Source organism: Balaenoptera musculus, chromosome 13, assembly GCF_009873245.2.
Source record: "Balaenoptera musculus isolate JJ_BM4_2016_0621 chromosome 13, mBalMus1.pri.v3, whole genome shotgun sequence".
NCBI classification, from domain to species: Eukaryota; Metazoa; Chordata; class Mammalia; order Artiodactyla; family Balaenopteridae; genus Balaenoptera; species Balaenoptera musculus.
The window spans coordinates 32,112,301-32,256,479 of record NC_045797.1 but is presented as its reverse complement, the minus strand read 5'-3'; the positions used below and the strand labels follow the sequence as shown (position 1 = coordinate 32,256,479).

The 144,179-nt window shown below is 39.8% G+C and overlaps 3 protein-coding genes and 1 pseudogene across 3 annotated transcripts; 1 reads left to right on the top strand and 3 right to left on the bottom strand.

Moving 5' to 3' along the window:
* Positions 1-12,059: 12,059 nt before the first annotated feature.
* LOC118906356 lies at positions 12,060-13,335 on the bottom strand (annotated as a pseudogene).
* A 19,863-nt stretch (positions 13,336-33,198) lies between these two features.
* On the bottom strand, positions 33,199-60,664 carry WDR92 (WD repeat domain 92). Its single transcript, XM_036873995.1, has 8 exons — positions 60,381-60,664; positions 49,562-49,662; positions 46,939-47,069; positions 44,655-44,756; positions 41,755-41,870; positions 40,909-41,043; positions 38,155-38,252; positions 33,199-34,148 (listed from the first exon to the last, which is right to left on the bottom strand). Exons 1-8 carry the CDS (start codon positions 60,561-60,563, stop codon positions 33,941-33,943), a joined length of 1,074 nt encoding a protein of 357 aa, XP_036729890.1. The 5' UTR covers positions 60,564-60,664; the 3' UTR covers positions 33,199-33,940.
* A 345-nt stretch (positions 60,665-61,009) lies between these two features.
* PNO1 (partner of NOB1 homolog) lies at positions 61,010-70,897 on the top strand. Its single transcript, XM_036873996.1, has 7 exons — positions 61,010-61,294; positions 61,529-61,678; positions 64,257-64,340; positions 64,533-64,593; positions 64,830-64,947; positions 69,374-69,444; positions 70,134-70,897. The coding sequence occupies exons 1-7, from the start codon at positions 61,088-61,090 to the stop codon at positions 70,199-70,201; spliced, it is 759 nt and encodes a 252-aa protein (XP_036729891.1). The 5' UTR covers positions 61,010-61,087; the 3' UTR covers positions 70,202-70,897.
* Positions 70,898-74,896: 3,999 nt separating this feature from the next.
* Positions 74,897-131,952, bottom strand: PPP3R1 (protein phosphatase 3 regulatory subunit B, alpha). The gene is made up of 6 exons (XM_036873998.1): positions 131,499-131,952; positions 102,395-102,434; positions 85,859-86,035; positions 84,730-84,789; positions 82,948-83,132; positions 74,897-77,031 (listed from the first exon to the last, which is right to left on the bottom strand). The coding sequence occupies exons 1-6, from the start codon at positions 131,499-131,501 to the stop codon at positions 76,984-76,986; spliced, it is 513 nt and encodes a 170-aa protein (XP_036729893.1). The 5' UTR covers positions 131,502-131,952; the 3' UTR covers positions 74,897-76,983.
* Between the last annotated feature and the right edge of the window lie 12,227 nt (positions 131,953-144,179).

Sequence of the window (144,179 nt, the reverse complement as noted above, 5' to 3'; positions counted from 1 at the left end):
ATACTTTATTGCTTCTACATATTTGATGTCTATACAGTGACTTGGTGGATTTTATGAGACTCACATCGATGTGATTTGTCAGACTCCAAACAACTAACTCTTACAGAGCCATGCTGAAACCTCAGTTTGCTGGAGACGGACGGGGTTCTCGGGATGCAGGACTGTGACTTTTTTTTTTTTTTAATTATTTATTTATTTAATTTATTTTTATTTATGGCTGTGTTGGGTCTTCGTTTCTGTGCGAGGGCTTTCTCTAGTTGCGGCGAGCGGGGGCCACTCTTCATCGCGGTGCACGGGCCTCTCACTGTCGCGGCCTCTCTTGTTGCGGAGCACAGGCTCCAGATGCGCAGGCTCAGTAGTTGTGGTTCACGGGCCCAGTTGCTCCGCGGCATGTGGGATCTTCCCAGACCAGGGCTCGAACCTGTGTCCCCTGCATTGGCAGGCAGATTCTCAACCACTGCGCCACCAGGGAAGCCCTCTTTTTTTTTTTAAGTTTTTTTTTTTAACATCTTTATTGGAGTATAATTGCTTTACAATGTTGTGTTAGTTTCTGCTGTATAACAAAGTGAATCAGCTATACATATACATATGTCCCCATATCTCCTCCCTCGTGTCTCCCTCTCACCCTCCCTATCCCAAGCCTCTAGGTGGTCACAAAGCACCAAGCTGATCTCCCTGTGCTACACGCGGCTGCTTCCCACTAGCTATCTATTTTACGTTTGGTAGTGTATATATGTCCATGACACTCTCTCACTTTGTCCCAGCTTACCCTTCCCCCTCCCCGTGTCCTCAAGTCCATTCTCTATGTCAGCCTCTTTCAATGGAAACATTCTGTGAGAATATTGTAACTGAACTTGTATATTGAAAAGGTGCTGGTTTACTATGGTAATGGATTTTTTCCCATCCTACAGACATAATCTGAAACAGACCTGAACAGAAGATACAATTTAGGGCACAGAAACCTTGAGATCACTGAGATGACCCAGATTGCATTTAAAGGGTTTGCCTCAAAGCATTAGACATAAGAGACACTCCCTGACTTATTTACTATGAACAATAAATTGGTGCAGTGGGTGGGAAGTTTTTAAAACCCTTTTTTCTATGAAAAATTTCAAACATGCACAAAAACACAATAGTACAATGGAGGGAGTTGTTTTAACATAGCTGAAGTTATATTGCAACACAGGAAGCAGAGTGATTAAAGGAAAATTTTTGAACCCTAAGCTTATGCCTCCAGTAATGAAGTGATAATTTATTTAGTAGTCGTAGGATTCTGTTTAAAGTGTCATATGATACTCTCTCTCTCTTTCCTTTTTTTTTTTTGTTTTTTTTTTGGGTGGGGGTGGTGGTGTTTTTTGTATGATACTCTCTTATCAGCAGCGATTAGCACAAACCACAGTAAAAAAAAAAACAAAAAAAAAAACATTTTACCTCGTGACTCATACTTTATGTATGACCAAGAGAAAAGTTTTCCAAAAGAATCCTTACCATTTGCAATGAACTCTGATTCATTCACTTATTCCTCCATTTGTTCAGTATATGTTTGCAAGGTTATATAAAATAGGTGGAGTAACAACTGTTTAGAGAACAGGGATGTAGAAAAGAGAACAAATACCCCATTTGTCTCACTTGATCTCCTTTCTGAAGATCTAACTAAAATTATGCAGGAGACATAATTTCTTTTCTGCCATAGGAAGCCCACAAACCTGATGTTCATGTAGCCTGATTATTATAAAGGAAACTTTAAACATTTTTCTTGAGAATTGGAGAACCTAGGCACATATGTGTCATTTATATCCTGAGTCAAAATGCATAATCCTAAAGGGACTGAAGAACTTCTGCCCGAGTCCCAAATCCTAGACAATTAAACATATCCTTTGCTTAAGCAGTGGGCAGACTACTTGAACTTCCGTTCACCCTGGACCCAGAAGAAAAAAGAAAATGAAAAGGATAAGGAAAAAAGAGAAGAAAACATTTGGCTATGTCTAGCTTTGGTAATTCCAATTAAATTAGAATTATTTCTCATCTACCCATCTACCACTTAGTTTCTTTTTCTTTTCTTTTCCTTTTGTTCTTTTTTTCAAGAAATAAACACAAAATAGCTCATCAGAATAGCAATGACTAAGGGGTTGGGAAGAAGGAGCCCAAGTTTGATGTTGCTTTGTCTCTAACAGAATGAAAAAAAATTCTAAACCCAAACCCTATAATTCAACCCAACTTGTCGTGACCCTCTGATTAAAGCATTTTTTAAAAATAACAGATAGAACTAGAGATCTGCACTGAGATAAGGATGGTTAGCATAGATCAAAAGGAATTGTACATATGTCAGTTAGATTAAGTGACAGGATGTGGGGAAGTGGTGGGTTCCATATCCAGTTACTTCATGCAAGAGTACATTTGCTGAATGCAGGTACTCTAACGGGAGCTGCACATAGACGGAAACCGGGGAAATTAAGGGAAGACCTATAACGGTTAGAATGTTTGTTCTATACGGATCCAGGACCACATTTCTCCTAATTGGTAATACTACTGTAATTTTTTATAACTGTCTATCTTGCCCTGCCCAGGATAGTAAATTATCTTTGAAGCTTTCATCTGGCATGTCTGAGAGGTCAGCATTATGTGGTAAGTACTCTATAGCCCACATATATAAACTTAGTCATCAGATATAGACAGACTACTTCCCCAAGCCTATGAGAAGGAAAAATATTTAAAATCCTCCCCCTCTCCACACACACACAAAGATTCCATCTATGGCATTTTAGGGAACAAAAGGGGCAAGTAATGTAGAAGAATGTCAATATCAATGGATCCTGAAAAAGAATAGTCAGGAGGCTTTGTGGTGAGGTGGGGCTGGGAGACGAGAGGATGAGACGGAGAAATAGTAAAATGGGAAAGTCACGCAATGTTTATTTTTCTGACAGGGAAATTTGCAATAGCAGAGTGTTGCTAAAGAGTATAGTTAATGCCACGTATTTCTTTGGGATGCCATTCATACATTACATTTTATAATGAAGATGATCTTGGCTAACTGAGGCCAGGCTATAAATCAGAGAAGTTAGAAAGCCATGTTACAGAAATTCTGTGCAGCTTAACATAGGGGCTGCTTCCTTATTTAACTTAGTCACCAAAATCTAAAATTCTAGAGCTGGAAAAGACCTTCTCATTTACCTCCACCAGGCTTAACTATTCCCCAGCTTAGTAATACTCAAATCAAATCACCTTTTAGCTGAAACGATTCCACACCCTTGATAATCCAACAGGTCAGGACTAGAGTGAGGGGACTGAGGTCCTTGCCTGGGGCACAAAATTTGAGCGAGATGCCCCAAACCTCAGTAATCAAGATAAAAAAGATTTTAACTTCCTCTACCCAAATCCCATCTCTGTTGGATCCTGTCTTTATTTAAATTTTTGATACACTGTTCATCATAGATTTTTTGCACTGATTTTTAAAAAATATTATTTATCTTGATTACTGAGGCTTTTGACCCTCAAATTATGCACCCAGAGGCCAGTGCTTTACTCACCCCACAGTAGTCCTGGACCTGTAAACCCATTCCGATACTTATATAACTTCAAGTTCAGAAATTTCTTTCTTACATCAAACCCAGGGTTTCTCAACTTCAACACTACTGACATTTCTGGCCCAGATAATTCTTCGTTGTGGGATTTTGTCCTGTGCATTGTAGGATGTTTAGTGGCATTCTGGGCCTCCGCCCATTAGATGCTAGTAGCACCCTCCCTTTCCCCTCTCCCTACCATCATTGCCAAATCACCCCTGGTTGAAAGCCACTGATCTAAGCAAAGTCACCTCATTTCTTCCCGTCGTGTTCTCAGGAGAGACAGAAAGCAGCTTTTCATCATCCTCTAAATAACAACCCCATGAAGGTCTTTGCTTTGTAGAGTGTGTGTTTAATTTACAACCTGATTAAAGTGATGATAATCATATTAGTGTGTCTAGACTTACCAAGGTCAAACCCCTGGCCTCTGTAAGGTTTATTCCTATCTTATATCTGACATCTCGGTAGACCACTTGGCCATCTGAAGCAGTAGCTTCTTCCAGAAGTTCAGAGATGCCTTGTAATTATAAACCCCTTTGTCAAACGGCAAATTCAACTCTCTCATTGCATTAGGCCAGAGAGATTCGTTACCCACCAACCACATTTCACTCTCTTCAAAGTGAATTCCATCTTGAAATTTATCAGTAACTTTTTTGTAAGCTATCGTATCTTCTTCCATCTCAGAAGCTAAGCCTCTAATGAGTCAGATTACGTTAAATAATTTGGCAGTTCAACTTCCCCTGTGATCTTTGTTTTGTAAGTACTACAATTTGAGGAAGCCATTCCTGCCTATAATAGCAGGAAAGATATGTAGTAATTTTCTTTCATATTATTCAAAGGCCAAATTCATCACAAATTTTTTAAAGCACAGAGTTAGACTTGGAAGTCAAATTACACTTGGAAGGTAAAAGTCCACTTCTGGACACCGGTTTTGTAACAACATGCTGAAAAATCCCATAATCATCCTTGCAAACTGCAACGTGAATCATAAATAGTCACATCAATGAGCTAGAAATTGTTCCCAATGATCCACCATCTTCCACCTTCACCCTCTACTCTGTTGAACTTTCATAAAACTCTGGGTCCATGTGTGTTTTTTCTTCCAGGTAGGGATGATGTATGTTGGAGTCAACCTACATTAAAGATAATGAGTCTATATATTATACCAGTCAGGGTTGTTGGCTGCAAGCAACAGAAACTAATTCTGGTTGATTAAGCCGGAAAAAAAAAGCATTCGTTGGTGAGTTGTGAAATAGTTCCAGGACTTTCCAACATGATTGGAACCAGGCAAGAAAAGGAAACCAGACGAGGGAAGCTTTGCCGCAGGTGGACCCCAGTCAAAACACATCACCTGACCCGCCTAGTAGGGAAACCACCGCCACTGACCCACCATTGAAAAATGGAAGCCACAGATTGCCTGGCAACCACAGACACCGGACTTTGGACGCTGCTGCTTCTGCTACCACCCGCTTGGCGCCTCTGGATTCTCCACTGTCTCTGCCTCTTTATGTCACCGGCTCCCAATTCAGAGTCTCTAGCAGAGGCATCTGTTTAGTCAAGCCTGGGTCACCTGCCTGCATTCTAGCTGCAAGAGAGGATGGGACAATGTCTGGGCTTTTCAGCTTCTAAAATAGGAGGCAGGTCGCCAAGGAAATGACAGGTGTCCATTAGAGGTGTGATAAAGGGAGGTCGTTAATAATAACAGATGAAGTCTTGGGCTCTGGAGTCAAGACTATCTGAATTTGAATTTATGCTCTATTACTAGTTATGTGACCTTGGGCAAAGTACTTAAACCTTTAATCATTTCTCTTTCCTTATGAGGATTAAATTAAAATATCCATGTATGTACAGTATATGGTACATAGTAAGTAGTTCTATCTATCTGTATGTGTGTGTGTGTGTGTATAGACACATATGTGTGTGTATGTGTGTGTGTGTATAGACACATATGTGTGTGTATGTGTATATGCCAGCATGCAACATTGATAACAGAGATAGAGTTTCTCCACCTCCATCCCCTTCCCTCTTTTATAAACACCTACCAGATACTGAGACAGTACTTGCCTATCTTAGACTTTTCACTTAGTTTAATGCAGGACAAGGCAATTCAGTTTAACTTTGGTCTCCCCAGTTAAAGCATACGTGATCTAGCAGAGTGACACCAATGAAGGAATAATTATAATTCAACATACGCTATAGTAGCATGAAAATGAAATTTCAGAGAAGGATAGGATCAATTTTATCTGGGGAGCTAGAAAAATCATTATAGAAGGAAATTGCCTGGGAACATAATGAATGGGTAATAAGACTTTTCCAAAGAGTTGAGAGAGAAGGATTTCTACCAGACAGCAAGAATACCCTCAGCACAGCTGTGTAAGTGCAGGGTGTGCCTGGGAATTGGGAAGAGTTCAGAAGGACAAAAGCAAGGAATTGATGGGAAGGTGGGAAAAGGTGAACTGGGAAAGATAGACTGGGGCCAGATGGTCAAAACCCTCAGGGTCACACCAGAGTGGTATCTTTTCTTCTGCTAACACACATGCCAGCAAGACCGCTAAGAACTGATCAAAAGCCCCAGCAATGTGTCTCATCACTGCTATCAGTATGTTAGGTCAATATTTATTCCTGGTAAGATTTTTAATTCATTATTCAGAAGTTCAACCTATCAACTGAAAAAAGATGCACAACCTAAAAGCTGAGAATTATATTTTATTCAGCAGACTTGCTGAGGACTCAAGCTTAGGATACAGCCTCTCAGATAGCTCTGAGGGAATGTTCCAAAGAGGTAATGGAGGGGCCAGGATATACTGGAGGTTTTGCAACAAAAAACGGGTGGTCAAAATTAATCAAAAATTAATTACTGTTAATTAAAGAAAAAGCAGATATCTCAAAGTAATGAACTTAGCACTTTTCTCTGTATGGGAAGATGCGAGAGTCTGGGCTTATTGAAATCATTCCTTTGATATGCACCTTAACTACCTAGGACCATTGTCCTGCTCTTCTCCATCCTGAATCCCCTCAGGGTGCAGTCGGGGGGGGGGGGGGCAGCTGCAGTGGCTGATAGTTTGATAGCTGCCCCATCCTTTGTTTACTGATATGGCAGGTGACATTTTTTGTCCACAAACCCCAGGGATTAAGGTTGGCTTAAGGGAGACAGGGGAACAGGCAAAGCTTGTCCCAGTCCTTCATTTTGTTGAGTCCCCCTGTCCCTCCTAACCTAGGTCCCCAAGGCCACCTGGAAGCCTCTGCCTGTACAGGACACCCAATGTTATACTGCCAGAGGCTTCAGGCCCTCACTTGTGCTCCCAGCTCCATGCCCTGCCATTCTTCTTCCCCCACCACTCATCAGAGCCCCGATTTCTGTTCAGGACGAGATTGACAATGGGCCAAACAGATAAACTAGCCTCCACGGCACCCCTGGTCCACGGCCATTCTTATAACACATTGTGCTAATCGCACAGGACTCCCCAGAAACACCATGAACAGTTCTCCAACCTCAATTTCTGTTTGCTCCTAGACGTACATTTTTCCCAACCTCTCTTCCGCCCACCACTGCCACAGTTAGAACAGATGCTCTCATCAGATAGAAGAGCTTCTATCCACCACAAAATAAGGGTGCTCAAAAGAGGATTGCTCCAGAAAGTCTGAAGAGAGTGGTTGCTTCTTCGTTTCTTCTCAGGAAAGAGAAGCAGCTTTGGGCTGGGCCTGAATCTGCTCTTTCCTTCTGGACCTAGAGTTTGGTCTCAACTTCTCCAACCCTATTAACCAACAGATCTGAACCCAGTGGCTCCAGCCTCCGCAGGACTGGAAATGGGAGGGTTTGGCCCCTTGCTATGGACGGGGGCTTCAGCACACTGATTGCAGAGCTGAGTGGGTTTCTTTCAGCTTTTGTTTCAGCTGCTGAGAGCCTGGGGGCTCATGACCTGGGAGAAGCTCAAGAATGTCAGGGAGGAGGGGTCAGCCCAGCAAAGGCAAGGAGGCCTGGGGATGAGGGCCATCCGCAGAGCCCAGGCTGAGAGACCTCTGTGCTGCGGGGCCAGCCTCCTTAGTAACCTATTCTGGTAAGACACGAGGGATGGATAAAAATGAGCCATTATGCGTAAGACAGATCTGTTCCTCCAGTGGCAATATATTTTCCTCACATGCTTGTCTCTTCACAGCAAGTAAATGCATGAGAAGCCAGTGACTCTGAAGTCGGTCATATTGAATTTACTCAGTTTTCCTCAAGTCTTCAAGCGTGAAGTGTTGCAAACCTTCATATGTACACTGGGGAAAGAAAGGATGAAAAAAAAAGCTCCAAGGCAAGGCCTAAGGAAAAGCCTGTGAAAGGAAACGGTAAGATAAAGCAACACAATTTCAAATCTTAATCTCTTGAAATGGTGCCTCGAAAGCCGCACTTTCCACATTTCTGAGTGGAGCCTTCAAAACTCTGTGTTAAATCATGTTATAACCTTGCTTCTTATCTGTTTGTGAGAGATTTCAAGGGCCAGTAATTCCCCCAGATGTGGCAGAAAAGTTCACAGTAGAGATTTGCACACTTGACTAAGCTTCCTGCATTGCTTTTTGTGAGGGCTGGTGAAGGAGAGAGATTTGTTCTCCCTTTCAGAACTAAATCATGCCACTGCCAAGGACACAGTCTCGAAGCCAACTCCCTTGGTCAGATAATCTCCAGGACAATGACTTAATATTATATACTCTCTGCTTTGGTCCAGCAAAACACATAGCCTGGGAGAATGTCTCTGCATTTTTTTCTACTAGTAAAAACTAAGAGATAAGACCCCTCCTATGAGGGACGCCTTTGGGTGCCCTCTCCCCAGACACTCTCCTGTGGTACCCCATCCCATAACCAGTATCCAGATGGCCAAATATCCAGATGGCCTGGATATTTGGGCGCTGGCTGGAGGCTGAGGTGATAACAGTGCAGGGGGTCTCAGGAGAGAAGAGTCACGAAAACACTAATAGCTGTGGAGAGAGGGTGTCACCTGCCATAGGAAGGGTGGGAGACAACTTATTTTGTCTTCTCCTCTACCCATCTGGTGGCACTCTGACCGGCCTGAGGCTTCCACAGGAAGAGGCAGGCGTGATGAGCTCTCAACAGCATCCTCAGGACCAGCAGTCCCAACACAAGCGTCGACTGGGGTCAGGCAGGTAATGTCAGTGAGTGACTCACCTCAGTCGGTGAGGTGTAAGGCTGTAAAGATGGCTGGGGTCTAAGAAGAGAAAAGAAAAAAAAAAGACAACATCTACTGTGTTATTTGTTTGTTTGTTAAAATAAAGACAACTTTCTGAAACAAAACCAAAATTAGTGCTTCTTGGCAAACTAATATACTTTCTTGCAGGCATGACATTCGTCATTCCCTTTTCCTCTTGACTGTCCAGAGGCTCAAAGCTATATTTTGTGCTTCTCTTTGATTTTTTGATTTTCCCTTTGATTTTTTCCCTCTCCTTCCCATCCTCTTCCTCTCCCATACACACACACACACACACACACACACACACACAAACCTGCTTGGTAGTCTGTAAAGATGTGACATAGATAACATAGGAGTAATACTGGTTAAGTATTTCAGAGTTCTTAATTCCTTTTTATTAAGCATTAATATATGCCAAGGTCCTGTTTTTTATTTTCTTCTGTTTTATGTATTTTCATGTAAAACTCTCTACTGAATGTCCAGACTCAGTAGAAAAGACTGTTAGGTTAATTCTAAATTATGGCTCTGCCAGTGAACTCCAAGGGATTCTAATTTTAAAAACATCCTGTTATCTTCATTTTCAGGACTTAAAGTATCTCCCTTTGGAAGTTTTCTCATTTTGTTGTTTTTGTTGTTGTTGTTGTTTTCTTTCACTCACTATTGTCTCTGTCTGCAAGCCAAGATTATGAATAGAGATAATATATTTTAGGGAGGGGCCATAGATCAAAAATTAATCTCTACCAAAGTTAATTCCTGCATAAATTAAGCTGAATGTGTTTTTCAACACCATAAATCCTGTGTAATAGGTATAAATAAAACATGAACGTGGGTTTCCTTATTTATAACTTCATATCTATGACGCTCCAGTGTAGAAAGGGCAAATTTGTTTTTTCTTTTTTAGAGCTGTTGGGCTAGCCATCTCAAAGGTGGTAGCAGACAGTGTAAAATTAGATTTCCTCTCTATGGCTGGAACAGCTAATAATCAGAAGCTCACAGAAAAATTTCCTGTGTGTACTTGTGCAATACCTTATGACACTCCTCTTGGGACCAGCAAACCAGTAGAGCTGCCAGGGATGATTTGAGAATGAGGTGGGAGAGAAACCAACAGCTCTGGGGGCTGGGAAGTTTGTTCTGCTGCATGAAGTCAGTGGCCAGTTGTTGGCTTCACGTTATTCTAGGACTGTAATTCAGTTCTCAGAGAATCTGTGAGGTGGGATGAAAATAGGGCATCAGGATGACCCAGTTGATCATCCTGTGACCTGCAGGGGGCGCGCTAGTGCCTCATCCGCTTTACTTGGCTGGAACGCACACCCCACACCCCTCAACTGTCTGAATGTCCACTGCTAACAGGTTTTTTAAAAAATTTTTATAGAAATAGAGTTGATTTACAATGTTGTGGTAGTTTCAGATGTACAGCAAAGTGATTCGGTTATACATATATATAGATATACATATTCTTTTTTTACATTCTATTCCATTGTAGATTATTACAAGATATTGAATATAGTTCCCTGTGCTATACAGTAGCTCTTTGTTAGTTACCTATTTGATATATAGCAGTGTGTATATTTGAATCCCAAACTCCTAATATATCCCTCTTCCCCTTCCCCCTGGGTAACCATAAGTTTGTTTTCTATAACTTATTTACAAAACATAAATAGACTCACAGACATAGAAAGGCATCTGTTGGTTAAGAAGAGAAACGTAGAGTGAAAAGCACTGCTAACAGTTTTGCCTGGGAAATTATGCTCTACCCACCCTCCCACCAAAGCCAGGGCAGCCCATAGCCAATGAGAGCATGAGATGCTCACCCCTTCTTCTCAATTCTGACTTGAGGTTTATACTCCAGGACTGCGTTGTCCAACAGTAGCCATGACTCTTATGTAACTATTTACATTTTAATTTAATTTAATTAAAAACTGTATGTCAGTTACGCCAGCCATATTTCAAATGCTCGATGGTCCTATGTAGACAGTGGTAACTGTACTGGATTGTGCCAATTACATAGAACATTCCCCTTCAGTGCAGTAACTTCTACTGGACAGTACCGCTCCAGAATCTACCCCTATGGATCACACAAAGGCCTGTCCTGCTTCCATATCTGACTTCCCCGCCTCCCTTGTATTTTTTTATTTATTTTCTTTTTTTTTTAATAGTTAAGAGATTTTATTCTAATAGCTGTAATTATAGTGCTTGTTTGTCGAAATGAAAACTGAAAACAAGTATACGAAACAGTTGATTACTAACTGTGTATTTAAAGCCGTAAGAGGTTCCACGACGCCAAATCAACCAGTTGGGAGGTCTTCCCCAAGATAAAGTTTAACAGCTCCAGCTTCTTCGGTGTTTATCCAAATACAAAAGAAAAAAGTAGAGGTTATCGTTTTCGATGGCAAATCTGACGCTTGCAGCCTGAGGCAGTGAAAGCACATGTAGACAGGGGCTCCCAAGGGCTGGGGCTTAAGGATGACCACCCGCGCTCCTGCTGGTGAGACCCCAGAGAGCCCGGAGCAGGCAAGCAAGGGGACTGCAGGGCCCCCGCTCCAACCAGAGCGTTCCAACCAAAGTGCGCATGCGGACCCAAGAAAAGGCTGGGGTTCCTCCAAGGGGTCTGAGAGCAGCGGCTGCAGCCTCCAGCCCATCTCCTGGGCGGCCATGTCAGCACAGGTACAAGCACAAACGCTGCGGTGTGTGGGATGACCCGAGACAGAGCAAATCACAGGGACCCTATTGTGACCATGCAGAACGGATCATGGCTGGTTCTGCCCCGTTTCACGTTCCCAGCGGGAAGCAGACCACTGGTGGACCGGACTCAGGCCATTACTGCAGAACCTACACTAGGCACATTTCTCCCTTCTGTGTGTTCAAGTCTTCTCCTTATCTTGTATTTGTAACTGTTTTGAAAAATGCACTGAGTGTGGGTTAAAAACCAACCACCAGAAAGGATCTCAACACAGACCTAAACCCCAGAGGAGGAGCATTGGGCTCGTCTGACACAGCAATTCCCAGATGACCCGTGTGCCTAAAATCCCTTCTCAGTACTGAACAGTGGGTCGATTTTCTTTTGACAATAAAAAAAGCTGAGTAATATTGCATAGGAGTACCAGAAACTGCCTCATTGGAAACAAAAACTATTTACATTAGATAAAAACCCAGTTGCGGGCTGTGTCTGCACGTTTACAGCACGGTGAAGCACCCTGTGACCGACCATGGAGACAGCTTCTGGCACTCACACCCCAGGGGCACGTTTGCCACATGAGAATAACGTGAGGGTAGAAGGAGGGAGTGAGAGGGGAGGAGAGAGGAGTCCAGCTCACTTCTGGTTCCGGAGCTGATTGGACAGCCAGTCTGGTCCCTCATAGAGCCCGTCCCCGCTGGTGGCACAGATGGCCTGAATGCACCAGTTCCTGTGGCGCAGAGAGTGTAGGCCCAGCTTGTCGGTGATCTCGGCCGCATTCACGGCATTGGGGAGGTCCTGTTGGTTAGCAAACACGAGCAGAACGGCGTCCCTGAGCGCGTCTTCTGCCAGCACCCTCATAAGCTCCTCTCGGGCCTCATTCACACGCTCTCTGTCATTGCTGTCAACCACGAAGATGAGAGCTTGTGTGCTCTGGAAGTAGTGGCACCACAGAGGCCGGATCGTGTCCTGGCCGCCCACACAGTGAGGCTGATGTTCCTGTATTCCACGGTCTCCACGTTGAAGACTGTAGTGGGAACGGTGGTCACGATTTCTCCCAGCTTGTCTGTACAGGATGGTGGTCCTTCCTGCAGCACCTAAGCCCACCATGAGAATGCGCATTTCTTTTTTGCCAAAATGGCCCTTGAAGAGGTTTGCAAAGATATTCCCCACGTCGTAGAAGCATGGCAGCCACAATGGCGGGAGAAACCCTCGGCAGCTGCGGTGCAGCTGCCGCTCTGAGGCAGGTGTTGGTTTCACTCCCACTAGATGCTTTATTTATTTTCTGAAGAGCGCTGCCTCAATGCGTCATTTTGCACCCAAATCCCTGTGTCAAGCTCTGCTTCCAGGGAATTCTATCCAAGACGCCATCTCTATTGCTTTCAGCTCTAGGCTCACCGTAAATCAACAGCTAAACATGAACATTTGGAAGCCTTAGATGTCCTTACCCTAAAAGATACTCATGCGTGCTTGCTTTCTAAAGCATAGGCCCATAAGGTCAATGGGCCCGGCTTTTGGAAAAGCAAAAGCTTTCTGGGACCACAGTGAAGTAGTTTTTTTTGCTGGTTTGTTTGTTTGTTTTTGAATTTTATTTTATTTATTTTTTATACAGCAGGTTCTTATTAGTTATCCATTTTATACATATTAGTGTACACATGTCAATCCCAGTCTCCCAATTCATCCCACCACCATCTCCCCACCCCACTTTCCCCCCTTGGTGTCCATACATTTGTTCTCTACATCTGTGTCTCTATTTCTGCCCTGCAAACCGGTTCACCTGTACCATTTTTCTAGGTTCCACATACATGCGTTAATATACGGTATTTGTTTTTCTCTTTCTGACTTACTCACGGTGAAGTCGTTTTAAATTGCCCAAGATTGTGACTGAGGAGTGTGAGTCTGCAGGAGGCATGCGATGCCCGGATGTGGGAGATGTGAGGCCTAGCTGAGCAGCGCCAGTGGAAGAGAACAGTAAGTGCCCTGGGTGTGAGAGCACATGCCTGACTGATGGTTGAAGACGAGCCATCCTCTCGATGTCAACTTTTTCATCCTTAACAGGAACTAAATATCCAACAGAGGAAATCCAGTTGTCCCCTGCGCTTTACCGGGAGCTTCCTTGCTGTTGTTTGGCGTGACTTTTGCCTCCGCTTTCTGTACCTAAGTCTTCCCTGTGAGTCTACCAATGAGTGGTTTCCTCTTCCTGAATATTTCAACACGGAGCTGTCCAATAGAAACATAGTGCAAGCCACGTATGTGATTTAACATTTTTTGGTAGTCACATTTTAAAAAAATAAAACGAAACAGGTGAATTTAATTTTCATAGTGGATTTTAATTAACCCAATATATCCAAAATATTATCACTTCGACTTGTAATCACTATAAAAAATTATTAATGAGACATGTTACATTGTTTTTATCATATTAGACCTGCACAATCCAGTGTGTGATTTACATTAAGAATACAGCTTAGGGCTTCCCTGGTGGCGCAGTGGTTGAGAATCTGCCTGCCAATGCAGGGGACACAGGTTCGAGCCCTGGTCTGGGAAGATCCCACATGCCGTGGAGCAGCTGGACCCGTGAGCCACAATTACTGAGCCTGCGCGTCTGGAGCCTGTGCTCCGCTACAAGAGAGGCCGCGATAATGAGAGGCCTGCGCACCGCGATGAAGAGTGGCCCCCAATTGCCGCAACTAGAGAAAGCCCTCGCACAGAAACAAACACCCAACACAGCCAAAAATAAATAAATAAATAAATAAATTTTAAAAAGAAAAGATGACTACTATCTTTAAAAAAAAAGAAAAAGAATACAGCTCAATTCAGAGTAGCCACATTTTTTTTTAATCAAAGTGTAGTTGATTTACAATGTTGTGTTAGCTTCAGGTGTACAACAAAGTGATTCAGTTACACATACATATAAATCTTTTCTTCTTCTTCAGATTTTTTTCCCTTATAGGTTATTACAAAACATTAAGTATAGTTCCCCAGACTAGCCACTTTTCAAGTGCTTGCTGTCACCGTATTGGGTATTGCAGTTCCAACCATGGCCTTAACTTAAAATCTGTCCATCTGTCAGTATATCAGGAATTAGTTCCCTGAACAAGGACAAATAAGTTTGTCTGCTGGGGCCTCATCTAGAACTACTTGATCTCTAAAACCCCTCAAGCTCTAAAATTCTTAAGCTCTGTGATGTCTATTTCCAAAATCTCCTCCAGCTGATTTAACCAGTGTGACCTACTGCCTATCAAACCAGCAAGATTTGAGGTAGTGAGCTATCCATTTGTGTGTGTGTTTGGGCCTGTGTGCAAAAGCCGGCCCATTTTCAGATGGCATAGGCTGTCTGCAACTGGGAAAGGAGACTGGCCCGTGAAAAGAGTACAGTTTGGTTCATGGCTTTTAAAGATAATTAAATTAATTTTAAAATCATTTTTTAATTTAGTTTAAAAGCAGTGAGCTTTACCCATCTATGTGTAAAATTTAATTGCATATCCACACAAATATTAAGTAAATATATACATACACACAGGGGTATTCATTGCAATATTTTTTAATATAGGAAAATATTGGAAATTAATTTTGTCTACCCAAAGGTAGCTATTTAAAAAAAAAATAAGAGGCAGTTCTACAAACTAGTGGTTACCAGTGGGGAGGTGGGGAGGGGTAATATAGGGGTGGGGCAGTAGGAGGTACAAACTATTGGGTGTAAGATAAGCTATAAGGACGTATTGGACAACACAGAGACGATAGCCAATATTTTGTAATAACTGTAAATGGAGTGCAACCTTTAAAAATTGTATTAAAAATTGAACATGCATGAAAATAAAGCCATAAATCAACTAAAAAAAAATGAGGTAGTTCTAGACTGAAGTGGAAAGATCCCCAAGAAATTTTATAAAGTGAAAAAAACTAGATGCAGTACAATGTATACTATCACGTATAAGGGGAAAAGAAAATACACACACATGTTGCAAATGCACGGAACAGTTCTGGAAGATTGCAAAATCAACTGATAACAGTGAACAGGTGGGTGTCTCTGAGGAGGGCAACTATGTAGTTTCCTAAGGAATAGAAGAGGGGAGAGATTGACTCTTACTCTTGCTGTATACTTTTTCATACACTGAAATTTTGTGCATATATTATCTACACAAAATAAAGTGCAAATGATTAATTTTAAGTGAGACTAGAAACAAAATAATTTAGAACAAATGTTTCCAAACAATTAAACGTGTCCGCCTTACAGAGGATTTTAAGGTCAAATAATATTGTTCACGTGGATGCCCTGCACAGCCTGCCATGGAGTAGGTGTGAAATAGATCATCAATAAGCGTGAATTAAAACAAGAAAAATTACAGCTACCCTCATTAACATTAAATAGTGAATTGGTTTAAAACCTATGGTTTTCCAACTGTCATGACACTGTTTCTTTGGAAGGAGCACGATGGGCTGGAAAAAAAGAAGCCGGTGGGATTAGGCGAGCTAGACTGGAATCCCACTCAGCCACCTCCTAGATGGGTCACTTTTGACAAGGTATTTCACTTCCCTTTAAGCTCCACTCCACATTTGGGAGTGGGGTGGGGAGGGGGGTGGGAAGTCTGCCAATTTGTAGATTAACCGATTCTGTGCATGGGTTTAAAAAGACAGAGCCACATACAGAAAATCTCACCCTCTCTTAGGAAAGCCAAATGGGATACACTTAAAATGTTTTCAACGTTGCCCAGATACATGCTGCATTCACTTCTCCCTCTTCCTTTCCCTTACTCTTCTCCAGTGGAGCTCCTTTGCCATCAACCGGGCATCCAGCCTGGGGATTTGTATCAGAACAGGACACTCCATCTGTATGATAACGGCTAGGTTTGTCTGTGGAAAGAAGGAAGAAATAGATAAAGCAAGTGGGGTGAGACAAGGAGAGCAGTGTAGAACCACCAATTATCTGGACAAAGAAACTTCTAGTCACCAGCCCAGGAGAAAAGAAATCTGGATAGGTGGATAGGACAGTCATGAACTCTCCTCCTACAAAAAAGGGTAAAGGAAAGCCTCTGGATTCTCTTTTGCAACGCAGTGAACAACATTTCATCTGGTTCCGGAGTATCTCCCTTGGGATTTACGATGGCCCTGGGTGTGGCCCCAGGTGTCAGGGCAACCTCACTGCAGAGGCTCTGCCTGTAGACTGGTCCATAAGGTCATGGAAATAAACATATTCTTCAAAGGCTGAGGTCTGAGACCACACAAAATGCAAGGTGTTCGAAAATTGGAAATAACAGGATAAACTTTAAACAGTCAGTCATATTAGTTACTTTTTTAAGCATCAGCTCAATATGTTTTCAGGTGAAATATCTCTAAATTTAAAGCAATGGGCCCAATTTTTAAAAATCCGGGGCCCAATTTTGAAAACATTGCAGTAAGAACTCCATTTTTAATGTGTTTCTCAGACTTGTGAACACCCTTTGGAATTTCTGGAATGTATTCACAGTAGTCCCCCACCTTATCCATGGTTTCTCTTTCTGAGGTTTCAGTTACCTCGGTCACCTGAGGCCTGGAAACGTTAAATGGAAAATCCCAGGAATAAACAATTCCGAAGTTTTAAATTGCATGCCATTCTGAGTAGCATGATGAAATCTCACACCATCCCTCCCCGTCCTGCGCAGGGGTCCCCAACCACCAACGTCATCTGCTCCTGATATGTAACCATCAACAGCATCATGCCTTAATGATCCAGGATCACCCAAAGTCCATGATCCTCCTTGTGATGTATTTTTAGAAGGTCAATAGTAGCCTAACGCTCCGTCACAATGCCTACATCATTCACCTCACTTTATCTCATCAAGTAAGCATTTTGTCATCTCACATCATCATGAAGTACAGTGAGTCCAGTACAATAAGATATTTTGAGAGACCACATTCACATAACTTTTATTACAGTGTATTTTTATAATTGTCCTATTTTATTACTCGTTACTGTTTTAATCTCTAACTGTGCCTAATTTATAAATTAAACTTTATCATAGGTAGGCAGGTATGGGAAAAAACATGGTATAATATACATAGGGTTTGGTACTATCCACGGTCTCAAGCATCCACCAGATAAGGGGGGACTACTATATTACTTTTTTTTTTTTTTTTAGAATTGTGTTGAATGGTCAGGACACCCAGCTGGTGTCTGGAGCATTGCTTGGTGGTGTGGAGGAAAACCCCCTTCTCATGTTGGAATCGGTAACAATCCTTTTAGTAAATTAACAGTAAGTTTATCCTATAATTCCCAACTTTGCAGATATCCTATTGAACCACTTGGTTAAAAATGCAGACTCCTGTGCCGACTCCAGACCTACTGCAAGCCGAGTTTCTGGGAGGGTAAAACTTTGCATCAGTAGCTGTCCTTCTCCCCCAGGGGATTCTTACATGTACCCAGGTCTGAGAAAAGGACCACTCTGGATGGGCTACACAGGCTATTGCACAGCTGTCAGCTAAGACAGATTCTGAGGGCCGGCCGCAGTCCTTCACCTTTGATGGGCCTCACAGCAGAACGGGCCGAGAGCACTAGCTCTGAAGTCAGATATGCTGGCTTGAATCTTGGCTCTACTGAAACCACACAAGTCAGATGGCATTCGAACGCAGCCAGAACTCAGATTGGGACTTGAACCCACAGGCTGGGACTCAAACCCACTGTCTTTTAATTCAGCCCCCAAACTTTTTTTTTTTATTTATTATTTATTTATTATTTTTTATTTTTGGCTGTGTTGGGTCTTCGTTTCTGTGTGAGGGCTTTCTCCAGTTGCGGCGAGCGGGGGCCACTCTTCATCGCGGTGCGTGGGCCTCTCACTATCGCGGCCTCTCTTGTTGCGGAGCAGAGGCTCCAGACGCTCAGGCTCAGTAGTTGTGGCTCATGGGCCCAGTTGCTCCGCGGCATGTGGGATCTTCCCAGACCAGGGCTCGAACCCGTGTCCCCTGCATTGGCAGGCAGATTCTCAACCACTGCGCCACCAGGGAAGCCCCTCAGCCCCCAAACTTTTTGGCACCAAGGACTGGTTTCATGGAAGACAATTTTTCCACAGATGGGGGGTGCGGGTGGGTTGGGAATAATGTGAGTGGTAATGCGAGCGATGGTTCAGGCGGTAATGCAAGCGATGGGGAGCGATGAGGAGCGGCAGATGAAGCTTCGCTTGCTCGCCCGCCGCTCACCTCCCGCTGTGCGGCCGGGTCCCTAACAGGCCTTGGACCAGCACCTGTCCTCAGCCCTGGGGTTGGGGACCCCTGTTTTAATTGAAATCACACACCTGGTCTTAGGGCTTAAGAAGTTCAGGTTCTTTATGTCTCAGCACAGAAAGAATTCAGCAAGAGACAAAGTGATAGGTAAGAAGTAGATTTATTGAGAGAGAAACAATCCATAGACAGAGTGTAGACCATCTCAAAAGGAGAGAGCGGCCCTGAAACATGGGGTGGTTAGTTTTTTTATGGGCTGGTTAATTTCATAGGCTAATAAGTGGGAGGATTATTCCAACTATTTTGGAGAAGGGGCAGAAATTTCCAGGAATTGGGCCACCGCCCACTTTTAGGCCTTTTATGGTCTGCCTCGGAACCTTCATGGCACCTGTTGATGTGGCATTTAACTAATGTATTACAATGAGCATATAATGAAGCCAAAGGTCTATTGGAAGTCGAATCTTCTGCATCTTGGGCCTAATCAGTTCCAACCAGATTTTGTCGTGTTGTCAATGGCTATGTCATTCTTTTCAAGGTTGTGCCCTGCCCCCTTCCCTCCTGTCTCACTACAGTAAGTCCACTACATAAGAACCTTCAAGTTGCAAACTTTCAAAGATGCTAACATGCATTCTCATGTCCAATCATGTAAGTTAGTTCACGTATCTGGCGTACATTGTCATTTGTGTGCATCCTCTACAAGTGGTTGTGTTTTTGTGTACTTTCCTGTATAGTATTATATAGAGTACAGTAGTACAGTGTCTTTATTTCAAGCCCAGGATGTCAGGAAACAAGCATAAAAGCAGCAGTGACGTAGCTGGTACTGCTAAGAAGTGCCAGCTGTTGTACCACACTACTGTACTTTTTAAGGTACTGTACTGTAAGATTAAAAATGTTTTCTTTACTTTTTGTGTTTGTTTTTTATGTAGTATTTGTGTGAAAAGTATTATAAACCTATTACAGTACAGTACTATACAGCCGATTGTGTTTGTTGGGTACCTAGGCTAACATTGTTGGACATACGAACAAATTGGACTTATGAACTCGCTCTCGGAACAGAACTCGTTCGTATGTAGGGGACTTACTGTACCACTTTATAGCTGGGTGACCAAGAGCAAGCTACTTAAACCCTTAACCTGTGTTTCCTCATCTATCAAGTAGGGTTAATGATTACACCTAACTTGTAGGGTTGTAAGGATGCCATCAAGGGGAGTGATGGTTAATTCTATGTGTCAACTTGACTGGGTGACAGGATGTCCAAATAGCTGGTAAAACATTATTTCTGGATGTGTCTGTGAGACTGTTTCTGGAAGCATTGGTAGGCTGAGTAAAAAAGGTCATCCTCACCAGTGCAGGTGGGCGTCATCCAATCTGTTGACAGCCTGAATAGAACCAAAGGGTGGAGGGAAGGTGAACTTGCTTTTTCTGCTTGAGCTGGGATGTCCATCTTCTCCTGCCTTTGGACATCAGTGCTCTTGGCTCTTGGGCCTTTGGACTCAGACTGGGACTTTCACCATTGTCTCCCCTCGTTCTCAGGCCTTCAGGTTGGAACTGGAACTACCCCACCAGCTCTTCTGGGCTTCCAGCTTACAGAGGGTAGATGGTGGGATTTTTCAGTCTCCATAATCATGTGACTCAACCCCTCATACTAAATCTCTCTCTATCTCTATAGATCCTATTAGTTCTGTTCCTCTGGAGAACCCTGACTAATACAGACTTCAACATATCTTTTTTAGGGGGGCACAAATCAATCATTCATTACATGACACATGGCAACAGCCAGAGAAGATAAAAATCTGAGCAAGAGTTGGGAGCTGGAAGCCATGGACAGAGGACCACATCAGGCATCAGGCATCAGGCCATGGATCGTATTTCCTGAAGTTAAGGATTTGAAGGAGAGTGAAGGCAGCTAGATATGAGCTTCTATTTCTGTCTGTCTCCAGCCGAGGAAGCCAACTGCAATTCCAAAGAACACAAAGGGAAGCGCTCTAAAATGTGCCACAAAATGCCCAGTTCCTGAGCCAGACACTGTACTGGAGCTAAAAAAAGAAAAAAGTGGGGGCAGAGGGTGGCTTTGTACTTATTTTCCTCCAGTCCCAAGGAAACAGACAGTTTTAGCTGGAGACTTTTACTGCCGAGATTCTAGCAAGGTTTTTCAAAATGCCCCAGTCATCGGCACATCCATTATTGCTTGGGAATTCCAATTTCTTAGGCATTTTCCACAACCCATTCAGACCCCATCAGCAACCAAATCCTCCTACAGGGATGTCTCTTGATTTAATTTCATCAGACCTGAATGACTTGGCTGGAGACCTCAGGATGCTTCACTTAGACATTATGCATTCAGAGTGAACCATCCAAAAACATTCTGACGCACAAGCCACATCTGCTGGGCATTAACACAACGATTCTGGCCCTTCATACTTAGAATTCCCTTCTTGGCATCCATATATGTGCTTTTAAATGCTTTGTCGGACAAGCCCTGGCTATCGCTCATGCTGATATTTGTGAGGGGGGCGTGGAGAGGAGAGGGTCTGGATGCTGGCATTAAAGCTGAGATGCACTGGGGACCTAGAGGTGAAAATGAGTGGATTACACCCCGACACATGACCATCGATGAACTTGATTGCACACAGCGACCAGAGGGAGGGAATATCCAGAAATAAAAGTAATAATAATAATTGCTCCTTACATTTTCTGAGCATTTACTAAGCGCTCTACAAGTATTATATAAACCTCTAAGAGATAGGAACTTATTGCCCCCATTTTAAAGGTGAGAATACTGAGGCTTGAAGGAGCTAAGTGATTTACCCAAGGTCATACAACCAGTTAAGTACCAGTGGCAGGACTGAAACACAGGCAATCTGACTTTGAAGCCAGCCCTGCTCTATTTTTTATTTTATTCTATAATAATTGATACTTGCAACATATATATATATATGTAAGGCACATATGTTACAAAGTGTAATAGTAACATAAATACTCATAAACCCACCATGCAACTTAAAAGATGTGTCATTACCAATATCTTTGAAGTGAGCCACATGTTTCCATACGTCCCATCTCCTGCCTACCCCCAGCAGAAACCACCATTCTGGGATTTTGTGTTTATCACTCTCTTTGTGTTGTAAAACAGCTTTTATCTAATAGGTATATATCCTTAAAATTAAGTTTAGTTTGGTTTTGAGCTTCAAAAATGGGGTTATATTATATACAATCTTCCGTGACTTGCCTTGTTTTTACTCAACATTATGTTTCTAAAATTCATCCACATTGTACTGGTTAGCTGCCCTTTCATCATTTCCACTGTTGGGCTCTGTTTGTTTAAATAGACCACACTTTTTTTTTGGATGAATAAGTGTTTTATTCACATTTTAAATTATAATTCACATTTAATTGCATGGAGAAACAAGGATCTTATATTGAGAAAGATAATTCAGGATAACCTGCTTGAAACTAATTTACTAAGTTCAACCTATAATCTCTATGCAATTTCTTTTTTTATTGAAGTATAGTTGATTTACAATGTTACTGCTATGCAGCAAAGTGACTCAGTTATACACATATATACATTCTTTTTTATATTCTTTTCCATTATGGCTTATGCCAGGATATTGAATATAGTTCCCTGTGCTATACAGTAGGCTCTTGTTGTTTAGACCACAATTTATTTATACATTCTCCTATTAAGGAACATTTGCACTGTTTCCAGTTTTTGCTGTTACAAACTATGCTGTTATGAACATTTTTGAACTTGTCATCAGGTACACATGTACAAGGATTTCTCTAGGTATTGTAGGGCCAAATTATTTTCCAAAATATTTGCATCAATTTACACTCTTCAGATGTGTATAGGAGTCCTTGTTTGTCCACATTTTCACCAACGCTAGGTATCGTCAGTCTTCTTAGTGTTTGCTAAGTTGGTGGCTGTGTAAAATGGTGTCTCATTTGGTTTCAATTTGCATTTGTATCTTATTATTATTATAAATCATATTCAGACAATGTTTGTTTACATTTACCTCAATTTAGCCTTCATGTTTACTAGGTATTTTTGCAATACTATTCCATCATATTACCACAGTGTTTGAACAATTGGATAATCGATGGACATTTAGGTTGTTTCCAATTTTTTGATATCATAAATAGTGCTGTGCTGTAATAAACATATGTGTGTGTGCATACATATGTGAGAGTCATCTGTAGAAAGGATTTCTAAGAATAAAATTTTTGGTTCAAAGAGTATGAATACTTCACATTTTGAGGGATGTCACCAATTTGTCTCCCTCCAAAACCGTGCTAATGTAATGGTGCTTGTGACAGAAACTACGAATGCCAACGCAGTATCCATTTTCCCCTAATTCCTTAGTAAGAGATTCCCTTTTTCGTTTCAGCGTGGTGTTTTGCCTAACTAAAAACTGCATTTCACAGCCTCACTTTCGGTTAAGTGTGACCACGTGACTACCTTCTGGCCACGGAACTGTGAGTGCAAGTGTTTGTGTGGAACATTCTGGAATACTGCTTACTGGAAGTTATGCCACTTTTGGCCCTTCTGCCCTTATTCCTCCTTCCAACATGCATGGTGGTTGGATGCTAGCATCCCCCTAGCCATCTTGGACCATGAAGTGATGAGAATAGAAACCATGCACTAGGCATTGTGGAGAAGAAAGAAAGGAGGCAGAACCACAGAGCACCATCCTACCACCCTACACTGCCTACATCTTGACTGCCATTGTATTGAGAATAAACCCAGGATTTTCTGGGTCTGTGTTACATGCAACTGAATGCAATTCCTAAATGACACCTTTCCTTCCAAACATTTAACCAAGAAGCCCGTCTTTACTGAGTACTTGCTCTGATGAGCCCAGGCATGTGCTGTGGATTATTATCATCACAGTGCCCTTGCCCATCCCCAAATTGGGCTGTCATTCTTGGAGGGGTAAGTGCCACCAGGTATGTGACCTTATACATTGACTCCCCATCCTCTCTCCCTCAAAGGTGATCTCAATCCACAGGACTAACCGAGCAAACTTGACATTCTCATCTTTGGCTCAGGTCACCTAAGGAAATCAGTCTATGGACATGCACACACAGATACAGACACACACACACACACACACACGCACACCAGTGCATACAGAAAACCAAACAGCTTCTCGCAGGATCCACAAAACTTCCTTATCTTCCAGTCTCAGGAATTTTCCAGAATAACCCTTCAGCACTCTTTAAGACATGGGTCCCCAAGCCCCAGTACCGGTCCGCGGTCTGTTAGGAACAGGGCCGCACAGCAGGAGGTGAGCGGCGGGCGAGCGAAGCTTCATCTGCTGCTCTCCATCATTCCCCTTCGCTCGCGTTACCGCCTGAACAAACCCTACCCTTCCACCACACACCCTACCCCGGTCCGTGGAAAGATTGTCTTCCACGAAACCGGTCCCTGGTGCCAAAAAACGTCGGGGACCGCTGCTTTAAGAGACGTCCTGCCTGATGACAAATGTGACGCTCTACGGAATAAAAATGTGCAGAGTTAATAATTCAAAACTACTATTACATCAATGCAATTCTTGCTGGTTTGTCAATGTGGACTTTTTCAATTAGACAATTTTATTACAGTGATGAATATCAACAGCGCAATTAAGAGACTACTGTCCTAACTTATGGTTGGCTTTGCCTGACAATCCATATTTGCTAGTAAATAAATGTGGTGTCTGTGGCCTTCCAAAGATTGACGGGCCTTTATCAGCAGCTGAGCCTCTCATGTCCCTGGTGAGGATCGGGCAGGAGTGACCTTCCCGGCAGGATTCCTTCCTGACCGTTGTAGTGGCCCATCACATCCCCTCCCTGGGGTCATCTCTACTCCACGTCAGGACCCCCACCCTGCTGGCGACAGGTGTCACAGAGAGCACCGGACAAGTAAGCTCCTAGTCCCAAACCAAATCTCACTTTTCCTGGTAAATAAAGACAGCAAATAAAATTCCTTTTCAATCTCCATGGGGTCCTATAGAACTTGTCAAATGGGGATCATGTGTGGCAAAAGCTCAATCAAACCAAGGGGATCTCTGTTCTGAGTAATGATTCATTGCCACCTGAGTCATTTAGCCTGTTTGTAGGGGAAGGAATGGAAGTCTGGAGACCAAAGCTCACCGGCCTGGCTGGGCCTGGGCCCTCCTGAGCTAGTCGGGATAGTCAGAGAGAAGGAGTGCTTCCATCTCATGACCCAGGCTGATAAAAGAAATGATCACATACTGAGGTCTGGGAAAGTCATTCTGGCTTAGCCATGAGTTAACTTGAATTTTATGTCAACTAAAACAGCCTGTTTGTGGCCTATCAAGCATACGGTGTACATGTGCTTTAATTATTAAAGAAAAGGGCACATTGACCAGAAGTAAAGATTGTCCATGCTAAAGATAAAGACTGGGCTTCCCTGGTGGCGCAGTGGTTGAGAATCTGCCTGCCAATGCAGGGAACACGGGTTCGAGCCCTGGTCTGGGAAGATCCCACATGCCGCGGAGCAACTAGGCCCGTGAGCCACAATTACTGAGCCTGTGCGTCTGGAGCCTGTGCTCCGCAACAAGAGAGGCCGCGATAGTGAGAGGCCCACGCACCGCGATGAAGAGTGGCCCCCGCTTGCCGCAACTGGAGAAAGCCCTCGCACAGAAACGGAGACCCAACACGGCCATAAATAAATAAATAAATACATAAAAATTAAAAAAAAAAAAAAGATAAAGATTAAATGCCTCCCTTTCTGGGACACCAATGCTGGTACTCCTTCCATGATAAGACTTCCTTTCCAGGTGCCAAGGTCATACTGACCCACTGTGTACGTGCTGATCTGTTTTTTTTTTTTGTTCTGTTTTGTTCTGTTTTTTTGAAACCTTGAAGGAATATATCCCTGACTTGTTTAATGTTCTTTGTTCTGACAACATAGAAAACTGTGCTGGAAACCACGCCTCTCCAGAGCACGTCCTCAGTTACCTGAGAGTTTGTCTCCCAGGCTATTGTCCTCAATTGGCTCAAATAAAACTCCTTCTATTCCTATTATAGATCGTTTATTGATTATTTTCATCAACAAGGCCCAATCATGGGCCCACAAATTCTAAGCAAGGTGAAGGTTGGGGTGGTTCCCACAGGAAAGTCAGGCTACACCCGCAGAGAAGCAGGCCGGCGGCTGGGCGGCCAAGACCGCAGATGCATGTAGAAGGCTGGGTCACAGTCTGCCCTGTGGACACCAAGCTCCAGCATCAGACCTGAGGACGGCAGCCTTACAGAGACCGCTTAACCAGCTTCCACAATTGCGCATGGTCAAATCCCTAAAACAAGCCCTAGTGACTTTGCTTCTCTGATTGAACACCAACTGATACCCACCCCCAATCCTCCTAATAGAGTCCTCTTTAATATAAGTTATCTAGAGTCTATTTCTGTTGCTTGCAGCCCCCAAATCCCAAACCATACACATTGCATACTGCGTGTGAAAATGTTTTCAAATTATAAAGCACTACATACACGCATGTTCCTGTTCCTTTTGCTAGTATAGACTGTGCTAGAAAGACGAAAACTCTAGGGTCAGACGGACAGATGCAAATCTGAACTCTGCCAGCTAATACTTGTACGACTTTGGATAAAGATACTTACTCTTTCTGAGCCTGAGTCCCCCTTTATAAAAAGTGGGTGAAAGTCAGTAGTTAGCACTAGTATCCATGCATACAAGAAATTCCCAAGCTGTCACTAGCTTAAAAAAGAAACGAGTTCATTTGTCTTCAGGCAGCAAAGTAAACAGGCTGGGGCAGGCCTGGGGGCTCCCCGGTCATCAGGCCCCAGGCTCCTCACGTGCTAGGCTCTCCCATCTTCCTCAGGGTCCCCCCCTCCCCATGGTAGCCACACCTACCTGAAAGGCAGGCTGGCAAGTGTAATCTTCTTCATGTGTTGTAATAAAGACTGGACTCCTGTTATTGAGGAAGGGGGAGATCGTGGGCACGGGCTGTCGCTAGGTGTGGTGGAAACTGGTGCCAGCGCACCCATGAGGGGTAGTTTTCCTTCTCCCCTCCTCCCCTTACCGTGCTCCCTGCTCCCTCCTGCTCCCACCAGAATCCCTCCCAAAGTCTCCTTCACTCTGATAACTGAGGCATCTGAGCAGACGTGAACATAATTGAGGATGTGTAGCCAGGAGGAGAGAAGAAAGAACCAGAAGGAGGCAGGGGACATGGGTTCAAGCCCTGGTCCGGGAAGATCCCACATGCCGCGGAGCAACTAAGCCCGTGCGCCACAACTACCGAGCCTGCGCTCTAGAGCCCACAAGCCACAACTGCTGAGCCCACGCACCGCAACTACTGAAGCCCGCGTGCCTAGAGCCCGTGCTCCGCAACAAGAGAAGCCACTGCAATGAGAAGCCTGCACCAGAATCCCTCCCAAAGTCTCCCTTCACTCTGATAACACTTTTTAATAGGACTTATATCCTTAAGTTGAAGTGGCAAAATTGATGGGAAAAAAAAAATGCACCAACAGCTTCCACCAATGTATCAAAGAGGTGAGGTTCAGTTTGGGTTCTAGAGATGGACAAACCATGTTTCTACTTCCTGCTTCCTGGCCATGGGGCTTTGGGCAAACCTCCTAGCCTCCTGAAGACTGTTCCTCAATTGCCAATGTCCACAACGATAGTGCTGACCTCAAAGTTCTGTGGTGAGGACTGAAGAATCTAATGCAGAAGGGGAGACACTTAGTATAGTGCACAGTAAATACCAGCTGCTATTATTGTCAATATTATTATCTTTATATATGTTATCTCGGTCAAGTCTCTCCAGAAGCAAGCTAATGGTTTCCCCTCTGGGTTCACCCTTTACGGGCTTCTTCAGTTTCAGTAGCCTGAACAGTGAGAAAGAGAACGAGGCTTCTGACGTTTCTCCTAAGAAGCTTTACTGAGCAGATCTGGGAAATCCGGAGCAAGCCTGATGGCCCATTGCGGGTGAGTAGGGACTGTGGCCGCAAGCGCTCCCCTCCTGAGACTTCTGGGTATGTCCTCTTAGCCTGTGACCACCCCCCAGGAGCTCAGCACCCCCTGGGTGGGTGTTAACATTTCCCCTCATCTATTGTTCCCAAGTCCATTGTGCAGAGCCATTGTTCTGTGGCTGTGAGGACCAGGCCAGCTCCATTCTTACTGCAGGCACAGGCTTCCTGGAGTGTGAATGTTATCTGTCACCAGATAAGGGATGAGCTCAGCCCAGGTCAAACACTTGCTTATCTGCAGGCTATTGAGCGCCAAGTCTCTGCTGCTCTTCTTCCAGGTCGTTTATTTGCTACCCTTATCGCCTCTGACCGCGGTGTGGTTTGCACACCGGATCTCAGACGCTGGTCTGCGGCCTGAGAGGTGCCCTGCTTCTAGGGGACTGGAGTGTGGAGCGGCCTCCTCGGGCAGTGCAGGGAGAAGAGCCCTGGGCCAGGGGTCAGGACACGCAGCACCCAGTCTGCCTCTAAATGATCGGATTGGGCTCAGCGGTCTCTGACGCTTCTTCCAGAGCCAACAACGTTCTGATTTACTACAAAAGGCCCAGTGTGAGCATTCTTAGGGCCTGTGGATGAGGAGTGTCACCTGCCGTATCAGTAAACAACGGATGGGGCAGCCAGCAAACCCTCAGCCACTGCAGCGGCCCAGACTGTGCACCCTGAGGGGATCCAGGATGGAGAAGAGCAGAATACTGGCCCTGGATACTTAAGGTGCATGTCAAAGGAATGAGTTCAACAAGCCCAGACTCTTGCACCTTCCCGTACAAAAAAAAGTGCTAGCTTCATTAATTTGACACGTCTGGTTTTCTTGAACTATCAGCAGCCTTTTGATGCTCCAACAACCGGTCTTTGTTGCAGAACTCCTGTGCATCCCTGCTACTCCCTTACCTCTCGGGACAGAGTCCCTCAGAGCGCGTGAGAGGCTGCCTCCTGGGCTTGAGTCCTCAGAAAGTCCACCAAATAAAACATCATTCTCAAACTTTAGGTGGTGGGCTTTCTTTCAGTCGACAGGCCAAAGAGGAAAAGTTGAAGAAGATTTACAACGAGGAGCAGGAAGTGTGAGTGCCTTCACCCTCCTAGTGAGGGAAAACCGTGAGTCCCTCTTGACCGCACTGTGGATTTGATGTTGCTTGTTTTAGCTTGTGTGGTCCACGGCGTCGAAAGCGGGCAGGTGGAGGCCTCCCGCTCATTGACTTGTTCATTCTGAAATAGCTTGTAGGGAAATTCCCTGGCGGTCCAGTGGTTAGGACTCGGCGCGTTCACTGCCGTGGGCCCGGGTTCAATCCCCGGTTGGGGAACTAAGATCCCGTAAGCCACAAGATGCGGCAAAAAAAAAAAAAAAAAGAAAGAAATAGCTTGTAAAAACAATGACTATATCCCATGCAAATCCCAAACAAGGTGGGGGAAAATTCTAGAACGATTGCAGGAAGTTAAGTAATGGCATAAAGAACTCCTTAAGAAATACTTCACGTTACAAACAGAACTTACAGAATGAACTGGTGGTGGGTGGCGGAGGCATATACTATTTATTTACTTTATAAGATGATTCCTCACTTTATAAAAAGCCAGATGTCTCCTCTTGGAAGTCAGCTCTCATGGTGCACTAAAAGTAAGGTTGACACTATAATAAAGCTAATTAGATAATTTCTGAGTAATAAACCCATTGTGTAAAACAAACATAGCCATGTTATGCAGTGTTATATACAAAGTGTTTTGGTTTTTTTTTGTAATAAACACACTCACATTTGGGGGATAAATTTCTGTAAGATAATGTCTTTCTCAAGGTCCAATGTGACTTGTGTGCCTACTGTGAATTGAACAGTGAAGATTTTTCCGGTGCATTTGAAGGCAAAATCCATTTTCTTCTGTGATGAAAGGTCTGCAATGCCCACCTTTTTCCACAAGGCGGAAGCATGCCACAGGGTAGTTAGTTATAGCAAAGGCCTGGGGCTGGGAATGCACAGCCTTGGGAGAGAGTGCCTCCTTCCTAGGAGAAGACAATTCACTAAAAGTTGAGCAGAGGCAGATCTGATGGTGCCTTGGCAAACCGAAAGCCCGAAGTACAATATTTGCCAGAAAACTTTTGGCTGTTCTCCTGCAGAGAAAGGATGAAATCATTTTGTGTGATGGACATTCCTCAGACAGAAACAAATTATTCTTCCTATATAAATACAAAATTTGTTCACCTAAATCATCAACAAATGTGATTTTAGGTAGATACCAATACACACTGAATCATAAACATATTGTTTTCCCTTCAAGTTTCTTCTGTGAATTTATAGAAATGCATGAGTTAAAATAATTCATTCATGTTCTAGTGCTTGTGTCTCTGGACGAGCCCTGGATGGAAAGAGTGCTCAAGACTTGAAGTAAATTGTTACTGAGTAAAAATAAATTCCCAAGAAAAGAAATTTAGGGTAGAAAATTAGAGTTTTGCTTTCTGGTTTTTTTTTAGGGGGAATTGCCCTTTCATATTTTTGTACTGGGCTGTACTTCCACTGAATGTATGTAAAGGATAATAAAATGATTCAACAGGTCAGGAAAACAAGTGATTCTACTGTGTCTTGTCTTTACCAGCTGAAGGAGAAACCAAAGGGCCTATTAGGTGCCAAGACCCAGATCTGGCCTAGAGCAACATGAATTGATCACTCCATAGTTTTCACTTCATGGGAGAACTTAGCCAGGGGGACTTTACGCTTGACTATGTGGCAGAATCCACTTATGTCTCCTAATGCCCATTTCCCTGTCTTCCTCGGTACCAGAGCTCCCAGCTGTCAGCTGAGTATATCACTGCAGAGAATTAAGTCTATGTTTCTCAGACTTACTCTGTAGGTGTAACCAAACCGTGGCCAGTGGGATGAAAGCAGAAGTGGTGTTCTTTGAAGTGGCAGGGCATTACTTTCCTGATGGTTGAAATGTGGATGTGATGGTTGGAGCCGGAGCAGCCACACTGGGTGTTGAGGAGAAAGGTGGATCATGAGGAGGGTGGAGAAACAAGATTGAGAGACCCAGGTCTCTCATCATTACGGAGCCATCATAGCAGCCTGGACTGCCTACCTAGATTTTTATAAAGAAGAAAAATACAAATATTTTGTGTTCTTAGTTACCTGCAGCTGAACCTCTACATCAATAGAGGTATCTTGAGAAAACAGGTCAGAGGTAAGATGGAATTTTTACTCATTTTGTCGTTATTTCATAATTTTTATCACCAATCAACGCTTAATTGAACATTGTGTGAAGGACAACGCTGGGTGACCTGGTGTTATCCTTAAGGATGGAGCTGGATCAGGACACCATAAGCAAAGGTCAGTTGTTAAAAAAAAAATCCTTCAAGAAAATTGCTCCAGCACTACTGCATAAATGCAGCTATATGTGGTCACAGCCATAGCTGTGTTTTCCCTGGGAGCAGAGGTTGTGCTTATCCTGAATTTCTCTTTGTGATTTAAGAACACAAAGTCAAAAGCCTGTTCCTCCCTTCAAGGCTGATGTTTGATGCAAAACATGCAAAACCCATGCATACTGCATTAATGGCTGTGGCACTGTGAGGCCAAGATGCATCTGCTCCCTCTGTGCTGTTCTGATTAAGAACCACTTTTCTGGTTCTAGGTTGAGGACAGGCAGGTTGTTTTCCCTCTAGATCCCTACACAGTGTCACAGATTCTAAATAAACGAGTTCTCGTGCTGTCCCTTGTCCACGCTAGCCCCATAGGGAAGATGGAGGGGGGAGTCCACGGGCCAAAGGATTTCTCACCACTCCAGGGGTGTGAGGTCAAGTGGGGCAGGGCACATCTTCTAGCAGCCTTGAGTCCTTAGCAGGCTGGATGAGGCACAGGACTTCTGTCAGCAAGTCCCAACGGATCTGAGAGCAGCATGTGCCCAATGCCCAGGCTCTCTCAGGAGCAGGAGCAGGTCCTTATGGGGACTTAATATACGCCTTACAGGGCCCGCTGGGTCCAGCCTAGCTCTAAGGGAGAGCTCCGTGCAAACAGGGGCCTAGCAGCCTCATCTCATCCAGAGTAACAAGGTGGGGCAGCACAACACGATGACATTCCGGGAGGAGGCTTCCTGGGCAAAAAGAAGCAACCAGTCCCTTTTAGACAGAGCTAAAAGCCAGTGGCCCACTTATTTTCCAAACTAGCCACAGCATCTGAATGCAGATGGTGGTATTATACTCATGTTGCACAAGCCAGCTTTATAAAATCCAAAGCCTACATGCTTCACCTACTTCAGGGGACAATCTGGTGACCAAAGGAAAAACATCTCTCTATGAAGCAGCCCTTGCCTGGAAGGGCCTAGGCCCTTAATGATGATGAGAATTATTCCTGGGGTTTCTTACCAAAACATTCCATAATTTACCACCACACCTAGCAAAGTGCCACATGTTAACACAAAAGAAGAGTGGAGACAAACTTGCAGTAAAAATGTGCCCGATGTCCAAGGGACTCCCTGAAGACAACAGAGAAGTATGTTTTAAAGAAGTGTTCCATCACCAACAATTTGACAATATTATAAGAAAAAACATGAACATTAACGACTCAATTCAAAAATTTCTTCCTCTGAGTAGGAAGAAATTTGAGGAATACCATATGCAATTTATTGTGTATATATTTTCCTTTTAAAGGACGTACAATATAATGAAAAACACCTACACCTAAATAAGTTTAAAAGAACACTCAATGAATATTAAAGAAATGCTAAGCAATAAGAAAGCATTGTATCAGTTTCATTGGCAATATTTTTCTCAGTGGTATAACCTCACAATCAATGACATCTTAGATTTAATGAAATTCAAGTATTTGTTTTTGACTTAAGCTTCTCTAATTATATCAACAAATGTAAGTGTTCTAAAAGAATTTCACAAATTTTTCATTTTTTCTTTGAAAATTAAAAACAAAAACAAAATCCATCAGGGATAGGCTTTTTTAAAGTTCCATTTAATTTTTACTTTCATAATTATGTCCATAGTATTGCTCTATAAACACTTTGGGAATTTTTTCTAAAGTTTAATTTTCTGAATTTAATATTCCAAACAAGTGACTTTCCAAGAACCCCCGAAATCACATGAATTTTATGAATGTTTTAGGTGGTTCTGTCTCTTGAAAGGGGGGCGGTGCTTAATTAAAGGGTGATGAATTCAATTCCTCTGAGCTTAGCTACCGACATGGTGGGCACTGGAGAAACAAAGTGACTTAAGAGGTACCTATTAAGCATTTATAAAGCAAAAGAAGGGATTGTGTTGGCTTTATTACTCCTGTTAAAAGAATCAAAACTTCTAGGGCTTCCCTGCTGGTGCAGTGGTTAAGAATCCACCTGCTAATGCAGGGAACACAGGTTCAAGCCCTGGTCCGGGAAGATCCCACATGCCACGGAGCAACTAAGCCCATGAGCCACAACTACTGAGCCTGCGCTCTAGAGCCCGTGCTCCGCAACAAGAGAAGACACGGCAATGAGAAGCCTGTGCACCGCAACAGAGTAGCCCCCGTTCTCCGCAACTAGAGAAAGCCCACGCGCAGCAACGAAAACCCAATGCAGCCAAAAATAAAATAAATAAATAAATTTATAAAAAAAAAAAAAGAATCAAAACTTCTACAGATTTCAAAAACAAAATTTATTCACAAAATATATTAAAAAGTTTGACAAAAAACAAGGCTACAAAAGCCCCACAATCTTATACATCTCAAACAACATAACCACAGTCAACAACCAGAAAGTCTCAGGAATTCAACTCCTGTTTTTTAAGTTAAAAAAGAGGTCTTTGTCAATCACAGTATTTCATTTTATGAGTTAAACGGTTGAAAACAACGGCCTAAATCTCGGCTGATCATGCCATTTTGGTATTTTATAAAGTAATGTTCTTTACAGAGATTTACTGACACTGAAATGTCTCCAAGTGTATTTATTTATGAAGGTTAGTTCACAATAGTCTTACCAAGGCAAACTATTTTAAACCAAATTAAGTCACTGCTACAAAATTGTAAACTCTAAAATGCAACACAAGTATTATTATAGAATATGGAACTTTGGGGATGCAAAATGAATTTAAAATAATTAAATATAGAAAACTTTCAACTTTTTACTAGAAATGGAGGGGAGAGGAACAGAGTTGGCGCTGGAGACTGTGGTGCCCGCATGTGCAACAGCAAACCACCATCCAGTCAGGTCACTGGACACACGTGTGGCCTTTCACCCGGAGGGATGCTGGCCAGAGGTTTGCATCTGGGGCCTTTTTTCCTCAGTCAAATCCCACTTTGTTCAATGAGAATCAGAGGATCCCAGAACGTAGTCTAAATTCTCTGAGTGTTGCTTTGGAAGGTTTCAAGTCCAAAGTCTTCAGATCAAATTTTGTTGAGTTTTGTAACAATCAGTACTCTTACCATTTGATCAAATGAACTACAGATGCACAGACCCCTCTTATCTGGACTCCAGTCCAAACTTGAAATGGGCTGGGTAGACAATGTAACATTCTGCAGAAGGCTGACCGAACCCGCAACTCCCATCTCTACACCCTCGGAATCTTTCTTTGACCGCTGAATTGGGTATTCGCTGAAAACAAGATCAAAGTGGTAAGAAGAGATAAATCTTAGCATTCGTCATTTTATTCTTATACATATACTCCAATAACTATTTTTATTTCTCACTTGACTACTGGAACTGATAAATACTTAAGGCATCTTTCTAATATTGAGTTGTATGGAAATAAGGAGACAATATTTCAACCTCAATCCCAACCCCCCAAAGTCTCATAAAGAAGCATTCGATCTACTAAAAACGTTTAAACATCATTTCTGTTCAGCATGAGTAGGTATCTTTTCTTTTACTATGAAAGTTCTAGGTTGATCTAGCATTCTTTAATAAATTGACTTGGTGCTCTAGACGTCACTGCCTCAAAAAAGAAAACAGTGATTCCTAGAACATTTGATTTTCTATCAGCTGAAAATATAAACTTATAAAATAAGAAGGGCTGAAGGTTAACAGCTCATAACTATGACTTGGTCTAGATTTGAGAGAGGGAAAAATGAAACACCCCTCCCCCATGCAGGGATACAGGGGTATTCCTCCTCAGAAGGTCTTTTAAAGCCTGTTAGGTATCAACTATGATACTACCTTTATTTCAAAAGTGCTAATAAAGACCAAGACTTTAAAAGGCATGAAGCAACTCAGAAGGAGAACAGAAACAGAAGTTGTGATAAGCAGATAACATTCTATTCTTTCTTCCTCACAGACCCTACACCTTCTTTTGATTTTTTAAAAGGAATAAAACATTCAGATGGATACAGGTTATAGAACATTTTTCATGTCTCTTGGCAAAGGCTGCACTTATTTAGTATTTATAAGATAACATAAAGATTTTTTTTCTAATCCTCCATATCATCTATTAAAGTTTTAAGAGCTCACTGAAAACTAACTGGAAACTGGCAGAAGGGCTCCTGTACAACCAGGGCTGCAAGAGAGATACACAGGTAAGTGGGAAGGGAAGAAAAGCGATCAGGTCAGGACCTGTGCCCCTGGGAGGGGACTCAGGAAAAGGGAGAATACACAGGCGGACGCCCGCCCTGGGGAGTGACTGATGAGAGCTGCAGATTGGGCGCCCTCAGTCCCCAGATCCTACGCTGGGGAGACCAGCCCCCTTGGCTGGTTGGAGGGCCGCCGGGACCAACAGGAAGGCTGTCAGAAGCCTAGGCTCTGTTCGTGAGGAGTGTCCACACGCTAGCTTGCCCCCAAGGCAGGGCGGAAAGGTCTGCCTTAGCAGCTGCTGGATTTCCCACAACTGTCTTGGCGTGCACCCCAGCCCAAGACAAGCGAACACGCCAGCCCCACTGACTCCACAGGACAACACAGCACAGGATCTGGGGCAGCTGTGATCAGGGAAAAGATTGGATCTTGGAACTCAGAGGCGAGCAGCCCCAGGGCGGAGGCCGGTGAGGCAGCAGTGCCCCTGGCTGGCTCTTCACTCAAGCAGCACACCAGCAGCGGCCTGTACCTCTGACGGCGGCCGCTGCCCCACACAGCTCACCCCTCCCGACACAGGCCAAGAGTCTACACAGGCCCTCCTGCCCTGCAGTGCGGCCCCACAACAGCGCGGGGCAGAGGGGGCTGGGGACAGTGCTCAGCTGTGAGGGACAAAGGGGACTTGCACCCGTGCATACATCTGAACAGAGCATGGGAAAACAACTGTGGGCGCCCACACAGGCAGCGCATGACAGACAGCTTGGACCTTGGTCCAGGGCCAACACAAGCCGAGAGCCCGCACGGGCCACACTTGCTTCAGCACCTTCCCACTCCAGGGCAAGGGTGCCGGTGGAGGAAAAAACACACTTAAAGAGAATAAAGCTAGCTCGGGCCGACCCTGCTGGCTTCTGTTCCAGCAACTTGGGATCAGACCCCTACCCTGATAGGGCAATAATGGCCACTGGACAGAGGGGACATCCGACCTCATACCTGGCTCCAGCTCTAGCCCCTCCATCTCCAGCTACATCTCCGACCAGGGTGACAGCTGCCAGCACACCCCAAAGATGTAACTTGTGTCCACGTCAAATCCAGCTCTCTCACCAAAGAGTCTCCCATATAAGAACACCCCTTTAAGACTTAAATAAGTAACTATTTCAACTAAATTCATAGAGGCAGAGAAAGTTAAGCAAAATGAAAAGGTGGAGGAACTGCACTCAACTGAAAAGGCAAGAGAAAACCCCTGAAAAAATAAATAATGAAACAAATAATTTACCAGATAAAGAATTCAAAGCACTAGTAATAAAAATGTTAACTGAATTAGGGAAAAGAATAGATGTACACGTGAAAATTTTAACAAAGAACTAGAAAATATAAAAAGACCCAATCAGGGACTTCCCTGGTGGCGCAGTGGTTAAGAATCCGCCAGCCAATGCAGGGGACACGGGTTTGATCCCTGGTCCGGGAAGATCCCACATGCCACACAGCAACTAAGCCCATGAGCCACAATTACTGAGCCTGCGCTCCAGAGCCTGTGCTCCGCAACAAGAGAAGCCACCGCAATGAGAAGCCCGCGCACCGCAATGAACAGTAGCCCTCGCTTGCGACAACTAGAGAAAGCCTGCGTGCAGCAGCAAAGGCCCAATGCAGCAAAAAAAAGAAAAAGACCCAATCAGAAATTATGAACTCAATAGGTGAAAAAAAAAAAAATACGAGAAGGAATGAATAGCAGTAAGTGATACAAAAGAACACATAAATGATCTGGAAAATAGGATAATGAAAATCACCCAATCAGAAGAGCAAAAAGAAAAACAAATTTTAAAAAATGAAAACAGGGGTTTCCCTGATGGCACAGTGGTTAAGAATCTGCTTGCCAATGCAGGAGACACGGGTTCGAGCCCTGGTCCAGGAAGATCCCACATGCCACGGAGCAACTAAGCCTGTGCACCACAACTACTGAGCCTGCGCTCTAGAGCCCATGAGCCGCAACTACTGAAGCCCGTGTGCCTAGAGCCCATGCTGCGCAACAAGAGAAGCCACCGCAATGAGAAGCCGCACACCACAACGAAGAGTAGCCCCCACTCGCTGCAACTAGAGAAAGCCGTGCACAGCAACGAAGACCCAACACAGCCAAAAATATATAAATAAAATAAATAAATTTATTTAAAAAAAAATGAAAACAGTTTAAGAGATCTCTGGGATAACATTAAGTGTACAAACATTCTAAAGGCAGCAAGAGAAAAACAAAAAGTCATATATAAGGGAATCCCCATAAGGCTATCAGCTAATTTTTCTGCAGAAACCTTGCAGGTCAGAAGGGAGTGGCATGATATATTCAAAGTTCTGCAAGGGAAGAATCTGTAACCTAGGATACTCTACCCAGCAAGATTATCATTTAGAATAGAAGGAGAGATAAAAAACTTCTCAGACAAGCAAAAACTAAAAGAGTTCATCAATACTAAATCTACCTTAAAAGAAATGTTAAAGGGTCTTTACTAAGTGGAAAAGAAGAAAGAATCTATAGGAAAGAGAAAATCCCACTGGAAAAGGCAAATATATAGTAAGGGCTGACGCTCAAACGCAATGACAAGGCTTTTCCTGGAGATCAATCAGGGCCCTCATGCTCTGTGTCTGTTCTATCATAGCGATGTTACCTGAACTTGGGCAAGTCAATTACCAGGAATCAAAACTAAGAATTTCAACCCTTTTCCTTTCTTCTAGAGGTACTGTTCTAATGGCTGAATTATAATATTTCACAAAAGCCTTTGGTCAAAGTTTTCCTATTTTTTAAAAAAAACTAGCAAAAACCATGATTTCAAATCTATGAAAGGAATTGTTCATGAGCTACTCTAATATATGGAAGATGTCACTAAAAAACATATTTGGTGTATCAAACGAAGGTTAATATTTACAAAGTATAAAATAAGTATATTAGTAAAAAAAAAAGCCTTCGAGAATAATGCTTATGTAATACCATGAAATTTAAAATCATATCAAAATGAACCAAGTCAAAGGAGGAAACACAGACAAAAAGTTCAATCGAATCCTACTTTACACCCACAAGTAACTTAAAAAGGAGTGCTGTGCACTGGTAGGGACTTACTACTTCCAGAGGTGCAGGCTGCCGGCGCCTCCCGCTGTCAGGAAGAGCTCTCTGCTCTGTGGCAGGTGTCGGACCTGCCACACGGTAGATTTATGAGCCTGAACAGAATGAGAGGCACACAAGTGGTTTATAAGTTTATATGATAAAGAAAGACTATCCTACACAGAGAACAAATTTGTGGTTGCCAAGGGAGAAGAGGGGTGAGGGAGGGAAGGATTGGGAGTTTGGGATTAGCAGATGCAAACTATTATGTACAGGATGGTAAACAACAAGGTCCTACTGTATAGCGCAGGGAACTATATTCAATATCCTGTGACAAACCATAACGGAAAAGAATGTGAAAAAGAATGTATATATATGTTAACTGAATCACCTTGCTGTACAGCAGAAATTAACACAACATTGTAAATCAACTACACTTTAATAAAATAGAGGAAAAAAAAAAAGACTGTCCTAGAAGAGAAACCTGTAAAAAAAAAGATTTTTACCTCTATCACTTCAACAATTTCAACAGCTTCTATCACTTCAATTATAGTTACTATTATAAAAGTAACTATTTTCTGGCACTTCTCTTTATAATGGCTACAGAGAGTTACAGGGGCCCATCAGGAATTAGGAAAAGAACAATTCCTCTTTACTGTCTTACAAAACAAAGTTCTGCTGGATTAAAAAAAAAGATTATCAGATGAAAAGTCTTAACATTTAACCTTATAGTATCATACAAATTACACAAATAGATTTTATACATTTAAATATCTCTAGCTCACTCTAAGGAGGAAAAAGCCTCAAAATATAAAGAAATACTTCTTCCTAAAGGGAAAAAAAGGATAGATTGAACTTCTTTTTAATAGACTTTATTTTTTTAGAGCAGTTTTATGTTCACAGCAAAACTGAGTGGAAAGTACTGAGAGTTCCCATAAACAGAATGAATTTTATTGTAAAGCTCTCAGAGTCTTCTCTTCAATTTACACTATTTGACTTGTCTAGTCTTCAAAATAAGTACCAGGAGGACTTATAGACGGTGTTTACGGTTATAATAAGCCCAGGCCTTTATCAGTCATATTAAACAAAAAGACAGAAGTGGCAACTGGATGAAGGTTAACAGCTTGTAAATCAATCCTAATAATGCTACATTCACTGTGGGGAATTTAACAAGACAGGGAGAGGGAGAGAGAGAGAGGGAGGGAGGGAGGAAAGACTTCTGCTTTATAGAAGCAATGAGACCAGCCAACTTGAGCTAAGCCACACATAAGACACTTTGCAATTTAGTTGATGATCAGTCTTGACATTTGATTTTAATAGTCTTTTAAGAGAATTACCATTAGCAGAGAAAAACACATATCTCAAAATGCACACTTTAAGTGTGCGACAGTCCTCAAGCGATTAGGTTCAAGCTGTTAAACCTTAATTTGTTTTGTAACTTAAACTTCTCTTTTTCTCCTGGAAGTTGATAAAAAGCAAAAAGAGGGGAAATGACTTGTTAAAATACACCAGTCATTTATTTGACAGATTTAGCAATTACTGGATTAACTAAACGTAACAAAAAAAATTTGGAGACACACTGTAATTTCCAGTTAATGAGAAATGTGTTGCACTTGTATTTGGAACAATTTAGTAAGTGCTTTATGTTGTGGATAGATACTTCTGAAATGACAAAGGCAAAACAATATTATAGTGTATAGTTAGTTACCTTAAGAATACAGTTCATCAGGCAGTAACAGTAATTTACATGCAATAATAATTATTTTAATAATGAAATAAGACAAAATAGGAAGGTTTGGGAAGTACTACTGACTCCATGACATAGGGAAAGGGAGCAAGGGAGTGAATTTTTATTTCCTGAGCAAATTACATATTTTAGTCTTATGGAAACTACAAATCTATAACGGATTTTTCTTTATTTTTATATTCAAGAAAGCTCAGAGTGACATTTCCAACCCATCTCTTGCAAATGACAGGATGACAGGATGTTTCAGCATGAATTTTATGCAATCCCCTTACTCCAGACATCAACTTCAGTTTTTTAAACCAGTGTTTTCCACTTGTGCGGCTTTCTTCATCAATTTTTCTAATGTTGTAATACCAAATGTTTCCCTCTAAGCTACCTAAAATACTATTTGGAACAAGGCAAAGTATGCATATATGTATGTATGTATGTATGAATAAATAAATTTATATTTACATTGTTACTATGTACCAATCACAGTGATTAGCACTTTAAATATCTCATTTAATATATCAAACTGGAATATAAAATAAAATGTGATGAAATGACATAATGTATATATGTTGATATACTTTGCAAAGTATATAATTAGTGTTCAATATATATTGGCATATACCTAAAAGTATATAATTAGGTATTAATACAAATATATATTTATTAGGAAACACCAGGCTAGGTTTTGTTGACCGAATTCCTAAACCAGCTTGTTTTCTTGTGATTGCTCCTAAACTACAAAATAAGAGTCATTACCAACTGAGGCCTTTATTATAATCAAGAAGTCTAGCAGAGAGTGGCACAACATTGTAAATCAACTACACTTCAATAAAAAAAAAAAGTCTAAAATTGACAAACTTTAGAAAAGTACTCTTTGCACAGAAAAACTTGTCAAGATCCTACAAGAATATATTCAAAATAGCTCCCTTCATGTAAAAACCTGGAAGGAACTTGGTGACTCATTCTATTTATCAGTCTAAAACAAGCTATAGCGAATATTCCTCTTCATAGAAAGACATTTCCCTCATATTTACCTTTTCTGAAACAGAAGCAAAACCTTTGGTTGGATGCTGTGTTCTCATGTCAAAAACATGAAACTTTCCTTCCAGAGACGTAGCTACTAACTTATTCATACTTATGTCTTTTCTGTCAAACTCCAAGCTACATACCTGAAAATAGAGAATATTTATTAGTGATCATTCATTTAATAATGATTATTATTCAAGAGGTTCTTTCAAACTAAGTAAAACAACTTTAACATTATCAGCTCATGTGAAAGCATTTTAAATAATCACTTTATCTTTGAGTCCATATATCAAATACTTATAACTATAAAAATTTCTTCTTGGTTAATAAGATCCACAAAATCATCTAGGATACCCTGATCTCGTGGGTACATTTGGAAAGCCATAATTTAACTTTTTACTGTTATTATGTAATTATTTTATAAAGTTAAGTCAAGGCTGACTAGAGAAAACAGGAGGGAACCACATTCTTCACTAAAGATGTACAACCTGGGAACCAAAAACCTGAAAGTACTTGGGAGGCTATTACAAGTTCAAGCTTCCTGATATTAGCAGAAGAAGGCCTCTTACTAGGTCATTTTAATACCACACTGCATGGCCCACAGGAGTCCACAGATGGGCCACAGGCGTAGTGACTCACCTGGTACATCACACCACACCTGGGTGTGTGTTCACTTTCTGAAGAGAGCATCCCTGATTTTTGTCACACCCTCCAACATTAAGCCCCAAAAGGTTAAAACCATGCACAGAGGGGTTTTACTGAAATGAGTTATTAGAGGAGCTTTCCTTTTGTAGTAGTTCAGGGTGGGTGAAAACACATTCAGAGAATCTGGAAAGAATCCAAATGTACGTTACCCCATTTTTTATATTTGCCTCCCACCGTAAAGACATATTTCTGAGATCAAACAGCTTGATATCTCCGTTGTCATAGCCAGCACACACTACACGTTCCTCTTGATTGTAAGCACTGCCTAGAAATCAAAATACGACATTTCAGACCTTCATAAATGCTCATATGGAGACTGCTAAAAAAAAAAAACTTACGAAACTACACAGATAACTTGTACCAAATCAGGTGAAGAAATCACATTAGGTAGAATCTCAGCTCATTTTATTAACCCTGACAGGACATCAAGATTATTAATTTGGTATCTAATACTGTTTACAAGAAAAATCTCATTCACTGAGATTCTATACTCAAGGGATATATGAACGTGTTTATTGGATTTCAAATTCTCTCTATTCTCTATTTGCAAAGACTAACAGTTCAAATGGTAGTAGGATTTGGTAGAATAAATACAGCTAGGCTTCCATTGCTTTCTTTGGCAGTAACTATATTTGAATGCCAATAGAAACTACTTTAAACTCATTTATATTTTGCAAAATGTTGCTCTGGTGTTATCTCGTCTTTGCAAGGAAACCTCAGATAAGCTGTGGTGCACTGCGATGTATTTTTAGTTGTATGGATGATCGCACCCAAAGTAAATCTATAATCTGTAGTGAAACACATCCTGCTCGGATCCAGGGATTTTTTTTCCAGAGTACCTCTTGCTGAGGAAAATGTGTTAGGTGAGAGGGAAGCCCCTGTTAACTGTGCCAGGCTCTGTGGGCATCTTAACCCAATGCCTTTGTTCTCTGCTGCCTGCAACTCTGTTTTCTTATAAACTCCAGCCCTGCATTTCCACTGTAGGCTCCACCGAGATGACACGACAGCATCTGAAACTCATGATGTCTAAAACTGACCTCACCATCTTCCTTTACAAACCATCATATCCTCTGTGGCACTTCTTCAATTAATAACATCATTCACCCTACATTCAGCCTCAAAATTCAGTCACCTTGGACATAATCCTTTCCCTTTTTCCTCATCTCAAAAAACCTGCCAAATTTTATTTCTTTTGCCACAATATTATCTTCTGAATCGACCCGCTCTGCTCCCTTCTTATTGCATCTAACCTACGTGTTTCCTGGAATATTGCAAAGAGCTTCGGAACTCATATTCCCACTGCCACTCACCTCTCTCCCGTACATGACACCAGTTCAGTTTTCCTAAAGCTCTGATCATATCTCATCCTTGCAAAAGCCTCCAAAGGTTTACCACTACCTCCAGACCATCGAAACACCTCTGGCCATGGCCCTGTGCCAGCTTTAAGGCTATTCCTACCACCATTCCTTCTATGTACTTTCCTCCCAATGCTTGCAATCCCCTCCCAATTTCAGTGGTTCAAATGCCACATATCCTTGGTCTGAGGTTAGTATGTTCTTCCTCTCCAGTTATCACTCGCTTGGGATTCCTTCTGCATTTATCCATGCTTCCGTGACCTTTTCTCACTCCTACCGCGTACTATAATTAACGTAGATAGCATGCCCTCTTTATTAAAATTACAAGCTTCTTGAGACAAGAATATGAGTCTGTTTCACCTTTGTATGACCAAAGCTATGCACATACTTGGCATTTACAAAAACAAACAAACAAACAAAAAATGGTCAGATCAATCGATAAATGTTCTTTCTTTAAATTTAATGTCCTATATTTAAAATAGCACTTATGTCCCTTAGATCAATGATAAAAAGCCTTTAATGGACCCAAAGTTAATTACTTTTTAATTATTACATAAATTTTTATATGATTCTAAACACTAACTCTGAAATTTCTGCACAAGTGTGCATATCTTCAGTTTATATTATTGCTTGTAACATATATATACACATAGTAATTATAATATACACACACAATGAAATCTCCTCTCAATTTCAGTGGTAATTTATTTTTAAAATCGGAAATCTAGAACTTTTCTCTGATTAAATAACAATTCAATTTAAAAATAACATAAAAAGCTAAACAGTTCACATATATCATTTAATCTCACTTTTATGTCTGTTATCTACACTGGATTATATAAGAAAAAGGGGAAAGAAAGTAAAGGTTTAAAATGAAATATGGCCCATATCCTTTTTTTTTTTTTTAAATCTTTGCTGCACTGCATGGCATGTGGGATCGTAGTTCCTGGACCAGGGGATCAAACCTGTGCCCCTTGCACTGGGAGGGCAGAGTCTTAACCACAGGACCACCAGGGAAGTCCCGGCCCATATCCTTTATTAGCAAAAATGATTGTAATTTTGGTGCTCAGTAAGAGACACAAGGGCAAAAATCAATTAGTCCTACAAGATCAATATTCATTTTAAGTATATTATTAGAGGAACATGGTTAACAACTTTATAAGAAATAATTCTGTAATGGCATTACTATTTTCTAGAAAATAAACATACTCTGTATATAGTAAAATGTAGGATTTGTTAGGTTACCATTCGCATCTGAGGCTCTACTTAGTTTCACTAATGGCATTTGGTTCTAAACTAGGTCAATATTATCAAGTTAAACAGAAGTACACAATAATAGCAAATATTTTTGAGCACTTAATATCTAAGCACAATTCTAAGCACTTTACATGTATTAACTGAATCCTCGTAACAACACTATTAAGTAAATTCTATTATTACTTCCATTTTATAAATGAAGCAAGCAAAAAACAGAGAAGCTTGATAACTTGCCCCAGGTCACACAACCAAGAAATAGCACAGTGAGGATTCAAACCTAGGCCCCAGGGGCTGCCATTAAACACCATGTCTATTTGCCTCAATAAACTGTCAGATAATCCACAAAGCAGACTATAAAGAGACTATTAGGACTTTCTCGAAGCACTGTCCTTTTTACAATCTGAAACTTCAAATGCAAGGGTACTTCAGTAATTTACCAAATGCCACCGTCCAACAGTCTCTCTTGTTTTCTCCTTGTACAGGTTCCATATTAGCAACAGGATCGTCTTTTTGCCTTGGGTCCCACACCTTCACGGTTCCTGACATTCAAAAAAGTGAGTTGGCAAAATTCAATAGTGAATGATGACATTTCTTTCTGCATTCTCTTCATATGGCTTCCTATGTACATGGACATATTACAGATGCTAAAATATCTGAAAAACATTCACCTTTTTCTGACTTCCAATTGGGCAAGTTGCACTTAATATCAGAGATATAATCCACATGTTACCGCCTGATTTGATTTACAATTAAGAGATACACACAAAAGCCAACAACTGTTCCTACGCCATCATCAACAAGATATGATTGACAAGGCAAACACAAATGTTATGTAATTCAAATCATGCCTTACTTTCTTGAAGACTAGAACAAATGTAGTATTTATTTAGAATAAAGCCAGTGTCATTTTAATGTTTTTTCCTTACTACTCATATAATCATTGCCATTTTTCTTATGCAGATGAATAAAGTAATTTTTACGTCTATGATTTCTTATATGGAGTTTTAGAATACCATTTCATATACAATTAAGTTTAATTTCCCCGTGGCAATAAAGAAGAGAGAAGGAGTTAATAAAAGTAACAAATAATTCTTCTCAATTTAATTTCAACTCCCTCATTTTAATGCAAATTACAGGATAACTAACTAACTAGCGTCACTAACTTTGAGAAACACAAAGACGTAATAAAATGGCTAAAAGGCCTAAGTGAGAACAGGAAAAGGGTAAAAAAAATTATTAAAAAGGATAATAAATCCAGGAAAAGGGAAGATATTCCACTAGACTTATCATCAGGGATAAAATAAAGTTGGTCATTAAAAAGGCTGCTTCAAGGAGAAATAAATTTCCTACAAATGTGACAAGAGTTACATCATTCTACAGGCTTCATACAAATTGATAACATTTATATTAAGTCTGTAACAGTTAAAAGAAAAGAACACAAATAGACAATTCACAAAGCAAAATTAACTAATAAACAAATTTAGAAAGAAGTTAACACAAGTCGGAATGGAATACCATTTTATCTCTAAAATTGGGGGGAAAAAAGGAAATCAATGCTGGTAGGGTAGACTGGAAACCTACCTCATTTACTGTAGCTGATAAGGTAAACAGGTACTTTGGACAGTTTGACAATTTTTTTAAATCATAAAGTATGATTATTCCAAAAGAGCTATATACATGATACTCATTTCTTCATTATTTGAAAGTCGCTCTCCCAAAACAATAAACAAAAACTTAAAGCAAATTGAATGCTCATTAACAGGGGCATGGCTAAGGACACTGTGACACATCCATAGGATGGAATATTATGAAGTCATTAAAACGATAATTATGAAAACCACATGGAAACAGCAATATTTACATAAGGACAAAACATTAAATAAATAAAAAGGTTAAGATACAAAATCGTATTAACACTGATAATACATGTAAAATTGTATCTATGATTGGAAAGGAAAACAAATCTAATAGTTACGCTGGTGTAGCAGACTGTTATTTTTCCTTCTATATTCCACACTGTTTCTATGATTGGAAAAAAAATACCTGATTTCTAAAACACAGCTGCTCTTGAGAAACTATTAGAAAATTAAATTCCACTTTTCTTTGAAAACAATTTCCTCATGGTCTTGAGCAGCCACTAAAAAACTAGCTGAACCAACTAAGGTACCAAATCACTTACATACCCCTTGTGAAGCAACAAAAATTCTGACTCTGTTACATTCAGAACAGCTCAGGACACCGAAAGACCTGTCCCTTGTTCGTCACTGCAGGGGGGAAAAGCAGTTGGCGCTCTTGGAGCTTTCTACAATGCTCAGCGGAAAGACCACAGAACTGCAGTGTTCAACCAGCTGTCAATATGACCATTTTCACAAGTACTAATTCTGCTTTTCAAAAAAAGAAAAAAGCTGCCACCCACAGTATATCATCAGCTGCCTCAAAAACCTGTAGAGACATTTTAAATCCTCAAGGTTCAGAGGAAACTATGGTTGTTAATAGTTGAACTAGCTCAAAATTAAAATAGTAAGTGCCATGCCTCTAACTTGAAATACCCCCAAAGTCTGAAACAATTGAGGGATATGCAATCAAACCTGCCTATCAAAAAAGTAGAATGTTAGATTTAGGGGATCAAGGATTGAGGAAGATTTCCACATAGAATATACTGTGGCACAGAGACTTAACTAAAAATAAAAAAATGAAAATACACAGAATATTCTGACTTACCGTCTCGGCTGCCAGTCACAATTTCAGGTGCCCCTTCCCCGATTCCGAGTCCACCTACACCATCTATAGTATTTATAATTTCTTTATGGCCCTGTACAGAATATACTGGGATCTCTGGAGCTTCCAAATTCCTAAACAACAGAACACAGCTTCTTACTTACACATGCCCCAAATGTTTAGTATACTACTCAAATTTAAGAATGCATGCCATATTGGGATTTTTGTTTAAAAATAAGGGTTTTGCAGTTAAGGTAATTTACACACTTACTTCCAAATTTTCCTCTCCACTTTAGCTTCTTTCAAGGCCTCAATGAGAGTTGTCATCATTCAACTTGGAATTCTAAATCCTGAGCCCACTTTACTCAGTGGTCCTCAAAGATGATCGATCTAGGACCTCTGCACATGAATTACCACGTATGCTTGTTAATAAATGCAGATTCACGGGCTCCTCCCCAGACATAATGAATAAGTATCTCTGGGATGGGGCCCCAAATCTGCTGACTTTCTGGTACACTGAGGTCTGATAATCACTGCTTTAAATACAGAGTAAATGCAAAGTGATTCAGAATATTTCCAAAGTAGTCTCGGTAGTTTGACTTTGGGATCTTTTGAGAGATTAAAATATGAGCAGTGTTTACTTTGTATACCTTTCTTCCTTAATAATATATTATTTTCTCACTGAGTTCCACACTGATTTTCAACTAGTTACGTTTTTCAGTTTATCATCATGCTGGTCACAATAAATATTATAGTCAAATTGGATGAAGTTTGTCTAATTCTAGGTTAGTTAAGTGAAGGGAATGCAGGAAAGTACCCCCTCCTATGTGTGTCTGAAGACTACACTACAGGGCTGGGTGAGTGGCTGAAGTAGGTTATGCTAATACACCCTTCTCTTGCCTCCCAGTCCTTCCCCCCCTCTTCTGCTTTTCTACTGGAGCCTCCTTCCACATTTCTTTTTAACAAGTCAGTTTTTAACAACTTATATTTCTTCTTTTTTAATGAACGTAGCTCTTCATGACACGTAATCCCAATTTATTACTGAGCCCAGATTTATCAGTAAAATCTTGCAAATCAAAATTTGAGAAGTTCAACCTAGTTTAGAGATGATGTTTATCTTTGTGGCGTAATTGTGAAAGCATCAAGAGACTAAACAGGACTGAGGTTCTATTTAAAAGAACTGTTTTACTGTTTCCACAGACTCTGAAACATCACTTTTTTTAACATGAAATTATGACTTGCCAATGAAGATAAAGCAGTAATACGTGCACTATACTAGGAAGCTCTATTAGGGAGATAGTCAACCGTTATATTTGTTGCATATTCTTGTGTTGAAATATATTTATTTTAAAAAATAACACTCAGACTGGTCTCTCTCCCAAGTTCTTTGAAAGTTTATGACACAGCAGGTAAAAACTAATGCATTCTAATAAATGCTAACTTAATAATTTAATTAAGTAGTTAAAGCAAGGGGAATTAAAATAGTTTCATTCTATGTTATATTATGACTCTAAGACAGATAAATATGTCAATGTAATTTAATTACAAATAGCAAATTCTAAGTTAGAATCAAGAAAGGTCACAATAGAAAACATAATGTAGGGAAGACAGTTCCCCTAGAACATTATTGTATACTTTACATGATTAAGAGATATTGTTGAAAAGTAATTACAGAGGAATTTCAATTCATTCAACTCTAATTTAAATATCAGGAAATAACTCTAGGTAAAACACGAAAATTAAAAGCATTTGGGGGATTTCCCTGGTGGCGCAGTGGTTGAGAATCTACCTGCCAATGCAGGGGACACAGGTTCGAGCCCTGGTCCGGGAAGATCCCACATGCCGCAGAGCAACTAAGCCCGAGTGCCGCAACTACTGGGCCTGCGCACCTAGAGCCAGTGCTCCGCAAAGAGAAGCCACCGCAATGAGAAGCCAACTTAATGAGAAGCCCATGCACCGCAACGAAGAGTAGCCCCCGCCTGCCACAACTAGAGAAAGCCTGCGTACAGCAACAAAGACCCAATGCAGCCAAAAATAAATAAATTTATTAAAAAAAAATTATAAAAGCATTTGGCACAATTGTGATTTTGCTCATTCGAAACAGGTTTATCTTGATTTACTCAACAGATGTGTTCCTAAAAACTTGTGCTCATCTAAAGCATTAAAAGAAAAAGAAAAACATTTAATGAATTGAGAGTTCTATGTTAAAAAATTAAAACATACAAAAATACAGTGTTTCATTCTGTAATGCCAAGTATCTTTTCAAAATGTAAATGATATCTAATTTTTTAGTGTTATACACGAGCATTCTTATATATTGTATCCTTCATGGTGGAGGGGAAGAGCCCTTTATTTACAAATATGGATATTAAATGCTAGCACCAAACAGCAGGTGTGGAAATAAATATTAAAAACATTATCTGAAATAGCTAAAGAAAAATATGTTAGTATTTTAAAATGGATACTGAACATGAAATCTAAAAATATATATGAGGTAACTGTCATATTCTTATAGTTAAAATTTAACAAAAAACATTTCAAAGTTAGAATTCTTTCAAAGGAAGAGTAACACGACTATCAAAAAAATTGCTTATCTCATGTCTTAACACTGATGCAATAATCTTACCATATATGAAGGTTCCCAGCAAAATCCCCAGTAGCTAAGTATCTCTGCTGTAAAGATGTGGCGCCAAATGTTCCACATTTAATGGGTTTGGCCTTTTCAATCTTGATAGAAGGGAAAGAGAGAGGATACATTATTTATGTAAGCAGCTATTCATAATCCATGATATTTATGGCTCTATTATGGGAATTAAATAAGGTACACAACAAAAAAGGCAATTAAAACGTTTTCTGATTTAAAAAAAATGATCATGCTTTTCCTTTAGTCATTTTTGTATAGTTTAGAAGTACAGGCAGACCTCAGAGGTATTGCAAGTTCGGTTCCAGAACACCACAATGAAGCAAATGTTGCAATAAAGCAAGTCACGTGACTTTTTAAGTTTCTCAGTGCATGTAAAAGTTATGTTTATACTATACTGTAGCCGAGTAAGCGTGCAACAGCATTATGTCTAAAAAGACAATGTGGGGCTTCCCTGGTGGCACGGTGGTTAAGAATCCACCTGCCAATGCAGGGGACACGGGTTCGATCCCTGGTCCGGGAAGATCCCACATGCCGCGGAGCAACTAAGCCCGTGCGCCACAACTACTGAGCCTGCGCTCTAGAGCCTGCGAGCCACAACTACTGAAGCCCACATGCCACAACTACTGAAGCCCCTGAGCCTAGAACCCGTGCTCCACAACAAGAGAAGCCACCGCAATGAGAAGCCTGCGCACGGCAACGAAGAGTAGCCCCCGGTCCCCGCAACTAGAGAAAGCCCGCGCGCAGCAACGAAGACCCAACGCAGCCAAAAATAAACAAATAAATAAATTTAAAAAAAAAAAAGACAATGTACATACCTTAATTAAAAAACACTTTATTGCTAAAAAATGCTAACCACTTTCTTTGCTCATCCATAAGAAGCAACTCCTTATCCATTAATGTTCTCTCATAAGATTGCAGCAATTCAGTCCCATCTTCAGGCTCCATTTCTAATTCTAGCTCTCTTGCTATTTCCACCACAACTGCAATTACTTCCTCCACTGAAGTCCTGAACCCCTCAAGGTCATCCATGAGGGTTGGAATCAACTTCTTCCAAACTCCTGTTCATGTTGATATTTTGACCTCCTTCCATGAATCACTAACGTTCTTAATGGCATTTAGAATGGTGAATCCTTTCCAGAAGGTTTTCAATTTACTTTGTCCAGATCCATCAGAGGAATCATTAGCTATGGCAGCTATAGCCTTACGAAATATATTTCTTAAATAATAAGGCTTGAAAGTTGGAATTACTCCTTAATCCATGGGCTGCAAAATGGATGTTGTGCTAGCAGGCATGAAAATAATGTTAACCCCATGGGTACATCTCTATCAGAGCTCTTGGGTGACCAGGTGAATTGTCAATGAGCAGTAATATTTTGAAAGGCATTTTTTTCCTGAGCGGTAGGTCTCAACAGTGGGCTTAAAATACTCAGTAAAATATGTTGTAAACAGATGTGCTGTTATCCAGGCTTTACTGTCCCATTTATAGAGCACAGCCAGAATAGATTTAGCATAATTCTTAAAGGCACTAGGATTTTCAGAATGGTCAATGAGCACTGGCTTAAAATTAGAGGCACCAGCTGTATTAGCCCCTAACAAGAAAGTCAGCTTGTCCTCTGAAGCCAGGCATTGACTTCTCCTTTCTAGCTATTAAAGTCCTACATGGCATCTTCTTCCAATAGAATGCTATTTCATTCTAATGCTGAAAATCTGTTGTTTAGTGTACCCTCCTTCATGAATTATCTCAGCTAGATCTTCTGGATAACTTGCTGTGGCTTCTACATCAGCACTAGCTGCTTCATCTTGTACTTTTATGTTATGGAGACATTCATGTGTTCACTGGAGAACTTTTAATTTCCTTCGAGGACTTTTCCTTTGCGTTCACAACTTGGCTAACTATTTGGTGCAAGAGGCCCAGCTTGTGGGCTATTTCGGCTTTCAACATGCCTTCCTCCCTGAGCTTAAACATTCTTAGTTTTTGATTTAAAGTGAGAGACCTATGACTCTTCCTTTCACCTAAACACTTAGAGGCCATTGAGGGGCTAATTTCAATATTGTTGTGTCTCAGGGAATAAGGAGCCCAAGGAGAGGGAGAGGGTCGGGGAAAGGCTGGTCAGTGGAGCAGTCAGAACACATACAACGTTTACCAATTAAGTTTGCAGTCTTGTCGGGGTGTGATTCGTGGCGCCCCAAAACAATTACAACAGTAACATCAAAGATCACTGATCACAGATCACCATAACAAATATATTGTGAGAATTACCAAAATGTGACACAGAGACACAAAGTGAGCAAGTGCTATTGGAAAAATGGCGTCGATAGACTTGGTCAACACAGTGTTACCAAAAACCCTCAATTTGTAAAAAATGCAGTATCTGCGAATGCAATAAAGAGAAGTGCAATAAAAGGAGGTATGCCTGTATGTCCAAAGAATGAGTTTTGCCTTTCCTCTCATCTCGCTGATGAGACATTCAAATGCTGGCACCTCTAACATCTTCACTGGTTTGCAAATATGCAGATTTCAGCATTTAATGTGGTATTCTTCTTTAAGATCCTCAAAGAATAAGGACAAAATGAAGGTATTATTCTTTCCAAGTGACTAAAGAAACAAAAATGCTTATGTGTCTCTTATAGTTTTCCCTGCAGAACCCTATAAACTGAGAATGGTTATGTCCTCTGAGATCCCTTCAGTACACAGAGACTTGTATACCTGTGTGCACCAAAGGCACTGCTATCAGCATGGATTAGCCAATCTTTTGAGGTTTCTTTAATTTGAAAGACTATTGGGAATTCCCTGGCAGTCCAAGGGTTAGGACTCTGCGCTTTCACTGCCGAGGGCCCGGGTCCAAACCCTGGTGGAGGAAGCAAGATTCCACAAGCCACACAGTGCGGCCAAAAAACAAAAACAAAAACAAAACTACTGCTCCAAGTATTATATATAACCGTTGACCCTTGAACAGCACAGGAGTTAATACGCATATAACTTATAGCCAGCCCTCTGTATCCGAGGTTCCTCTGCAACCGTGGATTCAACCAACCTTGAACTGTGTAGTACTGTAGTATTTACTCTTAAAAAATACCTGAGTATAAGTGACCCGTGCAGTTCAAACCCATGCTGTACAAGGATCAACTGTAATCACATCAGTAAAAAACCACGTGCAAACTCCACCTGCCCAAGTCACTGAAGTCTCTCTTGGAGTCTACCTGTCCGGCTGCCTTGGCCCCCGGAAACTCTAGGCAATATGGAGTTGAGGCCTGCCCCACACTGCACTCTAGATGTATAATAGCACCTTCCACTTACTGTCAGCCTCAACAGGGCAAAACGATTTCTCTTATTTAGTCTCTTACAATCGTTTTTTTTTTTTAATTTTTTTAATTTTTAATTAATTTATTTTAATTTTTTTTATTCCTAACATTTACAAAAGTAACACGTGTTCCCTATAAAAATTCAAACAAAACTGTGGAATCTAGAAAAACGGTACAGATGAACCGGTTTGCAAGGCAGAAATAGAGACACAGATGTAGAGAACAAACATATGGACACCAAGGGGGGAAAGCGGGTGGGGGGGAATGGGAGACTGGGATTGACATATATACACTAATATGTATAAAATAGATAACTGATAAGAACCTGGTGTATAAGATAAATAAATAAAATAAAATAAAAAATTCAAACAAAACCAAAGACTGAAGGATGAAAAGTAAGTTTCCCTTCGACAGGCCTCATAAGTAATCCCCATTCTTCTAGACCCTTTTCTACACATTGACAACCACATATAGATTTGTTTTAATATACAGAGGGTCATAATATATTGTTCGTTGACTTGATTTTTTTCAATTAGCGGTATATCCGGATGAACTTTTTTCCCCTCCACAGAGTTCCCCAGTTTCTAGGGCACCTCCTCTTGTAACCCTTCCATTGCTGAGCCAATCTTCAACCCCCCCTCCGCCCCACTAGGGTCGGCCCGATTCACATACTTTGTGAAAATAATTTCCCCGCCACTTTCAATGTTTGGTTGGGCATTTCCACATAGGATATACATAGCAATTTTCAAGGAAGAAAATAAAATTCACTTAACACAAACTATAACTGAACTTCTCTTTCATGATTCAAAAGACATCAACATATGCTCCAGGGCTTTGGAAACTCCCAGCTTGCTGAGCTTTCTCACTGTTTGGGATCTGGATAAATTAGCAGTTACTATGTAGCCTGGTCTAAGATAAAGCATTCACAGCCTCCTTGGAATTGTCCGGTAAACTTTAATTAAATTGTGTTTAATCAGTCGCCTATAATAACACGGTTGTAAAAGACCGTATTGATGAGAAGCCCAGAACCACAGAATGTTATTTTTCTCCTTTTTAATACTGGTGGTCCAAGAGAGCATCAGTTATTCACTACACCAGAAAACTGATATTCATTTATTTCGCTATTTTTCCAATTTTATGAAAAACGTATCTCACAATGGGGCAGCATGGGGGATCAAAATTTTGTCAATTTAATAAAGCAGACAGTTTCCAACTCCAAATCATATATGTTCTCCTCACTATCCCCTCCCCCTAAATAAAAGTACCTGAAATAACATATTAATAGTGATATAGCAGACTTCCCCAGTGGCGCAGTGGTTAAGAATCCGCCTGCCAATGCAGGGGACACGGGTTTGATCCCTGGTCTGGGAAGATCCCACATGCCGCGGAGCAACTAAGCCCGTGCGCCACAACTACTGAGCCTGCGCTCTAGAGCCCATAAACCACAACTACTGAAGCCCGTGTGCCTAGAGCCCGTACTCCGCCACAAGAGAAACCACCGCAATGAAAAGCCCACGCACCCCAACAAAGAGTAGCCCCCGCTCGCCGCAACTAGAGAAAGCCAGCACGTAGCAACGGAGACCCAACACAGCCAAAAATAAATTAATTTTTTTTAAAAAAGGAAAGCTTTGCTTAAAAAAAAAAATAGTGATACAGCTAATCATTCTTAATTATCTAATTAATCACTTTAGCTAATCACCTAATCACACTATTAGAACACACTTTTTTTGGCTAAACTAATTCAGACTTCCAACTGAGGCCAACTGATAAAATAGCTACCCACCCCTTCCTCCCATTTGTCTCCCCCAGCTCCAAGTCACTGATAATGGCTCCCATGGTCTAAGGCAGAGGGTGAAGACAGGCCTCTCAGGCAAGAAACAGGTGGGTCCTGATGGACAGGAATATGCTTCCAGGGATTCGGGTATTAAGAGCTGCAGGGCGGCTTGCACCATACACTGATATAACTCTCTGGGAAAATTCTTCCCCAAGTAGCCCTGGGAAGACTGGTCACCCATTTTCTTCTCTTCCACCAGCTACAGCATTCTGCTTCCTGTAATTCCACTGCTATCCCCAGGAGCCTCTGATGGGATCTCTATTCTTCCTAGGCCATGGAAGAGATAAACGCTGACCCCTACTATTCAGTCCCTACAGTAAGCACACAGTTCCAAGAGTTTATTGCTGCTAATAAAAAATTGGGAAGCAAAAGCTCTCCTCTCTGTTACGGCTTTACCTAACTTTTGCCTTTAGGGCCTTTGGAATAGAGAAACCATGCAACTGGAACCACTGATCTTCCAGCACCAACATAAATTCTCTCTCTCTCTCTCTCTCTCTCTCTCTCTCTCTCTCTCTCTCACACACACAGCTAATGGATATGTTTTACTCAAATTTAAGTTTTCTTCAGTAATTTTTTTACCTTGTCTATTAGGAAATACTAGCTAATAAACACCAATAAGAAAACTTGGAAATGAGGATTAAAAATTTTATGTATGGTTACTTCTTGTGATCTAAAGATCAGAGTATGTATAATATAGTCAGATTTTTCTACTGGGAAAACCCTTCCTTGTGCAGAGGTGGAACTGATTATTGCAATATTTCATGGTGTTCCAAAAACAGCACCACAATGTCCAGATGTTCTGACACCTGAACACATCTGAGAATTCCTACCTTAGGAGAAACCAAACTGGGAACCACTCCATTACATGATGGGCCCTATACTAGTTTCACATTTGTCATCACAGATTCTAAAAGTGGGTTTTGTTGCAAATACAATGAATGAAATGAAACAACATGCATCTACATTTAGAGGCACAGACTCACAAGAGGAGCACCAAGGCCTGTGGTATATAAAATGTACAAAGCCCTTTGAGGTCTGGCCTTGCCTGTCTCTTTGACCTCATTTCCTGCTTCTTCCCTTCCACATTCCAGCCACACCTGCGGTTTTTTGTTCTTCAGATTCACTGACGTCATTTCTACCTCAGGGAATTTGCATTTACTGTTCCCACTGCCCGGACTGCTCTTCCCTCAGGTCATCATGTCTTCTCCCAACTCAGATTTCAGTTTAAATGTCACCACCTCTAAGAGGCCTTCCCTACCCTTCCAGTCTGAAGTGAAACCCCCAAATCACTATCACTTGCCCTCTTTAATCTTCTTTATTTCACTTATCAACAAAATTCTTTTATTCATTCAATTATCTATCTCCTCCCTTTCTAGAATGAGTACCAGGGGAACGGGGCCGTGTCCAACTTGTTCAACACGTAGATGGTGCTCAACATTTGTTAAATGAAAGTATAAATGAACATGGATTAATCCCTCAGTCCTAGTGCTGGGGAGAGAGAAACCACTGCCAGAGGTCATGTTCCTATTTCTCCCACCATGTTTTCACCTGACAGACTGTACAGTTTCCGGTGTCGTTTATATGCAATAATGAAAATGGCATCCATACATGGAACACTAATGTATCAGACACTATTCTGGATGCTCTTCTGTACTAGACCATCCCTTCTCTTTCTAACACATGCAACTGCAAACTAAGTGTTTGGGACACCCCTTTTCCCGATGAGGAACAGGTCTGGAGGACTAAGTGACTTGCCCAAGGTCCCCAGAGCCAAGTAGATTCCAAGCTCTTTCTACTAAACTAGGCTGTCTCCAGGCCTGTATGTAAATCAATTAAATAAACATTTTCTTATGTAGCCCCCATTCTGTCAACCTGAGTCATCAGAAATACCAAAGAAATGTTCCAATCCTGAACTAGACTGGTGAAGTAAATGAGGCCTGAATTAAACCTACTTTCAGATTTGTGCCCTTTGGTTTTACCCTCATTCATGTCTTTATAAAATACAAATATATGGTATTCATGCTTCCCTGATGTTCTCCTTCATCCTTAAATCAAATCTCTTTTATCCTTGTATACTTATATCAAAGATTTATAGGTACTAGTGGTCTGTTCTGCAAGAATCAAATTAAACTCAAAATATAGAAACCTACTGAAAAATAAACTCAAATGTATAAGCATCTTGTCATCTGCGCTGCAGCGAGGGCTGCACTTTGCTCAGAAAGGCTGAGCTACGCTGGCAAGTGGACTTAAAAAAGCAAAGGTGTTTACTCTTTCCTTAGACATTCATGGAAATCATAATAGTAGCTAAATTAAGAGGACATTGGAATGAAGCTAATTTTTTTTATAGGTCATAAAAGGGCCCCCTCCCTGTCCCTGTTAAATGTTTTACCTTTGGAAAAGGAAAGATGCAAAGAATTCAGCACTTAAAATTTTTCTTGCTGGAAAACTGGTTAAAAAAAATAAAGATCTATTTTGCGAAATTTGTCCCACAAAGAAATTTAGCGTATGTTAACTTTTGCCATATGATACTGAAAATGACCATCAGTGATGAGCATGTTTGACCTAGCTGTTGGTTCTCTTTGCTCTAATAAGTTAACCTGATTAAGGAAGCCCAGGATCCATAATTCCCAGCAGAGCTATTTTTGTTCTGTCTGTGGGTGGGTCTAGTTCAGCTTGTCAGTGTCTCCTCCTCCACATCCTGGCACTACTTAATTAACGTTAAAAGGTTTAGTCACCCAAATGTTAACAAGCAGTGAACTCTGCGGCACAGGGGCTAGAAAAGCAGAACTTTATTAGCCTATCACTAATTTTTAAAGTGTAAACATCCCCAACTGCGACTCCACTTTGCAGGGCCACCCCTAGTCCTTTGGGCCAATTAGAAAAAAAAAAGGTGCCCGCTATGGGCTGAGGGAAGTCTCACACACGCAAGGCTTGATGAGAGACAGAGATGGATTTCAGCTCTCTCTTGAACCCTTGGCCAGATACCTGTGTGCACTTCAACAAACTGCTTAACTATATATGAAGGCCCTGTCTTCACTCCCTATCTATCTGCTTAGTAACAAGATAAGGAGGCACCAACAAATACCCATTTGCTTCCTTCATTTTATCTTGGACAAGGCTTGAGTTCTACAAGGATATAATCAAGTATGTTTCCTAATATTTTAACAAATAATTCATCTAGCCCAATGACAGTCAACCCTAGTACTTATTAGAATCACCTGGTGGAAGTTTAAAAAATACCGATGTCCAGGACTCACTCTAGTCTAGAGGCAAGAGTCCCAGTGCATCAGAATTTCTAGGGGTGGGACCAAGGCACGAATATTTTAAAACACACACACACACATAGACACACATAGACACACACACACACACACACACACACACACACACACACACACACACACACACACACACACACACACACAACAGCAGCAATACACATTCGGGTGATCCTGATGCACAGTAAGAGTTGAGAATCACTGAGATTGTATTTAACCTATATTCTTTCCACTGTATCATCGCAGCTAAATACAATGTAAGCTCTCAAATTTGTTTGTGCACTTGTTTTATCCTCTCTTTAGACAGTAGGTTCTTTAGGAGGAAGGACTCACCTTTCAAATATCTTTGGTCCTTCTTTAGCATAGTACCTTGAAATGATAGGTTCTCAATGGACAGTTTATGGCAGAAAAAGAGAAGAGCCAAAGGATACAGGCAAAAATATAAAAAGTGGTTACTCCTAGTGTTGAGATGGGTGACATTACTTTTCTCCTTTTTCCTATCTATATTTTTGGTATATTCTGTCATGAACACACATTACTTTCATTAAAAAGCAGTTATTTAAAAAAAAAAAAACCTGCTAGAATCTTCCAGAATCTCTAGAACAAAGAGCACTGTTTCTCTTTACAGAACAAGTGTATCCCTGAAATGTACCCAAGTCATGCAGCCTTACAAAAAAAAGTCAGGAGTCTATAGATACTCTCTGGTTAAGCTTTGACTAGTATTTGTTCCTAATAATTCACTTTTAAGTTTCTTTCTGCAATTCCAATGTTTCCTATTTGTTCCAACTCCCGACCCCAAGTGATTAATGATCAATAAACCAATATTTAAATGTCCCAAGTTATATCTTTTTACAGACATAAATTTACTCATTCTTTTAACAAGTAATTTATCGAGCGGCTGCTCCTTACATAACACATTAAAGAACTACTGTCCTTACTCTCCGGTAGCTTACAATCTAATTAGAGATACATGGGACAGAATGATATATTTCTGGCACAGATAATAAGTACCATAGGAATGCAATGTAAAGAAAAGTTCCTTTGTGTTGACTGGAGACTAAGTGATGAACAACATAAGGAAAGGTAGAAAAGAACAAGCCATGTTTAGGAGTAGAGTGCCTGGCTAGAGAGGACAAACTGAACAAGAAAAGCGGCATTCATAGAAATTTAAAGTGGGATGAGGCCTTATGTACCTTCTAATCTAATCCTTCCTATTGCAAGTGTATGCATCCTTTACCTACCAGTTTAAGCCCTAAAAGCCCTAACTCCTCCAAGCAGATTCTCTCCATAGCTTTTGGTCCCTGGAGTTACAGACTTCCCTGCAGTCTATTAGGACTCTAAACATCTGAGTATGACTGATCTTTTTTTTTTTCAGGCAACCCAAATAAAAGCATTTTAAAAACTGTAAACAGGTATAAAAGTGTTATTTAATATCGTTATTCTCCAATTCTTTCCAGTAATCTTTTACAAAACTTGTAAATCTAATCGTGCCACACCCCGCTTAAAGCCCTTCAGTGATGTCCCATTTTTCTTACAAAAAAAGGTATAAATCTTTTAAATGACCTACAGCTCTTGCAATGTCTGGTCCCTGCTTACTACTTTTTGTTTCTGAAGGAGATAAATGCGTCTCCCATCGCTGAGCTGCTTCCTCTGGAACTCCCTCTACTCCTAATTTGGCCTAGTTAGCTTCTACTCAACCCAAATCTGGTTTTTTGTTTTTGTTTTTGCTTACTCTCAAAGAACCGTGTTCCTTTAGGTTAGAGAATTCATCTCGGTTTGTGTTTTATGTATCGTTGGTTTGATTCTTTAACTGATTCTCTCTCCCACTGGAAAATAAAGTCCATGATATCGGGGACATTGTCATTTACATGCCTGGGAATACCAGGCAATCAGCTGATACTTGTTGAATGAATAATTGTTGTTAGGTTGTCTCCTCCAATTACATAGCAGACATTCCAGTGCCTACTTTGGCTCTGCTTGTCTGAAAAAACATTTTACTAACTTGTGCCTATTAAGAGACTCTCCACAAACAACTGCGCACTGCCCAGAAGGGCCTCGAATTTAAACAGGAAGTCGTTACGTCACTTCCAGGGGCCTCGCGCTAGATTGGGAGAGTGGCTCGGGGGTGGCTGGAAAAAGGGACCCGCAGCGCGCAGATGAACTAGCCCGACGAGAATTCAAGTGTCCAACCAAAGCGTTTTACCTCCGAAGTATTCCTCAATCTCGGTCAGCTTAGCTACTCCCGCGCAGCTCGAGCGGAGCTTTGGGGGGCTGGGCAAACGCTTTGGCCAAAAGGAATGCAGAACCCCCGACACCCGAGATACGCACTCTACCCACAACGGCAGTCCCAGTTCTTGGAACTGGGCAGTCTCGAGCCGGCACCTACCTCCCGAAGCAGCTTTAGGTCCCCCTGCTGGATCTCATACAGCTGAATGACGCCGGTGCCGCGTGCGAAGTTGCCCATGGTTACAAATTTGGCGCTGCAGGGCACCCACTTACAGTCAAACACCGTGTAATTGAGGCCCTTCTGGATATGGGTGATGATCTGAGGCTTCTCGAAGGCCGACATGGTCCAGACGATTGATTTCGCCTCCGCCAACGAGCACACTGCCGACAAACCCTGACAAAACACTAACCCGGAAACCAGACTCCAAACGTCAAGGGTAGTTTGTCTCTCCCGCTTGCCGTACGCGCCCCCAGACGCCCTAGCAAGTTGGTTTTAGGTGTCTCAGATAATGCCGGATGCTCTACTGAAGGCACAGAAGATTTTTCTTCACCAACAACAGACTTGTTTATGCCTTTACCTTTTACCTTTCGTATATATACAGGTTAGATATTACAAAACGTTTTGGCTGCGAGCGGCGGGGCAGAGGGTGACCATAAGAATCAGTCATATTTTAGGACAGCCCTTCCCCCTCCCCAACAAACACATACAAACTCCTGCTTCAGGTCCCCTGAATGGGACTTCTTAGGAAAGGGGGCGGAGCCCTAGGGCTGGTTGGCGAAGGCTGGGTCCTGCGAGGCGCGCCTGCGCCATACAGCCCCGCACGTGTTCGAGCCTCAAGCTTCCGCTGGCGCTGGAGTTTGTTGAGGATGCAAACCGAGATGGAGGCACAGAGTCCCTTGGCCGAGGCCGGCTTCACCCAGGTCACCCGAAAAGGTGGCCGGCGGGCGAAGAAACGGCAGGCTGAGCAGCTGTCCGCGCCGGAGGAGGGCGGGGACGCGTCCCGCATGGACACCGAGGAGGCCCGGCCCGCCAAGAGGCCCTTCTTCCCGCCCCTCTCCGGGGACGGGTTTCTGGTACTGGCGGGGACCGAGGGACAGGAACGGGGCAGGGGCCAGAGGCGGGTCAGGACGGTGGCCTCTGGGTGATCTTGAAGCTTCTTCTGGCTTGAAGCTCTTAGAGAGGTGATTCTCCTGATGTTTAATTCGTCCAGTTAAAGGAGGCTTTTTGATAATCAGCTGTTGTTTCATATCTCCACCCACCCCCTATTCCTCCAGACAACTCCTGAGTTGTGTTTTCTTGTATCATAGGGTGGGAAAGAAGAAACCAGAAAAATTCCAGTCCCAGCTAACAGATACACTCCCTTAAAAGAGAACTGGATGAAGATATTTACTCCTATTGTGGAGCATTTGGGACTTCAGATACGCTTTAACTTGAAATCGAGGAATATAGAAATCAGGGTGAGGATAATGTTAACCATTTTCAAATATACTGCGGTTTCTCTTTTCTACGGGGATGAAAAGGCATGAATAGACTTTCCTTAATGAGGCTTATTTTGTTGAATGATTTTCTTCCAGTTTTCTAATATATTTTAGTGTTTGAACCTCTCAAATGCCTTCAAAATCTGCATACAACACAATTATTAGTTGAATTCATAAGTTCGGACTGAAATCATACTAAAATACCAGCTGTGTCTTAGAAGACTTTTAATAACGTTCTGTTTTAATTGAGAAAAGGCTTAGTAAAGAGGTTGCCATAAACAGAAGTATTTAAATAAGCAACCAAAGTACTTGCTGCAGTACAGGTGCTATATATTTTAGTGGTATTTTTTTGAAAGAAGTATTATTTTAAGAATAAGTGTAAATTATGTATAAATGTGTTTACTTATTCATTTGTTCATTCTATGATGTAAGTCTAGGAGTTAGACAAATAAAATTAGTAAACTTCGGGTTTTTTTGTTTTTTAAAAATTATTTATTTATTTTTGGCTGTGTTGGGTCTTCGTTGCTGCGTGCGGACTTTCTCTAGTTGCAACGAGCGGGAGCTACTCTTCGTTGAGGTGCGCGGGCTTCTCACTGTGGTGGCTTCTCTTGTTGGGGAGCATGGGCTCTAGGCACGCGGGCTTCAGTAGTTGTGGCACACAGGCTCAGTAGTTATGGCTCGCGGGCTCTAGAGCGCAGGCTCAGTAGTTGTGGCTCACGGACTTAGTTGCTCTGCGGCATGTGGGATCTTCCCGGACCAGGGCTCGAACCCCTGTCCCCTGCACTGGCAGGCAGATTCCTAACCACTGCGCCAATTTTGTATCAAAATCAGTGACCAAAAGTAATTATATCTTCCTTTTTAACGATTCATTATCAGGACTGGTATAGACTCATCTCTCTTGAAGGACTAGAATAATGGAATAAAGCAAAGAGGCACTGGTCTAAATAGTTGGCAAAGTTTAAAATACAGAACTTGACAGTAGAATTCCTCTTTGTTCCCATTGGCACTTTCATTCAGGCTTTTATGGCTTTCTGCCAAAACCTCTTGTTTGCTTATAAGTTTCCTTTACCTCATTGCTTTAAACCTCCTTTCACCACTCTGTCCTCTATGCCAGAGCCAGATTAATTTTCTCAGACCACACTGGTTTTATTGATATCTTGGTATCTTCAATATTTCTGAAAGATAAAAGTTTTTGACTGAATTTGCCTTTCAAGTAGGAGTCTCATTCCCAAGTTCTCTCACCATCTCTTTGAACATTTTTCTGTCCGTCATTATGGATGGATTTGCTCTCTGAAGGCCCTCTCCTCCCTACTCCCTTTTTCTTCCTCAGTTTCATCATCTTTCAGGGTCTAGCTCAAGTTCTTTCTCCTTTACCATCAGTCCATTTTTCAATCTTGTCTTCAGGGCGTAAACGTTTATTGTGCTTAACTGTCATGAATTGCAGCACCATCAATTTGGATTCCACTGACATTTGTTGATACTGCTTTGTGCCAGACACATAGCGGTGTTTGGCAGGCACTACATCATTTTGGTCTTCAGGACAGCCCTGTGAGGTAGATGACATACCCCATCTAACAGATGTGAGGAAACTTGCCAAGGAGTTTCTTGGCCAAAGTCATTAATGCTAGTAGGGACTCTTCCATTCCAACCTCCTTATTTTACAGATGAGAAAACTTAAGACCTAGAGCATTCATGGGACTTGCCTAAAGTCACATATAGAATTGCGACTGGGGTCTAGTTTTAAATGTGCCATTACATAGCCCTGTATGTTTCAAATTTGTCAAATACGTGGTCTCCTCAACTCGATTGTGAGTCTGTGTGGGGGAGGAGAAATGATGGTTTTGGAATCAGATCTGTGTTCAAATCTTATTTTTTCACTTTTTGGTACTTGAGTTTCCTCAAATATAAAGCTATTTATCTTACTTAAATTTAGGTTGACATGACGATTAGAGCTATAGTGTGTCAAGCACCTTTGTAGTACACATCATTTACAGGGATGGGCATTTTATGAATAGCAACTATATCTGTGATTATCGAATAAACTCTTTGAGGGCAGGATCCCTGCTTAAACCATTCTTGGTAATTAGTACTAGAGTTGTTGCTTTGGGAAAGAAACGTCAGCACAGGAATGATGGCTGAAGTCAGGAGATTAGATCAGGACTCCCAGGGAGACTGCACTGAAGGAGAAGAGAAGAGGACCAGCTTGGGTGGAGATGGGCCGAGGATGGAGGTCCTTCAGAATGGGAGCCACTGGGGGAATCTTGCTGGTAACTCCAGAGTCAGACCAGCCTTGGAGTACACTCAGTCATTTGACAGTCTCTAGGGGGCACTGCCCAGTTCTGGAGTTAGCAAAGTTTTGTTTTGAAAATTAAACACGATACTTACCTCACCAAAAACTGGGTCATAGAGAATATATTGGGGAAGGGTGGTGGTGAAGGAAATTATAATAATTGGGAAGGTCAACCCTAGTAGTTTGTTAGAATATTATCTTTTTCATTCCGAGCTATAATTTGTGCTCCCTACCCCACCTTTTTTTTTTTTTTTTTTTTTTTTACAGACTTGTAAAGAAACCAAAGATGTTAGCGCTCTGACAAAAGCAGCTGATTTTGTAAAAGCCTTTCTTCTTGGGTTTCAGGTAGAGGTGAGTGATTTCATGATATCTGAAATGGGGGTTCGGAAAATACGCCATATGACAGTTTTGATGGATTTGGGCATTTTTTTTGTTGTTTTTTAATTTGAGTGTTGCAGTTCTACAATTTATGAGAGTTAGCTTAACACTCATTCGCAGGTGCGTGAATGGAAGAGCTTCACAGTATGTATTTCTGTATTGTAGGACGCACTTGCCCTCATTAGGTTGGATGACCTCTTCCTAGAGTCTTTTGAAATTACAGATGGTGAGTGTATGGTGGTCTTTTCACATGAACTACTGGGTGGTACTTTTGTATTGCTTTGTCTTGTACCTGAGTCTCAGCTTTCCAGTCACATCAGTTGAGTCGCATTATTAGCAGCTTTTTCATAAATGCGTGTTTTGTGTCTTTCGGTAGGGAAATTTGGCTAATGATTAAACTTCCCATGGAAGTGGGTGATGCTGGGATGGCTTCCCTCCTGAGGTCTTGCTTTTCTCATTTAGTTAAGCCCTTAAAGGGAGACCACCTGTCGAGGGCAATAGGAAGAATCGCTGGCAAAGGAGGAAAAACCAAATTCACCATCGAGAACGTGACACGGACGCGGATAGTTTTAGCTGATGTGTAAGTATGTGATCTTGAGAAAATTATTGTCATAATTTATAGTTGATCGTTTGCTGGTTTCAAGAAGTGATAAAGATTGTATTTAACGTATAACGTAGCCACTAAATCTTTGTCAGGATGTGGTTCTGGATGAATAGTTACCTACTTTGAAAACAGATTTAGTTGAGAAAATCTTAGATATTATAGCTTTTTTCTCAATTAGTAATGAAGGAAATGTTTAGAATCACTGTTAAAAGAAATTATATGACAGGTGAAGATTGAAATAGTATCACAGGAGAATCTATTAAATCAGTAGAGGAGAGCAAGGAGTGTGTTGAATGCCATCATGAGGCTTTCCTTTAAAAAAGAAAAACATAAATGTATATACACACACATGCACGTATATGTAAAGGCCTTTCATAAAAGGAAGGTGAGCATTGCACATTGTGGGAAAAACTAGAGAGCAGTTATATGTGAACGTCAATAAGATGATACAGGCTTAAAATAAGGGTACAGGAAGTCAAGCTGGGATTACCCTTCCCTGCCGGAGGTTGAAGCCGCTCTGTTGCCAGCTTGGGGTTACTGGCAGATGGCGCAGAGATTATATAATGCCGTGAAGTTGGGAAACGAAGCAGTTGACTGAGAGGAGCAGGGACCTGCCTACTGCTAAATCCAGAAATAATTTTATTTAAAATCATCTCATCTTTGCTCTGAACCAAGGGGCTCACCATTATTTTCGAATCTGAATTTTAGACTGTTTTTCATACTGTAAATAGAAAACTATTAACACTACATTGGTGGCCCTGTTTACCTGAAGACAGGTGTGTTATAATTTTGACCTTTTATGACTTGAGCCTGGAGTTGGGACCACAGAGCCATGGGAAAAGCTCTTTTGAACTAGAAATTTCAAAAATTGAAATGTTTACCACACTTTAAAATATCATAAACAGCCCTAAAAGTTTTTGTTAGTTTAGAAATTTTAAAATGTAACTGATTTGCTAGTCCAATTATGGTTAACACATCATATTAAGTTTATAATTTATAAATGTATCAGTGTATTTCTAAGGGTTAACTTAAAATTTACTCATTGAACTAATTTTTTAAACAGCTGTATTACAGTATGGTTTACATACAATTAAAGTCACCTGTTTTAGGTATATAATTCCATGGGTTTTTGGCAAATACTCTGCAGTCCTGTGATCCCACCGCGCTCATTTCCATCACCCCAAAAGTTCCTTGTGCATCTTTTCAGCCCCTCCCAATTCCCAGGCAATCACTCATCTCCTTTCTGTCACTATGGTTTTGCCTTTTCTCGAAATTCATATAGGTGGAAATACACAATATGTAGTCTTTGTTACATGGCTTCTTTTAATTAGCGTGTTGTTTCAAGTTTCTCCATTTTGTTGGGGGTTAGTAGTAGGTTTTTTTCAGTGCCAAGTACTGGCAAAGAAATGTACTGTCTTGCAGTTTTTGCTGTAAGTAGGCTAATTGGAATCCACATGTTCAACAATTTATATTAGTTGTGATACAGCCATAAGATGGACTGTTATGCACCCATAAATGTTATTTTTGAAGAGTTGCTGAAAACCTGGCAAAGATCACAGTAGGATGTGAACAAAATATGAAACTGAAAACCATTTGTTCCAGATACATTCAGGATATCGAACGGGAAAGAATGTTGCCTGTGTGTCCTGAGCCCTGTATGCCATTCCAACTACCGCCCCATTGCTTTGGTTGTTTTAGCAGCAAAACTACTCACGCTGTATGTATCCTTGCTTCTGTACCTCCTCGTCTTTCATGCTGTACTTCACAGAATTTTGTTTTTATCGAAGTTACACATACGCATACTTTAAAAAAATTCCTCCTGTCTGCTTCCATTTCCCCCTCCTCTGAGGGAGGAAATTTCAGGTCTTCAAGTTCAGCTAGCTAATTTGTAAAAGTTATTTTTCCTCTGTATTTCCAAATATCTTTGTACAGCAGCTTAATTTTTTCCCCTCAGATTCACTGTTGCTTTTCTCCTGTGAAAGATGAAGATTTCTCTTTTGGACTTCCCCACCTCCGCCCGCATGCTCACCCTTCCCAGCGGTCCCGTTTGCTTGCCCCTCCCTCTACACTGTGGGTTTGGTTCGACTCAAGCTCAGTGTTACCTGAGCATGAAATCGGTGCTCAGGGTATTAACGGCTGAGCCAGGCGGTGTACTGTGGTTACTTTATCTGTCCTCTGCAACTTTGTTGTCACGTGGAGAAATAGTTCTTATGTTCCTGTGTGCTTTCTCAACATTTCAGCGTACTAATTGAATAGAAAGCCATACATTGTCTGTGTCTCCGCTTGGTGGACTCAGATGCGTCAGACAGTTTAGAAGTCCCTCCTGGAGCCTTCTGTTCCAGAAGCACTGCTGCCCTCTGCCTGGCACACAGCTGCCGTCCCGGCTCCTTCTTTCACCATTGCCCCTCTGGTGTTTGAATCCCTCGGTTCTTGGATTCTGTGTCCTGCGTCCTCCTTGTTTTGGTGGCGTAGGTAGTCCTGGAGCTCGCTTAGCACAGGAAGGACATTTTGTGAGACCTGGTTGGGAAGATGTCTTGTATTCTGGCCGAGCATACAAATCTGTTGTAGATCATTCTCATTCAGAATTCCTTCCTGCAACTTCATCTTCTAATCCTTCTATTCAGTTTTCTTAACATCCTGTTGTTCATTCACGAGTGCCTGAAAATTGCTTTTCTCATCTCACTGGTTTTGGGGTTTCTTTGGTTTGTTTTTCTTCTTTTCTCCCTGCAGTTTCTGTTTCTGTACTGCTTTATTCCGCTTGCTGGTTGTGCCTTCTACTCTTTTGCTCTGGATGCTTTCCTCGGATTCTGGTTCCTCAGTGCGGGCGTCACATGTTAAGAGTGGGGCCATAAGGAGCAGACTAGAAACCTGGGCTCGGGATGCTTGCGGGTGGGCTGGGGATGGGGGGCTGGTGGCCTGTCGGCTTCACTTAGGATGACTGCCAGGCTGTTTCTTTGGGGAAACCCTGATGTCGGTCTCTTTAGTCGTTCCCATTGAGCAGGCCAGGTTCCCCAGAGAAGTATTCTCCAGTCTCTCTGCTGACAGACTTCTGGAGCCCAGTTACGGAAGACAGTTGGAAGTCTCACCGCTCATTGTGCAGACGTTTGCTTGACAGTGCCCCCGTTTTCGTCACGGTGCTCCTGCTTCCACTGTGCCTGGTGCCCCTGGCCCAGACCCCAGGTCTTTCACCTTCTGCAGTGAGCAGCCCCACCCCTTAATTTTACCAGAGTTACAGAGGGGTAGTAGGGTGGTTGGCTGGCTGCCCGGAGTGGGGAAGGAAACCTGGGGATCATCCTGAACAGACTTCAACTGATTCTCTTGTTTTTAGCCTCATTTTCACCCCAATTTCAGAAGTGCCTGAGCCTGTGGAAGGGAGACGGTTCTGTTTGACGTCCCCCCCTGAAGATTTTGGTGTCAGTTTACTAAGTTTACTGATATTTTGGAAGATGGGCTCAGAAAAGCAAAATGCTATATTGTCAGTCTAATTTGAACCATTCGGCAAGGAATGCCCATTAAAAAGGTCTGGATGATCTTCAGAGAGTAGTGAAGAAATTTAAAGAATCTTAAATCTTTTTTTTTTTTTTTAATGTATTTTTATTTATTTATATTTGGCTGTGTTGGGTCTTCGTTGCTGCATGCAGGCTTTCTCTAGTTGCAGCGAGTGGGCTTCTCATTGCGGTGGCTTCTCTTGTTGCGGAGCACGGGCTCTAGGCACGCGGGCTTCAGTAGTTGTGGCACGCGGGCTCTAGAGCGCAGACTCAGTAGTTGTGGCTCATGGACTTAGTTGCTCTGCAGCATGTGGGATCGTCCCGGGCCAGGGATCGAACCCATGTCCCCTGAATTGGCACGCGGATTCTTAACCACTGCGCCACCAGGGAAGTCCCTAAATAATCTTTAGAAAGCTTTGCAGTTAAAATACAAATATGTTTTAACTAAGTACAGTATTACCTGCATCTGGGTACTTTAATATTCCCAGCTCTGCCAGTGTGTCATCTCGGACAGGTGTTTTGATTTCTCACGAACTTGTTTCCTCATATGTAAAGTGGGAATAACTTCTGCCTGATAAAGCTCATGCGAGGATGAAATGAGAACATGTATGTAAAGCCCTAGCGTATTGGAGAGCACTCAGTGGATAGGAGCCATTGTTCACCAAGCGTCTTAAAGAACTGAGTTTTGTTTTTTAATTTTTCATGTCTTTCCCTCATAATTTTCTACTGGGATCTAATGCACTTATCATTCCCCTTCAGAGTGGTTTTCAGTATACTTACAGAGTTGTGCAACCATCACCACCACCTTTCTTTAGGCATCTGTATCTATCATGACTTTCCAGAGTTTCTGGATCATGGGACTTAGTGAAGGAAATGCTTTTTGTTGCTGACCTGTCTCACTTTATCTCTTGCAGGAAAGTTCACATCCTCGGTTCTTTCCAAAACATCAAGATGGCAAGAACTGCCCTCTGCAACCTCATCCTGGGTAACAGCAGTTTCTTCCTATGGTGTTTTCTCTGAAAGAAAAGAACAGGGAATTGAGGAACTCAGATCACATTTGCAGATCACTTTAGGGTCAGGGTGATGATAAAGGTAGCAAGCAGAAACTTGCTTGGGGGTTGGCAAATGTAGGCCCAGAGAGAAAGCAGGAATATTTTTGCTTGGATTCCACCTGCAAGCCCGAGAGAAAGGGTTTATTGGATGACACTGCTTACATCGTCGCTGCGTCCCCTGATGAGGTGCAGTACGGAGCCCTTCCAGGACAGCAGCATCGTTGTTGCAGGTTCAGCCAAAAGGGAGCCTCTGGGTAGCGTCAGTCATCTTAGTCGACCTACTTAGTCCCATTTCCAAACCACGACGTACAGGCACTTGCGCTCAGAGCCGTGGGTTGTAGCACTCGCTCGGGAAATGTGTGGGATTCACCGTGGTGCCCAGGTCAGTTGTGCCCAGGTCTGACTGGCTGCTTTTCGAAACGTTTTGACAACTCGGTGTCTTTGGCTGTTAGGATTTAAAATGTTCTTTGGAGAATATTTATGTGGTTTCCTTTATGGTTCTTTTGTTAATTTAAGGTAGATCCAGTGGAACATGTCCCTGTCCTTTGTAGAGTTGCAGACCATTTTCCATGTAGCATCTATATGTATACGTATGGATAAGCTTTTTTATTTTCTCCTGCAGGAAATCCTCCATCAAAGGTTTATGGCAATATTCGTGCTGTGGCTAGCAGAGCGGCAGACCGATTCTGATTTCAAATCAGAGACTTCTTATCTTGTCTTTGAACTCTAGAGAAAAAGCCTTTCCCCTCTACAAGTGGTCACCAGACACCATGTGAAGAACTTTTCAGTCATGGATACCATTATTTATACTAGCACATTAAGTATAATTTATTTTTTCCATTTTAAATCACATGTAGATTTGCATAGTCTATAATCCTCTCATTTGGAGGGAAACTTAATTTAAAAAAACAGTCCTATATTAGCTTCTAATTTTTTGTTTATAAATTTATAAAAAGTTATTTCTTCTCTATGAGTTGTAATAAAAGAATTATCTCAGAAAACCTCTCTGACTTGTGACCCTTAATACTGGATGGTGTGTGAATATTTTAGATCCAGGTCATAAGCAGCAGTTTGGATATACTCTGTGAACCAAGGAAGGCTAATATTTGTACCTATTTTTGCAGTTTGTAAAATTAAAGGCTACATCACAAGGTTGATGTGAGGAAAGAGTTTTATTTTTTAAGTAAGTGTTTAATGAAAGCAGTCAGACCTTACCAGTGTTTGGGTATACTTCTTCTAAGTAGTAAAGGTGAAATATGATAAAAGAATATTTCTACTCCTAAGAAAACTACTATATTCTGCAAATGTAATAGATTGTTTTAACAGGTGTCTGCCTAAATGTTCTGATTTATATTATGCATTTTTTAAATGAAAGGAACCCACTTCATTAAACTGTGTGATGTTATTCTCTTGTACATCTCTACAACCCTTGACCAGAACTTTAAACTTTAATGATAGGAGTATTAGAAAGTACATGTAAGAACTAGAAAAAGTGTTGTTTTTAAGTATTGCTATTAAGCTTTCTATTAGTTACATGTGCCACTGTCCCAAACTAGTTTGTACATTGCATTGGGATTAGATATACTTAATATTACAGTGGGAATCCAGTGGGAAATTGCTGGAAATGTCCCAGCAGTAATTTTTTTATCCTTTGGCAACACAACAGCATGGAGAGTGTATGTGTATGTTGATATCATTTTACTCATATCTTTTTGAAAAGGAATTTGTTGGGACTGTCTTATTCTGGAGCCTGCAAAGGCTTCAGGAGGTACTCGCCTACCCCCCACGCTTTGTCCAGGAAGTTATATGCAAAATTGTGAGTACTTAGGGTGTACTTTTCTAAGGAATGGGTCCACAATTTTAATCAGGTTTCCAAAGCGCTTTGCTGAGATGAACCATCACTACGTAACCATAAACATTTTGTGTTGATTCTTAAAGAGCATGATTTTGATTGGAAAAACACGGGTTTTCTATGTTAAAGTGAAGTAATCTTTTGGTATTGTTTGCATTTACTTCCTTTTGAAGATTTCTTACGTAGTTAGAACCGTCAGTAATATAAGAGCAAATATATTTCTTTGGCAGTTGCTAAAATTTGGGATACTGAACTTTTACCGTCTTGAGTTTTGGGCCTCTCCCTGGGCAAACATCCCCACCCCGCAGGGAATCAGCACTGGCTTGGGGCTTGAGAGGGAAACAAAATGTTAGAGGAAACCCAGCTAATTCCTGGAATGGAATAATGAAGAAAAAGTAGAGGTAATAAATCTGACTGCATCACGGTGGTAGTTGATCTTGACCTGGATCAAATCACTTCTTCAAATTCTCCTCTAAGGCTTGGGCATGAAATCTAATACCGAAAACCTTAGCAATGCGTATCCATATTTCTATGGCATCTGTCATGCTATCCTGTGATTATTTTAGTGTCTGCCTCCCACCCTAAAGCCTCTGATCTTTAGATTCTCAGTATTTAGTACAATTTCGGATAATAAACAACAGTTTATTAACAAATTAATTGCTACTTGTCTGGGGAACGGGCATGAAAGAGGAGTATTTTCTTAGATATTCAGTGGCCGGTAAGGGAAGAGACCTTGGTGTTTCCTCCTAGTCATTCCAGAAGATTTGGACTCCATTTCTCATCCTATCTACAGAAGAAAGCTCATGTTCATTGAGCATCTGGGAAAGAGACCTGATTTTCCTGATTCCAGAGCCATGGGACAGCATGCTTAATGTTAGATTATCAAGTACACGGTGACAGTGTAGAGTACACGGTGACAGTGTACATTACATAACCATCCTACAACTTGCAAAATGCTTGTATTATACAAATGTTAATTACTCATTTGGTGAAAGAAATCAGAAATCTTCAAAGACACCAGTAATCTGAAGGAGGTTTGGGAGAGCAAGGACTCGCTAATTTGATCTGGTTAGCTGATAAATTTATAATGCCCAAGGTTAGTAAAAGGTTGAAGTGGCAGTGGACTTTAGCTTAAAACGTGAGCTAATTTAATGAGCGATTTTTGAGCATGTGGGAATTTTTGAAGACTAAGAATTGTTTCAAGGACTTCCCTGGTGGCGCAGTGGTTAAGAATCCGCCTGCCAATGCAGGGGACACCGGTTCGAGCCCTGGTCCGGAAAGAGCCCACATGCCGTGCAGCAACTAAGCCAGTGCGCCACAACTACTGAGCCTGTGCTCTGGAACATGCGAGCCACAACTACTGAAGCCCGCACGCCTAGAGCCCGTGCTCCGCAGTAAGAGAAGCCTGCGCACCGCAACGAAGAGTAGCCCCCGCTCGCCGCAACTAGAGAAAAACCCGCGTGCAGCAGCGAAGACCCAATGCAGCCAAAAAAAAAAAAAAAATCCATTCTATAAAACAAAAAAAAATTGTTTCAAGACATATATGAGCTTGAACAGCATTTCTTTCTAAGTCCTGGAAAGTATCCAGAAAGATTTCTACCATCTTGTCTACTCTTTCTTTTAAACTGTGGTAAAATATACATGATTCACCATTCTAGCCATTTCGAACTGTACAGCTCAGTGACACTAAGTACGTTCTCATGCAACCATCACCCACCATTTCCAGAACTTTGATCTTCCCCATCTGACAGTGAACCCATTCAACACTCACTCACTCCCTACTTCCCCCTCCTCCTGGCCCTTGGGAACCACCATTCTACTTTCTGTCTCTATGAGTTTGACAACTCCAGGAACTTATATAAAAAATACAGTATTTGTTCTTTTGTGACTGGCTCTTTTTTCTTAGCATGTCTTCAAAGTTCATCCGTGTTACAGCATGTGTCAAAATTTCCTTCCTTTCATGGCTGAATAACACCCCATTGTATGTGTATACCACATTTTGATTATCCATCATCTGTCATGGGTGTTTTGGTTGCTTTCAAGTTTCGGCTACTGTGAATAATGCCGCTGTGAACATGCGTGTGCAAACACCTCTTCTAGTCCCTACTGCCACTTCTCTTGGGCAAGTGTCCTGAAGTGGAATTGCTGGGTCATATGGTAAATCTGTGTTTAATTTGAGGAACCATTATACCATTTTTCCACAATGACTACACCATTTGATATCCACACCAGCAATGCACAAGCCTTCCAGCTGCCTCACATCCTTACCAACACTTTTATTTTGCTAATGGCAATGCGAATGGGTATGAAGTGGTATCTTGTTTTAATTTGCATCTCCATAATGACTAGTGTTATTGAGCATCTTTTCATGTGGTGTTGGCCATTTGTGTATCTTTCTGGAGAAATATCTATTCACGTCCTTTTGCCCACTTTTTAATCAGGTGGTTTTTGAGTCGTAGCCTTTACATATTCTAGATAGCAATCTCTTAGCAGATACGTGATGTACAAATATTTTCTCCCATTCCGTGCATTGCTGTTTCACTGTCATCTTTTCTACTCTTAAGACCATTAGAACTAGGTAAAGAAAGGGAGACCTAGGGTTTAAAATGTTAACTATTGGTTTAGGCCTAACTAACTTATACTCCTAATTCAAAGAGCCAAGGAATCCAGTGCATAGTATCTCATAACTAGTGCATGCCTGACGATATGGGTGTCTTGGGTATAGAACACCAAGAGCCCATCATTCATCTGGGCCAGGTACATCATTTCCTGTCACAAGAACCTCAAGTGCTTATTACAGCGCAGGCATGGCGTAGGAACCCTACAGAGCTGTTGAATGAGTAAGTCTCAAAATTATACTAATGCTTACCTTTTATGAAGAGTGAGAAAGTAGTGGATAGAATTTAACATCACAACCTGTAGAAACAAGGTGTCTCCTATTACCTAATTCATTGATTACGTATTTATTAAACACTAAGAACTAGGCAGAATCTAGACAACCAGGTCTATCAGTGAACAAGGGACAGAAATCCCTGCCCTTGGGGAGCTTTCATTCGTGTCATTTCCATAACCGGGGAAGACAAATACAAAATGCTTAAGTGAATCATGTCAGAAGAGGTTAAATGCTATGGAAGAAAAGAGTGGGGTAAAGGAGAATCAGGTGTATTAGTGTGTTTAAATGGTGGCCAGGAGAGTTCCTGTTGAACCAGAACACGGCTGAAACACTTGGAAGCATTCCCTGTGGGTAGCCTGGGGGCGGGGAAGAGACGGTGCACAGGCCCACAGAGGAAGCACGCCAAAGGCTTCGGGAAGCACGGAGGCAAAGGAGGCTGCAAGCAGAGGAAGGGTGACACACCAGGTTCTGCAGGTCATTATGATGACTTGTGTTTTCACCCAGTGACAGAGCGGACTTACTTATGGCTCATAGTCAAAGATCAAATGTCAACTTACTAGAGTTTTTAAAAAATCTGAAAGAATGAAAAAAGACTATCCAATGGCTGGGAAAGCCTGAAGACCACTGTGAATACACTCAATCAAGTTTCAAATATTTTATTTTCTTATTCATACAGTATGAAGTTTTCTAAAGATCCCACAACATGATGTCTCATGCAGAAGAAAAACTAAACATTCAACATAAACCATCCCTCCCCCCCGACCCACGCACGCTAAAAAAAAAAAAAAAAAGAAAGAAAGAAAAAACCCTCAGTCCCCAGTAAGGAAATAATGTTTGCACTATTTTTCTGTAATGCCAGCCAAGATATGCACAAGCAAGAGAAATAGAAAGCATTTGCTAAAATATTTGTAACAAATACTTATGTACAAAAAATTCACAAAAGACTAGTTCCCCCTTGAAGCAGAGCACATGGCAGTTGACACTGGAACAGATCAAACCACTGGCTGGGATTATAAGCCACGTACTGATCCAGAGGAAGAAAGTTACATGTAGTGGAGATTTTCAGTTTGAACATTAACATTTCCAAAGTTTGGCAACATTATGTTTTAAAATTATGCAAATTATGTAAACAAGAGGTACATATTTTAAATCGATCTACATGCAAAACTCCATGTCATGCAAGGACACCAAGCACCGGGATTTCTCTCACAGACAGAGCCCATGGCGTGCAGCACTCAGTTGAAGGAACAGCGATGGCAGGCGGGTGTGCCCAAATTAAGATTCTTTCCTCTTGATTCAACCTGCCTTTTCCCACTCATGATTATAAAACCAGTTTTCTAGAAAAACTATATAGGGAAAGACTACAGTCCTACAAAGCTAACCAGAATGTCTTCTTCCAGCCAATAGTACCTTTGCAGAAAAGGGAAGGGATAATATCAAGTGGTGGAACATGGTACACTACTTTTATATCACACAAATTTATTAAGTTACCTGTTACATATGTGGGCAAATCAAGAACACCATCATGCACTCTCTATGCCTTGTGGTAAAGAAATTTAAGAGGTATAAATTTGGATATAATTTTGCTCTTCTGTGGCATATAGATTAGTAAGGTTTCTCCCATGTAAGTCATAAATAAGTATATGTGGGTGTATAGATACACACATGCACATTAAATATCACCAGTTTTAGATCAGCTGCAAGTCTTTTGAAACAGAGAAAGGAAATTTATGGTTTAAACATAAGTTTAATGACAATTTACCACCCATGTAATGAAACAAATAAACGGATATCCTAAGCAGTTAACATGATTATTTCAGGAACTCTTCAATAAGTCATGTCCGAGATAAATCAGGATTGCCTCAGATCGCTTCTGTCCTTTACGAATAAAATCACAACAAACTGACACTTACTCAGGGACATCTAATGAATGTAACGGCTCCTAGTTATGAAGTAACAGAGTGAGGTGGGCCGTAAGCTCTGTGCTGTTACTATGGGAACACAAGAGCAGCAGCCCTGAACTATACTTTCTGCTCAAGCACAGGTGTCGTCAAAGCTGCACAGCAACGAGACACAGTCCCTGGAAACATATCATAGGTATAAATAAAGTTACAAACTCCTCTGTTACAAAAATGTCATCAAGGTAGAGAATAAGATGTTAACAAATGCTTTGTCAATCTCTCAAAAGAGAAAGAGCAGGAAAAGGAAAATAGCTGGCCTAACACCCGGCTCAAATCGTACAATCTTCAATCTATATATAAAACTGTGTGAAATAAAAGTGAGGATGTCGAATGTTCTGCTTGGCACTTTTGTACTCTATCATTTTGTTTCTGAATCAAGTATATTAAATTAAAGCCAACCTACTACACATATAGAAAGCTACATATATCTATATATAAATATTTACATATGTATATATAGATACTTTCTTGTTATAAAAGATGAAGAAAAATAAATTAAAAAGCCAACCCCTTCCCTTTCTTCACCACATTGATATGCTCTTTTCATGCTGCTGTCCTTCAGCTTTAAAGTGCTACACTGAGTTATTGAGAGAATAAGAGTTCAATAACACTTAGTTGGCTTCATGAGGCTCATGTTGGAAAATGTGGCTTCACAGAGAAAAATACTTCCATTTAAATACACAGAGAGCATTGCTGGACGTCTTGAGCAGATCTTCAGAGATGGAGAAGAAAGCAAAAGTGTTGGGTGGTACTCTTTACAGAAGAGTCACACGTCTACCACCATCTTTTTGTGAATATCGAGGCCACCTACAACCTGCAACAGACAGAACAAATCAAACTTGACCAGGTTCGAGGGACTCCTTTGTACTAATCTAGCCACCTTACCAAAACTACAGCTTAAAAAGCATACTACTTTAGCCATTTCCAGAAGCTGTTGTTTTTAAAAACCTGCATTGCCTTTTGTTAGAACTTTCATGGCTTCTTTCTCCTAGGATAACATTTTCTTGTGTTCTAGCACTAGGGCTGGCAAATTTTTCTGAAAAGGGCTAGGCGGTAAATATTTCAAGCTCTGTAGGCCATGTATAGTTTCTCTTGAATTTTCTTCTCCCATTTTTTTTTTTAAACACCACTTTAAAATGAAAAAACTTTTTTTAGCTCAAAAACATACAAAACAGGCCACATGCAGGATTTGGCCCACTCTTTCGTCTGCCATTTCGACATGGCCTTTAGTAATTTAATATTAAATGATAACCAGATGTTACCATAAAACCTGTCAGAAACCAAATGCAGGTTTCACTGTCAGTCTGTTCTAGAATATATCAAAAAGTAACAAATGAATAAAATTTTCTGCACATGACTTTCCCATGGAGTCAAATACTTGTAAAGTTGTTGCAGGCACCTCAGTGAATACTGACATGGCCACGTGAAGTGCAATTACCTGTCTTATTATTTGGGGGATAAGTTCTATTAAGTATAACCTACATAAAGAAAGTAAACCATAAATGTTCACAGCTTGACGCATTTTCAGAGTGAACACCCAAGGAAACAGCAGCCAGGGAGGGCATCCCCGGGGCTCGTCCGTGGCCCGCTTCCCGCACTGGCCACCCCCCTCCTCCCAAGCCACCGCCCGCCAGAGGTGGGCACTACCATGATTTAACACCATAGGTTACTCTGGTCTGCTTTTATACATTTTATAAATGAAATCTTTTGTGTCCGGCTTGTTTCACTCAACGTTACGTTTGTGAGATTCATCCACGTTGTTGTGCATAGCTGCATCTGTATTATTTTTAAACCTTAAAAATTTTTTTTTTGAAAAAGAAAGCGTAAACAGCCAGCTAGTTCTACAACTTCTGTTATGAAAACAGCAGTTTGCTATCCTGCCCTCAAGTTTCTTTTTACTTAGAGGCAATCATTTAGAATTTTCAGCTGATGCCCAGTATTTACCTACAGGTCTCCAAATAACACCCCTACATTGCTTTTTCTTGGATTCAAAGTTTTAGGCATCACCCGCTGACTTCCCACCACAGAAGATGAAGATTAGACTTTCACACACACCTCTCCCTTCTGTCTCCTACCCCATATACTTCCCACCTCTCCCACGCTTCAAACAGTTGTATCTTTTTTTTTTGATTAGACAGAGATTCAGCATTTTATTTATGACTATATAGAATACTACTTACAGCAGAAGAGAACTGTGTACTATAGTTACTTTTTCTTTCCTGCACATTTGTTTTGCTACAGTTAATAACTGACCTTTTTCTTTGCCGGGTGTTCTATGTATTTATCATTAATTCAACCCTAAACTTTGCTCTAAACGCACTTAAATATATTATGTAATTCTATCAATTTTACTGTCTTGAAATCACTCCCAGAGCTCTGCAACCTGCTCCAATCCAGGCCTGTCATCTATGGATCCTCCTTCACCATCATCCTAGAGATTTCCTTCTTTCATGTTGGACCTTCTGCTTCCTGGATCCCACATTGTCTTCTTTTTTTGATTTATAACCTTTTTATAGTGGGAGCACATCCTCTAGTAGTTTCCCAAAAAGGGAGGCCGTGCATACCTGAAAATGTCTTTATTTCTACCATCTAGTTTGAGTTTATTGAGAGTTCTCACTTGGAAATAACTGTCCCTCAAAATGGTGAAGGCAATGCTTCCGTTGTCTTCTAGTTCCCAACTCTGCTGAGAAATGTGCCACCATTATGATTCCTGAATCTTTGTATGACACCCTTCCCCTACCCCTCTACTTTAGCTCATTGGAAGTTTGTAGAACCATCTGTTTGTTTTAAAATTTCATGACAATGTGCCTAGGCCCACATTATTTTTATATACTATGCTGGGTACTTAGTAAGTCCTTTTGGTCAAAGAAGCTAACTACTTTTGATTCTGACGTATTTTCTTGATTCATTTTTGACATTTCCTTCCCTGCATTTTCTTTCTGGAACCCTAGCATCTGGGTGTTAGACCTCCTAGAATGTATTTCAAAGTTTAAATGTCCGAGAGCTCTTTTATATATTCTCCAATTTTTGTTTCAAAGATCCAATATATTATATCCCTGAGGATAACCATGACAGATTTTTGTTCTACTCTGAAAGTTGTTACTGGCCTTGCATAGCCTGCTTCTCCAAGCTTCTTTTTCAGGTTTGATCTCATCTCTATAATCCATATTAGAGGCTTTCCTTGAATGTCTGATGATCCGTGGCTCTCTGCTCCTGTGGAAAGGGCACTAGAGCCTCCACATACAAAATGGGGCTGTTGACTGTGGGCTGTGCTTTGAGTGATCAGGTAAGACCATTTCTGGAGATCAGACTTCCCAAAGAGGGCTGTCCCACCTCTTGCCTGGAGGGTACAAGTCTAGCTGCCAGGGAATCAGGTTTGGGAAGAAGAAGAAGGCTGGAGGTGTCAAAATACAAATACGCTTATCTTCACTTGATTCCCCAATACATACACATACACACACACACACACACACACACACACACAGCCAGCCCTATTTCACTTTCTCCAATCTCGCACTAAAGTGCAGGAGAAGTTAAACAGAGTCGGAAGGAGATCTTGTGTTCTAATTGCTTCTTTTTATTTATTTATTTTGTTCTTTTACTTTTTGGCACACCATGCAGCATGCGGGATCTTAATTCCCTGACCAGGGATCAAACCCATGCTCCCTGCAGTGGGAGCGCAGAGTCTTAACCACTGGACCACCAGGGAAGTTGCTCTAATTGCTTCTTAAACTTTTAAGCAATTCTTCTGTTAGCCTCACCTTCACACCCAGTTTCAGTTACATTGTATCACCACTTTCTGAGCCTTTCAGGGATTCCACCTTATAAACCAAGTTGCTTCTCAGCTTTCCAAGTTTCTAGCTTCGAATTTTTACTCCTGTCTGCTAAACCAATTAACCATTCAACTTTATAAGTTGCCAAATCTAGTTACTATCCTCTCTGCTATTCACTTGGTCCTTGTGGGTTTATAACCTTTTCTTTTTAACCCATTTAATTTCAGTGGAGTTATGAGAGGAAGCAAAAGTAAATACATGTGTTCAATCCACCAACTTTAATCCTGTCACTAATCATTTATAATATTTGTGCATGGTTAAGTATTCTGAAAAATGTTAAAGTAGATATGTAGTATGTGATCTTTTAAAATAACTTCCTTGGGACTTCCCTGGTGGCTCAGTGGTTAAGAATCCACCTGCCAATGCAGGGGACACGAGTTCAAGCCCTGGTCCGGGAAGATACCGCGCCATGGAGCAATTAAGCCCATGTGCCACAACTACTGAGCCTGCGCTCTAGAGCCCATGAGCCACAACTACTGAGCCCACGCACCACAACTACTGAAGCCCATGCGCCTAGAACCCATGCTCCGCAACAAGAGAAGCTACCGCAATGAGAAGCCCGCGCACCACAACGAAGAGTAGACTCCGCTCGTCGCAACTAGAGAAAGCCCGTGGACAGCAATGAAGACCCAATGCAGCCATACATACATACATAAACTGTCCTTTCTCTTTCACTGTTATAGCTTAAGAAATCAGAATAAAGAGAAATCAATGAAGCCAAAGTTAAGAGCTTGATAAATGTTCCAAAAACTTGGCTTAATACACAAAACATTTTTCTTCATTCCTGAACTATGCCCTCCAAAAATACAAGTAAAGGCAATTTATCACAAAATGCTGAAAAACAAACTCAAAGCTTAGCTTACATCTTCAGTGTAATTAGTATCATTTCTATACCTACGGATGTATTTTAATTTCCTTTCACTGGTAAGTGATTTACATGTAAGTTTTAATTTATATTTACTAAATGCAAGTAGTCTTCACTTATATACATCCCTTCCATTAACACTCCAGTCAAGAGTTTCCCTTTCTCGTTTTGTTCCCTCAAGTCTTGGAATTAATTTTTATTTCCTTCTTTCGAAAACTGGCTGCTACCTATGATGCCACTACCAGCATGGTCTCATGTCACACACAATGCGATGCCCGTCCACGGGAGTCCTTCAGCAAGTGCTGGCAACAGAGAAGGAGGAAGGACTTCCCTGGTGGTGCAGTGGTTAAGAATCCACCTGCCAATGCAGGGGACACGGGTTCGAGTCCTGATCCGGGAAGATCCCACATGCCGCGGAGCAACTAAGCCCGTGAACCACAACTACTCAGCCTTCGCTCTAGAGCCCACAAGGCACAACTACTGAGCCCATGTGCCACAACTACTGAAGCCCACGTGCCTAGAGCCCGCGCTCTGCAACAAGAGAAGCCACCACAATGAGAAGCCCGCGCACCGCAATGAAGAGTAGCCCCCCCTCGCCACACCTAGAGAAAGCCCGTGCACAGCAACAAAGACCCAACGCAGCCAAAAATAAATAAATTAATTAATTTATTTATAAAAAAACAGTGAGGGAGGAGACACAACAGAGGGACAGGACACAGAGCAGTACCACCTGGCATGGGTTCCAAATCTCAAGGCTCAAGCCTATCTAACTCTCTTCCAAAAAGACTTAGAGTGTATTTTTATTTTAATTTATTTATTTATGTATTTATTTATTTATGGCTATGTTGGGTCTTCGTTTCTGTGCGAGGGCTTTCTCTAGCTGCGGCAAGTGGGGGCCACTCTTCATCGCAGTGCGCGGGCCTCTCACTATCGTGGCCTCTCTTGTTGCGGAGCACAGGCTCCAGACGCGCAGGCTCAGCAATTGTGGCTCATGGGCCTAGTTGCTCCGCGGCATGTGGGATCTTCCCAGACCAGGGCTCGAACCCGTGTCCCCTGCACTGGCAGGCAGATTCTCAACCACTGCGCTACCAGGGAAGCCCCCTAGAGTGTTCTTTAAACTAGAGCACCACCCTACTTTTTGAAACAAAATGCAAAGATAGTATTCCCTTGAGATGAAGAAAGATCCTTAAAGGATCACGTGAACGTCTACTTAAATGCTGAAGTAGATACTTAAGTCCTTATATAACACACAACCAAAGTAATTTGTTTTCCCTGGTGTCGTCTAAGTAAAAAATGAAAAGAAGAAGAGGAGGAAAATCTTTTATAGAAGGATTTCCCAGTCATGACTGAAATTTTTCAAAAATTTTTCTTTGTTATCTTTGCCTTTCCTTTGCATTGTCCAGTATCTCTAGCTTACAGTTAAAACTGCTTTTAATACATCAAAAAGTTAGCATCTTTGCTTTAGGGGCAGGAGTAACGAAGAGAAGCAGTAAAATGGAAGCTGAGCCGTTGCCCCAGTTTCCACCTAGAGCTAGTTGTCTAGGCCTTCCCACAACTGTAGTCCCCACCTCTGTGGAGCCCTTGCCCCAGATTACAAGAACTACCTACCCATCAGTAGCTTAGAAAAATAAAATCACCTTTTTACAATGCCTAGCTGCTGAGTTTAAGACGGACAGGGACTCCATTTCTGTTGTCCTCGTGAAACCAAGCCTCTGGATTCCTAGCTGAAACTCATGAACTCATATTTCCCACAAAAGTATTTTCAAACAACCTAGTTGTTCATTTGGGAGGCTACCAATAATAAGTAAAAGTTACTAGTACCATTCTTGTGGCGTTTTATCAGACAATCACTGAGAATATTAATTATTGAGAATAAAATTAGTAACAATTACAACAAAGAACATTTCAAAACCTTGAATATGGGGCAATTAGGCAAAATCAAAAATAGAAATGTCTAGGGCAAAATAAAGGAATTCTCTACTAAGTGGTATTAAAAATGTTTTCATGAAACGTAACTAATGAAAGTACTTACAGCACAGAATTCTTCAAAGGATATTCTTCCATCTCCATCCTTATCTGCATTTATTATGGTTTTGTCCACGATTTGTTGTAACTGTGTATCTTTCAGATTGTTCCCCACCATCATCTTCAGCACCTGGAAGAGTTCCCCATTGGAAATATAGCCATCTTTATCCATGTCATAGATACGGAAAGCAACTAAAAAGAGAGTAAGGAAAATCAATGGCAAAATCAAAGGCAATCACAAGCGAATACTTTCAATGAGAGAGAGAACAATAAGCTGCCAAACAATTAGAATTCTACTATGAGGACAGCTCCTTCCTACCCAGAGATGTCTTTAGGTGAAAATGGTTAAGAGTATATGGGCTATGGGACTTCCCTGGCAGTCCAGTGGTTAAGACTTCACCTTCCAATGCACGGGGTGGGTTTGATCTCTGGTTGGGGAGCTAAGATCCCACATGCCTCACGGCCAAAAAACCAAAACATAAAACAGAAGCAACAATGTAACAAATTCAATAAAGACTTTAAAAATGGTCCACATTGGGCTTCCCTGAATCCGCCTGCCAGTGCAGGAGACACGGGTTCAAGCCGTGGTCCTGGAAGATCCCACATGCCACGGAGCAGCTAAACCCGTACGCCACAACTACTGAGCCTGCGCTCTAGAGCCCGCGAGCCGCAACTACTGAGCCTGTGCGCCACAACTACTGAAGCCCACGTGCTAAAGCCCATGCTCTACAACAAGAGAAGCCACCACAATGAGAAGCCCATGCACTGCAACAAAGAGTAGCCCCCACTAGCCGCAACTAGAGAAAGCCCACGCACAGCAACAAAGACCCAATGCAGCCAAAAATTTAAAAAAAAAAAGGTCTACATAAAAAAAATCTTTAAAAAAAAAAAAGAGAGTATATGGGCTATGGAGTCAAGACTGCTTTGGCCAATTAGTGTAGCCTAGAGGTAAGTTATTTACCCTTCCTAAGCTTCATTTTCTGCACATATAAAATTGGGGCTAATAATAGTTCTAACCTCCCAGGTTCTTTACAGTACTGAATGAGATAATATACAATCAAAGACAGCAACTGTTATTGCTATTATTCTCACTTATATCAAAAAGAGTTCGTTTGCAAAGGATGTTTGCATATAGCCAGCACCTCAGAGAACTGTTATTAAATACAACATCTCTCTAGTTAAGAGCTGCAGAAACTAACACACCATTGTAAAGCAATTATACTCCAATAAAGATGTTTTTTAAAAAAAAAAAAAAGAGCTGAATGCTTTAAAAAGATATCAGATGTTCCCTATGATAGAGGCAGCCTACGTAAACCAAAATAGTGGACTTCTAGCTAAATAATTCTGAATACGAGTGTAAATGAAGTTAACCTAATCACATTAGAGCATTTCTTCTCACTTTCATGCCAACATTTTATAATAACTATAAATGGAATATAATCTTTAAAATTGTGAATCACTATATTGTACACCTGTAACTTATAAAACACTGTACATCAACTATACTTCAATTAAAAATAAATCTCTTATCTAAGACATGTAATTCATATGGCTGTAGAAGGAAATTCTATTTTCCTTCTATCCAACTAAAAGCAACAATGACACATCATTAAAAAATGCAAACTGCAAATGTCCAGAAAGGATTTTCTCCAGAATATAAAATTTTTGTTATGTTTACTAAGGATCTAGAATAAAAGACATCTTTTAGAATATTTTAAAAGGAGGTCATAATGCAGTATGGGGTAGTGGTCTAAGAGGGAGAATGAACTCAGTGAAGAGAAATACTTACACCTCAACTTCTGTTCCTTATCTCCTTTGACGCTGAACTGAGAGACTCCCTCAATGAACTCTGAATAAGAATAAAAAATGTTTACAAATCAGAAGTTTCAATTTTTTACAAAGAAAAACAATACGTACACACACACACACACACACACAAACCCCTACATGCTCACAAAAAGATATTTTCTTGCTGCAAAAGAAAATATTACTAGCGGTGTTTAAAATTGAAAAAGCCAAATTTGAAACTTCGCAACAAATGAGGTTCTATATATATACATTTTAATCTGAACTTGGAGTTCTCTAAAGTCAAATCAATTTAAACAAATATTTACTTACGCTACAGAGCATAACACTCAAAAACATATTCTTTAAGCTATTTAACTCTTTTTTCTTAGAATATGACAAAAGGGGGCTTTAAAAAAAATTTACGTTGTTTGGCAGAAAAAAAATAATTTTGGATTTCTGGTTCCAAAATTCAGAATCATTTAAATAAACTGTTGGAAGTTTCATAACAAATGGTCATTTTTCTTCACTGCCTGATAAACACTAAATCATAACCAGTTTTAAAGCCCTTCACTTATAATCCAATTCCTCAAACTAAAATAACAAAATCTGTTGATTCCCTGGTGAAATGAAATGTTTATTTACTTTGAAGTGCAGAATCAAATGGTTAATATTAGCAAAAGCACTACTGTCTTTGTAAAATCTAGATTAACTAAATTAATCCTTTCTATGATAATACTCATATTTTTATTACTTCAGCTTACTTTTTATTGCTGACTTAGTATTAAGTCTCATTCTTTTATAAAAGGTTTTAAAAATGTAGCTTCTAATATTATAAGTTTCCCTAAAGTGAGACTAATTTTCTAACAAAAGAAATACTAAATCTCATTTTTTTAGATTACCTTAAAGGGCAATTTGATCATTTACGACCCCAAAAGTAAAAGATCTTATTAGTCCATTAAGGTTCATATATCACAGATTTTGAGGTTTGAACGTAATCTATCTTTATAAGAAAACCAGTAATACAAAGACATTGAAGAAAAACTAAATTTTTCAGACATTTTTGTACACAGAGCTGTAAGACTATTCATAGATTATCTAACTTGTAGTTTTAAAAAAAACTACTTCCTTACCTTTAAAGTCTACTTCTCCATTCCCATCTGTGTCAAATATATCTATTACTCGCTGTACTAAGGGATTCTGTTGTAACTCAGGCAAAGACATGAACTCTTCCACACTCAAAGAACCAGAATTGTCCAAATCGAGCTTCTTAAATCTCTTTCCTAGCCTTTTAATTTCATCAGCATCAACTAAAAGCAAACAAAAAGAGGCAGCAAGATTTACCGAACGATTCTGTGATAATTATAGGAAAAAAATTCACCACTTATCCAAGAGTTTAATTTCCAATTTAAAGAGTTGCATATACGATTGACTAATTTCTTATAACAAAGAAAATATATCATAAAATTGTTTTTGTTACCCTTTTGTTTGTCTGCACCTGCCATAACATACAACCAACTGTATGCTGAGTAAGATATTACACGATTAACAATGCTAAGCCTGATCATGGAAGTCAGGTGGTTCTTACCAGGCAGACTAAATCAATCTCTATGTACCAGGCACTCTAATTTTCACTTATCTTGTAAAATTTTAATTTAGTTTATTTCTAGCAGTTCATGGTTCAAAATTTGAACATGGTTTGAACACAGTTCAATATTCAAAGCCTCCCTCCAACGTTGCCAGCTTCTTGAATATTCTTCTAATGATATTTGCAAGTATGAGCAAAGAAAACCCAGCATTTTTCGATTTTAATTCTTTAATTAAATTTTTAAGAAAAAATTTTATAAAGGTTAAATTTTTAAAGGTTATTTTCCATTTACAGTTATTACCAATATCCTAAAAATCAGGCACAGATCTTTAAAACAGATCAAACCCACCTTGGCAGCACCATTAAATGCTTCAGCTCTGCACTTCGTACAAGCTAAATATAAAGAATTCCAACTTCTGGCACCAACTTTCATCAAACATTTTTTTCTGCTACTTGGGATCATACTCCCTTAAAACAGATGAACAAAGAAAAACAAACAAACCTCACCCTTTTGACTCATCTTGTGACTCAGAGATACTGTTTTTCATATGTTTTGCCAAGCTGACACTCATGTTATTTTTCCACTTTTTGTAAGGATACCTTTGGGAGGATTATCTTTTTTAGTAGTTGGAAGTGCCTACATATTCAATTTACATTATATTATACAAAATATTATAACAGTTAATCTTATAGTCATACATATATGTATGTCTCTAAAATTTAAGTTATTAAAAACTTAGATATTATAGTCTGAGTTTATAATATAGGTATATATTATAATAATATAGGTATTACTATGGAATGTTTACATGGAAAACAGCAAATTAAATTGTTGAGACCATACCCAGATCACTGCACCCTTGAATATACTCAGGAATAAATGTGAAATCTAGATGGTTACCTATTTTAACAAGTGATTTCAAGAATCTTATTAATATTACCACATAAAATAATTAAGAAGTTGCTTTTAGAGAGCTCATGTTGCTACAGTAAATTTAAATAAATATTTCCAACTGGACATATTAACGCTAGAGAGTATATAATATTAATAGCGATAGAAAGGTTGCTTATTCATTCATCATCTTCTCAGATGAAGAAACATTAACCATCTCTCTTTATTATACATATATTTTTCATCATTTAGAAAAAAAGAATGTAAGAGATTCCCAACAGTAGCAAAGAGATGTAGGCCTCTGGCTCGTCAAGCACTGTTATTACTATACACACACACACCAAGCTGCTCCTCCACTGTTACATGATTTTGAGGTTTCTCAGAATGAAAAGGAAAAGAAATAAGCAGAATAGTAGAAAAATAAACTTTCCTCAAATTTTAGCCAATTCCCCAAATTTGTAAAATAGTAATAAGTAGCAACAAGACTACTCCTTCAGGAAATTCTTTTAATAGCCACTTTATAAATAATTTATTACCTATTAGTCCATTAACAATTTAAAACAAAATAAAGCAAGTCTTATCAAATCCTCCTAGTGATAATAGTATCTTCAAAGAAACAACTAAATGCAATGTGGGATCCTGAATAGAATCCTGGAAAAGAAAAACTTTCCAGTGTCACAATTTCCTTTTTCACTAAAATATACAGTTTAACAGTATTGTAAGAATGTTAATTTCTTGATTTTGATAATGATAATTGCACTTTAAGTCTGTGAGATGTTAACATCAGAGGAAGCTTGGGTGAGTGATATTTGGGAACTCTATTATTTTTGCAACATTTTTGTAATTTTTCCTTAAGTCTCCTCCAATTTGTAACAACTCTCAATTTTTTCCTTGTGTTTCATGACTTTGAAACTTCTGATCCAGTATTCTGTAAAATATCCCTCAGAGTGAGTTGCTGATGTTTTTTCATGATTAGAATCCTTTGGGGCAAGAATACCATAGAAATGATATGTCCTTCTCAGTGCATCGTTATCAAGGGGTTCATGATGTCAACATGTCTTTTCACTAGTGATGCTAATTTTGATCACTTGGCCAAGGTGGTTTCTGCCAGATGTCTCCACTATAAATCTACTATCTTTCCCTCTGTATTAAAAAATATTGCGGGGGAATACTCTGAGACTATTCAAATATCCTACTTTCTCCTCAAACTCTAATTTGAGCATCATCTAGGTAGGTCTTGTTTGCAAAATTTTATTACTGTGGTATTGCCTAATAATGATTTTCTTTTTCCCTCATTATTAACTGGACTGTTCCTGTCAAAAAAACAAAACAAAACAAACCTGTCCCCTTTCCCTATTTGTTTCTTTATTCAATTATTCGTATCAGCATGGATTCATGGGTACTTACTTTATCTTATGGGTTAAAATCCAATGTCATTCATTACCTGTTAACCAAATTATTCCAGCTTTGTTCTTTAGGTACTACCTCAAGTTGGCTCCTGTGTGACTTTTCAACAATCCCCAATTTGAGCATTTCCTTATTTTCTGGCACCATAAAATGTTCCAGTCTCATCCTGACTGTGTATTTCTAAGAAGATATGCCCCAATCTCGTTTGTATGGCAGGATATTTAGAACTATACTATAGAATGAAAACTATAGATCCCTAATAAGGGATCTTAGAGGTACTGTGGAAAGAGCCATCAGATATGATAAAATTACCTATGGAGAAACATGCGGGTTTTTTTTTTTTAATTTATTTTTATTTCTGGCTGCATTGGGTCTTCGTTGCTGCACGTGTGGGCTTTCTCTAGTTGCGGCGAGCGGGGGCTACTCTTGTTGCAGTGCACAGGCTTCCCGTTGCGGTGGCTTCTCTTGTTGCAGAGCACAGGCTCTAGGTGCGCGGGCTTCAGCATTTGTGGTGCGCGGGCTCAGTAGTCGTGGCTCACGGGCTTAGCTGCTGCACAGCATGCGGGATCTTCCCGGACCAGGGCTCGAACCCGTGTCCCCTGCATTGGCAGGCGGATTCTTAACCACTGTGTCACCAGAAGCCCCGAGAAACATGTACTGAATAACCTTGTAAAGACTACCCCAAGAGGGCTTCCCTGGTGGCGCAGTGGTTGAGAATCTGCCTGCTAATGCAGGGGACACGGGTTCGAGCCCTGGTCTGGGAAAATCCCACATGCCACGGAGCAACTGGGCCCGTGAGCCACAACTACTGAGCCTGCGCGTCTGGAGCCTGTGCCCCGCAACGGGAGGGGCCGCGATAGTGAGAGGCCCGCGCACCGCGATGAAGAGTGGCCCCCGCTTGCCGCAACTAGAGAAAGCCCTCGCACGAAACGAAGACCCAACACAGCTAAAAATAAATAAATAAATAAATAAAGTAGCTATTAAAAAAAAAAAAAGACTACCCCAAGAATAAAGCCTTATAGTGTTGTCAATAGAAGCTATTGGGTAGTTTTTCAACATAAAGATTAATTTAAAAGTTTTAAAGTCTTCTGTAAAATTCATCTTCTACAAAAGTAATGACTGTATTTCCCATGTTACCCCAAATAAGAAGTCAAAACCACCAGGGGGCGCAGATAAAACCTTCACAAGCAGCTCCAAAAAACCGCCTAATTTTATAACAACCTTGTGATTAGACTAGCAGTCTAATATTTATATTCTGCACAGAATACTTTAACAGAACAAAGCAAAGAAAGCTCCCTATTAATACTGAAAGAGAATCAAAAGGCATATTATGAAAAATGGACATTTGTGCTGTGTCTTTTCCTTACAAATGAAAAACTTTCATCCACTTTAAAAGGTCTAGATTCTAGAGGTATATCATTAATTTTCTAATGCAAGAGGCAACACATGCTTTTGGTGTTTCTAGATTAAAATTATTACACACTTAAAAAATTATTAATTATCAAATATACATAGCTACACATCAGCACCAATAAAAGAATTATCAAGTTGTAATCAAAACGCTAAAAAGAAATTTTAAACCAACTTTGGGAAATAGCTGATATTCCAAAACCGCATTATTAAATATATAGTTCTACAGGTTCTGACAAACGTATACACCTACGTAAGCAGCACTGCAATCAAGACAAAAGAAGCACATTTCTATCATCCCAAGATGTTTCCTCGGGTCCTTTCCAGTCAATCACAAACACACCGCACCCCCTCCCCACCACAACCCTAGGCAACCACTGTTCTGCTTTCTGTAACTAAATTCTGTCTAGAATTTCACATAAATGGGATCATAGATACGTACTCTTGTGTCCATCTTCCTTTTCTCATTAAGTTTTTGACATTAATCCAAGTTGTTTCATATGTCAGTAGTTTCTTCCTTTTTATGGCACAGTAGTATATATATATAGTCCACTGTATGGTATACTACAATCAGTTTATGCATTCATCTGTTAACAGGCATTCCTATTGTTTCCTGTTTGGGACTATTAGGAATAAAGATTCTAAGAATATTATACTTATACTTAAGTCTTTTTGTAAGCAAATGTTTTCCTGGAATTGCTGGGTCATAGGGTAAGCATACATTTGACTTTCAGAAACTGTTAAAAAGTTTTCCAAAGTGGTGTACCATTTTACACTCCCACTGGCAATACCTGAGAATTCCAGGAGCTCTACCTCCTTGCCAACTCGTGAAATTGTGAGTCTTTCTAAGTTTAGCCACTCTGCTGGGTGGCAGCAGTATGCGATTATAGTTTTAACCTGCATTTCTTTGAGGATTAATTATCTTGAGCATCTTTTTCATGTGATTATTGGCAGCTGATATATCTTCATTTACGTGACTTCAAATATTTTACCCTTTTAAAAGGTGGGCTGTCTTTAAGAAGTTGTGTGATTCTCTCTTTATACTGATTGGTGCATGTCCTTTGTCAGGTGTAGGCATTTCAAGTATCTTCTCCCAGCGTATAAGCTGCCTTTAAGGAGCAAAAACCTTCAATTTTGATGAAACCCATTTTTTTCTTTTATGATTCATGTTTTACAAATAAACTAAAAATCCTTGCCTATGCTGGTCGTGAAGATTTTCTCTGATGTTTTCTTCTAGAAGTTCCATAGTTGTGGCTTTTACGTTTAAATTTATGACCCATGTTTTTTGTACATAAGTAAGGGTAAACTTTTATTCCAGCTATTTTGTTCAAAAGGCTCCCCCCCTTACAATGGTATCTTTGATGTTTTTGTCAAAAATCAATTAACTGTATAAAGTAACATGTTGTACACCTTAAATTTACATAATGTTACATGTCAAATATCCAATTAAAAAAAAATTTTTAAATCAATCAATGGACTGCCCTGGTGGTGCAGTGGTTAAGAATCCGCCTGCCAATGCAGGGGACACGGGTTCAAGCCCTGGTCTGGGAAGATCCCACAAGCTGTGGAGCAACTAAGCACATGCGCCACAGCTACTGAGCCTGCGCTCTAGAGCCCGTGTGCCACAGCTACTGAAGCCCGCGCGCCTAGGGTCCGTGCTCCGCAACAAGAGAAGCCACCGCAATGAGAAGCCTGTGCACTGCAACGAAGAGTAGCCCCCGCTCGCAACAACGAAGGCCCAATGCAGCCAAAAATAAATAATTAAATTTAAAAAAAAATTTTTTTTTAAAAAGTATACCTGAATAAAAGACTCGTTATTTTAAAAAAAATCAATCGAATACACACACATGGGTTTATACCCTCTACTCTGTTCCACTGATTTATTTATCTTATGCCAATACCACAGTTTTATGTTTTAGTCTTTAAACCAGGGAACACTGTCCTCACACTTTGTTGTTCTTTTTCAAAATTTTGCCAGCTCTTCTAAGACCTGGGTTTTCCCATATAGAATTAACAATTATTTGGTAATTTTTATTAAAACCCTGCTGAAAATGATTGGGATTGTCTTGAATCTACAGATCAATCTGAGTAGAACTGATACCTTAACAGTATCAAAGTCTTCCAATCTATGAATATGGTACCTCCCTCCATTTACTTAGGTCTTTTTAAGTTTCTCTCAGTGATGTTTCATAGTTCGGTGTATAGATCTTACATATATTTGGTTAAATTTACACTTTTCATTTTTTTTCAATTGTTCACCGCTGTTATAGAGAGATTCCACTGCTTTTTGTATATTGCCCTTGTATCCTACAATCTTGCTAATAAGTTCACTTCTTATTTCTAGGAACAGGATTTACTACATACACAACCATGTCATCTGAGAATAAAGACAACTTTACTCCTTCCCTTCCAAACCGAATGTATTACATTTCCTCTACTGGACTTAACGTACCGGCTATAACTTCTAGTACAATTTTGACTACAATTGGTCAGAGTGAAAAACTACTTTTTTCCCCATGGAAAGCATTCAGTCTTTCATCATTAAATAAGTATGATGTTAGCTATAGGTTTTTGGTAGGTGCCCTTTATCAGGTTGATATAATTGCCTTCTATTCCTAATTTGCCAAAACTATTTATCATGAATGGCTACTGAACTCTGTCAAACAAATACTTTGCTACAACTACTGAGAAGATGTTTTTTCTCTTTTATTATGTCAATATAGTGAATTACATTAATTGATATTTCTAGATAAAATCATACTCCTGGGATAAACTCCACTTGACCATGCTTTATTGTCCTTTTCACATATTGCTGGATTTGACTTACAAATATTTAAGGATTTTTACACATATGTTCATGGTGAATACTGGTCTACAGTTTTCTGTGTCTTTGGTATTGCTATCAGTATAACACTAGCTTCTATTTTCTGAAGGATTCTTTATTTTTTTCCATTAAATGTCTGCTAGAATTTACCAGTAAAGCCATCTGGGCCCTGGAGTTTTCTTTGTGAGAAAGAATTCAATTTCATTAATAGATATAATGCTATTAAGATTTTCTATTTCCTTTTGAGTCAGTTTTAGGAACAGGCATACCTTGAAGATATCACAGGTTTGGTTCTAGACCACTGCAAAATAGCAAGTCACATGAATTTTTTGGTTTCCCAATGTGTATAAAAGTTATATTTACACTATACTGTAGTCTATTACATATGCAACAGCATTGTCTAAAAAAAACAATGTACATACCTTAATTTAAAGGTAAATTAAATTATGCTAAATTTAATTAATAAATTATGCTAAAAATGCTAACCATCATCTGAGCCTTCAGCAAGTCGTAACAGAAACATCAAAGATCACTGATCACAGATCACCATAACAAATATGATAACAATAGTGAAAAAGTTTGAAATATCGCAAGAATTACCAAAATGTGACAAACAGCCGCAAAGTGAGCAAGTGCTGCTGGAACAATGGTATCAATACACTTGCTTTATACAGGGTTGCCACAAACCTCTAGTTTGTTTAAAAATTTTTAAAAAGCCAAAAGACAAAAAACAGTATCTGTGAAGCACGATAAAATGAAGTACAATGAAAAGAGGTCTGCCTGTATTCGTTTTTTCAAGGAATTTGTCTTGTTTCATCCAACGTGTAGAACTTATTGGAATAAAACTGTTTATAAAATTCCCTAGTTATTCTTTTAACATCTGTAGGATCTGTAAGTGATTTCAGTTGTTTCGTTACTAATATTGTTAACTGTGTTTTCTTTCTTTCTTCTAGAATGCTCCTTCAAAATGTGAATGCTATGTACCACTAACTTCCTCCTACCTTATGTAAAAGATAAAGTCAAAAATGATTCACCACCTCAAAACTCACAAAGGCAAATGAATATTGTCCAAAGATGTCACAAAAGAAGCTACACACTTAATCCTAAAAATACATTCTTAGAACTGTCTTCAAAGCTCACTGAGTTTCAGAAGAAAATCTGTAATAGAAAAGCCTTGTAATGTAAAAAGTTGGAAGAAAGCTTGGAGATGAAAAACTCCAGATGAGGATAAAGACCCAGAGAGTTAAGTAAGTTGCTCAGTCTGTAAAGCTTGATGGCAAAAGCTGGGTGATGGGATTTCTTGAAATACTTTCCGATCTAATTTCTTTCCTTGTTAGTTACATCAGAAGAGTCAACATAGAAGGTTAGGCTAAGAGATACTAAACACTGTTGTTCCTCAACCTGCACTCTTGGGCCAAGTATGGAGAAAAGGGAGAAAATATAAGAATATTTCCACTTCAGGTAGATAAAAATCAAACAACATATTTTTAAGATGTTCTCCTACTGGTTTTCCTGCTGAAGGTGTTTGTGTTGCTGTTGTTCTTCTCCTTTTGGTTTATTTACATTGTGGTTCAAATGAGAATATGCAATAAGCATATATTTATAAGATCATAAAAACACATCTTCAAGTTTTCTCACTAAGTTATTAATAACCCTGGCTTGAAAGTCACACTCTTTTTTTCTTTTAACCTAAGTATACTGCGTAGGTCAGTAACACATCTTAATCAAAAGATGTGGCTCTCAAAGAGTTCCACTGTTTTTGTACGTCAAATCCAACCCTAACCCATTATATCACATTCTCCAAGCTTTTCTTTTATCTTTTCCTATGATATGCTGCAGTTAAACATATTAGTTGACTTTTCTTTAGCTTTGTATCAGTCCCCACCACCAACTCCCCCCCAAATATGGTATTTTCACAAAAGCATGCATATTCAAGAGTCTTCTTTTACTTTCAGCACCGTTTAGTCAAAAGACTTATTTATGGCTTCTCGAGAGCTCAATCTGGTTTATCGCCAAGAATGTAATACTGCATCCCCAGTCTCTGCTTTTTTTTCTTACTGCCTTGCCGTTTACCTTAACATTACAAAATTCTAGCATACAATTTATATAATGACTTTTACTTTCTTCTTGATGACATTTTCCACAGACAGTTCTGGCTTCTTGCTCTAATTTGAACCACCTGCTTTCCAGGTCCCTGGCATAGTTGTTATACCGGGATCTTCACTGGTGTCTTAAGAGATTTCGTTTCTTGGATCTTGTTTCATCTTTTTTCTCTAACTTCTCCTTCATTTTTCTGGGTACATATTCAAGAACGTATGAAAGGTAAATTTCCCAAGTCCTTATATTTCTGGAAATGTCTTTAATTTGGCCTCTCACCTGAGTAATCATTTGGTTGCTATCAAATTCTAGATTTAGGAACTCAGAACGAACTTTGAATTAGCCGCCCTATTGCTTTCTAATATCTATTGCTGTTGCTAAGAAATCCAATGCCAGTAGACTCTTATTCTTTTTGAGGCCAACCTTTTCCCTGTCTAGCAGCTTTTAGGGTTTTCTTTTTGCTCTTGGACTTTTAAAACTACAAAAGAGGTTGACACCAAATGGAGATCTTTTTTCACCTAAACTTCCCGAGTATCAGAATGCTCTTTCAATCAGAAGATACGATTTTTTGGGTGAAGAAAATTTTCTCCTACTATTTCACTGATTATTTTTGCTTTTATTTCATGTAATATAACTTTTGAGATGTCTTTTAGACAGATGCTATTACACTCTGTATTTGTTCTCCAAGTTCCTTTTTTCTTGCATATTTTTCCACCTCTTTTGCTCTAACATTCTGAGGGAGATCCAAGAATTTATACTTTTGCTAAATGGCTAGCTAGGCTTTCTTAAACCAGCTGAAGTAACTGTCTTCTACATACCAGCTACAAAATTACTCAATTTTGTGGTAGACTATGAAATTACTACATGCCATGGACTTCACTGCTGAAACTACAAATTTGTTAAGTGCTACCATGATGCCAAAATTTGACAGTATGGATAAAGAAAACAGAGCTAGCACTTCACTTTTCTTAAGACTACTCATCTAAAAACCTGAAATATTTAGAATATAGTAAATAATCCAGGCATTGTTTTTTAAAAAGGTACTGTGATGGCAAAACAAGGTAGCAACTTCAAGCCTAGGCGTTCAAGTTTGTGCACTATACTTCATTACTCAGCGATAAAGCTTTACTGAAAGAAAACAGAATATAAGTAATTCTCAGCAGACTAGGTGAAATAAATTAGAGTTCAGGATCACTAATTGCTAAGTAAATGATAAATCATGGCTGGTAGATTAAAAAGCATGAATTATTTGATACATTTATGAAGATTTAAATCTAAAGTAACAAGTGTACAAGTCAATTTCAAAGTTAGTGACATAAAGTTTTTATGGATATTAAAAGTTTCCTCCAAAGATTTCTGAGATGATAAATAAAGATTTGGGAGTAAACCAGAAATTACTCTTTAGAACACACATCACTGAAAAATTAAAGTGAACTGGAGGGCGGGAGGCGCTGGCGGGACGTGGGCCTGCAAAACCATGAGCGAAGCGGGTTCGGGCCCTCGACGGTGGGCACGAGTGTCCCGCCTGCTCTCCTTCAGCGCGACCCATCGGCTCCACAGGAGGCAATTATGAAGCCCCTTGATCATAAGAATCTGGATCTGGATGTGCCGTATTCTGCAGATGTCGTTAGACGACAGAAAATGTAGCTGTTTATATCTGGGAAGACCTTCAGAAATTTCTTCCTGCGGGAGTTCTTCATAAAGTAAAAGTATATGAAACTGACAATAATATTGTAGTCTATAAAAGAGAAGAACTCTTGGAGGTTAGTACTATAGAATGATTTAATTTCTTTCCATATTTGAAGAAGATCTTTATCCCCTTGGACATTTAAGAAGTCATCACATAATTGTTACATCTCTGAATTGTGTTCTGGAGCACTTGATTTACTGGAATCATTGTAAGACCTGTTTTAAACTCAAATCTATCTTAAAACCAAATTGTAATGTATTCTGAGTATCATTTAAAGAGTGTTTCACCTACAGATTAAAATCATTTCAGCAACAACAAAAAAAATTAAAGTGAGTTAAGCTAGTACATATAAGAAAGGAAACAAAAGAATGCAGAAATGAAGGAGGAAATCAAATTAACTTTAGATTAACCTTTTCTGTGAAAAAGTTTTCTGTTTTCAAAACAAAGAAAAACCCTAGTCTAAGCAAAGAATATGAACATGTAAACCTCGCTGAGAAAACTGATTGTGAGCAGAAATTAACAGCACAAATCGAAGTCAATATCTCTATGTTTTCAAGTCACTTGTAAGTATTTAAACCAGAAACAAAACTGATTGAATATGAGATTGTTTACTCAAAATGAGAGCAGTGTCCTAATGGCTAAAGGTGTCTTCAAGGTTTCTACAGACAGTTCATTATGCAAAGGGAAACGTTCCTTCAGAGGCTGCCAAGCTCCTCTTGGGTCACCTTCTAACGAAAGAAAATTGAGAAAGCTCTTCAGATAAAAGACTGTTTTAGTCTTTCATGTACATTCAATCTACAAAATAGGCCCTCTGTTCACCAATTTTATCAAAATTATTCAGAATTATACTGGTTTTATCAACAGTAAAAACATATTAGTTGAATCTGACTTTCCACTCACACTTCCTCCCGTGCTCCAATCTAGCCCTCTGCTGAACTATCTAACCTAGTATCTTGCACTCAGCCACTTTTCCAAATTATCATGCCAAGTTACAACCACAGTCTCAACTTTGAGCGAATCACCCCAACAGAGTATACATTTCCTACTCCAGACAGGTCAGCCAACAGACAGAAACAAAGTCACAATGGCCTAGAATAATTTAACTCAACAAAAAGCAAACACTCAATTAAGAGACAAAAAAAAAAAAAAATCGGAGAATACCTAACTATGTCTTAGACAAGTCCAGTTTTGCCTAAAATCGTTCATGTAGACAAACATAACATTAATCTTGTAAGAGTTACTATAAGAGAGGCTGTACAGTATTGTGATTAAAAATATAACTCTAGAGCATGACTGCTTGAGATCAAATCATGGCTTTGTTACTCTACCTGCTGCTGTGTGATCTTAGGCCAGTTATTGATGCCTGTTTTCTCATCTATACGATGGGGAAAGTAACAATACCTCTTTCATGAGGCTGCTGTGAGGATTAAGAAGGTAAATAAATGTATGTGAAATGCTTAGAACAGTGCCTGGCATGTGTTAATGCCATGTAAGTACTTGTTATTATTTATGAAAACAAATGGGGTGATTGGTAACTACTGGGTTTTTCTAAAGATACAGCCTTTAAAATTATCCAACTAGTTGTCTCCACAGTCCAGCTCTGAGCTCTTACTAGCTTATTCAGTCAACAGATACTTACTCAGTATCTGCTCTATGCCAGGCATCGCACTTCCACTTCCACTGTCAATTCCTCAATTCTTTTACGGGTGAAAATGAGCTCAACCGCCTCTTATTATTAAGGCTTGCTGTGCTGCACGCCATACTTAACTATAATTAAATAATTACTTCTCCTTGATATTACTCTTAGTTATTTCCCGCCTCCTTTTTCCACTCATTAAAAAAAAAAAAAACAACTTTATAAAGGAAACTTTCAAACACATACAAAGGTTGAGAGACTCATATAATGAATCCCACATATCTATCACCCAGTTTCAACCACTGACACATTAGAAATCTTATTTATACACCCACTTCAATTATTTTATAGAGCGAATCCCAGACGTACCATGTCCTTGTAACTGTTCAATATTTATCATCTATCTCTAAGGTATTCTTTTAAACCACAATATTATTACAACTAAAACATTAATTATTAATAATTAATTCCTTGATATTAAATAATCAGTGCTCAAATTTTCCCAAATAGCACAAATTATTTTACAGGTTTTTTCACTCCATCAGATTTAGCAATTAGGCAATGTGCCAATAAAATGAAGGTGACCATGGGAATTCCCTGGCGGTCCAGTGGTGAGGACTCTGTGTTCTCACTGCCGAGGGCCCAGGTTCGATCCCTGGTCGGGAAACTAAGATCCCACAAGCCACACGGTGTGGCCAAAAAGTAAATAAATAAATAAAACAAAATAAATAAATACAATGAAGGTGACCTTAATAATAACAGTTTCAGCAAAGTAGTAGGAGATGAAAGCCAGATTTGAGCAGGCAGAAATAAGGAAATGGAGATCACTGTATATGCTCAGGCAAAGCTCAAATATGAGAAAGAAAGGAGAAGAACTGGGAGGTACACGCAAGATCAGGACCAAAGGGGAGTTGATTATGTTTGTAAACTGAAGAAAAATGAAGAAGCTGAGACACAGGTAAAAACAAAGAGAAACTAAAAACGTAAGGTCCTAGAGATGAGAGGGGATGAGATCAAAAGCATAAGTGCCAAGGCTGACCTTGAATAAGAGAGGTATAACCTAAACTCTGATATTGAAAGGAAGGAGTTATTAAGCATGAGTACGAAAATGGGGAAATTTCTGTGTGTGGCAGGCAGGGGGTGATGGGGTGGGGAGGTAATGAGGCTAACACTTAAAAATGTTCTCGGTTTTCTTCAGCATTAGGAGACGAAAATCACTGATTAAAAGTAGGGCACTGGAAAGAATTATGCAAGGGGGTTAGATAAAATATTGAAGATCTGGATGGAATTTAAGGAAACTGAAAGGGACAAGTGACCAGACAGGTGAAAGAATTAATCAGCATTCAAATCTTATGTAGATTTCAAAAAACAATTTCAAACAGCACCCCTTCCATGAAGCTTTTCTTAATTTTCTTAACCAAAGGTAATTTTCCCTCCTTGGAACCTTTGCTTTTATTGCTCATAATGGTTTGTTTCCACTGTAAAAATTAATGCATTTCTTCTCTTTTTCCCAGTAGCTAGACTGTAAGCATTCTGTGGGTACTTATCTGTGTGTCACAGGGTTAAAAACAGTACTTTACAGCATACAATTTAGAATCTTACTACCTTTTTAAAAAATAGCATAATTTAAATACTAAAAGAACAAAAGAGACAGTAACTACTAAAGAGGTGAGAGGACTACTAAAGGCCTCACAGAGAACACAGACCTGAGCTAGGTCTGGAAGGGAAGAGAAGGCACAACTTGAACAGGGGAAGTGTAAAAAGTAAAGTGCCTCAAGGATTGGTTTTAACATTTTAAACACGGTAACAGCTGTTTACAAATAACACTAATAAGCTCTCCCATTAATAAAGAAGTTTTGCAAATGAGCAAAAAAAGACTTACTACAATGTGTGGATGGGGAAAAAAGTGGTGGTTTTAATGTGAATAAGTTCAAATTCATCCAAATCATGTATAAAATATATTCTATTCTAGTGAACCAATTAGAAAATAGAGGAAAACTACATTTTTACTGGATGACAGAAGAATTCAGACAGATTCATATCTAGTTGAACAATCACTGACAAGTACAGATCTTTAGTGACAACGCTCAAGTTTCATCAAAGCACAGATGAAGTCATAAGAAAGAAGACTTATTAAGTTCTGAAGATAAAACTCAAAGAGATAGCTTTTAACAGTGTATGAAATCTATTTCAAATACTTACTATTTAAAAAAACTGGGCTTTCACCGTCTTGGATGTACCGAAGGGAACATCCATCTTGCCTTTTGCCCTGGTACATTTTTCTTTGCAATCAGGTAAATGACCCTCAGTCCCAGATTTTAAAGGAGTGCAGAAGGTAAGAACCTGGGACGTCTTGCCCCCTTAGGACCTCTGTTCCCTGACCGAGGAACAAAAACTAACCTCCTAGTACCTCATACTTTTCAGAGCTGTACTCCCAACAGCCTACCCCAACTCTATGTGCAGCCTGAATCCTAGCTAATTACAGGGTTCTACACCTCCTTCTTGCCCACTAGCAACAGGAGGAAAACACCACAGGCTCAAGCTGAACAGTAAGTGGCAAGGCACAATTCTGAGCAGAACTCTTTCAATTCTAAAGAAACTATACAACTGACATGTCAATTATGGCACAGACAAGAATTATAGATCTAGATAACACTCGGAGCACTAGTCTGTAAGTACTCTATCTTGACCACATTTCAGAGGTCAAACAAAAACAGCCATAGACAATGTGAGCAAATGGGCATGGCTGTGTTCCAATAAAACTTTATTAAAAAAACTGTCGGTAGGCAGTAGTTTACCAACCTCTGGTCTAGAGAGTCATAATTAGATTTGGTTTTGGTCAATTCTAACAATACACTGGATACAACATTTTATCTTCATGTTTAAAACAGAAATACACACCTACATATGATCAAAATTATATAAGAAATTCATAAAGGAAAGCCTGGGAGGAAACAGTAAAATAAAATGTAAATAGTAGAAGGGATGGCCAAACTATGGGTCATTTGGTCATAGAGTATCACCATAAAAAAAAAGTTTAAAAAATTGTAGAAATTACAAAATGGAAAATAAAATGGATTAATAAACAAGTAATTTAAGCTTATGGTAACTGCTCTAAAGAAAATAAACAGGGTACTGCCCATGTTAGAGAGAATCTGAAGAGAGCAGAGAAAGAGAAAACATCTCCAAAGAGGGGACATTTTATAGGGGACATTTATGCTGAGATCTGAAAGACGATGAAGTCGCTCAAGAAAAGAGATGATGGAAAAGCATTTATCCAGAGCTCATAAGCAAGCAAAGGTGTTGAGAATGAAAGAAACCGACAAGTGTTCTGGGAAAAGAAAGGAGACTAATGAAACAATGAGCAATGGGGAAATGGTTTTAATGAGACAAAAAAGAAGAGACATCTCATTGCAAAGTAAGATGCCTCCAAACAAGGCAGGACCAGCTTCATCAAACAGGGACGGCAGAAAGCGCAAGGAAGGTTCAGAAGAGTTTGGGAATTCTGGGACCTCAGGATGGTATCTAAATTTACCAGTGTCCCCATTCCAATTCTCATGATCTCCCTCTTCCCCAATCATTGTCCTTCCACACAAGAGACCTTTTGATTTTTATTTAAGCTCCCTGGGTCCTCTGATCCTTGAATCAAGAATTTCTAAGATTGTCATTTTCTTTCTTTATGTTCTCCAGTATAGTCAGAAATAGCCAGCCCACCCACACCTCTTATACTCCTCTTCCTCCCCAGAAATGTCTTGTACGACAATAGCCCCTTAGTCTATCAGTTTTGCCTTCAATAAGCACTTTATTTTACATAACCACAAGTTAAGTAAGTTAACTGTTTACTTGCAGCTTTGTTAATCTGAAAAACTTCAGTTGGGTTAAGCCACTCAGATTTGAGGGTCGATTTGTAATTACAACATAGTGCAGACACTAATAATAAAGAGGTCTATAAAAAAATCTTTCCCTATTCTGGTAACTCAGAAAGACTCTAAGTCAAATTCACTGCCATTTAAAATGGTTAAGGGCTAACTTTGCTATATAAATTTATAGAGGCGTAAGATTTACATACATACATATATAGAATGTGAAAATAAACGAAGTTCTTGATAAGAATATTTGACTTACAGTGTGAGCACATTTCCAAAGGATAACTTGCCTCATTTCCCTGGAGGAAAAAAATAATAATAATTAGTCACAAAATTGGCACAAATGTCTTTAAAAGATTGAACTTAAATATTCTGAGTCACAAAACATTGGGAAATAAGCCATAAACGAATGTGTCTAGATCTATAAATATTTTTTGATAAAAAAATTATACAGTATGATAGGAAGAGCTCTTGCATCAAACAGGCCTGAGTTGTGGCCCTGTCACTTAAGACTTATGCAAAGATTTGATTAGAATTTATTTTAAATATTTTTAACACCCTAAACATACTGTATATCAAATTTTAACACACTACACACTGTCAGTGCTCTAACTTGTCTTGCTGGATGAACTCATTTTTGGGTAGAGCTCAGAATAAAGCTTCTCCTGCCATTTCTATTTAATTGAAGAGTTTACTGAGACTGCAAAGCTGTTAAGAAAACAAAAATCCTTTTATACCTGCATTGAAACAGAATTTTCTGTACGCTATGCAACAAAAATAAGAAAAATATTAATAGGAAGGTAGGTCCAATGGAAGACAGCCAGCCACTTGAACTCCAAATTTTTCTTTTCCTGAGAAGTCTTACCTCATGGATAAACTCCAATATAATTCACCTGAACTCCTAATTTACAAGAAGTTTACTTAAGGAAAAAAGTGCTCTAGAAAAACTACAGACCTGACCCAATGCCTACATTTAAAATTCTTGATGACTGGGTCCAGGGAGGTCAAGTAAGCTGGTTAAAGATCACACCATTTGATTAGCAATGGAACCAGAAGTAGTTCTAAATCTAAAACTGTAAAAATTCCAAGTATAACAGACTCACACGAAGTAAAAATCATGAAGAAAATCTTTTTAAAAGTCTACAGAATTTTAAAGTAATACAAATTGAATTTTTAAAGTTCAACAATAAATTGAGTATACCATGCATCCTATATCCCATCTATCTAATCTTGACCCTGTCTAGCAGCAAGTGTACAATGGGATTAACATTTAAATATTGATGTTTGAATATACCTATGTATCCTAAGAAGTTATTGAGCGCAGCCTGAAATAAGAAGTACCATTTTAGTGTGGCTGGCTAGCTTTTAAACTCTTAAAAGTGTCTCTTATTCTGAGTAAACTTAAGGTCTGAGAAAAGTTTATCAGTAAATTAGCATCTTTAATTCTTATCTTGCTGACAATAATTAGTCTTTTCCTTGAAAATTATAGCAGATAATTTAACTGGTTAATCTAGTTTTAGGTCACTTTAAACATCAAATATATATTAAAATAGAGACAGGAGTAGCAAACATTAATAAAAATGACATTATTAATTAGCAGAGATGGAGTTCTACTTATTTTGCACCTTACTTAATTGACCTTAAGAACCTTACCATGATTCCTATCTTTTACTGTCTCACATATTCTTTCATGTCTAAATTTTTTAAATACCCTTCAAAAAATATTATTCCAGTCTACCTTACAATTAAGTATGTTTCTTATGAGGCTCTCAAAAAAGTATAACGATCCCTAGATTGTCACTGTGAGGTTTGTTTGTTTGTTTTTTAATAATGTTGTAATTGTTTCATAAGTGAGGGCAAAAGGGTTATGTGGTACTTTCAGGGAGGACTTTGAAACCAGGTCCTTGTTTCTTCAGCCCACTGACCTTTACAGTGTTATCAATTCTTTATAAATGATACCATCCATCCTCTACCTGTATCACTCCCTGCTAGCTAACATCCACAAGACCCAAGAACCAATCTGGCTAGGGCTTTAGGGCTTTTCTGTCAACAATGAATGCCTCATCTCTCTCCTAAACTTATTTCAACCTTAACCAGTCTAATTTTATACCCAGAAAAGATATCCTTCAAATATTAAGGTAAAATGTTTTTCCCAGATAACCAAAAACTAAAAAAATTAGGCTGTTAATACACATGCACTATAAGAATGTCAGAAGAAAATTCTTCAGGCAGAAGAAAAATGATACCAGATGGAAATCTGGATCTAGACCAAGGGATGAAGATTACCAGAAATGGTAAATATGTAGGTAAATATAAAAGACATTTTCCTCATTTTAAAATATCTTTAAAATATAATCGACTATTTAACACAAACATAACAAACTGTAAGGTATATAATGTGTAGAAGTAAAAGGTTTGACAAAAACAGCACAAATGTAAGACAGAAATATTGATATATTTGTCAAGATCTTACAATGTGAGGGAAACATTACAACATTATTTGAAAGTAGAGCATGATGTTGAAGATGCATATTGTAAACCCTAGAGCAATCCATACTAATAAAAGAATAAAAATGAATCATAAAAATACTCAATCCAAAGAAAGGCAGATAAATAGGAGGCAAGGATCAAAAATCAAATGAGAAAAAAAATGCAAAGTAACTAGCAAGATGGTAGATTTAAATCCAAGCATTTTGAGAATTATATTAATTACGTTCAATGTAAATGGTCTAATAACTCCAATTCAAAGAAGATACAACTATATACTATCTACACGAAGTCTACTTTACAGATAGGCTGAAACTAAAAAGACAGGAGGAGATATACCACACAAGTAATAATCAAAAGAAAGATACAGTGGCTAGGAATACTGGACAATGTAGAATTCAGAACAAGGAATATTACCAGGGATAAAGAGGACTATTACATAACCTTAAAAGAGTCAATTCATTAGGAAGATGTAACAATCCTAAATATATTGTGATATATAATGAGAAATATCCTTGGGTCCTCATTCATTTCTAGCACAAGAGCTCCTTAGAATGTCTCAAGTGAGCTATAAAGATTTCTTTTGTTATGTTAATGAGGTGACTATGGGAAAGGACTAAAGGTAGGGGTTGGTGGCCAGGAGAACCAATCATGTGATTAGAGGTTGGACCTTCCAGTCCCACCTTCCAATCTCTAGGGAAGAGAGATAGGCTGGGGGTTAAACCATTCGCCAATGATTTAAGCTGGGCTGGAGATTGAGCTCAATCACCACTGGTAAGTGATTTAATCAATCATGCCTATCTAATGAAGCCTCCAGAAAAACCAAAAGGATGGGTTGGAGGGCTTCTCGGTTGGGGGGCATGTGGAGATGCAGGGAGACTGGAGCACCTGGAGAGAGCATGGAAACTCCACACCCCTTCCCATGTATCTTGCCCTAGACATCTCTTCCATCTGGCTGTTCCTGAGTTACATCCTTTTATAGTATGTCAGTGATCTAGGAAGTAAAATGTTTCTCTGAGTTCTGAGTAGCACTAGCAAATTACTCAAACTCAAGGTGGGGGTTGTTGGAACCTCCAATCTATAACCGGTTGGTCAGAACTTCAGGTAACAACCTGGACCTGCAATTTGCATCTAAAGGAGGGGGGGGGGAGGGGGCAGTCTTGTAGGACTGAGCCCTTAACCCGCGGAAGCTGATGCTATCTCTATATAGTGTCAGAATTGAGTTGAACTGTAGGACACCCAGCTGCTATCTGAGAAGTCTGTGGATGTGTAGGGCAAAATACATTGTAACTGGGTCCCAGAACCCTTTCATATATAGTTATCCCTAAGTATCTACAGGGGATGGGTTCCAGGACCCTGGCAGATACCCAAATCCATGGATTCACTTGGATCATGCAGTATCAATACTACAGTATTTATTGAAAAAAATCCCTGTATTAGTGGACTCACACAGTTCAAACATCTGTTGCTCAAGGGCCAACTGTATATACTTAATAACAGGGCTTCAAAATTAAATGTGTCAAGTACAGAGAACTGAAAGTTAAATAGATAGTCATATTTGGAGATTTTAACATTTCTCTCACAGTAAATAACAGAAAATAAGTAGACCAAAGGAAAAAATAAGTTGTGGAAAATCAGAACAACACACTATCAACCAAGATGTCCTAAAACAACAAAATATTCTTTTCTACTGCACACGAACATTCACGAAGACAGACGTTATTCTGAGCCTCAAAAAAAGTCTCAATAAACTTTAAAGGTTTGAAATCATACAGAATATATTTTTTCATTACAATGGAATTAAGCAAGAGAGGTATTTAGAAACATCCAAATATTTGAAAATGAACAACACAATTCTAAATAACCCATGAGTCACAGAAGAAATGATGAGAGAAATCAGAAAATATTTTGAACAGAGTAAAAACTGAAGCTATCAGAATTTAAAGAATGCAGGTTAAGCAGTCCTTTGAGGAAAACGTTACTACAAGGGAAGTCCAAAACACAATGATCTGTTCCCACTTTAAAAAGCTAGAAAAAGAATAAATTAAACCCAAGGCAAGGGGAGAAAGAGAAAAAAAGCAGAAATTAATGAACTAGAAAATGGACAAACAGAAAGAAAACTCAGTAAAACCAAAACTCATTTTTTGGAAAAGGTCAATAACTAACACCCCAGGCAAATCACTAGAGATTCTACAGACATTAAAAGAAAAATAAATGGATATTTTTTAAAAGTATGAAAATAAATTTTATAACTTAGATGAAATGGACAAGTTTCTTGAAGAATAAAATCTACCAAAACTGACTCAAGAAAAAAATAAAGTTGAACAGCTCTATTGCTATTAAAATAAACTGAATTTGAGTTAAAAAAAAACCACACAAAACCTTCTTAACAAAGAAAACTAAAGACTTGATGGCTTCACTGGTCAATTCTATCATATATTCAAAGTTTGAAAAACATACCAATCCTATACAAATTCATTCAGAAAGCAGAAGGGGAAGGAATAGTTCTTTTTTTTTTTTTTTTTAAAGTGGGATGAATATCAGGAGTCCCACTTTTTTTTTTTTTAATTGATTAATTTATTTATGGCTGTGTTGGGTCTCTGCTTCTGCGCGAGGGCTTTCTCTAGTTGTGGCAAGCGAAGGCCACTCTTCATCGCGGTGCGCGGGCCTCTCACTATCGCGGCCTCTCTTGTTGCGGAGCACAGTCTCCAGACGCGCAGGCTCAGTAATTGTGGCTCACGGGCCCAGCTGCTCTGCGGCATGTGGGATCTTCCCAGACCAGGGCTCGAACCCGTGTCCCCTGCACTAGCAGGCAGATTCTCAACCACTGCACCACCAGGGAAGCCCCAAGGAATAGTTCTTAAACTCATTTTATGAGGCCAGCTTACCCTGACAGCAAAATCAGACAGTGACATTACAAAAAAGAAAACTATACTCTAATATTTCTTCATGACCATGGATGGAAAAATCCTTAACAATATTTGATCAAATTAAATCCAGAAAAAAATTTTAAAGAATAAAAATCATGACCAACTGAGGATTATCCCAGTAATGCAAGGTTGGATTAATATTTAAAATTAACATGGTTCACTATACTAACAGAATAAAAAACACCATACCTATGGTCATCTCAACAGATAGAATAAAAGCATCTGACAAATTTAAATACCCCTTCGCAACAAAACAAGAACAACTCAGTAAACTAAGAATCTTCCTCAGTCTATAAAGGCTATCTACAAAAAGCCTACAGCTAACATCATGCTTAATATCATGAAGGAATGCCTTCTCCCCAAGATCAGGAACAACATAAAGTTATCTGCACCAGTGCAATAAGGCAAGACAAAAGAAATAAAAGACATACAGATTGGAAAGAGGGAGTTAAACTGCCTTTACTTGCAAATGACATCACTGTACATGTAGACAAATCCTAGACAAACTACAAAAAAGCTATCCGAACTAATAAATGAATGAAACAAAGGTCACAGGATACAAGGTCAATATATAAAATCCAACGTATTTCTACATTCTGCAAGCAATGAAAAATGAAATTAGGATCATGTTCACTTAGAAAATCATCAAAAATACAAAATATTTAGTAAAATATGTGCAAAGATTGTACAATGAAGACCATGAAACATAACTGAGAGAAATTCAAGATGATCTAAAAAAGCAGAAAGCTATATCATGTGCATAGATCAGAAGACTCATTAAGATGGCAATTCTTCCCATACTGATTAACAGATAAAAAACAATCCCAATTAAAATCTCAGTAAAATATTTTATAGAAGTCAATACACTGATTCTAAAATGTATATGGAAATGCAAAGGATATAAACAGCAAATAATTTGAAAAAGAAGAACAATGTTGAAGGACTTAAAACTTTCTGACTTTTAGAATTATTATAAATCTAAAGTCATCAACAGAGTGACAGTGGTATAAGAGTAGATATAAAGTTCAATGGAGCAGAATAAAATGAAAAAAAAAAATACATAAACACACAGAATCAAGTGATATCTGACAAAGATGTCCAGGTAATTCAATGGGGGAAAACCTCTGCACAAGTGATGCTAAAACAAATGGATAGCAGCATACAAAAGAAAAAAAACCCCAAAGATCTGAATAGATATTTTACAACAAAAGATATATACATAACAAATAAGCACATGAAAAGATATTTCACACCATTAGATGTTAGAGAAATGCAAATTTAAACTACAACGCGATACCACTATATGTGCAACTAGTGTGTGTGTGTGTGTGTGTGTGTGTGTGTGTGTGTGTGGCTAAAATTTAAAAACAGAGATACCAAGTGTTACTGAAAATGTAGAACAAATGGTTGTGTGCTGTGCAGAATCCCAGGATGTCCTGAAATTTCCAGCCTCTGGTATATAAACATCTCCCAGTTATTCAAACACTAATCTAGGTACCACTGCAAAGTAATTTTGTATATGTAATTAAGGTTCCAAAACAACTGACCTTAGGATAAGATTATTCAGGTGGATCTGTTCTAGTCATAAGAGTCTTTTAAAAAGAGAAAGGGGGGGCTTCCCGGGTGGCGCAGTGGTTGAGAATCTGCCTGCCAACGCAGGGGACACGGGTTCGAGCCCTGGCCTGGGAAGATCCCACATGCCACGGAGCAACTAGACCCGTGAGCCACAACTGCTGAGCCTGTGCTCTAGAGCCTGTGCTCCGCAACAAGAGAGGCCGCGACAGTGAGAGGCCCGCGCACCGCGATGAAGAGTGGCCCCCGCTTGCCGCAACTGGAGAAAGCCCTCGCACAGAAACGAAGACCCAACACAGCTAAAAATAAATAAATAAATAAATAAATAGAGTAGCTATTAAAAAAAAGAGAAAGGGGAAGTCAGAGATTCAAAGCCTAAGAATTCAACACCAGGGAGATGGAGTGAGCCTCTAAGAGCTGAGAGTGGCCTCCAGCTGACAGTGAGCAAGGAAACAAAGATCTCAATCCTACAGCGGCAAAGAACTGAATTCTGCCAATAATGTAAATAAGCTTGGAAACAGAATCTTCCTGAAAACCCCCCGATGAGAATTCAGTCTGGTGGATACCTGGATTTCAGCCCTGTGATCCCTGAAGACCCCATGCTAAATTTCTGACCTACAGAACTATGAAACAATAAATAGGTGCTGTTTTAAGCTACTAGGTTTTTTGTAATTTGTTACTCAGCAATAGAAAACTAACACCCAGACATACAGTACATGTAGCTAAAAGGAAAATGTTGACATATCAAGTCTCAACTAAAAATGAAACTCTTATACATTGCTGGTGGGAACTAAAACGAAAACATGGCCACACAAAGACTTGTACTCATATGTCCATAGAAGCTTTATTGTTAATAGCCTAAACAAGACACAACCTAAATGTCCATCAGCTGTCAAACAGATAATACTGCGGTGTATCCAAACAATGGAGTGCTACTCACTAATGAATAGGCAAAGACTACTGATACACATAACATAGATAATTCTCAAAAGTTATGTTAAAAGAACACAGATACAAAAGGTTACATGCAGCATGATTCCATTTATAAATCCTAGAAAAGGCAAACTATAGTTACTGAAAGATCAGGGGTTGCCACGGATCGGAGGGTGAATGCAATGGGGTACCAAGTAACATTTGAGGGTAACAGAAATGTTCTACATCTTGATTGTGGTGATGCTTAAAAAACTATATACATTTATCAGGACACATTAACTGTACACATGAAATTGGTTAACTTTATTATATGGCAAGTTATACCTCAATAAAGCTGATTTTTAAAACTTAATAAGGAGTCCCAGGTATAATGGAATTGCTTCGTAACATAAATTTAAGTCTCTAGTTAAGATAAAAATCTTATCACTTCTTAAAAAATAATAATATAGTTTCCTGTCATGCTATTATTCCAAAACCATATGGGATCTTTATTTTTATAAGACACATATGCATTTCAAGATAGCAAATTATATATTTTTCAGATTATGCTGTAGTATCATGAGGAACCAGAAACTATTTATTAGTAATCTTGACTCTTATAATTTTTTTCATCCTTTACTTAGTCCCTTTCTCAGATTATAAAGTCCAGGATGGCAACAATCTCTTATTATCTTTTTATATCCCTAGCCAGATTTAATATTATCCTAAATTTATTGAAGGAAGAGTTTTACAGGTGCATGTAAAAATCTACATAGCCTTAAGGAACTTGGTTTAAGTGGAATTTTAAGCATCAATGTGTTGAACAGTGAGCCTGTCACTTTGAGGAAAATAACTGACACATGAAACATGAAATATAGAAAACCTCAGCAAAGAAATTAAAAAGAACCAAATAGCAATTTTAGAACTGAAAAACAATAACTGATACAGTAACGCAGTGAGTAAACTCAACAGAATAGAGCTGACAGAGGAAAGAGTCAGTAAGCTGGCAGATGGAGGAAAACAAATTACCCAGTCTGAACAAAAGAAAGAAAAAAGACTGAAAAAAATAATCTACAGAGCCTCAGAGAACTGTGGGACTATAAAAAAGATTTAACGCTTGTCTTATACTTCTGAGAATAAAGAATATCTGTTTTAGAAGTTACTAAGATGGTCTGATTTTATCCTAGAAAAAAACTGATTTGTGGTAAATTGGCAAGCTTTATCTTTCAGCAAATAAAGACATTTGGACTGATTCTAACTTCTTCCTCAAGTCCATATTATTCAGCATTTTAAAAATAAATTTATTATGTTTATCAATTTTGGTATACATAAAAATCAGTAAGAATATGAAAATAATGTTCTAAAGAAATTTTCTGGCAAAGAAATGAAAATAATATTTTTGCATCTCTTTTATCTCATTTTGTTTAGAGTTTCTTTGATCTTAAAGTGTCAAGATGTGAGAAAACAAAAATAAATTTTATAGATGCACACTGTAAAGTTTAGAATATTTTCAAAGGGCATGCTGCCAGAATATTTAGACATTCATCTTTATCTAGCAGACTTTAAGAAGTGACAGCAGTGTCTTATTTGGTTAGAGACTCTCCTTGCGAACTATAAATATTATTTCAGTAATAAGAGTAACTGCTTGCTTATCTGAAGTGCATATAAATGCTTAAAGGATAAAAGTGAGCATCAAGGAAAGTAAAACTCTGAAGTTTTTTAATAACTGAAATTTTAAGAATTTGATGCTCCCAATATACCATTAAGGACAAGGTAGGTTTTTATAAATGTTCCTTATCCAACTGAGTTTTAGTTCCCCGTAAGTATCTTTTTCCTAAATGTTTTTTTTTTTCAAATTATGAATGGGTCCTGAATTTTAGCAAATGCTTTTTCTTCATCAACTGATATGACCATGCAATTTTTCTTCTTTAGCATGTTAATACGGTGTATTAGTTGATTTTCAAATAGTGAAGCAGCCCTGCTCCATCCCTGCAATGAGCTATAAATTCTATTTGCTTATATTTTGTTAAGGACTTTTGCATCTACACTGATACAGTAATACTGACCTACAGTTTTCTTCTTGGAATTTTTTTTTTTTTTTTTTTGTATCAAGGCAATAGGGCTAGTTAAACTACCTAATTCATATTGGGTGAGATGCAGTGGTCTGTATTTTTCAAGAAACCGGTCCATACATCAAAGTTGTCAAATTTATGTTTGTAGAATTGTTCATAGTATTCCCTTTATTATCTTTTTCATATCTGCAGGGTCTATGGTGATACCTTTCTTTTTTTTTTAATTTATTTATTGTTATTACTTTTTGGCTGCATTGGGTGTTCGTTGCTGCGCGCAGGCTTTCCCTAGCTGTGTCGAGCGGGGGCTACTCTTCATTGCGGTGCACAGGCTTCTCATGGTGGTGGCTTCTCTAGTTGCGGAGCTCAGGGTCTAGGCACGCAGGCTTCAGTAATTGTGGCTCACGGGCTCTAGAATGCAGGCTCAGTAGTTGGGGTGCACGGGCTTAGCTGCTCCACAGCATGTGGGATCTTCCTGGACCAGGGCTCAAACCCATGTCCCCTGCATTGGCAGGCAGATTCTTTTTTTTTTTTTTTTCCTTTAGAATTATTTTATTAAATCATAAACGTACAACTGCTTCTTAACTCTACACACACACAAAGTTTTTCAAGGAATAACATTCTATCTTATTGCACTATGATCCTGGCTAATAGTGTTTCAAAACTTTGAGAAAAACTGTTAAAAATGTTTCACATGTTACAAGTTACACATTTAACATTATCGAAGAAGGAATGCTCCTGTTGCAACAAAAAATAGAAATGAGGTTTCTCCTCTCCTGGTAACAAGGAAAATAAAGGGGGTAGTGAACAGGCTAGGGAAGCAGCATAAACTGGCCTGAAAGAGTTAATCAATCCTAGTTATCTTGTAACTGTTACTAATCTGTATTATCTGTAACTAGATTTGTCCTTCACAAAGCTAACCTCTTAACACTCTGACTCTGTGTGAATTACATCCTGCACCTAACTCCACGCGGATTCTTAACCACTGCACCACCAGGGAGGTCCCTGCAATTGGGATTGACATGTACACACTGCTAATAAAATGTCTTTCCATGAAAACAAACAAACATACTAAACATGCAATAAATAAATGTTGTTACTGTCGAGTTCTAATGGATTTTTTTAAAGGTAAAAACTGATGGATCTAGAAAACAATCTTTAAAAGTTAGCTTTGTGAACATAAACATGGATGGAAAAAGGAAAGTTAACATTACAGAATACAAAAAAAAAAAGAAGTATTATGTGCTGGGTACTCTGTTAGAGACTTTATATACCTTCTCATTTATCCTCCGAACAATCTTCTGGGTAAATGGGATGTCAAGGTTAAACAGTTTGCACAAGGTCACATGGTTTGGTAGTAGTAGAGATCAAATTTGAACTCAAGCTAATATAATTCCCATAGTATTCTTACCAATATATCATAAAGCCACACCCTTTCTGTATTATACAAGAGAAGAAGTAAGTTAGTGAAACTGTTTTCATCGCTACTTAGAACACTTAAATTCAAGTGGCTTGCTGCTGACAACTCACACATAGCCATTTAAAAATGTGTTGTTCATATATCAAACACAGTAGTAACAATCACAGAAACATGACAATGAGAGGGTGTGAGATAGGTGGAGACAGCTGAGAAGAGGAGGAGTAAAGGGATGGAATACTTGACATGGAAACAAACCGTCCAAAAACTTCTTGTAGAGAACAATACTAATTTGGTACTATATTTTAATTTAAAAACACACACAATCCCAAAACAGAAAACTCTGAAGTCATAGCATTCTCAATAATTATAATTGAGAAAATAATCTCAAAACAGAGGAAATAAAGTCCTAGCTGTGGAAGAGTTCTGGATTATGGTAAGAGACCACCCTGCCTATGGCCATAGGATATAGTTTTAGTAGAGAGAAAGTATATGGGGTTATGGAGAAGGTTAATGTTGCTAAAGCAAGGGTGTACATGAAGACAAAGTGCTAGTGGAACCTAAAGGGACAATATGACACAGGTACTTAAATTCTGAATGAAAAACTGTAGTATCCAGAAAGATGTTAGATGATAAAAATGAGAAGAAATAAGGAAGGTTCAGATAGAAGAAATGACCTTGCAGGAGAAATCAGAAGTAATAATCTGTTAGGTAGCCAAATCAGGCCTACCATCTCAAGTATTTTTTTTAATTGAGATATAATTGACATATAACATTATATTAGTTTCAGGCGTATAACACAATGATTCGATATTTGTATACGTTGCAAAATGATCACCACAATAAGTCTAGTTAACACCCAACACCATACATAGTTAATAATTTTTTTTTCTTATAATGGGAACTTTTAAGATCTACTCTCCCAGCAACTTTTAAATATGCAACACAGTATTAACTATAGTTGCCATGCTGTACATTACATCCCCATGAGTTATTTTATACCTGGAAGTTTGTACCTTTTGACACCTTTACCCATTTCCCCCACCCACCACCCCTTGCCTCGGGCAAACACCAAATGTTACCTGTTATGGGTAAGTTTGGTTTTGGGGTTTTGTTTCTGCTTCTAAGATTCCACATATAAGTGAGATACGGTATTTGTTTTTCTCTGACTTATTTCATTTAGCAAAATGCCCTCAGGGTCTGTCCATAATGTTGCAAATGGCAAGACTTCCTTCTTTTTTATGGCTAATATTCCATTGCATACACGCATATATATACCACAATTTCTTCATCCATCCATCCATGGATACTTAGATTGCTTCCATGTCTTGACTACTGTAAATGCTACAATGGATGGGGATGCATATATCTTTTTGAGTTAGTTTTTTCATTTCTTTTGAGTAAATACCCAGAAGTGGGATTGCTGGATCATACAGCAGTTCTATTTTTAATTTATTAAGGAAACTCCATACTGTTTTCCATAGTGGCTGTAACAATTTACATTCCTACCAACAGTGCACAAGGGTCCCTTTTTCTCCATATCCTTGTCAACACTTGGTATCTCTTGTCTTTTTGCTAATAGTCATTCTAACAGGTGTAAGGTGATATCTCGTTATGGTTTTGATTTGCACCTCCCTGATGATTAGTGATATTGAGCATACTTTCATGTACCTGTTGGCTATCTGTACGTCTTCTTTGGGAAAATGTCTATTTAGATTCTCTGCCCATTTTTCAATCAGACTGTTTTTATGCTATTGAGTTGTATGAGTTCTTTATATATTTTGGATATTAACTCCTTATTGGATACATAATTTGCAAATATTTTCTCCCGTTTGGTAGGTCTCTTTCATTTTGTTGATGGTTTCCTTTGCTGTGCAGAAGCTTTTTAGTAGTCCCACTTGTTTATTTTTGTTTTTGTTGCCTTTGCTTTTGGTGTCATATCCAAAAAAATCATGGCCAAGACTGATGTCAAGGAGCTTATTGCCTATGTTTTCTTCTAGGAATTTTATGGTTTCAGGCTTTATGTTCAAGTCTTTAAACAACTTTGAGTTGATTTTTGTGTATGGTGTAAGATAGTGGTCCAGTTTTCCCAACACCATTTATAGACGAGACTGTCCTTTCCTCCATTTTATATTCTTGGTTCCTCTGCCATTAATTTATTGACCATGGATGCATAGGTTTATTTCTGGGCTCTCTATTCTGTTCCATTGATCTATGTGTCTGTTTTTATGTCAACACCATACTGTTTTGATTATTATAGCTTTGTAAGGATTTTTTTTTAAATAACAGCTTTATTGAGATATAATTCATATACCATACAATTCAACCATCTAAAGTGTACAATTCAGTGGTTTTTAGTACATTGACAGAGCTCTGCAGCCATTACCACAATTAAATTTAAAGCATTTTCATCACCCCAAAAAGAAAGTCCATATCCACTGGCAGTCACTCCCATTTCCCAGCTTCACCCCAGCCATAGACAACCACTAATCTAACTTTCTGTCTCTTCTACATATTTGCCTATTTTGGATATTACATATTAATGGAGTCATACAATATGTGTTCTTTTGTAACTGGTTTCTTTTACTCAGCAGAATATTTTCAAGATTCATCCATGTTGAAGCAAAAATCAATACATTTCTTTTTACAGCCAAATAATGCTTTGTTGTATGGATATACCACATTTTATTTATCCATTCATCAGTTAATGGACATTTGAACTGTTCCCATTTTGGGGGCTATTCTGGAACATTTGTGTACGTGTTTTTCATTTTATGTCTTATGAGTATATACTTAGGAATGGAATTACCAGGTCTTACGGCAACTCCGTGTTTAACATTTTGAGGAACTGTTTTCTTAAGCAGCTACAACCATTTACATTCCCACCCAGCAATGTTATGAGCGTTCCAATTTCTCCACATCTTCAACACTTACCTGGTCTTTTTGATTACAGCCGTTCTAGTGGGGTGTTAAGTGGTATCTCACCGTGGTTTTGATTTGTATTTCCCTAATGACTAATGATGTTGCGCATCTTTTCATGTGTTTACTGGACTTTGTTGTCTTCTCTGGAGAAATATCTATTCAGATCCTTTACCCATTTTTTAGTTGGGCTGTCTTTTTATTGTTTAGTTTTAAGAATTTGTTATATAGTCTGGGTAGAAGTATCTTATCAGATCTACGATTTTGGTTATGGTAAACTTGGTACAGAAAATATCTGTGTTAACGAGGCTGACAACACGGGGTGACAGCTATGTATTGGTGAGGGAAGAGGTACAGTATAACATCAGAAGCCAGATATAATTCTCACTGCCAATGTTCCCATCAAAAATCTGCGACTTTTGTTCAGAGTACCAAATAAAATATTGATGAGGCTGTTTTCAGTACTATAAGGCCTGTCCTCTGGTGATGTAAAGTAAGCTAGCCAGCTAATAAAAGCTCAGTTGCCTGAATAAGGAATTCGGTCTTTTTTGTGGTATGCAAGAAACATGAAAAACACAACGAGACCTAAGAAAGAACTTGCTATGAGACTTGCAAGAAAGTTTTTCCTCTCTAATAAAGAGAACTTGAGGAAGTGCTCCCTGCTCTTCTTCAGCCAGATGGTAGTGTCAAATCATGACAGCCCTCTCCTGACATGCAGAGCTTTAAAGTACACTGGGCCTACGTCTCTGATGAAACCGATGAACTGCTAAACCACCCTGTAACTGTCTGGCCCTGGGCTTCTTATTCTGTGAAATAATACATTCCTCATTATTTCGGCCACTTTTAGATGGGAGGATACTGTTACTTGTAATCCAAAACATTCTGATACATTTTCTACTTTGTCAGTAAGCACACTACTGGACACAGCTATGCAGAAATTAGATGAAGTGATATGAAAGCTAGATCTGCCTAGAAACACTACATACTAGTTTTCAGTAGTTTGATTTTTAAAAATGTAAACAGTATTTTGCACTTTATCAAGCATCTTAGGTACTAACTTACCCAGTACCCACCAGAACTCTAAATCAGGCAGTCTTGTGGCTATTTTACAGATATATATATATAATCCTCCAGTATAGGTCTTCCAATTCTAGATCCCATGTGTGTTCCACCACATCATAGTATGTCTCATAGTATCAAATATAATGCATTAAAAGCAATATAATCGATAAACCATAATGGAAAAGAATATTAAAAAAGAATGTCTGTATGAGTAGTATAACTGAGTCACTTTGTTGTGCAGCAGAGTGGCACAACACTGTAAATCAACTACACTCCAAAAAAAAGCAACATAATCAACAACAAAATGATTACAGTATTCTTTCAGCACTTAAATAACTGCTTGACATTATACAACTCTATGAGATGAGTAATGTGACAAAAATGAATAATAAAATGTCCAAAGAGCTGCTATATGTTAAGTTTAAATTGGGCAAGCAGAGTGACCAGAAGAAATCTAGCACCTTCTAATAGCTCTACTGAAGCACTTACATTGTATTAAAACTTTTCCCTCTACATGCCTGACTCAATCTATGCTGTGAAGTCTTTGGGGCTATTTATTTTTTCCTGACATCTCTGCACCTAACACTGTGTTTGATATGTGTAGTATGTTTGCTAAATTAAGAAATCAAAGATTTAGAGTCTCAGTCCCCCTTTACCAGCTGTTCTAGAATACATCTAGAAAATGTTAAGATAAATCAGTTTAAGTAAACGAAATTAAACATTCTTTATAAATTTTGAGTGTTATTTATGAAAAAGTTTGCTTACCATTTAACAAATGAAAGTAACACTCTCACATATAACTGACACTTTACTCAGATATGTAAGAAGAATCTTAAAGCATAAAAGAGTCCTATAACTTTTAGAATCAACAGCAGTTTCCTTTTTGGTAGCTTTCCCGTTGTGCCTAACACACTTGTGCTTTCTGTTTATTCACAGGAGTTTCAAAGACCTCCCTATCCCTAGACGACAGATATAACTAATTCAGTTGCACCTCAGTTAGCTTCCCAAGCCACCAGGACAAGTGCCTACCTACCCATCCTGCATTAGCATTTACATTCCATGAGAGATACTACACAGGGAACTGGCTTTACCAAGATGAAGAAAAATGCATGCTCTGCCCATGGCTTGGGAGAGGAGGCAATGAAACACAATGAAATATGGGGTGTACTATAACGACAGTTACTTACAAATGGCCATTGATCGCCTGGAGGAGCTGGGAAATGCAACTGGGACAGGATCTTGATGTTTGCCAGACAGAGAAAGCAAGCGGAAGGACATTGCCGATGGAAAAAAAAGTACATACAAAGGTACCAATAAGTGAAAAATGATGAGGCATTTGAGAACCAAGTAGTTTGACTTGGTTATAGCATAAGCCTGGCTAGAAATAAGGATCAGAACATGAGTGCCATGAAAAGGAGTTTAAATGTTTAATTCTGAAGATGTGTCACTGACTTTTAAATAAGGTAGTGACACTAGATTTCCTTTTCAGAAGAAAAACTAGTGGCAGTATGGAAGACAGAATGAAGAAGAACTTGGAGGTAAAAAGAGCAAAGCCTCAAGTAGGCTATAGAAATAGTCCAGGTGAGAAATAAATGAAACTGCAGTGATGCCAGTGGCAGCGGGGATAAAGACGAGTTTGATTCAAGAGATATTTGGGGATCTAAATGACAGGACACACTTACCATAACGTGATACTTATGTTCCTGAAAAATCTCCATGTTCTTAAAACTACACATTAAAACAAACAATCGCACATTAAAAATAACATGGCTTAAGGAAAAGAGTTGGAAGCAAGACACTCGAAACCTGTGCAACTCTGTAACCAGAGTACTAACAAAATCAACAAGAATCCTAATAAGCATATTAACATAGTTAAAGATGTGCTAAGTAACTAATAAGCCTGGCACTTTCTAAAGGCACAGCTCAAACAAAGTACAGCTGTCCCTCAGTATTCACAGGGATTGCTTCCAGGACCTGCCACAGACACCAAAGTCCGCAGATGCTCCAGCCCCATAGTCGGCCCTCGGTATCCGTGGTTCGCATCAGCAGGTTCAACCAACCCCCACGTTCGCAGTACTGTAGTTATTGAAAACAATTCGCGTGTTAAGTAAGTAGACACACATAGTTCAAGCCCACGTTGTTCGAGGATCAAATGTAATAGAAAAAAGTGTAAAGGGTATTTGAAGCTAAGTTACAGAAACAAAGAAAAAATGCACAAACATCTGGGGGAAATGCGCAATAAATTCTTTCAACACAGATAAATGGCCAAAATCAGTCAAGAGGAAGAATGTGGTATATGGAGAGGGTATACAGAACTCTGTTCTTCAGTACCTTGCTGCTTTCAGCTGTGTTAGTGTATTTTAGATTCAGCTGCCACTGCTTACGGCAGGAAGCATTAATATGCTGGGAACGTTGTTAAGTACGTTTTCTTCTTTATGGACAGTATGTGAGCCAGACTGGAATGCCTCAAAAGTCCCTCGAGTGAGTGACTAAGCCTCCCACCTCCAAACCAGGTCAGGAGGTGTTGTGTGTCATAATTTTAGTACAGACTGTAACTGATGATTGCTTTAGGTAGTAGTGAAGAGGAGTAAAACGTATGATACCAGGTTTCCAGATAGGGGTGAATGGACAGATACTGTTTCCGTTAAGGAAAATTAGGGAATAATGAAGCATGAATATGAAGATAATATAATGCATGTGGTTTTCGTTACACTGAGTTTGAGGCGTCTTACAGACATCCTTATTTAGATAAATATCAAGTAAGCAGTTAGAACTCTGGACTAGAGAAGAAGAGAATGATGTGGGCTGAAAATATGAATCATCAGTACATAGGAGATGATGAAACTTTGAGACTAAACAAAGAATTCATGCATTTACTCAATTCACTCATTCAGTAACTATTTATATAATATATACGCGCCTACACTGGCAGTTAGGGGTGCATAAGAGGGAAGAACAAGCCCGCCATGATGCCCACTCCCACAGAACTCACATTATATCATGGGGAGACAGAAAACAGCCAAACACCTAATCAATCATGTGCTACAAAGACATAAAAGGTACTAAAAGAGTATAACACAGGAACACGGCCTGACCTGGCATGGGGGCGGGAGGCTCAGTCACTTACTTGAGGGACTTTCGAGGCATTCCAAACATAGTCCATGCAAAAGGCTCTCAGAGTAGAATAAACAGATGGAAGAACAAACATAGCATAAAATACTGCATAAATGTAAGGTTTAAGTGGCTATAGTATAGAGAGAAAGCAGAACATGGTGAAAGACGCTGAAGTACACAGCAAGTAGAACGAATGAAGTCTACAGGCTATGCTAAGGATTTAGTCTCTACAATGTATGAGATTTTAAATGGGAAAGTGATACAATCATATTAGGGATTTAGTCTCTACAATGTATGAGATTTTAAATGGAAAAGTGATACAATCACATTTAAGAGGGCCCTGGACCAAAGCCAGATGAGAGGCAAGCAACAAAGATCAAAAATGGTCAGAGAGGTAGAGGAGCCACTAGCAGAAAACGTTACAAAAGCCAAAAGAGGAGAGAATTTGAAGAGTTCCCTACAAGGCCCAACATAACAAAGAAGTCAAGTAAGAAGAATGAAGAACCAAATACATTTAACGAGTGATTTCCAGACACTCTCTATTGTCACCATTATCTCAGGTGCTGTGATTCCCATTTTACACATGTACTAAACAAGGTCTAGAGAGTTTATAGCATTTGTTCAAGGTCACTTAGCTAGAAAATGGCAGAACCAGAATCTAAAGTCAAATCTTCCCAACTCCCAACCTCATGCTGATAATTAGAAGAGTACTGCCAACACTGAAAGTTTCAGTGAAATGCAGATGCGTAATCATTCTGGACCAGCGCTATCTAACAGACATTCATGCAATGCTGGAAATCTTCTATATCTGCGCTAATGCAGTAACTACTAGCCACAAGCAGCTACTGAGCACTTGAAAGGCAGATATTGTGAAGAACTGAATTCACAATTTTATTTCATTTTAATTCATTTTAATTAAAGTTTAAATAGCCACACGTAGCTAGCAGCTACTGAACTGGACATCACAGATCTAGACTGTAGCAGACTGAAAAACAAGAAAATAAGCAAATACAGATGAGTCAAAAGTATGATGGTAAAGAAAGAATGACAGCTAGACAGGAAGGCAGAGCTGAAGTATACCTGGTCATTCATAAATTCACTATTTGAGAAAGATTACTATGAGCTACTTTATAATTCATGAAATTCTATTATTAGGAAAACAGTTGCAACGTGAGCACACATAAAATCACAGCTTTCCCTTATTTACCTATTAGCCCTTGTTTTTCCTGACATTCTAATTTTTATTAAAGATTACCTTATAAGCAAATAATTAAAGATTGCCTTACAAGCTGGCATGCAATAAGCTGGATGCCAGCTTACTGCATGCCTATAATAGGAGGTTGCTTGTGGCACTGCACTCAGGAGCATATGAAAGAAAACCATCCCTGAAACTAGACAAAGTATAAATAAATAAAAGTGCTAACAGACAGCTCTAACAATGCCAATGGTAAAGGCTTGACTCTTTTTGTAGGTGCCTGCGCTTCACACTCTCATCCCTAGGTTTTAAACTGCATACTTCTTTTTTTTTAATTAATAAATTTATGTATGTATGTATGTATGTATATATGTTTGGCTGCATTGGGCCTTTGCTGCTGCACGCGGGCTTTCTCTAGCTACGGCGAGCGGGGGCTACTCTTCGTTGCGGTGCGCGGGCTTCTCATTGCGGTGGTTTCTCTTGTTGAGGAGCACAGGCTCCAGGTGCGCGGGCTCTAGGCGCACAGGCTTCAGTAGTTGTGGCATGCAGGCTCAGTAGTTGTGGCTTGCGGGCTCTAGAGCACAGGCTCCGCAGTTGTGGCGCACGGGCTTAGATGCTCCGTGGCACGTGGGATCTTCCCGGACCAGAGCTTGAACCTGTGTCCCCTGCATTGGCAGGCGGATTCTTAACCACTGCATCACCAGGGAAGTCCTGCATACCTAATTCTAACATACAAGTAAAAATGAATTCTCTGTATTGTTCACAAAAGTCAAGAGAGACCTGGCTAGAGCACAGATGAATTTAATAATGCTCTCAGAACACAAGTCAAAGTGCTATCTCATTTACAGAAATGTTTTCTGGGATAGCAATGGGGCTACCACGTGGCCCTTCTGATGATACTGGTAAGAAAGGGCTTTAACTAACAAAACAATACTCTGAGAAAGTAACCTATAAGAACCTATGACTTGCTGAATTACCTGTGCTAAACTTTAAAGGATTTCCTATAGAAATCTTCAAATGTTTTAAATACTTTTACAGTACAAGACTATAAAAACCAAAGACAAACCCAGAAACATTAATTAGTCACATTTCATTCCCAAATTTCATTCCTGCACCAGATCTATACATTAGCTACAAGTACTGTCAACCCGTGACCACAAAGTGGACATGGGAGTCCAAAGAAAAATCAGGAAAGGGACAAAGTGAATATGGACTGTTGAATAAAAAGTTTAGTTGGAAGGGCAAAAGTGAGGAAGAAATTTTAATCTGGCAAGCTTGAAATAAAATAGATGCTTTCTCCACTACACTTCAGAGATCATTTTCTCTTTTTAATTTAAAAAATCATTACCCATGTTGTTAATAAGGTGCTAAGTGGGAAAATAAGTACAAAAAATGTTCTAGTAAAATAGTATTTTCCCTAGAGTAATTTCACAAGAATACTGACATAGTTCAGACCCTAGCTGAAGTACCAAACTCAACCATTATGAAATTGCTAACTAATTTAAAAAATTATGCTGAATTGTTTTTGACTCAATGCTTACATTTCAAAGATGGTTCAAAACCTTGGAATAAAACTGACTGTAATTTGTAAACTAGAGCATGACATCATTAAAAATCTCTTTAAGTCTGACCTTTGTAATCTTACTTAACAAAAGCAAAATTATAAAAAATTAATAAATCCACACACTGGCATAGCTTAAAAAAAAAGGATGGGGGGAACCCACTAAAAAAAACTTGGAAGAATATACAAGAAACTTAACAATGATCAACACAAGGAGAATGGATGGCCAGGAAAGACTTTCCATTGTATACCTTTCAGTGTGGTATTATTTTTTAAGCAAATGTATTGTGTGTTTAGAACTTTAAAAAAGTTTTAAGAGTATTAATCTTCAACTAGATGTTCCCCTTACCATAAAACCTGAACTCAGAAAACAGTTCCTTTTAGAACTATGTAATTTGATCAGAAATTACTAACGCAAAGACTGACAAAGTATTAAGCTCTTTTCTTGTTAAAACTCCTGTTTCCTAGATTAATTTCCTAGGTCCTGGGTCCACCTACTATTTAATAAGGTTTACTTAATACCCTGTTAACTGCCTATCAAATCTTTCAAAAATCTATATTATAATCGTTTTCCCTACTCCTCACCCTCAACCTCACCTCATTCACCTCAGCCTCAGTCTCAACTTCAGCAGATGATCTTGCCTCAAACTATCCCCAGCTGCTGAGGTGATTTTAGGTCACCTAGTTTGAACTCCATTATTAAAACATACCTGTCGTCATGGCCTACTCTCCTCACCTTGTTTTTTTCCCTCTTTTTTGATGTCCCTCCTTTCCTTTCATCCATCTTCTTTCTACCACTTCTAGGGCTCATTCCACTAATCATCCTCTTCCTCACAGCTCCCTCTCCCGGCTTCTCTTCTAACTCTAAAGAATACTGACATTGGGACTTCCCTGGTGGCGCAGTGGTTAAGAATCCGCCTGCCAATGCAGGGGGCATGTGTTCGAGCCCCAGTCCAGGAAGATCCCACATGCCTCGGAGCAACAAAGCCCATGGGCCACAACTACTGAGCCTGCGCTCTAGAGCCCGCAAGCCACAACTACTGAGCTTGCGTGCCACAGTTACTGAAGTCTGTGTGCCTAGAGCCCGTGCACCGCAATGAAGAGTAGCCCCCGCTCGCCGCAACTAGAGGAGAGCCCGTGCGCAGCAACGAAGACCCAACGCAGCCAAAAAATAAAAATAAAAATACTGACATCTCCTATCCTGCAAAGAATTACCCCAACTGTAAACCACTAGAGTTAACTTTTCTTTGTCCATTTTTCCATAAATGTCTCAAAACTGATGCTCACTGCCTCCACTGTCTCATCAGCACTTACTCCTTTATTCTACTTATTTGTCCACATATTCCTTCTTCAAACGCTACTTAATTATCTATCATATATCAAGTATTTGGAATATAACAATAAAAAGACAAAGACAAGGCCTCTGCATTCTCAGTTTACATTTCTTTGCAATTTTATTTTCATTACCTAGGGCTTAATTGAAGTTGCTGTCTCAAAGATTATGACCTCTATAATAGTTTTCATTTTTATCTCCTTCTCTCCCATGTTAATGGATGAGAAAAATCTCTCTTCTTGTCTAAGGAGACTCATATACCCTCCTACCTCCCTGGGGCCCTCAAACTATTAAGAATTCCATCTTTTCTCTTTGAGTCTTCAACTGCTCCCTCCTTCCTGGCTTGTTCCCTTAACCCCCAAAATAAATTCTTCCTCAAACCTAAATTTTCTAACTTTCATCATCTCTCCTTAAGTCAAAGCATTAAAGAACAGTCTATACTCAATCTCTGGCCACCCATTTGTTACTCAACTCACAGCATCCTGGCTTTCCTTGCTACCAGTACAAAATGGTGTTTTTCTGTACTATTGCCAAAGTCACCAGAACTCTCCTGATCCCTCCAAAAGACACTTTTTTTTTTTTTAAGGGAACCCTAGTATACTGTTAGTGGGAATGTAAATTAGTACAGTCACTATGAATTTATTTATTTATTTATTTGGCTGCGTTGGGTCTTTGTTGCTGCGCGTGGGCTTTCTCTAACTGCGGCGAGTAGGGGCTACTCTTCGTTGCGGTGCACGGGCTTTTCATTGTGATGGCTTCTCTTGTTGTGGAGCACGGGCTCTAGGCACACGGGCTTCAGTAGTTATGGCTCGCGGGCTCTAGAGTGCAGGCTTCAGTAGTTGTGGCGCACGGGCTTAGTTGCTCCGCGGCATGTGGGATCTTCCCAGACCAGGGCTCGAATCCGTGTCCCATGCATTGGCAGGCGGATTCTTAACCACTGCGCCACCAGGGAAGTCCCCAAAAGACACTTTTAAGTTCTTCTCTTTCTTGATCTCTGCAAAATCTAGACACTGCTGACTCCTTCAAATACGACATCACTCTGCTAATTTTCCAACTACCTATTTATTCTCAGACAACACTGACGGGTTCCTCATCTTCTACCTGCCTCTTAAATGCAGGGTTCTTTAGGGTTTGTCCTCTTCTCTTATCGTTTTATGTTCTTTCTCTATGGGATTTCATTCAGTTTCATGGCTTCAACTACTACCTTGAACAAATACACACAACACTCAAATCTTTAATATAAGCCCAGATTTCTCTTCCAGATCCAGATATAACCAATTACCTGTTGGTCATATCCACCTAGGTGACCCATGACTACTTTATTTTAAATAAATTTATTTTTATTTTTGGCTGCGTCGGGTCTCCGCTGGTGCACGCGGGCTTTCTCCAGCTGCGGCGAGCGGTGCGCGGGCCTCCCACCGCGGCGGCCTCTCCTGCTGCGGAGCACGGGCTCCAGGCGCGCGGGCCTCAGCAGTCGTGGCGCACCAGCCTAGCCGCTCCACCGCACGTGGGACCCTCCCGGACCAGGGCCCGAACCCGTGTCCCCCGCATTGGCAGGCGGACTCCCAATCACTGCGCAACCAGGGAAGCCCCCCCATGACTACTTTAAATTCACCATGTGCAAGGTAGAAATCATCACCACTCCTCCAAATCTACTTCTCCTGTATCCCCTAGACAGAGAATGTGCATTTCCAACAAGGTTCCAGATGATGCTGCCGCTGCTACTTCAGGACCCATATTCTGAGAATCACTGCTCAAACATATGCTGCCTCTTCCTACCTCCAGGCTGTCAGGTTCCTTCTGCTATCTCCTAGACCATGATATCTATGCAGCAGGCACTGTTCATATTTCACAACACTCTATCTTATTGAACTGAGACTCTTGCAACATAGCATTCTAAGCATTAATTACCAAATGATAAGAGAAGACTAGAGATGAAACAACAGTCATCCCAGAAAGCTGGATGTTTCTTGAGGGCGGAATAGCATTCTAGTGTATCCCTCGAATCAAATCTTACCCAAGTACATAGGCTCTTGATAAATATTTGCTGAGTGGATGGCAGTATTATCTATCCAGTCACCCAAGCCAGAAGCCACAGCAAGATTCACCCCTTCCTTCCCCATAATCCAAGTCACCAAGTCCTATCTTCTACCTCCTAAATGTGTCTCATACCTGGTCCCTCCTCTCCATCTGCACTGTTATTACATTCTTTCAGGTCCTTAATATCTCACTTTACGGTAATAATTTTTTAATTGGTCTCCATGTCTACAATCAGCTATCCTATTTTATCCACATGACCATAAGACTGATCTCTCTAAAACAGTAAATGAGATGATGTCATTCTCCTGCTTAAAAACAATAACTTCCCACAGGCTTCAAGGAAAAAAAATTAATTCCTTCATGTAATATGCAAACTCTTCTAGGATCCTGCATCAATCTACCTGACCACCCTCTCTCTCCATTCCACCCTACCCCCCTACCCTCCAGCCATGCTGAACTGGCTTATATATTCATGCCTCAGTGGCTTTAAACATAAAGCTTTCTACCTAGAGTGTCTTTCCCACTGGCTAAATATTCATCCTTTTAAGCCTCAGCTCAGGCACCATCTCTTCCATGAAGCTTTCTTTGAGTGACATTCATTCATCTCTCCATCCAATCCCCACCTCAGTTTGGATTACACCTCTCCCCTGCCATGTGCTCTTACAGCACCCCATGTTTAGTTTGTTAATAGCACATATCACACTGCATAATAATTGTCTTGCTCACCTAGTTGATTAAGTTCCTTGGAAACTATAATTATGTCTTCTGTTTGTATAGTCAATGCTAGGTATATTAACAGACACTCAACTAAAATTTAATACATTCCATGCTATTCTCTAAACAGTGGCTCTCAAAATTTAGCATAGATCAGAATTACCCAGAGGTATATAAATCTAGACTGCTTGGCCCCAGCCCCGGAGTTATAGATTCAGCTGGTTCAGGGTGGGACCTAACAGGCTCCCAGATGATGCAGATGCTGTCCAGGCATCCCATTTTGAGTGTCAGTGCTCCAAATCTGTGTTGTCTCTTCCTAGCTCCAGGATTTAGAGTCTTTTCCTAGCTACCTCCAACTCTGCCTACTGCAATGCTAATCTTTTTAGACCCAGCTCAATTGTCACCTCCTTCATAAAACTTCCCCTAATCCCAAAAGAAACTGATTTTGCTCTTTCCTCAATTTCTGTCCAGCTTTGTACATATTATTCATATGGTAACATGCTAACTTTCTTTCACACCTATTGGCAGTTGTCTTATGTTCTCTACTTAAATGAAGGGAGGAAACCTGCCTTAATCATTTTGATATCCTCCACAACCTGGCAGGGTAACCAGTGAAATGCAAACGAAATCTACAAGTATTTGTTCATCTGAATGAATCCCTGCAGACTGTCCCGAGTCTGGGCCCAGGGTCTGTCTGACTCGCTTAATCCTCCTGGCCCAAGCTGACTTCTTACACTGCCTTGTACTTTTGCTTGCCTTACAACCTGTGACAGATGCCTGATCCTCCCACACTTGTCTGTCCCTCTCTCACTGCTGACTGACCCTTAGTCAGCTTCTTTACCTTGTACTCTGAACCCTTTTATTTTCTTAACCACTACGGGACATAGTAAATGGAGAAATTTTCTCTTTATGACTGACGTGAATTTTAATTCTGCTGGCCATAAGACAGGTTGCTTGCTTTTTTCTCAAGTAGCCTTTCTTGGTCAGAGAATCCAAACTAAAATATGCTGTGTACAACTCCAAGTGCAGTTACTGTAGACAGCAATAAATGTGTTTTAGGTTCTATTTACAGATGGTGGAGATAATTGTAATACAAAGTTTAAAAACACAAAAACATAAAAAAGGTCACTTATGAAATGTATGGTTGGCCTAAGAAACAAAACTTAAAAGAACAGCTAATTATTTATGCACTATGTTCATATATGCATCTAAAACAAAATTTATATTACCTATTCCAACGAAAAAAAGATACCAAAAAACCTGGTCATATTTCTGAGTTACACTAATGACATAGTAAAAACTACATCTGATACATAAAAAGTTAACTGTTTCTAAAAATGCCCCTACAAAATTTACTCCTTCAAAAATTACTGAGAGACTGTTTTCAATCACACCGATCTAAACATTCTACTCGATTATTTTATTCTTATTTTACCTCTGTGTGTCAGTAACACTGAAGTACTCTATCTAAAACTATACATACCTACCTAGAGAAAATATTGTGATGATATATTTATTTCAATAAATAAACATCCATTTATTTATTTAATCACAGACAACTGACCATTAATGGTTCAAGAAAAATTCTTTGGAGCTCAGTACTCACATTTTTATATGCATATGCATAATTTTCAACCCACCTGCTCAACAGTTTAATAAGACCCAAATAGAGATGAAGGGATATAACAGGAAAAAAAAGAAGTAGGCTACTTTTAAGGTAGCAAGTAAAATTAATACCTGTCAAAAAAGATTCTTGATAGGCTCAATTCAATCTCTAAGCCTTTTTACTTTCCCCTTACTTGAATTAATCACTGATATTCATAAATTAAAATCTGTTGACAAAAATGTATGCCCATAATACTCAGTAAAAGTTATAAAGATTTTCCAAAGGGAATGAAAGTTTTCAGAACTGTATGCCCAATTAACAAGATAAATGAACCAGATCACTCCAAAGTCCAATTTATTTGAATTAATCAATATTCCATATGGCAGAGTTGAGCTACGGTCCTGACACTTTCGAACCAGTGCTATATTCAGCAGACCAACATAATCCTGAAAGTTGAGGGGCCACTGTCACAACAAATTATGTCCTGAAATGTTATTGAGAGGACGGCAGGAAAAAAAAGCCAAGAGTGAATCAGAAAATAAATACTAAAAAGGAAACTGTAAAGAAGAGAGAAATAATGACCTGGAAGAAAAAAATCTCATACAGTGATTTTAAAATATTTTTGAAAAATAAGGAAACACTGAGTATCAGGAAGATAAATTTAAGACCTAAAAGAGAATTTTCAAAATTCAGCCTGTTGTTCAAGAAAAAAAAACTATTTGGAAAGCAGATCATTCTGCTCTACACTGCATAAACAACAAGACTAGGTCACTGTTCCTCAAAATGTATCATTTATAAATAAAGGTAAAAACACTGGACAAAGATCTTCAATATCTGGACCCTCAGGTAAAATACGTGTATAAAGAAGTTGCATTAAAGCACTAAAGTTCAATTCATAACTCCAAAAGATTATGCAAAAAAAAAAAAAAAAGTTGCACTATGAATGGCTCCGCTCTAACTTGTTTTCTGTAAGTCTCGAAAAGCCTAAGTTTTCACTCTGAAGGCCAAAATCGTCTCTGAGCTGCCTCCAAAGTTGGCAGGGTAAAACTTCCTCGACATATCAAAACCACTAATCAAGTCTGCTCCTAATCTGAATTTTAAGGACACTAATAGGTGCACTTAATCATTTGTCCTGTTTTAAAATAAAAGCTGACTTACTTGACTAATGTCACTTTCTTCCCCCCCAATCACACAAACTGATCCCAAGTTGAAGTCCACAGAATTTCTCTCTTCACTCACCCACCGCTCTATTTTGAAATGCTTAAATTCTACATACAAGGTGAAATAAAGGCAATTACAAGGTGCAAGACATTACTCTACGCCAAGCAATCCGTCGAAAAATCTTCGGACAACTGTTTAAAGACTTATAGAAAAAGCCTAACGACCAAATCACCTGTTTGGATATCTGATATAGATGAAAAAGCACTGCAAACTTTTTCTACTATGCATGCAATTCTTGATTACGAAGAGGAAACTGCACCGGCTAGCCAGAGCGAGAAAACCGGTAGGGTAACAGGCTAAAAGAGTGTCGTTGATTTCTTGGCTACAGTGACAGAGGCGGGAGACACACCCCTAGCGTCGGTCGGAAACACTACAGCAGTGAATTCTACCTAGGGATTAATGTGAGGCTAAGGAAAGACAAATTTAAATCGCCATGATTCAAAAACAACCAGCACAGGAGAGACTTACGAAGGTAACAAAGAAAACGAAAAACCCTTGGCAGTAAGTAAGCACTAAAAAACAAGTATCTCCGTTTATCACAAACCGAGTTTAGACTTGTTTTCATGAATCTACACCTTAGACCTCTCCGGTTCGCCACTGCAGAGTAAAGCAGCAGCGAAAAACAACCAAAAAACAAAAAACCTCGTACGTTTGCAAACAGCAGTGAAATAAACACGACCTGGAGAGGGGGAAGTAAGGCAGGATTCCTTCCAAGGCTCGTTGCTTGAAAACAGAGTATGAGTGGGAGAAAGAGCAGCCCTGGAGAGAAAGTGGGTCTTATATAAAGGGCCATTTGCCACACATGATTTCCATATGATTCCGGAATCTCCCCGAACTTGAGAGAGTGAGTCTGGGGGTGAGCGGGGGGCTCCACGTGGAAGAGGATCCGGAGAAACGGAAGGCAGGCCGATCTGAGGACTGTCCGGAGCGGGTGGCCCAGGCAGCGGGGGGTCAAGGCCGGGGCGGAATCCCGGGGGCGTGGGGGGGGGGGTGGTGCGGAGGGGCGCCCCGCGGAGGCCCGGGGGCGGGCGGCGGGGGCTCCGCCGTGCTGTCAATAGGCCGCCTGCCGCCCCCGGGCCGCTGGGGCTCTTTCGGGTCTCTCGAATTTTCCACTGGGGGAAGCCGCCCCGGGGCGTCCGGACTCGCCCCCGCCCCCGCCCCTGGAAGCGGCGGGCGGGGAGCGATGGTGCGTGGGGAAGCCAAAGGCTCACCATTTTGCTGGGCGGTCGGCGGCTCGCTCGCGCGGAGGAGTGTCGGCGCTCAGACTGGCTCCCGCAGGAAGCTGCGGCGGCGGCGGCGGCGGCGGCGGCCCAACTACGGTCGGCTGGGGCGGCTGCGGCCCTCGGGACGCCCGCGGGGGAGGGGGTGCGGGCTGGGGGAGGGGAGGCGGCGCCGCGGGGACCGCGCCGGCCGGGTGACTGGGCACGCGGGATCGGGCAGGGAGAAGAGAAATTAAGGTCGAGATTCAGAGACGGAGAGCGCGGGAGGAGAGACGGCGAGAAGGGGGAGAGACAGAAACGGGGGGGAAAGGGGGCCAGGAGGCTCGGGGGCTGCAGCCTCGCGCTCGTGCTCGCGCCCGCGCAGGAGCCGTAACGGACTCACTGCAGTGGCTCGCGCTGACCCGCAACCTCAAGGCACGAAAAAGGGGGAGGGCGGGACAGGGAGGGGAAAGCGGAGCGCAGCGGCGCGCTGGGCGGAGGGCGGGGGCGCGCGCGGAGCCGGCAGCGGGGGCGGGGCTTCTGCGAGCGCCGCACATCCGGGAACCCGCGCGCCGACTCGGCGGCGGCCGCCGTGGCGGCGCTCTGGCGAGCTCTGGTTGGGGAGCTCGGAGCGCGCCGACCACGTTCGCCCCTCCGCCGGTCGCCCCCTGCGTGCGGGGCGGGGGGAGCGCGGGGGCGGGGGCGCGGACGTTGGTGACGTCGTGTGGCGGAGCCCTTCCTGTCATGTGGCTGCAGGCGGGCGGGGTGGGAGGGTGAAGAGGGGAGAGGCAGGGCCGGGAGGGGAAGGAGGAAATACGAGGGTGCCCCGTGAGGGAGGAAATGCGAGGGGTGCGCGAGCACCGGGCGTAGGGAGCCCTGGACCCTGGAGTGGGAGCTTCGTCGGGGAGGAGGAGCAGATGAGCGGCCTTAAGGTCGGAACCACCCAGGTTCCTCACCAAGAAAAAAAAAAAAAAAAAAAAAAAGGACAATCTCGGCTCTGGGGCTAGAGGGAATCAGTTTGCACTCGAAGACAGGTATCTTTGCACCAATGTGATGGCTTGGACCCCCTACAGAATGCATGTCGCATCTAGACAGTTGTCACCCCGGTGCAGCACCCGCAGTCCCACACTCCAATATGGGTTGGCAGTCAGGAGCCGGGTTGGAAAGACAGGAGAAGAGCCAGAGTTGGCCGCAGCTTGAGGCGCGGGGAGTCACAGGACAACCGAGTAGAGGGGCTGCTTCCCACTGCCGCAAAGCCCTTGTCACCCAGCTCTGGATTTTCCTTAAACCCTCCAGGCTACCTTTTGACGCGGGGAGGCAGTGTTTGTTTGTTTTGGAAAAACGTTATAAAACAGATTGACCACTTGTCCCTTTAGTCGGGCTGTATCCACTTTGGTGGCAATTACCATTCCCGGAAAATTCAGACAGCGGTGGGAAATGGAGTCCAGAAAAGCATAAGGAGGAAAGTTATGAAAAAGCTGCCAGGAGAGGTGTGATAAAGATAACGAAGAAAACATTTTGCAGCAGTTTTAACCGCTTAACTCCTTTTCAAGTCTGGATAATCTCGTGCGTGTGTGTGAGTGAGTGAAAGAGAGCAAGAGATGTTTACTGAGTGGTCAGAAATTCCTTATCGACAAATCCTTTTGAGTAGTTTTGTAAAAAGCTATAGTGTTTTTAAAGGCAGTCTGTTAAAGCTCCTTACGTGAGAGTTTTATTCTTATGCGCTGTGATAAGCACTCATCTTTTGTAACAGAAGCTCAGTGATGTGCGCTAGGTCTCCCCACCACCCCCACCCCGTTTCTTTAAGAACTACTTTGTTTCCCTGTCAGAATAAATAAGGAAAAGTAACTTTGATGACAAGCTGTATCACACAGTGAATGTATCAAGGAAAGGCCAAGAAATGACCCTGTTTCTTCCACCGTTTAAGAGTCTTGACTTAGATATATTGCTATTTAGATTCTGAAATGTATTCCAAAACAGGGGGAAATCCCTAAGGCAAATTGTCGTTTACGTTTTCTAGGTATATTATTTTTAATTAGTTTTTCATCATATAATTAAGACAGGCTCATTTTTTTTAAGTGCAATATTTTGAGCATGCCTCCCCCTCAGCTCCACATCTCAGAGATAATATAATCACTGTAACTGCATTTGTGTGTGTGTGTCCCTCGGACATATTCAGTGAAAATCAAATTTATCATTTTAACTGAGGATTAAATACTAAGAAGGAATTTGAGCTATACGAGATGCAGTAGGTTTAGAGTAACCCATAATTTTGTCATGATTTGAGCCAATTCAGAGTATAATCATTTAACAGATATCTATTGTGAACCTAAGTCAGGAATTCAGGAGCTCAGCACTGTGAAAGGTTGGTTAGCCTCTGTGCCTGATGAAAGCAAGGGACACAAGGCCAGTTCACTTGTTTCTTCCATCCTGCAAATGTACCAGAGTTCACCACTTACATTCTCCCAGCTTTGTGTATACTGCATAAAATACAGACACGTAGCAGGTAACATCTCTGACACTGAAACAAATTATTCGGAATCTTTTAAGAGAGGTAAATCCAAAATGCACCTTTAATATCCATGTTTTTCCCCTGAGGTCAAAAAAGGAAGTATGATAAATAATTATTCTCCTTTTTGTCATTTTCCACTGAGGCAACAGGTACCAAATAGCCCTGCCAAAAACGCACATGTTTTTAAATAATTAGAAAAGTGAAGAGGCAAAGGACATATCTAATAAGTGGATTGTTATTCCTAGAAAGCTTAGCAACCAAAAGATGATTCTTGGGAAGTATTACGGAGGTGAGTTGGAAGGAGAGACACTTAAGATAGAGATACCAGTTACAAGAATGGTAACAGCTAGGCATGCAGTAATGAGAGGTACCAATGGTGGACAAAGGAAGGGGTCAATAGGAAAGACATGGAGTAAAAATGGACTGACTATGCAACTTTTAGCGGATGTAGGAAACAAGAAGAGGGAGAAATATAAGATGACTAGTTTTAGTTTGGATGACAGAAAATAGTGTTACCATTGAGAGAAATAGAGAAGTCAGGAGGAGTTTGATTGCTGAGTGAAAGAGATGAGATTGGATTTTAAAATGCTAAATTTGTGTTGCTGGTGAGATATCTTTGTGGAAGCACCCAAGTAGAAAGAAGCCAGAGGTGCAGGGTAGAAAGGGAGAGAGATGTGGGAATCAACTGAAAAACAGAGATTGCAATTGAAATCTTCAAATGTCCCCTTACTTAGTGATAAGAAAAAGAAAGGACCCCAAGATCGTAATAAAGCTGCTAAGTAGAAAAAAATTTTTTAAGTTTTAAGGAAGAGAGAGGGTGATGTTTACAGTCATATTTGACCACAGCAGCTTTAGGCTTCAGTATCTCCATGGTTATCTTTAAGAAGTTAGATACGTCACAGGTAATTTTACCCAGATCATTGTGATATCCAGAAATCTGCCTAATAGTAAAGGTCTGATTGCTGTTATTTACTTATATATCATATGTAAAAGTGGCAGAAAAGCTAAATTACCATTTCTGTAGTTGTTTAAGACATTCCAGTGCAGTATTACCCCAAAATACCCACTTTCATTCATGATTATATTGACTAACGTCAACGAGAAACCACATTTAATTTTATACGCGTACGTGGGAAGAAAATGCCAATTGAAAAAGAGACTCAATTAAAACAACTTATCAGTAATGTCTGTTCCTTTTTAGTACACACGTGTTAACATACATTTAGAGGAAACGTCTACCTCTCCTCCTAGATAAAATATATATGTCCCAGCTCAAGAAACCAAGATTTAAGAATATTTTGTACCTTTCTGCCACCTAGTTTCACACGCAGTTCTCTTTGCTGTGGGCACCAAGGTTGCATGGGGAAGAAATCGCCTTCTTTCCCAGAATCCCTTTTTATACTGAGAAGAAAGCAGGGATGCCAGCTAGCCCCCTGCTCCAAGGTGTGGTTGAGCAAAGGTTCCTTGGCACCTGAGATGGCAGGAAAGTGGCTAGTTCCCCTCTTGCTAAGCAGCAGAGGTATGAGCCAAGGATTCTGAGTTCCATCTGGGAAACTCATTTCTCCATAGAAACCATTTCACAAAGAGTTCTATAAACAATGGCCTTCTTACAAAAGCCTACTTAAATTATAATGTAGCTGAAACTCTGTATTTGCTATTAAAAACACAATGATAGAAAACAGTGCTGTTAAAAATATATAGCTTTATGAATTAATGAGTTTGAGGGAAATGTATACCAAGTGATGGATGGAATATTTTTTTTTTAATTTTAAGCATAACTACTTTTTAAATTATGGAGCATATGCAACTTTTCTAATTCCCATAAACAGAATTAATAATATTGAATCTGTTCAAAATAAAATCTTCTCTATCATTTACTTTTCAGATGAAATCCAGATTAGAAATATTTCTTAATTAGGAAATGTTTCCAAAAATTATGTGGTAAATTGGCTATATACGTTATTCCTGTATTATATACTGGACGAAAAAGAAAAGGGGGTGAAGGAGCTTCCTGAGATTTATTCCTGAACCTCTTAAATCCACATCTCATTCCATGTGCTGAACAAAAAATCCACAGTGTTTTTAAAGGCAATATGTTAACACCTTTTACATGATGCACTTTATTATATTTCTATACTGATTATTTTGCTATATGATAAGTACATTACAATTGAGCAATTGTCTGCATAAAGATGACAGTTGAAACCATGAGAGAGAGGACAGAAATCGGAAAGCATAGAAGCAATAGGGCCAGACTAAGGGCAGAACCAAAGATAACATCTACATTTAAGTGGTTGAAAGAGAAAGAAGTGACAGAAAAGGAAGTCGACTAGGCAGAAGGGCAGGAGACCCAGCAAGGATGCTCAGGAAGCCGAAGGAGAGGGGTTCAAGAGAAAGGCGTGGTCCAGCAGTGTTGTCAAAGAGGACCAAGACAGATGGAGTAGCGCAGGCAATTGGTTTACATTCATACATATCCATTGAGATGTCCTAGAGTGTGTCTTGAAATAGTTTTTCTGAATTAGAATTCTCACTTATTTCTTTGCTCTCTTACACATAAAAATGAGGACCAAGAAAAAGCCATTTATTTGGACTCTGATAGTATTTCCATTTTACTAGTTTACGAAGAGTATTTACCTTATAGCATTTACCTAAACAGTATTTACCTAGACATAACAGAAAATATGATTTAAATGAAAAACAGATATAACACTAGAGAAATCCTGTTTGTCATACTTGTTAACTCTCATATATACTTGCACACTCACATTATCCCCACATGCTCCACACAAGACAATGTGTAGCACTAGAGTGAGACCCTACTTCTAATCCCACCTCTGGCTCCAGTACACTTCTGAATGAATTATGAATTTTCCATTTATGAATTTTGGATAGTTGTTTAAATCTAAGTCTGTGCTGTGTAGTATGGTAGCCTCCAGCCACTTGTGGCTGTTTACATTTAAGTTAATTAAAATTGAATAAAATTAAAATTCAGTTCTTCTGTCTCACTAGCTACATTTCAAGTGCTTGATAGCTGTATATCTAAGGGCTATCATATTGGCCATCACAAAAAGTCCTATTGAACAGCACTCATCGAAGTCCTTTACCTGAAAATATTCATCACCAACCAGTAACATAATGTTTGTTTATTATGAGGGTAAGCAAATTTCAAATACAACAAGTTAATTGAAACTAGCTTAGGTGCCCTTGGCATTTGAACAAACATGTAATGGACACACACACACACACACACAAAACAGAAAAGTATATCTGAACAAATGAAAATGTACTAATCTCAGGAAAAAACTGCAATGTGAATATATTAGAAAGAGAGAGAGAGACTGAAAAATTAAAAATTTAAAGATTATTGTCAGTACTTTTACTGACAAAAAATGCATATATTCTATATTAAAATGTTTAATGTAGCTTTTTCAACATCTAACTGTATTGCAACAAACATAATAAAAAATTTAGTTATAAAAATATTTTTAGCAACTGCATAGAATTAATAGTGAATTTACTTTGTTTTCATTAAAGACATTTTTAAAAATTAGTTAATTTATTTATTTTTGACTGAGTTGGGTCTTCGTTGCTGCGTGCGGGCTTTCTCTAGTTGTGGTAAGCGGGGGCTACTCTTCATTGCGGTGTGCGGGCTTCTCATTGTGGTGGCTTTTGTTGCGGAGCACAGGCTCTAGACGTGCGGGCTTCAATAGTTGTGGCCCATGGGCTCAGTAGTTGTGGCTCACGGGCTCTAGAGTGCAGGCTTAGTGGTTGTGGCGCATGAGCTTAGTTGCTCCGTGGCACGTGGGATCTTCCCGGACCAGGGCTCCAACCCGTGTCTCCTGCACTGGCAGGCAGATTCTTAACCACTGCGCCACCAGGGAAGCCCAAAAGAGTTTTATTTTTTACTGTAATCTGATTTCCATATTTTACCCACAGCATTAATTCAGATTTCAAGTAGCAATCAGGACACTATAGAGAAGTTTTAAAATGCGAAGAGAATGTATAAGGGATAAAGTATGAAACCTGTCATCTCACAGATTCCTAAGAGATCTTTAGTAAATAAGGGATCGGGGTTTCAGTTTTATATTCCATCTAAAAATAACATTCCTTAGTGCTGAATCAGGACTTTGAGCATACAGCATACTGAATCCTCTTCTTTCAATGATCAGGGTTTTTCTCAGGGAATTTTCAAGGTAGACCTTGGCTTCCAAAGGAAAGGAAAGGAGTAAACTGGCAAAACAAGATTGGTTTGGCATAGAATGTCCATTCACTGACTTAACCCAGCTGATATATGAAAAGGTAGTCACACAAGGATCAGGCTAAGCCCTAGAAAAGGGAACAGTGTTTTGCAGATTATAACCCACAGGTGCTAGGGATTACTCATTTTAGATGGCAGGTCTCAGAAGTGCCCCCAGACTTCTCTTGGGAGTGAGGAGGCAATGCAATGCCATTGCAGTGCCATTAAGGGAAAACCATACCCTTACGGTATGGTAAACCATAACTGGGTCATAGCTTAGGATGGCATTTTCTAGACGGATGTGTGGAGAGTGGAGAACTCTGAAGCTCAGTACGAGGCATTAGTAACCTGTCCTTTACCTCCATTGTTTCCACTAGAGGGAACTACTCTGAACGTTCCACTTTTGAGCAAGCCTGGTTCTCTCTTTTGCGTGACCCTGGACCCTGGGTAATTGTTTAGTGACATAAATGGAAGAGCTTAATTCGAAAGGGCCCTTGGGGGAAAACCATTGGATCAGTAACATGGTTATTATGGAAAATGTTTTACATACAGAAAATTACAAAAAAGAAAAATCATCTGTAATCACGTTAGCAGGAGATATCATTATTTATATTTGGATGTGTATCCAATCTTTTTTCTATGTATATACACAGGAAAAAAATTATGTATATATAATATATAAATGTATATAATATATTAATATATAATATATAAGTATATTATATATATGTTAAAAATTGGGACCTACTGTCTTATAACATATTTTTCTACTTACTATTTTGGAAATGTTTCCCACACCTATACATATTCTTCAAGAATGTGATTTTTAATTTTTATATATTCAGTAATGTTAATGTATGCCATAATTTATTTAATGACTCCTATAACTTAATTTTGATTTTGGTTTTCAGTTTTTCCTATTACAGACAACAGTATATTAAACATTTTTGTAAATCTTTGTGCTCATCTCTGATTGTTTTTTTAGGATACATTCATAGTTGTGGAATTATAGAACCAAAGGGTATAAACATTTTAAAGGTTTTGTATCATATATATGTATAAAGAGAGAGAGACAGAGTCTCAGATTACTCCCAAAAAAGTTTGTACTTATTGTAGACTCCCACCAGCAGTGCATATTTCCCAACAACTGTACAAACTATGTATTGAGATTTCTTTTAAATGTAGGTTTCTAAAAAACTGGCACCTCATCATAATTTGCATTTCTTAGTTTACTGGTAATATTGAACATTTTTCTTAAGTTTTGATCTTTTAACTCAACTGCTGAGAATATATTCCTGTGACATGCCTGTTCATTGCTCACTTTTCTTGGGGAAATTTGTCATTTTTAGTGATTTATAAAAACTTTTTGTATATGAAGGATATGATCCCCTTATCATGTGTTAGGATGATTTCACCCAAGCTTGTAGTTTGACTTTTGATTCTATTTGTGGCATTTTTAAAGATTATTTTTCCATTCTGCATATGGGGGGGAAATAACATATGGATGACAATTAAAAAGTTCATACCTTTAATATATAAATATCCTTCTAGTTAAGTAAGAACTTTTTTCATATAATTAATCTATCTCTCCTATGCTGAACATTATAGAATATATATTCAATGGTTAAACTGGAAGGTAGACTATCTAGTAAATTACCAACCACTATTTACTTACAGAGTATGTGTTAATTAAGGCTGACTTGACCGTGGCTACTTACTCTGTTTTCTATTGAATAGCGAATCCAATTCATTCAAAACTTCATTTGACCTTAAAGAGAAGCAAAACTGATCTGTGAATCATATTCTTCAATGAAGAGGAAAGTAACGTATGAAAATGTTGAATCAAAGCCACGTAATGAACTACACACGCAACCAAAAATTAAATCTTCAGAGACTGAAAACAGCTGAAGATACCTTCTGAAATTGTCAGTGACCTAGGGTCAACTGTGTGCATTATTTTGGCATAATTTTGTATCAGTTGCACACATAGCCTATACAATGTATATGGTTATAAAATGGTATGTGTGATACACATTACTTTATGTTTTTTCTCTATCAAGTACATACATACACTACTCAAAAAATTACACAAAAATGTATATCATATTTTTCTTTCTCTCCATGGTATCCTAAGTAAGGTAAATTACAGAAAATTAAACCAGCCTATTATTTGTACATAAATGTAACTGCAACATAGTTCCTCTACATTTACATTCTATGAATACATGAAAACAATCTGCTTCAACAAAAGTAACATCATAACTGAATACAGTCATAAGCCCAAGATCCATTCTGGGTAGTTAATTCACATTCTGTTTTTCTGCTGGAATGGGTTCTTCCTTGTACAATATTTTAAATTAGAAATATCTTTTGGGGACTTCCCTGGTGGTCCAGTGGTTAAGAATCCTCTTTCCAATGCAGGGGATGTGGGTTCGATCCCTGGTCGGGGAACTAAGATCCCACATACCGCAGGGCAACTAATCTCTAAAGCCCACACACCACAACTAGAGAGAAGCCCACGCGCCCCAACAAAAGATCCCGTGTGCCACAACTAAGACCCAATGCAGGCAAATAAATAAATAAATAAAATTTTTAAAAAAGAAATATCTTTTTTGTAAAAAAAGAATTGACTAGTTATATCAGTTTTCCTTGTAATGATTAATTTATCATAGAAATTCGTTTTTTCAGGGCAAACTGGTTGGAACAAAAATTTGAATTTCTCACTAGCATATTCTCTATAATGCTGTTCTTCCAGAAAATGTAAGAGTAAACAAAAAGGCATATTTTAAAGAAATATACTTGTGGAAGTAAAAATATACAATATAATGTTGTAAATTAAGAATATTCAGTAAATGAACCATGCCTGCATATTCAAGATTGTATTGCTAAAATTGAGTATGCTTTTTAAAAAGTAATTTCCTCTTTTGAAAAGAATTTATAAACATATATGAGATACAAAAAATTTATAATACTATAAATAGAACTTGTTCAGTAAAATTGGCAAATTGCACTAGTGTTAAAATTCTCAAGGTCATAGCTTGAAATTGCAGTGTAGATATATTTTATGCATTTTGTCAGATTGGGGAAGTTGATCGTATTTCTAAGAAAGTGTTTTATTTAAAAAGTTGTAGGGCTTCCCTGGTGGCGCAGCGGTTGGGAGTCTGCCTGCTAATGCAGGGGACACGGGTTCGGGCCCTGGTCTGGGAAGATCCCACATGCCGCGGAGAAACTGGGCCCGTGAGCCGCAACTGCTGGGCCTGCGTGTCTGGAGCCTGTGCTCCGCAACAAGAGAGGCCGCGATAGTGAGAGGCCCGCGCACCGTGATGAAGAGTGGCCCCCGCTTGCCGCAACTAGAGAAAGCCCTCGCACAGAAACGAAGACCCAACACAGCCAAAAATAAAATATAAAAAATAAATAAATAATGCAACCAACCATTAAAAAAAAAAAAAAGTTGTATATTTTTGAGTAAGGCTGAAATGTTTGGTAAATAAGTTTCGTCCAGTGAATTCTGTTTTCCATGATTTTAAAGAGCATCTTCAGGTCATCTTAAAATCAGATAACATTCTCTTAACCACTCTGAGTGACAAATCAAAAAGAAGAGAGATGTTAACATACAAGCAAGGGCTTCCCTGGTGGCGCAGTGGTTGAGAATCTGCTTGTCAATGCTAGGGGATGTGGGTTCGAGCCCTGATCTGGGAGGATCCCACATGCCGCGGAGCGGCTGGGCCCGTGAGCCACAACCACTGAGCCTGCGCGTCTGGAGCCTGTGCTCCGCAGTGGGAGAGGCCGCGACGGTGGGAGGCCCATGCACCGCGATGAAGAGTGGTCCCCCGCTTGCCGCAACTGGAGAAAGCCCTCGCACAGAAACAAAGACCCAGCACAGCCAAAAATAAATAAATAAATAAATAAATTTTTTAAAAAAGCAACTTGGAAAAAAAAAGAAAAAAAAAGAATAATAATAAAAAATTTAAAACAAACAAACAAAAAAAATACAAGCATATCACCTTTGCCCAGAAGCAATTGAGTTTCAGGGCCCATTCCACCTTAGACACAAATTTTGTCAATGATGATTGTGCTTAGTCTCAATTAGATTTTTCCATTTTTTTTTTTCTTAAATAGCTGCTCATATTAGTTCCAAGACACTACTATAATCATTAATTACTTCTCAGCAGAGAAGACGCTCTCTTTCACTATCAAAGCATTTACAATTAGCAGGACCTTTGCCCTTTCCCAGTGTCAGCATCAGTAGCCTTAGAAGCACAGTTTGCCCAGAAACAAAAGGACTCTGCAAAAGGCAATGGGGAACAGTGAAGGGTAATAGAAGGAGGAAACAGTAGAGCCTCCAGTCCAGCATAACAACTGCATCCAGGTCCACCCAGAAATCCAGATTCTAATTGTACTCTTCCTGATCACCACCCCTCCTTTCTCGCCCGTACACTAATCTCAAGCTCTGAGCTTTTTGTTTTGTTTTGTTTTTTGTTTTTGTTTTGTTTATTTATTTATTTATGGCTGTGTTGGGTCTTCGTTTCTGTGCGAGGGCTTTCTCTAGTTGTGGCAAGCGGGGGCCACTCTTCATCGCGGTGCGCGGGCCTCTCACTATCGCGGCCTCTCTTGTTGCGGAGCGCAGGCTCAGTAGTGGTGGCTCACGGGCCCAGTTGCTCCGCAGCATGTGGCATCTTCCCAGACCAGGGCTCGAACCCGTGTCTCCTGCATTGGCAGGCAGATTCTCAACCACTGCGCCACCAGGGAAGCCCAAGCTCTGAGCTTTGATATCCTCACCTTATACTCTCTTCCAACCCACACTCAATCCCTGGGTCTCCCTGTTTCCTTGTTTCCTTTGATGGGATTCTATAAAACACTAAAATTAGCAATTAGAATGTATCCACCCAAGAGCCAAAGGATGGTTTTATTTGCAGAAAGCAGGTTACAGAAAGTTCTTTAAAACTGATTGCGATGTCTAAATGCTGGGGAAATACTTGGCTATGACTGAACAGAACCTCCTTCTGTCCGTCATGCAGTTGAATAAATTGCAAAGTAAGAGCACAACCCATCATGATATATTTTAATCTGCTATTCACTACGAAACGATCTTGATGCTATAGAAGAAAGACTTTCTTCTAACAGAGAAGTCTGAAACCCTGTGGTCCTTTTAAACTATGACTCTATCTCTCATTTTTACCTTTTCTAAATTATGCAGCAATACAGGAAACTCTTCTTAATGATATAGGATAAAGAAAGGTTTGATAAAATGAAAACTTTTTGCATAATAGTAGTCATTTTAAGTTAGCTAAATATGTGCATGTTCAAGATCTGATTAGTAATGGATATTTTCAGTGTAGAATGAAACCTCATTAATCGGGACACCAGAGATGTTGAAATTCATCATTTGCCTTTAGCAGATGCCTTGAGGAAAAGACTGGTCTTTGGAGGACGAAGACAAGTGATCCTGGTGATCAAAGGGTGTGTGTTTAAGAGTAAGGACTTAGGGGGTTGAGATCAGGAAAGGGGGCTCAGCAGACTCAAATCAACTCGTGGCTGAAGTGCGCATGTTCCTGTCATAGAGTGAATAGGCATCGGACAGGCAGGGTCTGCAGGATGTTTACACAGTGGTGGGTGGAAGGATTAGGCACTATAAAGACTGAGTTTAAGAACTGTGAACCCCAAAAGAGTGCTCCAGTACCAAGCGTTGGTGAAGCAAAGAGGGATCTGAGCTTGGCTGGCTAGCAGGGTATAGAGAATCACAGGTGTTACTGGAAGGGCGTGGGAATGAGTATGAACAATTTATAAAGATACAAACTTAAGCACTTTGAAACTCGTACCATATTTTTAGTCTTTTTAGTTGACTGAAAATAATTTTGTGCGTCTAAGAAGAGTGGAGATTAAGTTCTGGGCCTGGAAGTAGAACTCAGGTCTGTGTGACTCCAAAACTCAAGCTTTTCACCAC

Excerpts from the sequence above, each read along its gene's own strand:
- PPP3R1 (XM_036873998.1), bottom strand. Across the intron at positions 86,036-102,394 it reads TTTGGAAATGTGCTCACACT|TTGATGCTGATGAAATTAAA; the intron begins GTAAGTCAAATA and ends GTTTGCTTTTAG. Across the intron at positions 83,133-84,729 it reads TAAGGAACAGAAGTTGAGGT|TTGCTTTCCGTATCTATGAC; the intron begins GTAAGTATTTCT and ends CTCTCTTTTTAG.
- PNO1 (XM_036873996.1), top strand. The coding sequence starts at position 61,088 with ATGCAAACCGAGATGGAGGCACAGAGTCCCTTGGCCGAGGCCGGCTTC. Across the intron at positions 64,594-64,829 it reads GTCTTTTGAAATTACAGATG|TTAAGCCCTTAAAGGGAGAC; the intron begins GTGAGTGTATGG and ends TTTCTCATTTAG. Across the intron at positions 64,948-69,373 it reads CGGATAGTTTTAGCTGATGT|GAAAGTTCACATCCTCGGTT; the intron begins GTAAGTATGTGA and ends TATCTCTTGCAG.
- WDR92 (XM_036873995.1), bottom strand. The coding sequence starts at position 60,563 with ATGTCGGCCTTCGAGAAGCCTCAGATCATCACCCATATCCAGAAGGGC. Across the intron at positions 49,663-60,380 it reads ACCTAAAGCTGCTTCGGGAG|ATTGAAAAGGCCAAACCCAT; the intron begins GTAGGTGCCGGC and ends CCTTCTATCAAG. Across the intron at positions 47,070-49,561 it reads GCTGGGAACCTTCATATATG|GAATTTGGAAGCTCCAGAGA; the intron begins GTAAGATTATTG and ends TCTGTTGTTTAG.